This window comes from Leguminivora glycinivorella, chromosome Z (genome assembly GCF_023078275.1).
Source record: "Leguminivora glycinivorella isolate SPB_JAAS2020 chromosome Z, LegGlyc_1.1, whole genome shotgun sequence".
NCBI lineage: Eukaryota > Metazoa > Arthropoda > Insecta > Lepidoptera > Tortricidae > Leguminivora > Leguminivora glycinivorella.
The window spans coordinates 14,120,993-14,238,360 of record NC_062998.1 but is presented as its reverse complement, the minus strand read 5'-3'; the positions used below and the strand labels follow the sequence as shown (position 1 = coordinate 14,238,360).

Below are 117,368 nucleotides of genomic sequence, written 5' to 3'. Positions count from 1 at the left end.
CCTTGTTTATGACTGGGAGATACCTAATTAAAATTAATCGCGTTTCTGTTAAATTGTTGTATTGGATGTTTGCTATAAGTATATGAAATGTTTACTGTTTATAAAATTATTTGTGAATCAAATCATATTTCTTCTCTTGTGATTCCCTTTTACGTATAAATTTAATATTCGTATTTAAGGACTGTCCGTGTTGAGCTTTTCTTGTCACGTGGTATTCAAGGTATCTATAAGTATGCAGATTTAATACAACAAAAACAGTTGAAGACTAGGACTAGAATTATCTAGCCATACTTACCCTTAAGCTGCGTGTGCACTGAGCAAGCATTCGTTTTGTTCACACCAGCAGAAATAGGGAACAATATTCGATTCTTAAAGATTAGTTTTGAAGTCATGATTGTAATGATTGATGAATAATGATAAATTATTAAATAAAACTCTTGAATGACGTCAAATTTATGTCATCGGCATGAAAGTTACGGGCCCTGATTATATGGTGCTCTCGCATTGGCTGTTGCGTCAGGAACAGCATAATATATAGTATACGATCATAATTTTATAGCAATTTGGAGCTCATTTTATACTACGGACTTCAATAGCTTAATAGGTTAGTTATTAAAATGACAAATTCATATGACGCCTAAATACTCAGTTTTTTAGCGCCACCTATTTTTTTTTTCAAAATGTGTATTGACATGATATTAAAATAAAGAAATATGTCATTTGTTCTTATAAAAAATAAAAACATGCTACTGCGAAACAGCGCCATCTAGTTTTATCCCTAAAGGGCCTGCATTTCAGGGGTTCACTTTTTTAAATGGGCTTGACAGTCCCGATATTATATCGTCCTTGCCTTTAAACTATTAGTCCCTGGGTGTACTAATAGCATTTATTACCTTATCTTATCAATGTCCTACGATGTTATAAAGAAAGATAAATCAGTTAATGTGGGAGCACCTTTAGGTATATTCCCGCTTTAGATTTTGTATGAATATCGTCCTACATAATAATAACTTAATGTCTAGTCTATTTTAAAATGTTATTGCTTAAGCTTTCGGTCTTGACGTATGAGCGCAAAAGCAAAGTACTATTATAAACATAATTTTTATGTATATTTTTTTGTTATTGAGAATGTGTATTATACAATAATAAAAAAAGAAACAAAAATAATGACTTATTATTTTCCTCACATTTTTTTGGAACTGCATGCAATATTAAAAAAAACCCCTTTCCAGGTAATGTACACCTAGCGACCACAAACTAATAGAATTTCAAGCTTAAGAGTTTTCACTTGCGGAAAAAGTGCGGCGGGATTTAATTTACCTATAATTTCGCCCGCGCGTCGTTGGTCCACGACCTTAAAGCTCGGCCACATATGCGCGTTTTGAGAGCGCAGCATTAGCGGAGCGCAATGATGGCGGTGCGCCGGACGGAGCAGATTGCGGGCGTTTTCAAAGCGGATCGGCGGCGCACGCACCGCACTTGGAATAACACAAGTAGCTAAATGGTTAACATTTAATCCATATTCAGAAGAGTCCGTCCACAACGCGCGCTGTGTTATGTGTGACCGCGGATATCCGCTTTGAATACGCTCGCATTCCGCTCCGCTAACGCTACGCTATCAAAACGCCCTATGGTTGGCCGAGGCTTTAACCCCTTGGCCAATATTTTGACAGCTCTGCAAGGGCAAATAAACTTCATAATTTCACCGAAATTTGACGTTTAAAATAATGTTGGGCTGTTAAAATCGTTGCCAACTTATCTTGTACTGACTTCATCTACACAAACATGACTAGATTAAATTTAGATTATAAGAATATTACCGTGAAGTCTGACGTTCCATGACAAAAGGGCTCTTTATGGTGTAGTGAGGTCACGGCTACAGCTGATCAGCTGTGTGCCACCAAATAGACAATTAATTATTATATTTCTCTTTACGCCCTTTGTACCCCAACACAAAGGCATTTTCTCACCTGAGATAAACCAATTAACAAGAAATACTATTCTTATTATTACCAACATATGTTAACATAGAACAAAGGATGTAAATTAGTATATAATGCCTTACATTCTAGTAATAAAGGTTCATTGTTTAACCTACACTAGTGGTGTTATAATCTACCCCCTACGTCCCATATTTCAATGGTTCCGGGTTAATGCCGAAGTTATTTGAGCTCAGAAAACGTTGCCCGCCCCTCGTGATTGGTGTGATACCGCCGTACAACACTCCAAAACTAATTGGAAACATATCTATATTTCAATTTAACTCATCTGATCCTGTTTAAAGTAAACTAAATAATAATATTTAGACCCGAGTACCCGAGTGCTCCTGGGGAGTCCTGTTACCCGTAAGGCGGGTGGGTGGGACAGTACTCTCTACCTCTGGCTTGCCTTGGCTGGCCGTCCAGAGTGGAGTCGTTAGGGCTACATGCCCCAGGGGTGGAAGTGAAAATTTGCATAAGACGCGAGTTGGTGCAGTGGCTTCACAGCCACTGGGCAGAAAGCGGTGTACACCTCTCGACACCCTTGAGTTCTCACACCGGTGTTGCCCTTGAGCCATCCTGGATGTCGCTTTTTGTGGGGGCCCATCTTGTGGGGACGAGTCACCGTCTGCCGGAAATAAAATTGGATACCGTTTTATTAGGCAGGCGTCCGGTTGTTTATCCATAGCCCAGTATTTAGTCCATCACTTTCATCATAACACAGCTTTCAAATAAAAAAAACTAAATCGAAATCGGTTCATCCGTTCGGGAGCTACGATGCCACAGACAGACACACACACAGAGAGACAAACAGACAGACAGACAGACAGACAGACAGACGGACAGACAGACAGACAGACACGTCAAACTTATAACACCCCGTCGTTTTTGCGTCGGGGGTTAAAAATAGACCAGTTCATTTTAGATTCCATTAACTCTCAAATAGTCCTTACACCCTGGCGGGTGTTGCCTTTAAGAGGGGGTCGTACGAAATCCTCGAAAAGTGCATTCGGCGTTTAACAAATGCTGCTCACATTTCTAAATTAAATGAAATAAAATAAATGTAGTTATTATCTTAAAGAGTGTGTCTACAACTTTTGACTATTCACAATCTCCAATTATTAACGGTGTAATAACTAAACCCACACAAAGTTGACCTAAAATGAGAAAAACGTATGTCGCCGTTTAGTAAACTTTGTTAAAAAAATTCAATACTACTTTAGTTATAACATTAAGTGATTCTAAAAGCCAGATAAATGGACTACAGGTTTTGAGGTTTTTTATATTTTTCCTCTCAAAGGCAACAAAGAAATTTTACCTTAAATTTAAACTATCGTAAAATTTCCATACATTCGCCATTGCTGTCAGAATTCTCCTTTCGATTAGACGCCCTGAGCGGCTCATCGGAGGCAGACGTGTCGCCGGTCGCTCCGCGTTGACGTTTAAATTTGACAAATATTTTGACAGAAAATAGTGTACGTACACGAAAAACCATACCAGTGTAAAACTGTGCTCAAAATAAATAGGGTAAATCAATAATGTCAGGTGGAGATCCAATCTCATTTAAAGTTTAAAGGTGCATGGCTTGTGCATAAAAAATAAATAAAAATATATCACATTATTAAAGAAAATAACGAACACAACCGAATGAGTATAAATGATTTCATTCTAGTTCGGTTAAATTGAAAAAAGTTTCATGTTTTCTTTTACTCATCGGAATACATTTTCATTACGCTGGTATTAACAGTACGTCATTTTAAAAATATATATGACAGCACCTACGTCAAATTTTGTCAACCAAACTTCACAGGTTGTATGTAAACAATTACAATTTAATTTATTCATACATATATTCAGATACTTATTAATTGATTCTTACTTAGAATAGAAAAAAGGGGAATGCGAGCGGGTATAGGTTTAGTGCTTCTAGTTCAAATTTAATTGTATATATAAAAAAATGTCTCAATTTCATTAAAGATTTACTCTGTGCATACCACGAACACGTAACCGTAAGTTGAAAACAATAATAATTATAAAGTACCTAAATATATTGTTGTTTAGAAAGTTAACGCTCGTTTTGAATGGCACTTCTCCACTCAACTAGACTAGACCAAATATTCATGGAACAGTCACCAGCATATATGACTATGAACGGCCGTGCAAAAATATCTAATTTTCTATAGGGGACCATAAGTATATGACGACATATTCCCGGCAAAAATTTGTGATGCTCCGTGACCGGCAAAAACATCGTCTCTCTTTCTAGCGTCTCGCGAGCGTAGCGTCGGGCCAACTGTATGGAAAAAGACGCCGCGTCGGCGCGGCTTAGCCATACAGTTGGCCCGACGCTACGATTGCTAGACGGCAGATGTGGGGAGTGTCCTTATCCGCAGAAATATCTGATCGGGTAGCTTAAAAATATTTGATTCCTTATAAATAAAAATCTAAATTACACTCTCACTCGCATAAATATCTATCCATTGTTAAAGCAAATATATATCTTACGGGCTAGAAATCATTAATATGTAATTAAAGTGCAATAACAAACCCTACCTTAGTTGCCTTAGAGCGGTAAATTGTATGAGGTGATTTGACATCTCACGAAACACGTGAAGTATTGTCAGTGCATATGTCTGTCTCATCTGTTGTTAAACTATGACAAGTAAACTTATTACAAATCTGATATCAGAAGCCTTTTTACAAGCTTTTATTCAACTTGCCTTGTTAGTATATCTTAGTTTGGGCCAAAACGTAGAAGCTAAATTTGACCCGCTTTCCGATTTGCGATTGAGCTGAAATTTTGCACACTTATGTAAATCACGTGACAATGCAATATTCTGGTATCATGGAGGTGATCTGATGATGGAGCAGAAAGGTGGTCAGAGGAACTCTGTTATGAAACGTCGTATCCCCATTGAGTAAGGGGTATTTAGAAACATCTCGGAGAGCAATAGATGATTTTTGAAAGAAAGGTACAGTCGGCTAAGGTAAAGCCTGTGCCAAAAATGATTTTTTTGCAAAAAAACTTATTATAAATTGGGAGGTGAATTTTTATATTATCTCTACATATCATTAAGAAGAAAAACCGGCCAAGAGCGCATCGGACCACGGTCAGTGTAGGGTTCCGTTCCGTAGTTTCCGACATTTTACATATTGACAATTTAATAAATACCGTAATTTGGGGTGAATAGGGTTCCCGGGGTATATAATGCTATTATATTTAAATAATATATTTTATGATTTATGTAAATAATATATTTACAGACATGAAAATGTCTGTCAAAGTAGGCATTCAAATTTATTGGATTTTTTACTCATTTTAACTTCATTTTTGTGTGAAATTTTGCTAAGAATTTGTTCATTATCCTTTTGAATGTAGTGTATACCTACACTTCTAAAGTTTATGTTTAACAGAAAATCATAAGACATATTTTCATTTTTATAATGGTTTTCATGAAGAAAGCGATGCAACTGTGTTGGGGAACTTTTACGGGATGAACAAATATCCGCGGCCTGAGGGGTGAATAGGATCAATAATGGGGGAAACGGGTCGCAAAGGGGGTGAATAGGTTTACGAAGGGGGTGATTAGGGTCGGAAGAGGGGTGAATTGGGATGTGTAGTCAATGGTTGTCAAATTGTATAAAAGATATATAACTTACCTAAAGTGATGTTTTTATGAATGACCTCTCTGTATATGGACGCAATTTATACGTCAATGTATTGCTTCGTAGTTAGACTAGATACAATAAATTAACATTTAGAAATGTTAATCACACTTCTGTCAACCACAAGTCAACGTTTCTACTTAAGTCCACAAAAATCACCCATGGTTGCTATAATATAAACGGATTACTTTAAAATAAAAATCATAAGTATGAAACTATACATCTAGGGAAGAAATAAAATTATTTTATTGAATAATTTTTGATTTGTTATTTTCAAGTTTATATAAATAATAAATTCTCAATTCGCTCAAAGGTTGGAAGAGATCCCTTATAGGTATAAGTTCGCCTTTGTACACCATAACTATACTGTATTTTTATGTCCTAACTTGTCTTATGTACAATAAAGTGTTCACATACATACATACATAAATTGAAATAGATATCATACACGAAAGAAAAAACGACAAGGCCCACTGGTGGCCGAGCCGGGAATCGAACCCGGGTCTTCAGCTTACGCAGCTAACGTCATTACCACTAGGCCACCCGCCCGCCGTGGTACCCGACGAAATTTCTCTAGTGTATGTTATCTCTGATAGGCACATTTTGACCACCTCGTATATGAATCTTTAAGGCCCTTTTGCACCAACCACTTAACTCAGGGTTAGTGGGCTGTCAACTGTCAAATTCCATGTAAAATGGTGGGTTAACCCTCAGGTTAACCCTCCATATTCGTTGGTGCAAGTGGCACTTAGAGGATTAGGGTATAGCGAGAGAGATGGCGGGTTCGATTCCCGGCTCAGCCACCAGGAGGCCTTGTCGTTCTTACTTTCGTGCGTGATATCTATTTCAATGCATAAGTATGAAAACGGTTATGACTTTATTTTCAAGTAAGTAATTTTTGCTGATAAACTTTTTTTTCGGCATTCAATTTTGTAAGGTATGCTCCCAGCCGAAGATCAGCGCTGATGAAGAGGCACCAAAGAAAACACGTCCGTTCCATACAAGATTTATTAGCAGAGAGCGAAAATATAACCTACCCACAATCAGTCGGCGTAATTACTAAACTACCCACATTTGTCACAAATTTATTTCAAAAATACTTAAGTCATTATCAGTTTGCCGTTAATATTTGTGGGATATTAAATTGGACCAGGAGTGATATTTAAAAAAAACTATACATTTATAACCTTTTGAATTTTGGAATTCGGTTAAAAAATCCGGCCAAATGAGAATCTATTTTCGCACAATTGTAAAACTAAATTATCTTTACTAGTTACCTCCAAAATACTAAATGAAATGACATCTATTGCGACTTAAGTAGTTTGCATAAATTAGTAACCCAATTCACCTAGAGATGGCGCTGTACTTTGGGCTACTTAGTACATCGTTTTCTGAAGATTTTGGGTTCATGGGGTCGGAACGGGTATGAACTAACTTAATTTGTGGTGAATAGGGCCAAAACCGACTTTTGAACGTCGATAGCAGTTTTTTTATATGTGCCATGCTAATTTTTTACACAAAAAATCTTCCAGCGGTGTGAACTTCGGGTTGTCTTTGAAAATATGTCGTTTTATTTAGTAATTTTCGCTCACCCTAACGTTGGGGTGAATAGGGTCGGGAAGGGGGTGAATAGGGAAAAGTGCTAGGGTTGATTTTTTGGATTACGAACAAAACCTGACCTGTCACGAGCATATTATATTTATTTTATCAAAAAATAAGGAACTAATATGTTATGAGTAGTCGGTAATGTATTAATAAAATAAATTTATCGAAATCTAGACATATGATAACCCTAAACCAACCTTTATAGTTATATGGTGCTCTGACGCAGTGAACAAGTAAGTATGGTCGTGGGCAATGCGGATAACGTGTCAAAATATAAGCATAGTTTGTTGCTATTTTTCATGTTTAAATAACTTCTAAACTAACGTAGTGGGTATTAAAGTAAAAGGTTCACAGTGAATATTAGCTTGCCAGACATGTGTTTAGCTATACCATTGTATTGAGTGTTGTATCATAAAGTCAAACTAGGCATTTATTACTAATTATTTACTATGTGGGGTGTCTTTGATCACTTGCATGGGGTAACATTGACCATAATGACACATAGTTGATTATTGTCTGATTATGTCACGGTACTTGTTGAGACTGATAATTTGATCTCTTCTTGTGATAAATATTGAAACAATTGCAAATAAAGTTGGTTTTTCGAAGATGGTAATTTTTATTTTTAATCAAAGTAACCCCAAAATAGCGTTAAAGAGTTGTAATATTTGACTCTGCGAACCGTTTTTTATCTTTTCTTGAGATAAAATACTTTTGTAAGGGATTACATTCGATTACCATTAAAAAAATACATAGGGTATCAAAGTAACCCCAATGTCAGTTTAAGTTTGATAACATCGTTTTTTTTTGCGTACATTATTTTGTTACCTTTCTAGATTTTTAGCAGGAAAAGACTAAAAAAGTTGATGGTCCCATTTTTTCTTTCTTTGTTACGTTACATTGACCAATTATGGAATTTATACTTCTCTAACTTCTACATTTAATGGGTAAAAATACCCATTAAATGTAGAAGCTAGAGAAGTTTAAATTCCCAAATTGGTCAATGTAACCCCAGTTTACGGCAGACACCGTGAACCTTTTCTAATAATTCTCTTTTTATTTGAAAGAAAAATCGTTACGATACTAAAATATGCAATCTGAGATAAAAAAATGCTTTTCATATAGTTACAAACTTAGTTCAGAATTTTTTTCTGTAAAACTTTTATAAATTGTTCTACCTATCAAGTTCAAAATAATTTTCCTAGAAAGTCTTAATAAAGTTCTGCTTTTGAGATTTTTTCATATTTGAGAAAACAGCCCTTATTGCCTGAAATACGGCGACATTGATATTTGCTTTTTCGTATTTTGATGGTATTTTGACTGCACTGTTGTATTTTTTGCCATGCTAATTTGAACCTTATCTCTGAGCGATGTTTTTTAATTTTCAGTCACGTCACAGATGTTTATGACATAACATCTAGGTATTTAGCCATTTAAAAGAAACTACAAGTGGCTTTACAGACGTGGCGACTGCAACTGGTACAGGGCCTAAGCCATAATTTAAAATTATATTGTGATTTTTATATGTATTTGTGTTTTATTTAATGCTAAGTATGAGTTTCAACATTTTCAACTCAAGAAACTGAAATTAAGAGAAGAGACTAGGAAATTGGGTAAGATCAAGAGTCTGATGCAGATAGCGATGGCGGTATTGGATATGATAAGATATGCGTCGATATTCCCTGTCTTCCTTTGGGTCTCTGACTTGACTGCTGCTAGCTGTACTCTATTCATTAGGTTTTTATTTTATACACATGCTTTATTTTTGTATAAACTAAATGATAAAAAAACCTAACGACCAAAAAGAATAAAGAAAATATCTGATAGTCTTTAATACAACCCGCATATACGTAATGCACAGCTCAGGCCTCTGAAGACCTGCAGGGCAATCATGGTCGCGCGATAAATGATAAAACATCGGGCCGTCCCTATCGCACTTACAAATAAAGCGATAGGGCTGATGTTTTATCATTTAGCACGCGACCATAATTGTTTGCCTGGAGGTATCGGCCTTCACACACGTCTTTGAAAAATGTTTGCGGGGATAGGCAGGCTGACGATTTTTAATCTAAGTATAGAAAAGTAACGCAAAATGAAGTGCAAAGTAATTTGAAATACACCTAGGTAAACAATCAACTGAGTAAGGAACGTTATCTACATATTTAGGTAAATTAAAGTCACATGAGACATGGACAGAGAAGGAAAGCTAGATGACGCGTATTTTTTCTCTGTCTTCTTGTATGCTACCTTTTTTACAGTTTTAATTTCTCAAAGGAGGTCAGTAGTTGACTACAAACTCAAAATAACACTCTTGAAAAAAATTAAGGGTCACTGACCTTTCACAGTAAATTGAGGTAGTGTGAGTGAAGGGTGTTTGTGTGTGTAATGGGGTAATTTGACAGATTCTGAAAATTCTCCCTGCTCTACCCCCTCTTAATTACATGAGACTATGTTAGCCATTGAAGCATCATTCCTATTAATCATAACAAACGCATGAGATATACATACTGGTATTGTCTTTCAGCCATCGCCCGTCTGAATATATATGTGTGACTGAAAGAAAATACTAGTATGTCTATTTCATGCGTTCGTTGTGATTCATAGGATTAAGTAGCTTCAATGGCTAACTTAGTCTCATGTTATCAATCCTAGCCAAAATTTAAGGAAGTTTTTGGAAAAAACAAAGAAAATGTCAAATGTTATTCTGAATTATACCCACTTTGCCTACTTTAGTAGGCACACAGGAAAAAGCTTGGGTTAGATAAATACCTTCAGTTTGTAACTGAAAATGTTCCTCCGAGACAAGCAGCAATATCTAAAGCAGATGAAAGCCATACACACTAATACATTGCATTTCATTCGTGTATTTTTATTACTGTATGATCAAATTTGTCCAGAGCCAAAAGTACTAATATTTATATTTATACCCATGTAAAAAAATATTTGTACAATCATTGATATGTTATTGTCTGTATGTTGTACGCCATGAAATTAGCTAAAAGTTTTCCAACACAACTGTGATGTTAAGTTTAAGGGTAGAGAAATTATGATAGAAAGTTTATTTTATATGTCGGTGTATGAAGAATTTTGTCCAGCACTGTATGCATCATGCATTTTTGACTATTGACAAATCTTTATCGTCATGCATTTAAGGGTTAAATTCCTAAAGATACAGACTTATAGCACCAAAACAGGATCGTGCGGGATCTGGATATAACAAAATAGTAAAAGTGGGTAGGCACTGTACAGCTTGGCCATAAAAAGTAGAAATGAAAAAGTGGCAACATCGTAGTAGCGTGCCGTTTACTCGCACACAGTATAACGATATAAAAGGGACGACACTATGTTGCCACTTTTTAATTTCTCATTTTTGCCAGACTGTAAATGGATAAGGGGCAAGGATTTCAACAAAACAAGTTCAGTAAATAGAGTACATTCTATTTAAAATGTAAATGTACAACCACATCGATATTTTATTGGTTAGGTTATAAAAATTGGACCACCTGGGAAGAAGTCCACGCAGTAGTTTAACAATATTACAAACAAAAATCTCTACATAACAGAACTTACAAGTAAACAATATTAGTCAACTTTATACATAGGTACTGTCGTACCTACACGATTATTTAACATTAAAATTTACCTAATATTATAATTTATACATTCTATGTATAATAGGTAATATTCTTTATTTTGTAATAAGTTAATAAAACTATTTATTATAAAATATTTTTTCAGTTACTCATTAGGCATTTATAAGGCTAATGTGGGTAGTGGAAATAATATTTGGTGGTTGTCAGGATTTTAAATACAATGATACAATATGCGGAATTACATTACACACTAACAGTAGCGTAACTCCCACGCCTGAATACTAGTGGGCTCGGGCGCCTTACTTACAATGTACCATAATATAACTTATAAAAGCACTTTGTACTTGGCTTGCATCATTATTACATTGTAAAATTTTATGAATTGATCTTTCATTCGACGATAACAATACATTTAAATTATTTGCACATACAATATAAAATTATTATATTGCTCCGTGAATAAAAATAAATATAAAAATAGGTACAAAACGAAGTACGAAGATTCTGGCTAGCAGCGTGCATCCGTTTGTAAATGCAGCCTTTTATATTTTTGAACGGGGTACTCCGAAGCTTAATTTATACAATGAGAATTGATTATAAGTATATTGATAATAAAACTCCGCAAATTATTCACACATTGTTATCAACCTGACTTTTTGTAATGTTCTAATATTATGTCATTCATGTAAAAATAAATATTAAATATAAGCCAAGCATTGTAAAAGCTATTTTCACGCAAACAGCATAAAGAATATCCTTTTTTCGAGATACCGCAAAAAGAAACGTATGTATGAAAGAAATGACGTAGAAAAGCAAAATGCCCGCTTGCATTCACTACGCCAAGTTCCTAAATCTATGTAAGCTAAATTTACTAGGTCGTGTTAAGTTAATGAACGAGACCGCGGTACAAAAATACGTGGTTTCTTATTGCTACAACGTTAAGATTCACTAATTCACTGCTTTCCTACTATGATCCTATTTTTCAGTACAATAAACCACTTGGTAAAAAAACGTTACACTTTTATTTGACTCCTTTTTATGGTCATCGTTCGTAATTTAACGGACGTTTACTTAGGGTCGGTTGCATCGAATCATATCAAGCGTCGCAAATTATTTTGTATGGGATTATCCATAGGCTTCTGTTGCTTGACGTTAAGGGCCGGTTGCATAAAATCGTATGTCACCGTTAAAGCGTTCGTTAAATTTTATTGTATGGAAAATTCCATAGACGCGTGCTGCGTTACGATGATGTGTCTGTCAATTGTGGTTGATGCAACTGGCCCTAACTGTGGTTGATGCAACTGGCCCTTAGTAAAGCATAGCCAAGAAGCCCGTCAAAGAAACATTTCTCAAGATCAGACACAAAGGCGTTCTTATTGAGTAGGTACCAGTAGACAAAATAAGAACGACATCTACTAGGTACTAAATTGTCTTCTAACGATAACAAAAAATGTATCTACCTGGCTGCCTTTCATATAAAAAAATATTCATATTCGGTAAAAATCATCTCGTACTATTTAATACAACATTGATTCTTAAATGCTTCTATTCCGATAAAACCAATATAAATCGATTGATATTTTACATGTAAATTCAATTGATGACAAATAAAAATTACGAAAGTAATTTTAACAACAATAAAGTCTTATATTTTCATTAAATAATTGATTGTATGTGCATAAATGAGTAAAATGTAGGTATTAAAACCTTTCATAATTTTCATAATTTTTAAATTAATCACATAATTACAATTACGATTTTGATCTTAGCGTACATACAAAGCAGCGTAGCGTTGATTGTTCAGACAATGCCGTGGCAATACAATCAAAGCGCAGAAAATGGTTAATAATTATACTTATTTGTGCACTGGCGGAAAATATCTTCCTAAAATGTATAGTAAAAAGAAAATAATATTCAGCATCCTTTAACGGTAGAACGGTACTGCTAAATAGAATATAAGGCAACCTTTATTGTTCGGCATAAAATAAAATTCTACATGAATCTGTTACATTACGGGTGCAATGGCAGTACTTATAATTAATTACATCTATATACCTATTGTAACGCCAAGAAACGAAAGTTCTATACTTCTAGGTATATAGCGCTATCGCCGCGCGTATATAAGGCGTGGGCCAGACAAGTCTCGTTACGCAACGAATCGATGCTTGCCTAGCCATCTGATTGAACAAAGAGTTTTATTGCTTTAACATTTGTATGCCGACCTAAGGGCGAATGGCAGTTACTTTGTGAAAATTGCTTTGGCCTTTAGGACGAACCCTAGCGAATCTAATTAACAATGTTTACTGTATCATGTATTAACCTAACTTCCATGTGCGATCATTAAATATATACATAACAAATATAGCTGGCTTAGTTAATAAGTTACTCTTCTAATTAGGTACCCAGCCAATTGAGCGTAACGCAGATTCGATCATAGTAGGAATACAGATGTTTCATCACGCGAATAGCATAATGATCTGGTTAAGTCACGTCACAGATTTACGTACAATCTTTTAATCTGTAATATTTATTTCATCTACTTGTATGTTTGCACGAAGAAACGGTTCCTAAAACAAGTGATCGAATCATACGTTATTGCTATTTAGAAGAGTTTTTAGAACTCGATTGCAATGGCAAGCCTAAAACTATAGTTTAGCAAGTTTAAACCCCGCAAGAAATACAATTTATTATAAATTAAAATAAGTCAGAATTTAAATGTTATATATTCAAGGATTCAGTTCAAAGGCTGCTTTATTTGTTGTTAGGTATAAACTTTACATTATGTGAAGAGATCTCATAATATAAACCCCAGTACAAAATAGCTCAATCTCTGCAATGGGCTTGTGTGACGCTCAGCAAATTGTTACAATTTGTTGTATGAGAACAAATATAATGAAGTAGTGACAAAGTTTCCTGCGTTACACCTTAGGAGAGCGATGGCGTGTGTCAAGAAATCCTCTTTATCTTTACTGAGTATAGTAGATATAAACAAGCACATCATTTTCTACCTAATATGCTATTTAACGGTAGACTTATCTTTTCTCGCCGTTCCGCGCCTGAGTTTGAACCCTACTAAACTAAAAAAATATTTTGCTCCAGTTTGTCAACAAGACTAGTCAGTATATAGTACAACATTGGTAATAAAGCTTTATGGTGGTTAGGTAATAAATTGGCAAAGTGATCTATCATTCCAGTATCTGAAATATGAAAATACACCTATGTCTCCACATCAAGGCTAGCGAGGTGTGTTTGGTTAAACTCAGTACGAGTGCGGCGCGGCTACCATGTTACGTTTAGGTACCACTATTTGTAAGTGCGATAGGGACGGCCTGATGTTTTATCATTTATCGCGCTACTATACTTGCCTGCCAGTACTACATACTAATATCACGCGCCAAGCGCGGATCCAGCTTCGTGCCCAGGGGGGGGTCACGTGGTAAAGGCCCAGGCCCCAGAGCCCCTCTGTCACGTGGTCTGTCGTGTCTATTTGTATGGCCAACCTAGGCTCCAGGGAGGGGGGTCATGATCCCATGACCCCCCCCCCCCCCTGGATCCGCGCATATCACGCGCTTGTTGCGGCATCCCCGCAGTGCTGATGCGATAAGTCATAAAAATAAATAAATAAATAAAATAAATATTATAAGGACATTCCTACACAGATTGACTGTGTCCCACGGTAAGCTCAAGAAGGCTTGTGTTGTGGGTACTCAGACAACGATATATATAATATATAAATACTTATATACATAGAAAACATCCATGACTCAGGAACAAATATCTGTGCTCATCACACAAATAAATGCCCTTACCGGTCATATAGCCATATACGATTGTCAGTCGCCACAAGCCATCGCTTACCCGATCCCACTCTAACCTTATTTACTGTGGATATGTCCTAGCGTTTCTCTCATAAATCCGTGACAAACACCTTACGATAACTAATAGCTGCTCTACCGATTCCCGGCTCAATCTTAATTTATATTAATTTGAATGCTTACACTAACGCGTTGTAACAAATGAGATGACGAATCATATTATCAAGACATTTAAAAATTTATACTTTGTCAATTAGTTTTAATTAGAGCTCTTTGGACAAGAGTATATTAGTCAGCTTAAGAAAGTTTTATCGACGCAGAGTGACAATTTGACCTATTTTTTCTGACTATTCGGTATATCAAACAAAAAGTAGCAGTTATTTATTAGCATTAATAATGTGAGCTTTGTGATATTGTACTACTTCTTAGAAACAGAGTGATGTTATATCATACAAAATATGCTAATAAATAAGTATTTATAAAATAGAAAATATCTGATATGATGTCTTGAAGAAGTAACACAAACCAACTTAAACAATTATCTAAAGCATATAATAATACAAATATTTGTATACAGATAATATTTTGCAATGTGAAAACAACTGTTAAATATTTTTTATACAAAAGGAATGTTCATTGTTATTGCATGTTATCGAGTGTACACACTGTTACAGAAAACAATTCATATAAAATTGTAAGACCAAGTTGATGAATATAGGAAGCCTCAAGTGAGCTAATTAAGCAGCAGTCATTTATGCCGTTAAGATTTAAACATGTATACATAGAATCAGTCGAAGATAAGTTATATAATAAGAAACGATTTTGATAGCCTCGCCGGTGCAAATACTGCAAATGTTATTATAAAATTATCCATTCTCGATGAAATGATTGTGTTCACTTAACCCTCGCAGTCGCAGGGCTATCAAAATCAACTGCAATAGCAACTTATCTCGCCCTGACACTACGCATACGCGTCTGCGTAATTTTGACCGGTATGACTGGTCATGAATGTTATTGAATGAGTACCAACAATCATATAAAACCAAGAACATAGGAAAGAAACAAGATTATCCTATGATAAATGTATCTTTTCGACGCGAAATAAGCACTCAGACGCTGTAACATTAGAAGCGAAATGAGAGGCATGCTTCTGCATTACCTATGTACATTCAAGGCTTACTATCTCGACACACAGGCCTTCAGAGAGAATGGGTTGCCTGAACCATGCTTAACGAATGTGTTAAATTTTGACACAACTCTTAAAGATGTTTAGTTTTAGGTAACTCAGTTTTGATAGTATACGGTTAGCTATTAGCGCGCGTTACCTACATCACATAGTTCAGCACAGCCCTCTCTTGCAGCCAGTAGTATTATTAACGGATGATTCAAACTTCTGCTTCTAATAATCGTTTGTAAATTATACTCACTATCGAGATTCTGAGGCACTATTTCATAATCTACTGAGGTATATTTGTAAAACACGTGGCTCCTCGAATAACAAGGCCTTGACAATATATACGTCAATATAACATTTATGTATACATATATATATATATATATATAACTCCTGTACGATTTACTAACCGGTGTAACTAATCAAAGGCAAAATATCTGTACCTGCAGATTGTAAAAAACGTATCGCCTCTGCAAAAACATGATGTCGCGTCGGGAAAGCAGAATATCATCTTGGTCTCTTAAATGGTATGAAAACTGTTTGGTATCGTAAGAAAGAATCACTCTAAAATCTAGCTCAGTGTATAATCCAACTTCTAAGATGGATGAATTAACTATATAATATTCAGCTCTCGTCTTCCTATCATAGGCTGCAAAATAATTTTAATGCAAACCTACGTTTGTTAATGCTACATCTAAAAAAGATAATCTTATATACAATCTCTACAAGATAATTGTTCAAGGTGTATACATACGCAGAGAGCGCGGCGAGATGGTTGGCCGGGCGTCATTCGAGGCGCGAGCCCGAGAAGCCGTCGCCCAGGTAACTCTGCGGCAGGTGCGGCAGCGCGTGCGGCGCGCTCAGCGAGTCGAACGACACGTTCTGCTCCACGAACGTGTTGTGCACTTGGTGAGGGGGCTCCACACGGAACTGGCCTAATGTCCACGGGTCACTCATGTCGTTGTTGGGTCTCCGCGCACTGGACGTGAACGAGGGCAGACCGGGCCACGCCTGCGGGGGCGGCGTGTTCAGCATGGAGGGAATGTTGTCGAGGCGCGGCGCGGCCTGCGTCGACTCCGCGGAGTACGAGCCGCCGGCGCCCCACACCAGCGACTCCATGCTCGGGTTGCCCAGCTGGCTGAACCGGTCCAGGCCCCACGCGCCGGGCAGCTCAGCGCCTCCGCCGGCCATCATGTCGGGCAGCTTCGCCGCCGGTCGTCCGTACATGTCCTGCGTCCGCCCTATCGCCGGCCTCGAGCTCTGCCCGCCGTCCGGGCTCGGCAGGTGGCAGTCCGGCCGCATCATGGGGCTGTAGCCGCCGACGCTGGGGCTCTTTTTGTTGTTGTAAGCGACATTTTCTGAGCTGGGTCGCGGGGAGTACGGACTCTGGTGCAATCGATCTTGCCGCGACATAGGGCTGTATTGACCGGGAGTTTTATTGGGATTGCTTCTTATGGAGTCACTTTTAACACCTAAGCCTGGATCCGGGCTCGTGTGGGTAGACGGATGAGGCGAAAACATAGGCTTCGGCATAGGACTGTAATTGCCAGCGTTCCACGCTCCGGTTTTAGGGATGTCCGATTTCACCATTTGGCTGGTGTCAGGACTAGGCTGGGCGGAATAAGGACTAGGTTGGGAGGAGTATGGACTTTGTTGAGTAGAGTATGGACTAGGTTGAGCGGAGTACGGGCTGGGTTGCGCCGGACTCGGCTGCGCGGAGTAGGGGCTCTTCTGAGAGGGGAACTGACTATCTTGTCTGGTCATTGGACTATAATTACCATAATTCCAACTATTAGGATTCTTTATGTCTTGCTTGGCCCCCACGACCTCCGGACTAAGTTTATTTTCTAGTGAAGTCGTTGGACTACATTGTTCTATAACTTTACTAGCTTTCACCCTGCTGTCTAAGCGATTAAGAGGACTAGCTTCAGATCTGTGGGTAGGGGTCGTTTTGAATTGTCCCAGGTTCCAGGAGTTGCTTTTGAAGGATTCAGATAATACTTCGGGACTATTTTGCACTTGACTATCGGGTTTTGGCACGGGACTGAAGTGGGGGCTGCCGAGATCAGTTTTGGCTGAATCAGACCTCGGAGTGGAAGAGGAATCGGGTTTGGACTGTACGATGGGACTGAGAAGTTTCGGTGTCGGCTCTCTCGTAGAGTGCTTGCCCTCCGGAGTGTGGACGGGAGTGTCCGCGGCATCTTTGCTAGTGGAAGACTCCGCCTTAGAATCTGGGGAACATTTCATCGAAACATCGGAAAGTTTCTTATCAGGTATGACAGTGGTATCGGAGACGCTTTTAGGTTCTTGGAAAACGCTCGAGGAAGACTTGTCAGGTGACTTGGCTTCTATTTTGGCAGCGGGCTTGTCGTCGTCGCCGTGGGTGGGCGTCTTGAGGGGCTCCGATTTGGATTCGTCCTGACACTTTTTATCTTTTTTGGTCGGAGTGTCGTCGTCCTCTTTGTCGGAGTCTTGTTTGGCTTTGGCCTTGGCGGGGTCGAAGCTGTCCTTGAGATCCTGCAGCTCCTTGCCGGTGTAGAGGCGCTTCATGCCGCGCGGCAGGGCGCGGCACGCCGCTAGGTTCAGCGACTCTAGGTGCGGACACCGCATTAGAATCTTTTTCACAGGTTCCAACGATACAGATGATCCGCACAAGTTCAAAATTCTGTGGATAAAATACCATGGTCAGTTTTTCATGATACATTACACGATTTAACTGCGTAAGCGGAAGAAGAGTATTGCAGTGCCTAATGAGTAATACAACAATATCAGTTGCGTATAGATTAATATTGACGTATATTCATAAACGCTATCACTACAAGTATCAAATATCTATGTTTAATTGTTTTCATTGCCTTAATTATAAATTTTGATTTAGTATGTATTTGTAAGTATAGTGACAGTAACATAGGGCAGAGAGAAATGGATACTCGGACAGAACGGAAAATAAGTCTCTGAGTTAAATCGTGTTCGTAAATAGTTTTGAAGCTATCAGAGTTATTCCGATTGTAAGTAAATATTGTCCCAGAGCTGGAAGAACCTCTTTTTGACACATGACAGCGTCCACAAAACGTAAACTCGCGCAACCTAATGAAATTTTAAATAAAATCCTGTAATAATATTTAAAAACATCAAGTACTTAAAACAATATTTCGCTTACTTTAAACATAATCTATCACATGTTACATTTTTGCGGATCTTCGTTAGTGAGTATTTTACGATATTAATTTATCACGCAGGATTTACTTATTATGTCATTTATCATTCATTTTTATTTTTAAACTAGTGCTGTGGCAGAGTCTGTCATTTCGATTCAAATGACATTTCAGTAAGTTGATAGAAATCGTATATTTGTTTAAGCGCCTCCTTGTACATAGGGCCTAATCGATTCAACCAATTCGGAATTAATCATTAGATTTGGCAAACGATACGTCTCAGCCACATCGCAACATACTTCAAAACAAATGTGTCAAAAATGTGAAGTTCCAAATCCGGAACAATAACCCCCTTATTCATAAACGTTCACTAAAGTTATCAAGCCGATAAAGTTCGTTTGTCCCTTTCTATCACACCAATACGTCGAAAAGGGACAAACGAACTTTATCGGCTTGATAACGTACGTTTGTTTGAATTGTACGTTTATGAATAAGGGGGTAAGCACAGAGTAGTAATAGAACAGAGGGAGTCTCACTGAAGACCGGCTGTGACCCAACAATGGCGGACGTTTTTTTTTTAATGTTATTTTATGGCTTGGTGGCGACTTTTCAAGCCAGCAATGGCAGACGGTTTGCGATGTGCAAACACGATTTAAAATCAAAATAATTATAATTCAGGTCAAAAGAAAATCAATTCTTCACTTAATTTATCTAAATTTAATTATTTTAATGGAAACTTACAAATATCTTGTTTTTAACAAATAATAATGACTCAGTGCGCCGTGTGCAAACACTATTTAAAAAAAATACTGGTCACACTCTTGTTTTGCAGTTTGTTGGTTTACGATTATGAACATTAATTAATATTGTGATTATACGCATAATAACGCGATAAAGTATTAATTTATGCATGAAAAGTTGCTCCGTATTATTTTTTCTTTCGATTATTGTCATTTTTACACAATTTGACAACGCATGTAGGCATATTTTCTTATTTTTCTGGAGATGTTTTCGCCACGGGCGCCTCGATCCGACTAACGGGAGATTAGTGGATGAGGTCATAGACAAAGCTATCAATGTGGATGATGGAATCACAGGTTTTTCTTCGGAGTTATCCGTCCATAGAATTATAGGTTCATGGGGGTAAGTATTCTCCTACCTAAGCTTGCTGTGCGGCGCGTCGGCCAGCGCGCACACGGCCGTGTCCAGCACGCGCTCGGCGGATGCCCACGACAGGTCCAACTCGAGCAAGCTGTGCGACCACTTCTCGCAGATCAGCTCCAAGCATGAGTTGCTTTTGCGGGTCACGTTACAACCTGGAGGATATTTTTTTTAATTTACATTAATATCAAAAATGGCTGATGCTGTCGAAGACAGCGCTGTATTTTGCACACAAAGGGCCAACGGTAGTCGAATGGCCAGCTAATTATCACAAATTACTTCAGACAAAACGGATGAAATAAACATTTTTGTTTACGTTGATGTTAACGGAATGAAATAAACATTTTTGGGAATGTTTTTCACTTATTAGCATTTAAAGAGCTCAGGGAAGTTTCAAAGACTTCTGCTGGGTGATGTTATTGTGGTTTCTAACCTGTGTCTGAAACAACTAGCTCTTTGACCAGTGATTGTATCCGCCACCGGTCCTTCAAAAAAGTGTGTGATATGGCCAGCACTGTAGTAAAAATGCACTTTTTGGTGTAAATTTGGCTCGCTCTTAAAATTCCTTAATGTTTTCGTCTCCAATGAAAAAAGTTTACCCACCACTGCCTTAGGCTAGGTACGCACTACGCGGCTGGCCGTACAGCGGGTAGGAATGTATGAAACCGGAGCCGAAAACACTGTACGCACTATGCGGCCTGCCGCAACCGCACGCGCCTAGCCGCTTAGTGCGTACTAGCCCTTTAACTGTACTCACCGCCTAGGAACAGGTGCTGCAGGTTCCAGGCGGGCACGCGCACGAGCCCCGACGCACGGCTCTGACAGGTAGTCCAGGCCCCGCAGATCCACCACGTTGCGGCGCACACGAGCTTGTACTGTACTCACACTGGTACACAGTCTGTACTCACCGCCCAGGAACAGGTGCTGCAGGTCCCAGGCGGGCACGCGCACGAGCCCCGAGTCGGACAGGCGGTGCAGGCCGCGCAGGTCGAGCAGGCGCAGGCGCGTGGCGGCGCGCACGAGCCGCGCCAGCGCCTCGTCGCCGAGCCGGTACTCGCCCACGCCGACGCGCTCCGTCGCCGCCTCCGCCGCAATTGACAGCTCTTCTAGCAGCGTCCAGCCGACGCACTCCATCTTGGTAGCAAAACATACATTTATTAACAATTTGCGATGTGGAAAATGAAGGTAATAGTGGCACCGTACAGACATAATCTTATAATGTCGCACACTTATACTAGCACATATTTTATTTACTATAAGATCTAATTTAGGAAAGTCTACAAAGTAAGCCCAGTCATCGTTACGACTTGTAATCGAACATTTTTTCCGCTTACGACAGACCTGCATCGTGATCATCTTACATGGTGACGTGATTCATCCAACCAAGACATCAACCTCTATATAATACTGTACCCGGAATGCTCCAAAATCTCAAAACCTAATTGTTGTGACGTGAAAATTTAACTAAGTACAAGCTGCGAGCTATCAGCCCTGAACAACCTTAGCTTAGGACAGCCCTTCTGTAACTCTCAGACATTCCACCTGTGATACGTATCCAGTACCGATAATTCTGACTATTTACCTGTTGTGACGTGGTAGCGGAAGCCAGAACGAGCTGCGAGTTGGCAGCCCTGAACACCCTCAGCTTGGGGCAGCCTTTCTGCAGCGCCTCAAGGGGTACTGCCGCCGGGTGTGACGTCGCTCGAGCGCCCGAGATATCCAACACCTCTAGATTCGGACAGTGCGCCTGTTAACAAACACATGCATTATTCCACGGGGCACGTTACATGATAATATTGATAATGAGACATGTATACGAGCCCCAATGCAAATGATATCGTCTAGTCACATTTCAACGTGCGATATTTATTTCCGAAACTGGTATTTAAACCCAGATTGACTTTGATGATAAATGGAATACACGACACACTAAGCCATTAAAACTAGTTTAATCTTGCGCCGTACAAAATGCCCTAATGTTATATGTTTTAATATAATCATATCATAAAAATAACATATCTAAAGCAAAAAAATACGCCTAGTTCATATTTGAGGCATAATAGGTCGTCTATTTTAAATAAAAATAGTTTAGTAAGATTAATATTATACAATAATATTTTAAATTGAATTAATAATATTATAAGTCGTCTGATATGATATATGGCTACATAAAAAGGTAAATTCTGTAAAAAATATAATTATTCTACAACATTTTTATACCAAAATAGCAAGAGGTAAGTCGGTGCCTGAATCAGTGAGGAAAATTATAATTTCCAGTAACAATAGCGGCAAATCTACGTTCCAAAATATCCAAAGACCTTTTTTGCCAAGATCTACGGCGCATACAATCATCCAGCATCAACTAAAACACGGAACCGTCTCCTGTTTAAATAAATCTGGCCGTCGAAGAATAACTGCCAAAGAGAAAACAGGATTTTGAGGAGCATCATCAGGAAAAATCGTCATGCAAGAGCAGGAGAACTTATCTAACTATGGCATGACGCGATCAAAATAAACATTTCAGTCGATACCTGAAAGACAGTAATGAAAATAATGGGCTTCGGTTTTCACACCGCTAAACAGAAACCATTACTTACTCAAAAGCAGAAAACAGGTTGAAATTTGCACAAAAGTACAGAAACTGGACTGCCGATCAGTGGCGAAAAATAATATGGAGCGACAAATCCAAATTTGAGGTCATAGTTGGCGATGAACGAAGTAAAGTCATTCAAGATAAAGGAGATGCATTTCACAAAGACTGTCTTGAACGCAAGGTGTAGTTTCCAGCATCTTTAAATGATTTGGGGCTGTATGTCGGCACAGGGTGTGGGATGTCTGCAATTTATAGATGGAACCGTCAATGCAGAGAAATACAAAAGCATCTTGGAATAGAGTTCACTACCGTCTATAAGAAAGTTCAAGTATATAAATGGATTTACTTTTCAACGAGATGGTGCCTTATGTCATACTGGCAAGACAACGATGGAGTGGCTGAAACAAAAACAAATTCCTACCATATCATGGCCATCCAGCAGTCCAGACTTGTCTCCCATAAAAACTTTGTAGTGGTAAATGAAGAAAAAGTTGCGAAAAGATCCTTCTAAATCCAAAGCTGATTTTAAGGAGAAACTTGTGGGTGTCTGGAATGGAATAACCCCTGAGGAGTATAGACAGTTGGTAGATACAATGCCGCTCAGAATTAAGGCCGTTTTAGATGCAAAAGGTGACGCCACCAAGTGGTAGTTGTTCTTTTCTGCATCGGCTACGCTGAAGACGAACATTTTTGCGAGTGTTACATTTGGTGAAATTATGTTTTTTTGTTTACTAGTGAGGAAAATTGTTAATTTATGTTTTGAATAAATAAAATATGCATTATAAGCTCTCTTGTTTTTATGTTACATGTTCTACTAATCATCTAATTCATCCTGAATTTTGAGGTCGAAGTTAGGACATAATATTTTTTTCATACTAGACGATATCATTTGCATTGGGGCTCGTAAGACACGGGCAGTACTGTCAAAGCATTAAAATGGACATCAAAATTGTCATATAATCTGAGATATCTACAATCGAACAGGATTATGCATTGATGGTAATAAGTTTGCCATTGTATGAAATTTATTATAGCCCCTTTCAAAAATAAGAAAATGAGCGTAAAATGAATGAATGTTATGTGTACAAAGGACTGGAGTAAGTTAGCTGTATATCTCCATCACGAAAGCGTTTCCACTTTTGCTTTCCTGCCTCCGATCTAAAGTAGCGAGCGAAGCGGGAAATGAGATCGAAGTCAGTTCAACACGACGACGCCATGACACAACAGACCAATGTTTATTCTAGTTTCTTCGCTCCGTCCGTTACACTGAATCTCTCGCGATGGAAGTACTCGTATGAAAATCATCCGGTACAGACTCAGGTTCAGTCTACGAACATTTTCATGACTCTGAAGTGGCTTAACCCGTTCTTTTCATTCTTATAGATGTTCGCCATTGCGGTAGCACAGACTCTGCATGAAGCGCAGTCCACTAGTACGTAGAAGGCTTATATTCGGTTATTGAATACGTACCGCGATAGACGAGAGGATCTGGGGCAGCGCCGTGAACTTGTTGTTGGCCAGCGTGAGGTGTGTGAAGCGCTCGCCGAAGTTAGCGGCCAGCCGCGCCATCGACCCCGCAGAGAGACACGTGCTCGAGCCGCCAGTCTCCGACTACAAACAAACAAAAACATTTTATTTTATCCTTATAATTTATATGTAAAATGAATACTCTGCAAATTTCCAAATGTTCTTGGAAACTTTCGGCTACTTGTATAGCTGACAAATTGACATGACAGAGAAATACAGATGTAGTGCGAAAGGAATTCCTGTCGTATTTTTCCAGAAACGTTCGTATTTGTCATGCTATTAATAGTTCAAACAGTGTCAGTTCAGTGTCAGTTTTGTACTGAAACTGACTGGAATAGCATGACACGGTCGTACGTTTCCGTAAAAATATGAAGGAAATTCTTTCCGCTCTACATCTGTGTATTCTAAATAAATTGTAATATAAAAGTTGCCTTAATGTGATATAAACGAACTGCAGAAAAACAAAGTCCAATAAGTGGGCGGCAAATTATAATATTGACGCAAAAGTAGCGTTACAGAATCATGAGTCCAGATCAAAATTCATTGATTTGAATATGTGCGCAAGACCTTGTCCGGTACCAAAATAATTCACGAAGTAAGGCATTCTCTTTCCGTGCGGATTGTTTGATAACGAAAATACAAGCGGAATAATGTAAGTATACCCAATAAGGGCAATAAGCGTTGCATTATTAATGTACCCACTGCTCAGCTTTATCATCTCATGAACTACATTATGATATTTGAGGGATCGTTATCGTCCACATTACCCAAAATTTACGAAGTAGCCGTAAACAAAGCTAATTCAAAATAAAATATGAATACTGTACTTTCAAATCCTGAATACAGAGATATTAAATGGAGTTGAGTACTACTGTGCAAGCTTGCTTTAACAAGATTTCCATCTTGCAAAAATTACCATAAGATATGCAGCATTACTACCAGACTCGCTGGCACCCAGACCACGTCGTATGCAATCCTTGGCGCTGTAAGTTAGGTTACTTTGCGTGACTAAAAACTCAGCAGCAGTGGCAGTACTACAATAGCTAGCTGGCTAGCAAAGACATATGTAACTCCGTATAGACGGATAAGGTCTAAGAAAAAAAAGTACCTCAAAGCCATACAGAAAAAGGTACGGTGGCCAAGATGGCGTTACACTTTTGGGGAACGCTCGACTAGATGGCTCTAATATTAATATTTGACATTTTAATACATATCAAGCTAAGAATATGGGCCAAATTGTCAAAACTGAGGTTCAAAAGTTTTATGCTTGTGTCGAGAGATGGCAGTCTATGCACTGTGATTGTACATTTTACCAGCCCGTCGTCACTCCATAGTATGATAATATCATCAAGCGATGATTGCCAACATTACGACACAAAAAAAAATGCTATCAAATCAAAATGACATCTATTATTAATAGTACTAAAGTCCATTATATTTTGGTAGTACAAATACATAGATAATAGAGTTTCATATATCCTTAGTCTATGGCCTGACCTACGTGTTTTTTTTTTTCAAAACGTCAAGTCGTCAACGTCAAATCTGTCGTAACTCGTTTGAATTTTGTAAGTAAATAATAAAATAACTAAAATTATTATTGAAATTTCGGGCAAACCAATAAAAAAGTGTGAAATTTGTGGTGTTAGATATTTGAAAATATCAACTTGTGGCTTGTTTTTGCCTAGCTTTGCACTGGATATATGCAGGTCGGTAACTAGTAGGTGTTTTATTATATTTTCGTTTCGAGTTGCTAACAATTACTCATTTAATCAATTTAAAGTAGTACTAATCATGTAAAGTCTACGATTTAAGCGAAAACATTCTGTAAATAAGTTTTTTCGTAAACAAACAAATAACCTAAAATACCAATAGAGTGTGACCAACTTATCGATAATCTATGGGTAATTTTAACAGGTAACGAAGAATCTGCATATTTATCCATCTCCTGTATGAAGATAATGTTGGGCAAAGGTTTTCAAGGCTTTTTGCAGTAAAACTTTCCCTGGTAAACATGCAAGGAACACGAAGATTAAATGAAGCAACAAATACTGGCTTATAACAAAACTCTTAATTAGGAGGCAGTGCCAAATATGAACATCAGGCACAGTAAATCATAGGAATTTTCTGCAAACGCCTCAAAATTAGTTCAACTGAGAAGTGCTGTAAAGTAGTTGAAAAAATACTTCATGTAAAAGAAAAGTGATGTTATATTTTGCTTTTGTTTTATTCATTTTATACAGGGGCGTATTAAAGGCGGCAGGCTCTTTTTAGGGTAGCAAAGCAGCATTTTTTCTTAAATTTCATACTTTATCGTCACTTAACGGGGCGGTAATCCTGACTGGCTCAGGATGCCAACGCCAAATCCTTGAAATACGCCTCTGACAGCCATCCCAGACATTTTTTAAATATATGTATAAATTTACTGTTATGTCGCCATACTGCAAAATATCGCACATTTATCGATATCGATAAATATTAGGGACTGGGTTGGTCGAGCCCTAGCGATTTATTTGTGTTGGTAGCAGTGACATGACGTCACGACCCTCGAAAAAACGCTTGCTTAAATCGGTTCGAGGGTTGTTCGAGAGTGCAGACTCTTAAAACGTAGTGATTCAATGCTCTTTGCATTTTACTTTGACAGTAACTCTCTATAATACTCGATCCTCTTTGCTGGCTAGCAACAATGACAGGTTTCTAGAATCTTCCTACATACCGTGAGTGAGAGATCGAGCCCCTGCAGGCAGCTTAGGCAGCCCTTAAGCGAGGTCGTTCAGCTGCTTTGGCGTGAGGCGGCTCCAACCAGTTCCATCAGGTTCGTGTAACACTCCACCAGGGAGACCAGCACCTATGACACGTTTCTAGAACCTTCCTACATACCGTGAGTGAGAGATCCAGTCGCTGCAGCTTAGGCAGCCCTTGCGCGAGGTCGTAAAGCTGCTCGGGCGTGAGACGACTCCAGCCCGCCACGCTCAGTTCCACCAGATTCGGGCAGTACTCTACCAGGCACGCCAGTACCCATGACACGTTGCACACCTTCCATTGGGCTGCAAGTCACATTTATATGTCAGTGTCAGTTTATTTATAGATTTTTTATAAATGGAGAATACGACGACGTATCCGTTAAAATCTTGCAAAATTGGACTGAGATCACATCTGTTCGAATGCCCTACCTGTCTGAAAAATATTATAGTTATATAACTTCCCTTAAATCCTTCTTATAAGTAGCTTAAAAAGCTTCACATAACAATAAATCTCATAGTTGTCGTAAGTCTACGACACGAAAAATAGGACCTCTGCGAATCTTCGGTACAGTGTTATAAGGTATACATTGTTACAATGCTGAGAGAAATTTGTCCTTTAAAACGAACCGCTAATGTATAACTCGTTTAATATGAAGTGACCTGTGACTGCAAATACGTATATATCATAACAATCGAAACATACATATAAATCGCAAGATGTATTCAGATATCCACGGTCAAACTCATGCAAAACATATAAAATTGATTAAAACATGAGGAAAGTATTTCAATGATACGCCATTCAGAATACAGATGTAAAACTGTACTTGTGTCAATTTACATTTTAAATAAAGTGATTCAGGCTACCCCAGCCAAAATAAAGTATATTTACCGATATTGAGACTCTGGCAATGAGATAACCGATTTTCGAGGAGGGAGACCAGTCTGTAATCGGTTTTTTGTTTCTCGCTGGTGTACTGCGCCAGGTCCACCTGCTTCCACAGCTCCGGCCGGAGGCTGACGGCGTGCCACAGCTTGCACACTTTGCCCAGCCTGAAACCAAATGATACAAATCAAGGACGATGAAACTAGTAGCTTAAGGGCGTCTGCTAGCTAGCACAGATGTTACACGAATGAGAGTATTTCCCATATTGAAAGTTTCCATTAGTTGGTGTAATATTTTCCTAACTGCACTGACTGCGGCGACTGTGGGATATGGGTTAAATTGTGGCGTAGGCGAGAGGCTGGCAACCTGTCACTGCAATGTCACAGTTTCGTTGTCTTTCAACCCCTTAATATGCCAAGAGTGGCACTGAAACTTGAGTAGTTTCGTGTGCTCTGCCTACCCCTTCATGGGATACAGGCGTGATTGTATGTATGTATGTATGTATGTATATTTTCCTAAGAGGCGGAGAACATTACTACTTTTCTGGAAACTTTTACCACAATCAGATCTTTTAGCACGTTTTGTGCCGGGCTTCCGACTATGGGGTATTTTATGATTTCGCTCTCAGACTTGACGACTAGATATTCGGGATCGTAGTACCATAGCTATACATGACTAAAGCACAAGCCGGAACACCGATATTGGCATTTTGTATGTACTATCATGTATGTATCTACCAGACTCTCCAGATCGTGGCGTGTGCAATTATCTATCTGATATATTATTTGTCTTGGCGCGTATATCTTGTTTGGCTGGGTGGCAATAATGTGATAATCAAAAATACTACACTGTGGTGCCTGCTTACCACCAGGCGAGCCGTATGCTTATTTGTCATTGCCACCGCCAAACCGCACTAAAATAAAAAAAAATCATAAATGTGAAAACTTACTTGATAACGGCAGGCAAAGTCCCCTGTGAGGTCACTACGTATTCGAAAATCTTCACGAGAATTTCTTCCGGCATGGAGCTAGCCCACGCGCTCTGGGGACCGCTTTCTTTACTGCTCGAACCGCTAACCCTACTTTTGTCAGTCTTTTCGGTTTTACCTATAACATAAAAAGGGGTTAATAAACTACTAAATTAAAGCTTGACCAGAAATATATGATTATTGTCAGGAGGGCGCTGTTATTCTGATGTATGGGGTCACAGTTCAGTATAGTATGAAGAAAATAGTTCTAATGAAATTCCGTCACATGGCGCGTATAGTCATATATTTCTGGTCAAGCTTTAGGTAGTAACTCTGATAAAGGGCCTCACTTGATAAAAACCATAGTCAATTCACTGTGTCACAGAAAATATATCAAAGAAGAAACACAGTAACTCTGTAAATATCCTACATAGCACAGAACTTAATTTAGATAGAAGAAACAAATTCATATATTTGTATAGGGGCTGAGCGTGTCAAATTTTGTACTGAAGTTGATTCTTGCCTGCAATTTTAAATATGTCTCAGGCTCTTGATTGTTCATAATTTTGTTGTGTTGTTGCAATTGAATATCACGTAACGAGGCATTTTTTATGTTTTGGTTGACTTCAACTTACAAAAATTGACGCCCGAAAGCTGCAAGCTGCGAGTAAAGACGGACAACTCAGTGGATTTCACTGAGTTCATTTGACACGCTAAGTAGATACGTTTGCTTGATCTATGGTATCTATGACATCTGTGCTACATAGTTACTACAGTGGCTGCAAGAAGATGATAGGAGTTTTATTCAAAGTTGTGACGATATGTGTCATTCCATCGGATAATGGTCCTTTAGCTTCATAAAGAGTACTGTTAATAAGTTATTATATATTTCTCACACACGTAGTGCATAAACAGCCTTTCAGCTTGTGAACTTCAACTGGATTTTGAAGTTTTTATGCATGGGACTTTATTATGTAATTAGCTATTTACTATGCCACAGACAGAAATATACATAAATAACTACACATCCATGACAAGTCAGTAATAATGATAGTACTAGCTTATTTATAGTTATTTTGTATGTTTTTTGTGTTTCATATCTCCTTATTTATATGTAAATTGTGTAAAGGCAAATAGAGACTAAAATAATTTGGTAGGTATGTTCATACAAGAGTGCCCTGAAACCCTATCGGGGTGGTGTCGACACTAGATTCGTGGATACAAATAAGATGACAGTTTGTGAGCAGTTAGCCAATTTAGCAATCCTTTAAATTCGCACAGCATGAATGAAAACTATACAATTACATATTGACTGCTTTACATAAATATCGTATCATAAATTGTATTATTATATTTCGCATTTCACATTATATATTGTACGTTAGTACCATTTCCTTTTAAAAAATACGAAAACACTAACTTACAAATATTTTGTAAAGTAAGGAAAAACTTCCTTACTTTACAAAATATTTGTAAGTTTAAATCTCTCAAATATCTGTATGTTTAGTGCAGCTTACTAGAATTTTATAATTTAAAGATTTGGATTCGGAAGGGGGGAAATAAGCATTGCAGAAACTTGATAAAAAGATATGAAAATGTAAATATTAAATTCAATTCTTTCATCATAGTTAAGTTCAGTTATATAATTCCTTTGGATTGCTTCCTCAGATACACACAGAGCTACTTTCGCATTAGCAAGATTAGCAGGAATTACGTTCGCTCAGCATATAGCATAAAATATTTTTTATATTTAAATAAGACCGAAAAAAATCGCACGTGCACTAAAAATATACCTAAGATGCCAATGTTTTTAAGTTTATTGTATTCTATTATATTTTACTGTAAGGTGCATGGCATAAGACATTAGGTAATAGTGTAAAACATGGAAAATATGGTGATTATGAAATGGTGAAATGCCGCCCGCCTCTCCGTTCCCCCCAGTCGAAATTCCACCTTACTCTGGATACCATAAAACGGGCTAAAGAGATTTTTTTACCTATGAAATGTATGAAGAACCAGTTATACAATAATCAGTAATGTTGAACAGCCAAGTATCTTGAAGTGCCATAAAGCCCATAAAAATGAGTACCACAGTAGGAGAGTACACGTCATGCTTCAAGGGTTCAACTCTGAGATTCTATCAAAACATCTGATAGAAAAAAAAAACATTTAATAAAGCAACCCTAATATGAATACATCCAAGTGTGCTTTACCTTTAAATTACTTTTAAAATACCTACATGTTCGCCGTTTTCAGGAAATACAACTCAAGTTACATGTACGAGGTGCGTCCAAAAGTTTCCGGCCTAACAAAGAAAGGGCTTACATATCTTTACAATTTTATTTTTATTTTTTTATATAGTCTTCCTCTGTCACACGCACTTTTCAAATATCTTTATAAGCTTCTCCATCACCTCATAAAAATAATAAAGATTTTTGTCCTCAAAATCGCCCTTAACCGCACGGGTCACTTCGTCAAACGAAGATTTTTTTTTTTCTACTTCAGTCTACCTTAAGTTTTTAGAACAAATAATAATCACTTGGGGTCACGTCTCGAATATAAGGTAGGTGCCGAATATTTTTGAAGACACATTTCGTCATAGCAACCTTGTAAAATGAAGCAGCGTGAACGGGGAAATTGTCGCGGAGATGCCCTTGTGCCTCTGCTAAGTTTTTAAAGACTATTCTGCATAATCTGCTATTGTAATTGGACAAAAAATATTGCGTAGCATCTGCTATTTACCGTAGTCTACCCTTCTTTTATGTAAATCGTTAGAATTTCGTGACAACCCTAGAATACCGTAGCCTTTATCTTTTTTCGTGCATTTTGTGACAGAGGTTGTTCTAGGCGCCTTTTCACCATGACGTTGTCACTCCATTAATTTTCTTTTGTACAGAGTATCGTCTTACATAACCATGGTTCATCTACAGTAGCAATTGCATTCAAAAAACTCGCTACGCGGTGTGTATGCTGGTCTCAAGTTTCATGAACTCACGGTTTTTCACTCATCTCGCTGTAAGCACGATAAAAGTTTGGGCACTAACCTAGCACTAAACACCGTAAAAAAACGTACAGCCAACAGTCACCTAAAGAAACTATACACGAAAAAAGTGGAATAAATGACGAACACAATGATATCCATACTTTTTTTAAACTCTTCCGCCATATTTGTCGGGCCGGAGACATTTGGACCGCACCTCGTAGTTGATGTAGTTATGTAAGGTAACGCTTAATAGCAATAAATTCGCAGAGCATTATTAAAATGAAGATAAACAAGCTACACGAAATATTTGAAAACTAGATTAAAACAATAATAAATAGCCGTCAGCATTCATTGTATATCACATATGAGTAATCACTAATCAGTGCATATGCTAGTAATATAAGATTGTGACTTATAACATAAGCATGTAAAGTGAATTCATCTTTACTTGTCTTATCATGTAAACAACAGCTGAAAAATATGATCTCACTTCTATCTGGAATTACACATTAATAATCACTTAAAATCCATACTATTATAAATGGGAAAGTGTGTGTGTGTCTGTTTGTTTGTCTGTCTTTCACGGCAAAACGGAGAGACGAATTGACGTGATTGTTTAAGTGGAGATAGTTGAAGGGATGGAGAGTGACATACGCTACTTTTTGTCTCTTTCTAACGCTAGCGAAGCCGCGGGCAATAGCTAGTGTTATTATATGTGTGACGTAAAATTGAAAATCCTCTGATGACGTTAGCAGCGTTTATTTACAAATTATCGTTAATACATCATTTTATCGACATTTCCAATTACTAGCAATTGTCTTTGATCATACCTGACTTTCCGTTTGTTTACATGATAGGACAAGTAAAGATGAATTCACTGTAGGTCATTTTCAACTCTGTTGTTTAGAGGCTTTTATGAAGTGTTTGTTGTTGTTGTGTTTTGCAAGCCCAATATATTTTTGCCATGATTATTTAATGACAGTGCAATATTATGACCACTTAACTGATACTGGAGAAAGAGGATGGCCATGATGAGAAAACAGCGCAAATCAACTTTTTGGTTTCTTCCATACTAATATTATAAATGGGAAAGTGTATTTATCTGTTTGTTTGTCCGTCTTTCACGGCAAAACGGAGCAACGAATTGACGTGATTTTTTAAGTGAGATAGTTGAAGGGATGGAAAATGACATAGGCTACTTTTTGTTACTACAAAAGCTAGTTGATAATAGTAATTGTTGTCTGTTGCAAACAAAGTACAGTCAGAGATAAAAACTTGTACAAAAATACTTGTTTTGGCATAAACTTACATATGTTATTAATGAGTGTAAACTAGAGTCTCACCACACGAACTCTATAGGTACATGGCGTTTCTAATAACAATCCAAATCACTATTGAAATATTTATAAAAAAAAATTACGTTATATCATTGGTGTTGTATTCATAGGTTCAATATATATTTGAGCAATTGTATAATCTCTAAATTATTAAGGCTTGTCAAAAAGCATTATTATTAATTACACATACATAATATAAATTGATTTATTCTGTCTGTGGCATAATAACCCTATACGTCATTTTGCTGCACGATATTTCGTTGCTGATTCGATTCTGTGGATACATCTTACCTTAATTGTAAACGAATATACCAATGGTCCACATACAGTCAAGTGTAAAAATATGGGTGCGTACAACTTATCAAAAATATGTCCCATAGCACTTTATGTCGGCGGAATAAGGTCTCGGTACATATTTTTGAGCGGATAAAATCGATACGTATTTTTGCACTTGACTGTACAATAAAGTAATGCAGCAACAGGGTACGTAGCCAAAAGCACAAACGCTGACGATAATATCGTTATTGTAGCTATAGCTCTGCTGTAGTGGCGCCACAGAGCCAGACTGCCTTTTCATCGTCAACGATTATCATTCCGGCTAGGCCGGCTGAGCCTTTTAATAGCATAATGGTCTATGCTTCACGGATTTTGGTCACAGGACTAACTTAGGGAGGCCCTAGTGGAGTATACAATACAATACAAATACTCTTTATTGCACACCTCAATACACGAAACAACATAGCAAGTATAAACAACAACTTAAGAGGTAAAATAAGAGGCGGTCTTATCGCTAAAGAGCGATCTCTTCCAGACAACCTAGGTAGTGGAGAATAATAAATTTAACCTTGTAAGTAGGTGTACTAAATGTAGACTTAGAGGAAATCTAGCACAAGGAGTATGTATGTAATGTAACACTAACAAGAAATAAGTGACCAAAGACGTGACCAATGTTATGTTATGACATTGTGATACATTTACGTTGTGATAAAGTCTAGATTTAGCAATCTCTTATTTATGTAGGTACACAGGTAACACTTTCACTTATACTTATCATTATCAATTTATCACCTATAACCATGCAATAATCTTAGACTTGGCGTGACAGTGCTAGTGAAAGCACACATAAAGTAGTCAATATAAGACAAATATGTGCTTTAATTTGATAGCTAATATATGTAGATGGCGTAATTGGGTTTAATACAGAATGAAGTAACTCTCTGATTACTACAAGTTGACAATTAATTAGTTATTACAAAACATATGGTGCTGCATAACACCAATAGATTGGCTGTTAAATTCCACAATTTAAAAAGCATTGGGATGCTCTCAACATTAATATACGACTACTATGACATATGACTCACTAGATCTTTCACTTGAGTATTGAGTTTTGAATTATTTATTCTGTGGGTACTTAGTACAATGATGTAAAATACCCAAATACTACAAATATAATTCACTATTAGAGCCCATTTAGACGGTACGAGAACTCGCATACGAGTTTTATTACATATAATTCACTATTAGTTCACTAGACTTAAGCTTGACTAGAAATATATGACTATTGTCAAGAGGGTGATATTTTGATGTATGCGGTGACAGTTCAGTATAGTAGGGAAGAAAATAGTTGTAATGAAATCTTTTTTATTCTTCCTGGTCAGGCTTTATATTGGGAACTTGACTCTACTTAAAATAAAATATTTTATACCATGTACGAAATAAAGCATCAGATAATTATAAGAAAAACATGGACAAATGTTATTTTTAAATCCAATTTCTATTTAATACAACTGAATTAACCGTTACGTCACTCAACTTGATTTCCATATTAGCAAGTTGTTTAAAGTCGTTTTGAGAGTTCTTAAAAATAAGCTGATTTGACTAGGAGGCAAGTAGCCTATTGAAGAGGATATAGACATAGACAGTGATCCTTTTTGTCTGTATATTTAAGTCTATTTAGATGATAGCTAGGAATGCCCTAAGAAAATGTCAAAGAAAAAAAAAGAACTAAATACTTACTTTTCGAGTTAGATTTCCTCGTCTTGGTGGGCGGGTGCCGCGGCTTGGGCGCGGCGACGCTGATGGCGGCGGCCGTGTCCGGGCGCGCGGGGTCGTACTCCTCGCCGGAGCTCACGCTGCCCACCGGTGACGCCGCGCGTTTCTTCTTCGACTTTCTCTGACCTATGTCGGCTATCGACGTTGGCGTCGGCGGCACCTTTAATAGTACAAATGTAATGATTTTAATTTTATCTTTGATGATCATTTTCTGTTTCAATCATTTTATATAAAAGTAATTTAAAGAAGAAGTATTAGAAAAAGTTATTGTTGTTTGGTTGAGAATCACCATATCACTACCTACTGTGTATTGATAAGTAATGAATATTTTCATGAAACATTTTATTCTCTAAATTAATTCTTAGAAGAAAAACGGCCTATGGTTACAATCAGACTTATACATTTATTATTTTCAGGTGTTATGTGGAATTAGCACTGTGCTTGTCTAACTTATTCTTGAATTCGTTTACACTTTGGGCCGATATTACATCCTCCGGGAGCTGATTCCAAGCTTTTACCACTCTATTACTAAAGAAATGTCTATGAGGATTGTTGTATGACCTGCGAGAGACCAGTTTATACTGATGACCTCTCAGACGGGTGTTGTTATTACGTTCTAGCATTTTATGAAAATCTTTGAGGTCATAATGTTGGGTTAGTATTTTGTATGTCTCGATCAGGTCTCCACGCTCTCTACGCTCCTTCAGGCTTGTAAGCTTTAGAAACTCCAATTTATGTACACAATTTCAACTTAATTGTTTTAGTTTCAGAGAAAATAGTAGCTTCTCTAGGCGGAAACACCACCATTCCTCCATATGTGATAGACGATAAAAAACATGATTATGTTTAATTATTAATAATAAATTCCAAATTCAAAGCATCATGGGTGATGTATTTAAAATATTGATTTTATTGTTTGTATGATGTACTATTTTAGAAAAGTATATCAGATGAGTTATAGACATATAATAATTATACATATCAATTTCTAACTAAATTTATAATACCTCAAAAATTGTGGTGCTTTAAGAACACACTTTTATTGTATCAGTTGATTTTTAGGTTGAAGAAGGAAAGATGTAAATTCTAAATATTAACTTCATGTACATCTGTAAATATCTTTTAAATGACCTTATGGAATGCAATCATGATATAATATCAATAATAAATCATAGAATGCCTGTAGTAAACTTCAAATACATAGCATAGAGGACCTAGAGTACTGAAAACAATAAAAATAGTACTAAGTTACAAATAATTTCAAGGAGCTGATAAAAGAAAAAAGAGGAACTTCATAATAGACTTATTATTATTACCGGAGCGAAGAGTAGTGCTGTCAAAAAGATCAAGTGGCTGTCCCTAACCAGCGGGTAGCTACCAATGTAGGTGCAAAACTTGTATTTTATGGGTTTCATAGGCTAGTCAAAGATAACAAATACTTATAAGAGATCATACTAATGGTTATGAAGCAGGGATAAACCCAATTTCCCTGGGTAATCTATCACATGGCAGTAGCAGTACTGGTACAGTAAGTACAGTTGCATTCAGTAAGTGTTTTGTTCTGTGTGTTGATGTAACACCCTTACAAGAACAAAAATATTGGAATACATTTTTATGCTCATTACATTAGACACATTTATTGTTTACATGTTTATGGCTATAATTCTAGATATACTACTAAATATGTAAGTCAAATTGCATGATTAATTTTGCAGAGTAATGAAAATCATAAAATATACTCATGTCAAGTGTTCTATTGATATGTTTATGTTTACTTTAATACAACTGTTTAGAGCTGAACCAAGGGTAACAGGCAATAAGCTAGTCATTACAAAAAAAACTAGGATGAGCACAATAATTACATTTTTTTACATTTTTTATCAGTTTATAGACATCAAATATGTTTAGGTACAAATTCAGTGTCATATTATTTCTTTTTTGTTTTTGCCAGATGGAAGTGTTGTTTTGTTTTAATTATTCCGTAATGAAATATTGGAGTTCAAGTCAATGTAGTAATTTCTTCCTTTTCTTGCAATTCATAACTATGTCAATCAATATCATTCACATCTAACTGTGCATGAATGAAGAGAATTTACTAAAAGATGATAATACTATAAAAGAAACTTACCGTTTCATGAACACTTGTTCTTCTAATTTTAATCTTAATAGTATTTGTGTCCATAATCTGACTGTGATATGTGGGGCCACTATCAGATTTCTTAGATTTCTTCTTGCTTTTGGAACTACAAATATCTAACATAGATCTGGGCTTTCCACTACACGGTGTCACAGCATGAGTCCTCCTTTCCTTTACAGGGTCCTTGGATTTGCTCTTTTTTGTTGATAATTGACTAAGTTCGTGACTGTATGGCTTGCCACTCTGCCGCACTACATTAATTAAAGGTAACTTCACACTAAACTTGAGCACTTCATCCTCCGAACTGTCCTCCTCGGCTTCCTGCTCCACCTGACACTCACTACTACTCACTAAGTTCAAGTTCTTTCCACCTTTCACATGTAATGTCACCGCATTAGGTGGTGAGTGGTTGTGGCGAGACTTCTTTTTTTCTTCTTCTGTGGGAGGCAGCCATTAGGAGGTGACTGCTCTCCTCGGGAGTGGGAGTTGTGCCGTGAGTGCTGCTTGTGTTTGCGGTGGCGCGGGCGCGGGTGCCGGCGCTCCGGAGGTGACAGGACACCATTGCCCTGCAGCTTCTGATTGGCGATGTCATCGATGCTTTTCTCGAAGTCCGTCTCGAGGTTGACGCACGAAATGCTCTCCTCTAGCAGGTCCTGCTGCGAGTCGTCCGCGTCAGCGTCCACGTCGGCGGCGACGTCGCCCGGCTTGGGCAGGCGCACTTCCGGGAACAGGTCCTTGCGTACGCGGAGCGCGGGCTCCGCCGCCTCGAACCCGCCGTTAGCGGGGCTCTCCCGACCCGCCATGCCCTCGCACCTGGCCCCTGGCCGCGGCAGCCTCGCCGCCCTGCGTGCCACTACTACAAACCGCTCACGCTCACCTGTGCGCCGCGACGTAAACAATCAGTTTGACACATCACATTTTCACTTTTGTACATCGAAAATTCAACGATCGTTATGCGAAGATATGTTTTCGATTGATGATAGTCGATACAAAGGACATTATAATTGCCGTTGATAACGTTACTTGTGACAGTCCAAAGCATCTCTTCTTCTTCACGTATTCGCATTTTAGGTCATCCATGTTCATGTAACGATGTGATTGCGAAAAACAAAGTACAGATCATTTTCGCGGACACTCGCGCATGTATCTTAGATAATGACGGACATAAAGCACTTTCTTTAAAAATAAAGGCATAATATACACTGATTCTTAATTATTTTCGTTGTAGAGTTGATGAAAACTGTTGACCTTGTTTAGATAGAAGCATATAATAATGTTTCAAATTTTAATCAACAGAGGGGGGCATTCCTGCTACCCAAACGACGGTACCATTGCGCACGTAGTCCGACACTGTCAAATGTCAAAAACGTTCTTGCCACTTCCGTCCTTATCTGAATAACAGAAAAACTATTTTCGCATGAATATAAATAGCTGTATTCAAACTCTATAGCAGCACAAACGCGTTGTTGAGAGAGTGAAACCTGTGTCACAAAAAAAGTTATTCATGAGTTAACTGCAACATTGTATGAACGTCTCATGATTCGTAAAATTCTAATTGTCTTAATGCAATGTAATGCAATATCAAATATAATATGCAGATAAAAAATTACAAAAAGTGCTTGCATTCCATTTATAAATAATATTTGTAGGGTGTACAATATTCTAAAATTATTAAATATGCAAATATACTCCATCACAAAGTCACTACAGCTTTACGTCAAACAATATGATCTCGCTTACTGGCTGGCGTAGTATTGTCGATCAAATCTCAAAGAGGGAGCCACTAGTCCGAAATTCAATATCTTTCTGTTTTGTTTCATTCTGTAATAAGAAATCTCGACCGTAATGTCAGTGAAAATTTGTAGAAATCTCAAATTAACTGAGTATTTGAATAAAGATTGTAACTTAATGCAGTGTAAATAATAATACCATGGTTAGTTTTTGTAAAAATAGTAATACGCATGTGCCGTGTTCGTCGTATTATCACTATACTTGATACATAATGATGATAACCTACACGGTCTCTGTGTAGCCAAGTATATAAACGGGTGAGTCACATTTATATTTATTACATTTTGCTGTATCGATGATCTCATGAAATTGTAGGTATGTCAGCGTTGTAAGCATTCACTGCATTGGTAGGTATGCTACGATTGGTCGAGTGTGTCTATGTTAAATAGTTTTGTTTGTTCGTAATTACACTACGATTACAAACTGTAGCTATACCATTCTTCATAAATCATTACAACATGCATTAATCGGTTTAAAAAAATATATAGTTCACCCATTATATATACCATATAGTTACCATTAAATTATACAATTGTATAATTACATTTTATTATTGTAGGTAAAATACTATGGTGACATTAAGTTCTTTCCTATTTATGTGAACTTTGAATTGTTTTGATACCTTTAACTATTTTTTTGAAATTTTATGTGTATTAATTATTTTTGTATACTTTTTTAAATTGCATGCCAGTTATAATACTAGACTTATAATTATTGTGTGTGATTTATTAACGTATGTATAATTACAATTTTCTGAGATATTCATCTCATTTAAATTAAATAAATTAAATGAAAATTTGTTTATTTCACATGGATACATTTATACTGAGCTCCACACTGCTACTGCTAGCTATAGCTAGCAGGATTTGCCTAGTGTGGAGCTCAGTGGCTAATCAATATACCAACTTTTTCTGTGATTTCGACAGATCAAAAGGTCTACTAGGCCTGTTCTGTGGAGGAAGGACATTAACTACCTTTGTTTTTAGTTTACAATAAGTATGTTGTTCATTTTACAATGCACATGAAATTACACCTGATTAATTTTATTCCTTTCTTTCTGTTACATAGATATAGATATTAAAGTTTAATAAAGTAGCTAAGCGAATACATAGTTTGTTTTAACTTTATTTCAAAAGTAAAACTATGAATTTGTGCATTTAAAACACTTTTAGCAAGAATTGAATGATGTTTTTATAAAACTGTTTCAATTTCTCTTAGCGGCTAATACAACAGTCAAAGAAAAACATTTTAAATTAATTTGCTGAGCAATGGGATAAACAATGTCTATCTAATAATTGGCACCAAAAAAATTAGAATACCAGAGTGTACTTATAGATTATTTTTGGTTTCTGCATATCGCCTTTCATATTCAGGTGTAATGTACATAGTAGGAGAATGAGACTTTGATTTTACTTCAATTGATCCTAGCTACTCGGATAATAATAACAATAGTTCAAAAGCTCAAAATATTTCCTTGAATACTTTATAAACTGTCAATATTATAATTACCACCATTTAAACCTGAAAAAATATATTCTTACCTGTTCTGTTCTTTACATTTGATAATTTATCAGATACATTCTTCCATAAATATGTCAGCATAGTGCAGTGTGGAGTGATGATATTTGTCACAAAGGCTATAAGTATTCTACAGAACTCAAAATCTCTCCATAATATATCTTAATTCATTCACTTTATTTAAAGTTTAAGAGCCTAAAAATGTGCAGTCAGTATTGAATGTACTGTGACAGGCAAGGCGCTAAAATATACTGGAACATATCTAACAATGGTCTGTTACAATATATATGGTGCTTTAGCTATCTATATGTATAATTTCATAATGTTTGGTGTTATTTGTACAGTCAAGTTATTAAATATTGTTGCACATAAATTGCTAACAAGATCACTACCACAAAATTAAAATTTTGAAAAAAAAAACCTGACATAGTGGACCATTTTTCATGAAACATGACTAAGAACACTCCCAACTAACACAGCTTTCAAACAAAAAAAACTAAATCTAAATCTAAATTAGTTCAACCATCCGGGCGCTACGATGCCACAGACATACACACAGACAGACAGACAGACATACACGTCATACTTATAACACCCCTCGTTTTTGCGTTGGGGGTTAAAAATATGTACATACAACATTAATTTGTACAAATAATTAGGGTAATAAGAATTTGATCATATATTTACTTACACATAATCTCACGCCTGTATTCCCAAACAGGGCTGGTAGAGTACATGAAACTGCTTTCAGTGCTACTCTTGGCAATTACAAGGTTGAAAGAAAACGAAATTATGGTTGTAAAATTGCATTCATATTTTTAGCACTTTATTTGTCTTGATTTATGGCCCACGCTTGTGGCCTATTTTCCATGTCCATAAATACGAAGAAGACAGTAGTTCTAGCGCAGGGTTACACTTTCCAGCCGTCCATCTCGCTGGAAGGCGTACCCTTAGATGTAGTCGATAAGTTCTGCTACGCATCGGCAAGGCGGCCACGATGTTCGGTAGGCTACGTGCAAGAGTATGGAATAACAAACACCTTACGACAAAGACAGCCTTTTAAGAGGCCGTGAAAACCATGATAGGTCCTGGTTTCAAAACTTAGCCCGAAAACGGGCTATTAGGCACAATGAGAGTCGCTTTTGTGCGGACTCTCATCTAAGTTTTAATTGTGACAGATGTGGTAGATTATGCCGATCGCGAATTGGATTACATAGCCACAAGCGGAGCTGTCGCTCGATTAGAGATGCTGCTTAAATCATCTGTAAAGATGGATAAGGCCTAATGATGATGATGATGATTTGTCTTGATTTATAATACTTGACTATACAGACAGACAATATTGCCTTGTCATTATCAATGTAGATTTGTTTGAAAATCAGTCAATCCCACACATTTTAATATTATAATAACAAACCCTTCTGTGACGGAAAATCACAAGTCTAATATCTCCCATTATTCTCTGAACACTAAATAAGTGCATGTAGTAAATGTTAGTTAGTAAGTAATCATACCTAAATTATATTTAGCTTCGGTTTCGGTGTATCTAAATAGAAGATTAACTTTTTTTTAGCACTATCGTTTTCGAATGTACGTGCTAGACAGGTGCTTAGAAAATGGTTTATCTGTAGTAAAGACCTAATCTGTAATGCTTTTCCAGTAGAGATTATCTAATTACTAATAGTAAATATACGATGATTAACTCCTTAATTCATAATCTCGCGGAAATCAGGTAGAATTCACTCATGGAATCTGCTGGAAAAGCATCCCACCAACCCATAACTTCTACCTACTGGCGTCATGAAACAGTATACTATGGCGTACACAGAACTAACATGGTGGTAGTAGATAATAAAACACTGTTTCAATTGTTTCAGACACTAACATCGCATAATAAATATGAAATCAATGATTGCAACAAGAAACCGGAATCAGTAACTAGATATGTCGGTGTCGCATGGCGTGTGATCAGGTGTCGGAGGGTTGTGTGTGTGTGATGTTGTAGTGGGCGTGGGGGGGGTGCAAGTGATGACAGTCGCGGTGATGCGGAGGAATGGTGGACGTGGCTGCGGAGCGCCGGGCCACCGCCGCCCGCTACGACGCTGCCCACAGTCTCACCAAGTAAGTACCTCTTACTTCAAATCACTATTATTTAATTTGTCATCCACTATTTCTTTCCTAGCAGGATTTGTAGGCACACCAGTCACCACATAATAAGTCCCGTAAAAAAGAAAATAACGTCACGGCAAAATGCGGGAGTTAGCAACAGTCTTAATCGTAATAAGTACCTATAAAATTTGTTGAGTTTTTGAACACAAAAAAAATGGTTGGCATTCAAATTCACGATAAGCGGCACCGTTACTAGGTCCATAGGGACAATTAAGAAAATCAAAGCCAAATATTTCGGAAAAAAAAAGTATCTACACCCTGTTTTTGAATTCCGTTAACTTTAAGGGAAGATTCTTTAGTTTAAATACAATCAATTTCACTAAGCAACTAGCCTCGTAACTCGGTTATCGAATTATTACAAAAAAAATTAATTACTGACCACGTGTGTATGCCCCCTTACCACTTCCTAATGTTATTTGTTTTGACATGTGCCGTCAAACACTTGACAATGATTTTAATGTTATGATTAAGGTCCTTTCACACTAATTAATCCATTTATTATGTATGGAAACATAAAAAAAATGTTTTTTCGAATTTAACAAAAAGCGATATACAGGGTGGTTCCTGATGATGAACCTAACTGCGTGTCGAATTTAACGGAAAACAAAAAAAAACACGGTGTATAGAACTTTGGTAATCTAGTAATCTGTAGAATTATATCTATTATATATCCTATACTTACACTAGTGTAGGTACTACGCATAATGTCTGTGTTATAAAATACTGTCATCATTAAAAAAAACCTTCATTATACCTACTCGTATCACTTACGGAGCATCGGTGTGACCTCAACTAGTTCATCATTTACGTCTAACTCTTGGCACTGAAGAGTAAGAGACACTATCGCTTAGTTAAACTATGACTTCATTTATTACGATACCTATACATACATAATTATCATTTCCCGTGTCACATAACGTATGTACATATACATAACGTAATTTTCAGTATATTGCAATACCGATGAAGAGATTTGTATAAGTCAATTTGGTCATAGGTAGTCTTTTTATAGGGCAACTTACGGAACACTTGAAAGTTGTATTTTCAGTTGTTTGTCTACTCGGTTTCGTTTCGTGGAACAATAACTGCTGGTTTATTCACGACGGCCCAGGGTCATACGGAACGGCAAATAAATCCTTATAAAACCACCTAATGTGGTCGTCTCCGCCGGCAGTTCAAATGATTTATTTATCGTATGGCGTATATCGTTTCTCTACTTATATATTTAAAATGTAGGACTTCAGAAGTTCAGATACTTCCCACCAAATTTGGTGAGGGGGACACTCAGACGACACGAGTGTGTGTGTTAGTTTTACTAATATTTTTGAAATAGAGATCCTTTAAAGAGTGATCTTATCTAGATAGTCAGAACGTATATAATTTTATACTTAAATGACTAACTGTGCACTTTATTCTCTTTATACTTAGTTTAATACTCTCTGTCATGATCACTTGATCAGTCAGTGTCAGTAGGACCTATTCGGAGCAACCAATAAACAGTCAATAATTTGTATTCATTGGTATAGTTCACATGTCAAGTCTCCGCTATTGACCGTTGACATTTTGCCGTTAACCCCTAATATGATCAGCGATCATTCTATTGAGTCTCATTGGCAGGAAGCAGCCATCCGCGCTCGCCGCGTAATCAACCACAAATCATCGGCTAAACAGATGACTATTACCTACTCAGTACAGTCGAGTTCAGTTACATCTATACACTTACTTATTTATTAAAACATTTTATATATTTTTGTTCAAGGTTCCATCACAAGCCTTATTGAACTTTTCCGTGGGACTAATCACTAGTAGATCTGTATAAGAATGTCTTTTGGTATTTATTTTATTCAATATGTCTATTTAACTAAGTATTATTAGCCATTCCACTCGCGGACATCGCTTAAAAAACCTCGCGACGTAAAGTAACAATATAACCATAGTTCTTAGGCTTTACTTGTAGCGCGGCGATAGGATCGCGGAGTGAGAATTAGAAATTTGGTAAACAAAGAAGCAGTCGTCGTCAACCTATCTTCTTAGGACAAATATTAGATGTTAAGAATTTTAACCAGAACGAGAATAGAACAGGTCATAGATAGGTCGTAAATAGGTACCATTGACAACATTGACAGCTCACAAAATGAACCAACAGTTTCAAATGTCTGCTTCTTTAGGATTTTTATTATGCAAACTTTCCAGAACTAAATTAGGAAATTTTAAATAATACAGATTAAAACAAATCCTTTCAAATGTATAATGGTTTTTATTATTTATAAATAAATATCAAATACACTTTTATAATTTTAGTGTTAGAAAACAATAGAGTATTTTATTTAAATGTTTGTTTATCATACTGCTATCGTAAAATTTTCTCATATAAAAGACCTCGTGCTTCGTGCTTTGACGTTCTCTCTAATGCTAAAAAAAATGAGGTATACACGTAACTGTGTTTTTTATGTTTAATTTTCTTATATACCTAGACCCCTTCTGGGTAAAAGGCTAAAAGCCTCATCCAGCTGCTTCCATCTGCTGTGTCTCTTCTATGCTTCGCCATGACTCTTTGTACGATTTAAACAAAGGTTAATATGCTGCCAAAACATGTTCTTTATGAGTCCTCTTCATGGTTATTCAATTGGGCACAATTACAGAATAAATGCGGTGAATGTATATAATTAAAAAAAAACGCATTTTTAACCCCCGACGCAAAAACGACGGGGTGTTATAAGTTTGACGTGTCTGTCTGTCTGTCCGTCTGTCTGTCTGTCTGTCTGTCTGTCTATCTGTCTGTCTGTCTGTCTGTCTGTCTATTTGTCTGTTTGTCTGTCTGTGTGTGTGTCTGCCTGTGGCATCGTAGCTCCCGAACGGATGAACCGATTTGAGCATTTCTTTTTTTGTCAACAATTTTTTTAACTACTAGGATTGAATAAGCTAGTAATTCTGAGTAGAAATAGCATTTTTTTTTCAAAAATATCAAACTTCATAAAATGGCAAAAAAAAAAAGAAATGCTCATTTAGATTTAGTTTTTTTTATCTGGAAGCTGAGTTAGTCGGGAGTGTTCTTTTCTTAGCTATGTTTCATGAAAATCGGTCTACTATGTCGCAGTCTCGCAGTCGGGGGTTTTTTCAAAATTTTAATTTTGTGGTTAGGTTATTGAGCATCGTTTCGGATAGAACAGATAGAAGGAACAGATAAATAAAATTGGCCATAGTCCCTAAACCATTTCGATATAAACACTGTATGATAGTTAAATTCGACATCAAAGTCGTAGTTAGCGTAAGCGCCATGCCAGGTTCTCTAAATGGCCGCGACAGATCCTAAACATTATTTTTTACAAATAACAGAGGCTAGACTATGTCCAGATATTCTGCTTTGTGGATCATGTGTAGTTGAAGTTCGCACCGTACAATTTTTGTTCCGTCAACTGGCGTTGCGCCTAGCGGACGCCAGCGGGAACTAACGAGCGCGGATTGCGAGCGGAATGCGCGCGGATTGCGAGCGGAACGCCAGCGTTCGTCCGGCGCACCGCTATCTTTGCGCTCAGCTAACGCTGCTCTATCAAAACGCTTTATGTGTGGCGGAGGCTTTAACGATACAGTCTTTATATACACTGAACCAATAGGGTATATTTAATAGTGCACTGAACACTATCCACTTACACAAATATATGCAAGGTGCTCGCGAGGAACCCATATAACTTTAACGGCATATTCTTGGTCACATTTTAAGACTAAAATGTCATATAAACTTTTCTAGATTTCGTCTAGTTTCAGAGTTATTGCCAATTAAAAAAAAAAAACATTTCCGTATAGTTACTCAGAAAAGGTCTTCTTAACGGCGCTGATGCGCAGTTGTGGAGCATAGTCTCACAGTAGTCATTGATAGATGTCAAAATGTGACAAGAAAAACTTCCAAAAAATTTGGTTTTTAGAAAAATAAATTAAGGAACTCATTTTAATTGCCAACTTCATGGATAAAAATTACTTTATATGTGAAAATACGTCCAAAAAAGTAAAAAAAAAAATAAAAAAAAAAAATTTAAAATTCATATAACATTTTTTCTTTCTTTTGGCCTCAGAAACGCGTGGTTCAAGTTATGCGGGTTCCTCGCGAGCACCTTGTATATCTGACTCTGATCACTCAAATACCTGAACTCTAGAGTTATAAACGCGTGCTCAGATATATTTTTTGGAGTCAATTTTTTTATGTAAGACGTAAGTGTCCGCAACTACAATACTACATACATGTCATATGTAGAATAGTTACAATTTTCTACACGTTTAACCATAACCATAAACGAAGCTTTTTTATCATGACATGACGATACTTACAGGGTTGTTCCTTACATATTTTGGAGCGAACGTGGCAACGTGTATCGTGTACCAGCACGACGCAGTTGCCGTGCAGTTCCCCCATACAACTTGCACTTGGGTTGCAGGTTGCAGTCCGTCTGTATCGTCCCATGACTAAAATTTTGGTAACGTTTATTCAATAGTGCATCATATCGTTGTTCTAATATACTGTAGTACCTCTTATAGTAGCGGGGCAGTGAGTTAAGTTGTTGACTCTGTTGACGTATCGTAAGTCTTGCAACAATTGTTTGATTAGGTGTAAGGCGAGCTGGGCACGCAATTTGCCTCGCGTAATGAGAGCACCGATGATCGTCACGGCCTTGTCACAGTATAATAATTTTATTCAACACAGTGACAAACCGTAATTGCTCTCACACCTTTTTCCCGCCCTTTCACGACATTTTAATAAACGTAGCATGTATGTAGTTGTGCTCAATGTAAGTACCTAAATGTTATTTCAACATTGAAGCGGTTGGTGCGTGTGTTCGTTTCAGTCGCTTGTAGGTGTGAAGCCAAGGTGCTGATAACAGTAATTGTGCTGTGGCCTGTTATCGGCGCGAAGATGTGTGAGGCAGTATCACACACACTACACGTTACGCTTGTGGGCGCGTATAGTAGCGCTTCCAGGAAACGCGAGTAAGTTTCTCGGAACCGATCCACGGTCGCAGCGCATTTTCTTTCACAAATTATGAGATATCAGATACAGAGGCTTACGATTACGACATGAGATACACGGGGTTGGATCAATCGTTTTATCATATGCATTGAATATATTATGTTATGAATATTATGATACGAACTCAAACAGCACAGCCCACTGTTCTATTATCAAAGTGTCATTCCAAAATAGTCCACGCAGGCATGCTTACTTGCCAGCGTCAACAGTACTTATAAATTACATGCCTAGCAGTAGAGTAAGAAATGTACATATCAGACAAACGTGTGATATGACTGAGTTGTACTCGTGTATACAATTTTTCTGAGCCGTAACGTACGTACGCTGTCGAGTAACATATTCTAAAACACCTAAGACTCATGGTAGAGGCCTTTGTTCATTAGAGCCGGAAATTGGTACCGTTTTGCATAGCGTGCCGTAAATAAGACTCATTAATTTTCTTCTCTATCGTAACCCTGAAACATAAACACCTACATACCTATATGCAACAGGGGCGGCCTTAATAGGATCTGCTACTGTTAATGTTTAAAACCATACATTTATATGATTCATCATCCTCCTTGCGTTATCCCGGCATTTGCCATGGCTCATGGGAGCCTGAGCTCCGCTTTGACAACGAATCCCAAGATTTAGCGTAGACACTAGTTTTACGAAAGCGACTGCCATCTGACCTTCCAACCCGAAGGGTAACTAGGCCGTATTGGAATAAGTCCGGTTTCCACCGAAAAGCGACTGGCAAATATCAAATGACATTTCGCACATAAGTTCCGAAAACTCATTGGTACGTGCCGGGGTTCGAACCCGCGACCTCTCATACATTTATATGATTATAACACATATTTTGAAATGGTCATTTCATTATATTTGATTTGATACTCTATATTATAGTGTTAAGAAACTATCTTTCTTCTACCCGTGGTTTGGGCTGTAGGGTGTGCCAAAGAAATTGATCAACATAATTACGTTAAATTAAGTTAAACTCTCCTTCTGACGCTACTGCGAAAATGCACGTGGCTTACTCGTACATAATAGGTATCAAATCTATGTACTTCTAAGGCATAAAATACCTGTGATGTAGTGGATAGGCTGAAAATTGCTTATTGTCGTCAAACTTATTTCTAAAGAAGTAAACAGTATATCTATTACAAGATCTATCTTATTGGAAAACTCTAAAAATCTGACCAACAATCTTCGGCTTCGCTTCAAAATTGACCTCTCTAAGGGCCGGTTGCATCAATCCGTCTGTCACCGTTAAAGCGTTCGTTATATTTCTATGGGAAGTTCCATAGACGTCTGCTGCGTGAGTTGCGTGACGATGATGTATCTGTCAAATGTGGTTGATGCAACTGGCCCTAAAACTACGGTTGCATAAAATACTATTAACCAATAAGAATTATTTTAAGCATACTTAGTCAACTTGCATAAATAAAAAGTGTACTCTCTCACTAAAAGAAAAAAAAACCTAACTATACCTCGTTTTTTTTAGAATTAGAAATTTGGTAAACAAAGAAGTAATCGTCAACCTATCTTCTTAGTCCGTTTTGACATTATCCGATCCGATATCGGATGTCGGAAGGATTTCAATGGAAGAATTCCAAGATGGCTCCTGTAATGTATGGGATATCGGTCCGACATCCGATTTTGGATCGGATAATGTGAAAACGCACTTATACACAAATATGACAAATATTACATGTTAAGAATTTGAAACCAGAACGAGAACATAACAGGTCAATATTAGTTATTTTGTTTTACGTTATGGTGAAAACAGTTCTTATTTATCGATAAAATGGAAACGGAACTGTTTCAGAACACTACCGTGATACCAACTCTTTTGCTAGAGATTACCAAGAAGGCAGCACAAGGAATTTTTTTTATTGCACCCATAGGTATATTAGCCGCATCATTTGCTAAGCAAAATTGGAGTGATTATTTATTTATTTATTTTTCGAGAAACCAACATTAAGAGGACTACGTGACGGCGTTTTTGCAAACCACTTGGGCCTGCCTCTGGCTGATCCATTGCAATAATCACAGTCGAATGCCACTAAAACACACAGCACAAAATAGAATACATATTAATAATAAAGTAATAAAATAAGTGCTCGTATCATGACGTTAATATATGTATAAATGAATAAATACCATTGACAACATTGACAGCTCATAAAATGAACCGATAGTTCCAGATGTCTGCTTCTTTAGGTTTTTTAATATGCAACCTTTCCAGAACTAAATACCTAAGGAAATTTTAAATAATACAGATTAAAAAAAATACTTTTAAATTAAATGAATAATTGTAAGTATTATTTATATAAATAACAAACACACTTTTATAATTTTAGTGTAGAAAACAATAGAGTATTTTATTAAAATGTCTGTTTATGTTATGATACTGACAGTTGATGGATGACAGTTGTGGCAAAAATGTCTTATATAAAAGATCTCGTGCTCGTGCTTTTACATTCTCTCTAATGCTAAAAAAAAACGGAATATAAAAACAACACGGGGTATGTACTTACAGTCAACCAATTGGAACAACAACAACAAGCAGTAAGAGATTTTTTACAATCTGATTTACAACGTCACTGTGACATAGTTCTACAGTGACCCTAGTAGGGTTCCAATTGGTTGACATAATTTCAAATAAAAAATATTCTAAGATAGTAATCGTAAAATATGAATTTCTTCAATTGTCAAATAAAGCAGGGATATTCTGCACCACAACCACAATGAAGTAAGTTTTTTTCTTTTAACTTAGTGCTTTCAATTTTACCGATTTTAAAATTTAAGTAATGTCACGACGCTTAAGTATTTATTTACAGGCAATCGTACAGTCCAAGGTCAAATAAGGACGGGACGCCGCTATTAGCAAGAGCGAGCGTCCTTATTTGACCTTGGTACGGTCATCTCAGGTGTGTGTGTGTGTGTGTGTGTGTGTGTGTGTGTGTGTGTGTGTGTGTGTGTGTGTGTGTGTGTGTGTGTGTGTGTGTGTGTGTGTGTGTGTGTGTGTGTGTGTGTGTGTGTGTGTGTGTGTGTGTGCGTGTGTGTGTGTGTGTGTGTGTGTGTGTGTGTGTGTGTGTGTGTGTGTGTGTGTGTGTGTGTGTGTGTGTGTGTGTGTGTGTGTGTGTGTGTGTGTGTGTGTGTGTGTGTGTGTGTGTGTGTGTGTGTGTGTGTGTGTGTGTGTGTGTGTGTGTGTGTGTGTGTGTGTGTGTGTGTGTGTGTGTGTGTGTGTGTGTGTGTGTGTGTGTGTGTGTGTGTCTGTGTGTGTGTGTGTGTGTGTGTGTGTGTGTGTGTGTGTGCGTGCGCGTGCGCGTGCGCGTGCGCGTGCGCGTGCGCGTGTGCGTGTGCGTGTGCGTGTGCGTGTGCGTGTGTACAATATACACTACTTTCCCATTAATTGTGTCGTTGGTACTGTAGATAGTCAATTACCATAGAAATTACATCAGCTACTATCAACAATGGACCTTTAGGGTCAGTTGCACCAAACCGTCTGTCACCGTTAAAGCATTCGTTAAATTTTATTGTATGGACAGTTCCATAGGCGTCTGCTGCGTGACGATGATGTGTGTGTCAAATGTGGTTGATGCAACGGGCCCTTAGTCTAAAAACGTCACAATGAAAGATGTGAAATGTGCAATTAGTCACAAAAATAAATTGTTTTTAGTATTCAACACTCCCGTGTCCCAGAACTCGAAGAATCCCAATTCATCCAATGTTCTTATACTGCTGCGAGTGAAAGGGGCACTAATGATGATATTTATGACTTGATCGATGCACAGAATGAGCCACTGAGTAAGTACTTACCTATAGTAAACCTTCATAAACCTAAATACTGAAACTCTGCCCGGTGGTTCGGTGTTAGGGCTTGCAATTATCCGTCCAATTCGAAATCCGGATGATTCGACTCGATATTTGAAAATCCGGATATTCGGATAAAATGGATATTTCGAATATTTTTTATTTTATTTAATAAATCTCATAATTAGTAACATAATCTCATAATTAGTAACATGATACGAAAAACACGTCGTAGGAAATTGTTATTTTATAATCAGGCTTGAGCTGTTGTTCGTAACCTTAATGTTAGGTTAGGTTACTTAGTTATTTCATTCTTGCCTTTTTTAGGGTTCCGTAGTCAACTAGGAACCCTTATAGCTTCGCCATGTCTGTTTGTCCGTCCGTCCGTCCGTCCGTCCGTCCGTCCGTCCGTCCGTCCGTCCGTCCGCGGATAATCTCAGTAACCGTAAGCACTAGAAAGCTGAAATTTGGTAGCAATATGTATATCAATCTCGCCAACAAAGTGCAAAAATAAAAAATGGAAAAAAATGTTTTATTAGGGTACCACCCCTACATGTAAAGTGGGGGCAGATTTTTTTTTTCATTCCAACCCCAACGTGTGATACATCGTTGGATAGGTATTTAAAAATGAATAAGGGTTTACTTAGATCGTTTTTTGATAATATTAATATTTTCGGAAATAATCGCTCTTAAAGGAAAAAAAAGTGCGTCCCCCCCCCTCTAACTTTTGAACCATATATTTAAAAAATATGAAAAAAATCACAAAAGTAGAACTTTATAAAGACTTTCTAGGAAAATTGTTTTGAACTTGATAGGTTCAGTAGTTTTTGAGAAAAATACGGAAAACTACGGAACCCTACACTGAGCGTGGCCCGACACGCTCTTGGCCGGTTTTTATGAAATGACTTCAGTTGCCCATAAGATATATGATTTTATTTTTATGTAATTTTGACTAATATTTGATATTAATGAATTTTAATGCTAGAGACATAATCTGATTGCCATATGAGGCAAAACGTCATGTTGTGATCGTTTAGATCGAATATTACCTAAAAAAGGTATTACCTACCTACTCCTTGTTTAAATATCAGATTGCATTTACGAGGTTTTCATTGCCGATTTATTCAAATGCAAAAAGAACTATGACATATTACAAACACCATTTAGCTTTGTTAAATAACAAGGCTGAATGATCTTTCTCTCTAATAATTTTCACCTCTTATCTTTGATGACTTCGTGACTCCATTCCAGTTACACTTGGGACTCTCGGGTAGACGTTCTTAGCCAGAGGGCCTTACGTTACGTATACAGCGAAAAAGTTTTGGTGTTGCAACACTTGCAACCTATTTTGAAAGGATAAAATGTAAAAGCGTATCTGCTTAACTACTTCATCTTGTTCTGCAGTTCAATACTAAACAGGTCTTCCGCCGCGGGATACATAGAAGACTTCTTTTTGTCAGAAAATTTGAACAGTTTTAGTTCTGTTTGCAATTTATTTATTTATTTATAATGTATTCGGATGCTAACAATAATGAAAGTGCAGCGTTTGATACGGTACTCAGTGTCACTTGATTGATTGAGTTAAATTGATATACATTTACATGAGATTATCCACAAATATTCATGAAAAAAACCCTGCCTGCTAAGCCGCGGTCCCGGCGGATTCGAATCCCGGTAAGGGCATTTATTTGTGTGATGAGCATAGATATTTGTTCCTGAGTCTTGGATGTTTTCTGTGTATATAAGTATGTATTTATCTATATAAGTATGTATTCGTATCGTCGCCTAGCACCCATAGTACAAGCTTTGCTTAGTTTGGGGCTAGGTTGATCTATGTAAGATGTCCCCCAATATTTTTGTTTATTATTTATTTACTTATAGTCATACTTGTTATGGAGAATTTTTGGCCAAAAGCTGCACTTTTGGATGGAAGCAAGCCGCTTTGCATGGTGATAGTAGACTTTATAGTAAACGATTTTTTCCGAGGATATCGAAATTTCATCTCTTAGGAAGCCGAGCGTAGCGAGGTGTTTTATGAAAATGAAAAAAATTCTATCTTTTTATTGTATCGTCCGATTTTGACAAAACGTATCTCAAATGAAAGGTATTAATTTGTGTAATTAAAAAAAAATACAAAGAAAAAAAATTTAAAATAAAAGTAAGAAAAAAATAAAAAAAGTAAATTTCCGTCTCGCACTGAATAACTTCAAAGAATGACAGACAAAATGTACAATGTCGATATACAAGTTTTTTTTAATCGAAGACAGATAAATTTTTAGTTGAAAACTGAAGACCGCATCGAAATCAGATCAGCATTTTTTAAGATACAAGTTGCCAAAGTTGGGAAAGATCGCTTTATATGGCCACTTTGAAATTCCTTTGCCAGAAAGTCAGAAATAACATGTTTTTCTGACACAGAAAAATACATAGTAACAGTACACATCAAACTAAAATTAAAAATTCCGAGGATATTATAATTTCATCCCTTAGAACGACGAGCGTAGCGAGGTCGGTTACGAAAACCGAAAAAAAATCTCATTTTTTTGTACGTCGTCCGATTTTGACAAAACATGTTTCATTTGAAAGGTATTACTTTATGTAACTTAAAAAAAATATTGAAAAAAATTGGAAAAAAATGTAAGATTTAAAAAAAAAAACCTTAATTTTCGTATCACACTGAATAACCGCAAAAAACGGTAGACACGGTGTATGATTTCGATATATGATTTTTTTAAATTAAAGAAAAATAAATGCATGATTATAAACTAAAAACCGAATCGAAATCGAATCAGTAGTTTTTAAGATGCAAGTTGTCAAAGTTGGCTTAGTTTGTTTATATGGTCGCTTATAATAGTTATAATATAAATTCCTTAGCCAGAAAGTCAGAAACATTATATTTTTCTTACAGTTAAAAGTATGCATAGGTAATAGACATCATTATAAACATTTTTTTACAAGGATATAAAAATTTCATTCCTTAGAAACCCTTACAAAGACGATCCAATAAAAAAAACTGCCTTTTTTTTGTTTTTCGTAACAGACATCGCTACGCTCGGCTTTCCAAGGGATGAATTTTTTATATCCTCATAAAAAATTGTTTATTATGATGTCTATTACCTATGCATACTTTTAACTGTGAGAAAAATATAATGTTTCTGACTTTCTGGCTAAGGAATTTATAAGCGACCATATAAACAAACTAAGCCAACTTTGACAAATTGCATCTTAAAAACTACTGATTCGATTTCGATTCGGTTTTTAGTTTATAATCATACATTTATTTGTCTTTAATTTAAAAAAATCATATATCGAAATTATAAACCGTGTCTACCGTTTTTTGCGGTTATTCAGTGTGATACGAAAATTAAGGTTTTTTTTTTTTAAATCTTACATTTTTTTTCCAATTTTTTTCAATATTTTTTTTAAGTTACATAAAGTAATACCTTTCAAATGAAACATGTTTTGTCAAAATCGGACGACGTACAAAAAAATGAGATTTTTTTTTCGGTTTTCGTAACCGACCGCGCTACGCTCGTCGTTCTAAGGGATGAAATTATAATATCCTCGGAATTTTTAATTTTATTTTGATGTGTACTGTTACTATGTATTTTTCTGTGTCCGAAAAACATATTATTTCTGACTTTCTGGCAAAGGAATTTCAAAGTGGCCATATAAAGCGATCTTTCCCAACTTTGGCAACTTGTATCTTAAAAAATGCTGATCTGATTTCGATGCGGTCTTCAGTTTTCAACTAAAAATTTATCTGTCTTCGATTAAAAAAAAAACTTGTATATCGACATTGTACATTTTGTCTGTCATTCTTTGAAGTTATTCCGTGCGAGACGGAAATTTACTTTTTTTTATTTTTTTCTTACTTTTATTTTAAATTTTTTTTCTTTGTATTTTTTTTTAGTTACACAAATTAATACCTTTCATTTGAGATACGTTTTGTCAAAATCGGACGATACAATAAAAAGATAGAATTTTTTTCATTTTCATAAAACACCTCGCTACGCTCGGCTTCTTAAGGGATGAAATTTCGATATCCTCGGAAAAAATCGTTTACTATGATGTCTACTATCACCATGCAAAGCGACTTGCTTCCATCCAAAGGTGCAGCTTTCTTTTCATAACTAGTATGACTATTATTAAATAAGGTAGTAGTGCCACTCAAGGAGTAATTTTTGATATAAATCGCTTTAATATCGTAAATGTGTTAATTTTACTTTAAAATTTGTTTTCCAAATGAGCTTCTTAAAAATTGCAATGGTATTTCTGTCATTCACAATATTCGAATTATTCGTTTTATCCGGATTTTAACGTGCAAATAAATACAAAATATATATATATAAAGACCTCGGATATACAAACGGCACAAATAATATGTCCTTACTGCACATGCTATACATTATTTTTTGTGTTATTAAATAGAGTGTCCACTAGTCATAATAATATATGGCACGCGTTTTAGTGGATACATATGGAGCTCAAGTTAATAGTGTAAAACATGGAAAAAATTTGATCAGTTCAAAATTGCTCTCCAGTCATAATTGCCCCGCTGTATCTTAAACATATGGTGGTGTTTCATGCCTAAAGGGGTCTTCTTCTTAATTTGGTACAAGGATTTAATTTTATCGGAATTTCAGAAGAAAGCAATCTTATTGTATGTATTTGAAGTATGTTCTAGGTATTTTCTGAAGCGCTGGTGGCCTAGCGGTAAGAGCGTGCGACTTACGATCCGGAGGTCACGGGTTCGAACCCCGGCTCGTACCAATGAGTTTTTCGAAACTTGTGTGCGAAATGTCATAATATTTGCCAGTCGTTTTTCGGTGAAGGAAAACATCGTGAGGAAACCGGACTAATTCCAATAAGGCCTAGTTACCCGTCGGGTTGGAAGGTCAGATGGCAGTCGCTTTCGTAAAAACTAGTGCCTACGCCAAATCTTGGGATTAGTTGTCAAAGCGGACCCCAGGCTCCCATGAGCCGTGGCAAATGCCGGGATAACGCAAGGAGGATGATGATGATCCGGATTTTAACGTGCAAATTATCCGAATTTCAAAATCAGCGGATATATCCGGATTACAATACAAGCCCTATTCGGTGTCACTCCTAAAGTAGGTACTTACAGGCGACCGTACCGACATATGTCAATTAGGGACGCAGTTATTTGTAAAAAAATGAGAAAGCCTTATACGGTCAAATACGGTGGCTTTAAAACGCAGGGGTGACTTTGAAAATTTAGTTTTAAAGTCATACTGTAAGTAAATTCGCGATTTTCTATGGTAGATTTACAAGAATATTTATTGATCTATTATCTATCTACTAATTACATGAACAGTTTCAGTAAATAATGAATGATGTTAATTTTAAAGCCGTTCAAATACCATCAAAGTAACCCCAAATTTTCCTAAAGCCACCCCGGTTGACGTAGCTCTCCCGCTCTTACAATCCCGTACTTGTTGGACCTTGGTCGGTTTGGTCGTCTGTAGACAGTGTAGACACTAATACACTCGCCAACTACAGTTGTGTATTCCATGTAGATACACCAAGGGCCCAATTCTCAAAAGCTTGTAACTTATTGTAATAATTTTCTAGAAATGTAAGTACATTATGCAAAATAAATAAGATATTTTTATTGCAGATAAAAGCTTTGACATAGATGATGAAGATCTAGCCTTCAAAAAAAAATATATAGAGAAAAAACTACCCCATATCCAAGCGATTCTGATGACCTTGAGTTGGATGTAAGTGGTTATAGTGTGAGAAAGCTGTATAAAATATAATCTGCACTAATTTGTATAAATATGTGTGTTACTTAATCTGTGTGAATTTGTAATAGTGATATGTTTTTAAATGTTTTTAAGGACCAAGATGCAGTCCTTGAGAGAGCACAACCCATGCAATCCATTTATAGTGAACCGGAACCGGACGCGATGTGCCCTTGTTCATGCAAGTGTAATATAGTTGCAGTCGTTATAAGAAAAAAGTTAGAACAAGTTCCCGAAGAGAATTTACGGGCTTATTTGAAGATCTCGAAAATAAAATAGAAAAATATTATTAAATGTGTATCAAGATTATGTGTACTCTATCATAATTATAGCTTCAGTGTAAAAGTCAATCATATTTTGGTACATTCGTTAGTGAAATATCGTTATAAAATAAGGGTTATTCCACTAGTCAGAGTTACCACTAAGTTGTTACCAGTGGTAACTACAATGTTATTTTCCCATAGGCAATTACTGGAAAGATTATATCATAAGATTCATAAGTTTTGTTTTATTTTATACACATGTAAAGCATGACCAGAAATATATGACTACGCGCCATGTAGCGGAATTTCATTAAAACTATTTTCTTCATAGTCATCATACTATACTGAACTGTCACTCCATACATCAGAATAACAGCGCACTCCTGCCTGACAATAGTTATTTATATTTCTGGTCAGGCTTTAGTTTCTTAACCATACTTACCATATCCAACGCGATCAATGTTATTTTCACCAAATCTAATGGCAACAGCTGAGACTGTTTCCTCACCTTTAATTGATTGGCCTCAATGGCCACTGCGTAAGAGTCGTTAGAGGTGCACATTGACTTGCCTAATATCAAGGACGATAGATACCGGGACTGACAAAGCCCATACAAAAGTTTACCTCTGAAATGTCCCATACATTTCCGAGCGATTATTTCCGAAAAAATTAACAATATCAAAAAATGTTAGTAGTAAACCCCTATTCATTTTTTAATACCTATCCAACAATAGGTATATCACACGTCAGGGTTGAAATGAAAAAAAAATCTCTCCCCACTTTACGTGTAGGGGGCGGGCACCCTAATAATGTTCTCATGCAATGATTAGTTGGTTTCGATTTAGCTTAATATATTTTTTGTTCTTATTTATGGTGTCTGTATTTAGCTCTGCCGTGAAAAATATTTAAAGAAATAAGGAGGCCGTTTCATCATCGCCACCAGTACAAAACAAGGTCCCACGTAAGAAGAAAATAAACATCGACGACTTCGATACAGGCACAAGCTTCATGAATTTTAGGCTGTGTGGAAGTAGCAAGTCTTCAAACCTAGCTTATTAAATTGTCATTCTCTAAAACCATGCTTTAATTTTCTACAAATATTAACGCGAAACGAAACCCAGTACTCGCTGTCCCGATTATACATGACGTCGGCACATTTGTAGCGACACTCTTCCAGGGTCAAATAAAAACTTGTCAGGCTTTAGTTACTAAAAAAAATCCGGATTTAATCCGGAGTTCGGATTTTGCCCTAAAAATAATCCGAAAATCCGGATTTTATATTATTGCAATCCCTAGGTATAACCCAATCCTTTCAGAAAATATTTACTTTATCACAAAATTATTTTAAACTTTCTTTTTGACATCGAAAAGGCTTTAGTTTTTTACATACCGAATAACTTTATTTCGGTATCATGATTCCTTTTAAGATAATTACATTATGTATAAGGTAAGGAATAATATTTAGAATACCTAAAATATGACAAATTTGCATTCTATTCAAATCAGTACGAGTATACTTCACGGAGTCCAAAACTATACGCAAATCAGAAGTCCAAAACTAGAAAAATATAGATAGAGACTATAGAGAGCGATTGCGGGCGCCGGTCGGCTCGAGCGCGAGTACTTGCGCCGCCAGCGTACGCGTCTGTGTGCGTGCGCCACGCGCACACACAACTTTACTATACAGGGCCTCTCTGTGGGTTCCGCCCCCGTCAACGCGACGGCGATAAAGACCTAAAAATCTGAATTCGTGCTTGCCTCCTGTATCGTCTTAATCCTTTAATGATTCCGTTAACGTGAAACTTTAAGTAGACAGGTTTTATGAAGACAATTGGCCGGTGAGCCCTACAATTTTAAAATTTGCCGCCCTTTATACATGGTGTATATTCTATGCTGTTTCTTCCTATCCTAATAGTTTCAATATCAAGCATACACTATCACTGCACGTTCGCTGTTTATACGCCGAAAGTTGCAACTCAAGTAAATGAAGTAAACAAAACAAACAACCTACCTTCACCTTCATTGCCGGCCGCGGCCGGCCGGCTAACCGAAACAGAAATATACATGAACTTCGTGTGAAAAAGAGACAGCGAAAGGCGGCTCGTGCGTCGGCGAAAACGTTCGGCTCTGGCGCTCGCTACAGTCGCTATACCTACTCCCGCGCGGCTCGGAACGAAATAATATTGGTTTTAGGAACGCTAAAATTCTGTTCGTTCATTTAAACGTTACTGTAAGGAACTGTTCTTTGAGGGAACGAAATAAGAACCGAAACCGAAATTATTTTGTTCCCACTGAACAAAATTTATAATGAACCGTTCGTTTAGGGAACGATATAAGAACCGTAACCGAAATTATTTTGTTCCCATTGAACAAAATTTATAGGTAACGGTTTAAGAACGATATCAAATGGTATTTGGGAACGGGTTCCGATCCCTGAAATAAAGTCTGTATCATGGTAGGGCATGGGTCATATTTTCCCGCCCTGCCCTATCGAAGGATAAAGAAGAAGTGATCTTGAGAGCGTAGGCACGGGCACTGACCAGTGCAGGGGCACAGTTCATCTGGCTGCTGGCGCGGCGTTCTGCTCAACGCCGGCTGCACGGGCAGTGTTCGCAGTTCGCCTCGGCCCTCTAAATCCGGCGGTGACGGTGCGAGGGGCCGGCGGCGAGGCGGGCGGGGGACTATTTTCGTCTGGCGGCCACGTTTGGAAAAAGGCCCGGTGACGTCACGGTCCTCCGCGGCGATGATGCCATCGAGCGCTCGCGACACGCATCAGTTGCCGCTTTTGCCAAAATATCACTGCAGGCTACTTGCCATCAACTTTATTTTGGTAATTGTTAAATGACACACTTGAGATCGCCATGGCTATTTTAATTTTTCAGAATGTATCGCAGTTTCATTGACCTACACTCCTTCAGCTATAATTAAATTATTTTAAAACGCCTTTGACTGTCTGAAGATTGACAGGCTTTCAGTTTTTAACCCCCGACGCAAAAACGACGGGGTGTTATAAATTTGACGTGTCTGTCTGTATGTCTGTCTGTTTGTCTGTGTTTGTGTGTGTGTCTGTCTGTGGCATCGTAGCTCCCGAACGAATGAACCGATTTAGATTTAGTTTTTTTTTTGTCTGAAAGCTGAGTTAGTCGGGAGTGTTATGTTTCATGAAAATCGGTCTACTATGTCGCGGTCGGTGGTTTTTTTTTTAAATTTTAATTTTGTGGTTAGGTTATATATTCAGTACCGTTGCTATGACCATCATTCGCCTGCCCTTATTCCAGTCTTTTGGGGTCAGCGCAGCATGTCTTTCTCTTCCATACATCTCTATCACCCGTCATCTCATCATTCACCTTTGCTATGACCGAAAGGACAAATATGATTTTCGTATTACAGCGTAGGTATCTGATCTGCCCTGTGTATGTATGCATGTGTTCTATCACTATCAGGCTTCTCCTTGATGGATTATTGCTAATGGAGAAGGAGAAACGTTTTTTTATTCATCGGACAAAAATCCTTACCGCAATGCCAGGAAATCGTCCACACCACAATTGAACCCATCAACCCACCCACCACCCGCTTCTAAGACACCAACGGGATAAAAGGGATGAAAGTTTAAAGAGCCAAATATGTAGGCACTATAAAACGTAGTAAAATATACGCGCGAAGAGGTAATTCTCAATCACTTTGGTGGTAATTAATTTAAATACGGTTGTACTCAAAACTAAACTCCGCAAATTTAGCCGTCAGCCGTCGCGTGAACTCCTATATGCCTGAAGAGGGGCCTCCGAATTGGCCCGAAACATGTCGCAGCAATAGCGATATAATAACGTGAGTACAACCGTATTTAAATTAATTATTTGAATATGTCTCACGAAAGTTTAACGTGTCACTTTGGTGGTATTTTATTTATGGCCTTGGTTTTAATTTCCTCGTTTTTTCTACTACTCTATTTTAATATCGGAAATAATACCTACTAAAACAAATAAATCGTGAACTGTAGTATTTCAATTGTTTTTTGTAAATCAACATGTTTGTGTAAAATCCACGTTTGAAAAAAGGGTATTTACACAAGGCCACGTGTATCGCGTTGGTGGGGCATCGACACATGAGAATTATTAGACCCGTGTCAATTCGAGCTATACAAGTTGTTAAGGAATTCGATTATGTCAGCTTTTACGTATGGGCTAGCTTTTATTAGTCACAGTAACTTACTAGTATGTACATATATTTTCGATCAATTTGTTTGTTAAGTGCAAATATTGGTGTATCTATAGGTACTCAATGTGCGGATGAAGTTGTATAGGTATACTAGCTGTGCCCTATACCACAAAACTTACAATTACAATTTGACAAGTGTCAAGTTACAAATTTGTCATAATACAAGCGTGTGTACCACAAAATTTACAAGTTACATATTTGTACTGGAAAAGCCCTACAAATATGTAAATTGTAGCAATAATCTACAATTTATTGTACCACAAAACTTTACATACGTTACATATGTTTTCCGGAAAATGTACAAATTTGTAGCTGACAATTGTTCTGTGCTACATTAAATTGTAGTAACAATTATACATATATGTAGAATTGTAACTACAAATTAACAATTCTCTCAATGCTTGTCACACCCTCTCACAATTTTATATTATACGAGTCATTATCATTAATTGCAATATAATTAAAGTATAATAATTTATAAATTATTTAGCGACCTACTCTGTGTGCTAAGAAATGTTTAGTTCAAGTAGCAGTGATACTGAAGAAGAAATAAATGTGAGACGTCCTCGAATATATCGAGAACGTATAAATTTAACTACGACCATAACGGATTTTACATTTAATGAGCGATTCAGAGTGAGTAAATCTACTGTCGAATATCTCCTACAGACTATTGGTGGAAATCTTAGACATCCCACGCGAAGAAGTCACGCTCTTGATCCAAAACAACAGTTATTGACTGTTTTAAGATGGTTAGGCTCAGGTTCCCAATATCACGTCACTAGCAATGCTCATGGTGTTTCAAAAATGACAATGTCTCGTTCTATTCACGCCGTATGTACACAAATAGTGGACAAATTACTAGGAAGCGAAGTAAGATGGCCAGCAAATGGAAACTCACTTTCTGAAGATTTTATTGCAGCATCACATGTGAATTTTCCCAGGGTCGCAGGGATTATAGATGGATCATTAATACCGATTGATGCCCCACGTCAAAATGAAGCTGGTTTTGTTGATCGTCACGGAGATCATTCTATAAATGTAATGGTTGTCTGTGGACCGAATTTAGAATTTTTTTACGTGAATGCACGATGGCCTGGCTCCGTTCATGATTCGCGGGTTTTAAGGTGCTCATCGTTATGTCAGCAATGGGAAGATGGATGGAGACCTTTCCCCAATGCTGTAATATTGGGAGACAGTGGATATAGTTTGAAAAACTGGTTAATAACCCCAAATATTCCAACCCGCGTACCAAGGAACGCTGCATTAGAACGATTTTTAAGAGCTTTTAATATTATTAGTGCTATTATTTACTGTTTCTGAAAACTCATTGACCAAATTAATTTGAATGATGGTGTCATCTTGCATATATAAAGGTAATGTGAATTTGGAGCGTTTCGTAATGTTTAATTCTTTTTCAAGTTTTAATAATTCTAAATCCAATTTGTAATTTTCTCGTTCCAACTTTTCAATCTCCAATTCAACTTTTTGTTTCTTCAACTGTAAAATTGTATTCGACAATTGATCATCTCCCGATGATTTTAAATTTTTTAACCTTTTTTCATAGGTGTTGCTAAGATCTTTGGGCTTTCAGCACTATCTTGTGGCACAATACTCGCAGGAGTGTCAACACTAACTACCTTCAAACTCAGCGAAATAAGTTATGACATAATTGTAGTTGTAACATTAAAATTTTTCACCTGTATATTATAAGTTAACAATCCTACAAATATGTAGGTGTCGTGACAATTTTTCACCTGTATATTTACAAGTTCACAATCCTACAAATATGTAGCTGTCGTGAATACCTTTATTCTTTGTGGTAGCTTTAAAAAAAGTGACAATTTGTTTACCGAAATTGTCGTATCAGAGCATTTTTTTGTATACAATTTAACAATTTTGTAGTTGACTGGTAGAGGGCGCGTCGAGTAACAATGCTCTATTGGCGACGGAGGCGCTGTACCGTTAGCGAGGGAGAGGTGTCGTGGTAGGAGGCGGCGGGTCGGGCGCTCGCTATCGTTCGCCGGTCACCAGTGCTGCTCGAACGGTTCCGCGGCTTGGTATAGCGCGGTTCTATTATATATCGACAACTTTCAGTCGCGCTAATTCAACGATCTCGCGTTTGTTTACAGTGACGTGTGTGTAACTAATTTCTAAACGTACCTACTCGTATAGGTAGGCGGGGCATATTGATCGACATAGTACAACCTAGTTGTACAAATTCAGTCAATTTTATAGCGGGAAATTCGGTATCGTGACTATAGACGAAACGAAACTTATACTAATAGCAAACTCCTAAATTGTGTTCAGTTATGTATGCTTTAACCGTAAGGTATGGGTATGTTACCTCTTTATTAACGTTCTGACCTAAGATATATTTTGTTTGTTTGTTCGGCCATGTTATATGGTAATATGTAAAAACATATGAGTAGATTGTATGCCTTATATTGATGGTATAAGGTGTAAAGCTGTATAAAACTAAGGTGTCTGACGTTGACTGTATATAAATGTCTAATGACCCTTCAAGTATAACAATTAGAGCTTATAAATCATGCTGCGATTAATTGATCATGTTGTAAATAAATAACTTAGCGATTACGTAATCCGAATAGTAATTACCTATGTAAATAGCTAGATTAGCAATAAACCTTTTAACCGCTCGCTACCGTTAGCATTTACATGCTTGCTCATATAATTCAGTGTTTTTTAATCTGTACGGATTTCCATGTGTGGTTAAGAATTCGCGTTCATCATTGCATGCCATGCTTTGAATCTATTATGCTGTATTGCGCAGGTGGATTAGAAATAATAATCATGCTTAACCTATTTGGCTCAATACATAAATATGCCAAATTTAAACATGACGTGATTGTGGCAATTTACTAATTTCACGGTGTACATTACGGCGGTAATAGAGCGCGAAGTCGGCATTTAATTTGGTCTGTAATCGCATTGGCGATACCTCTGAAGAACATAATAAATTAACATTCATCGTTCTGTAACTGAAAACCTCAGGCGGCTTGATACTAAGTAAAAGACAATACACAGACCTACGAGTATATAAGCCTCTACGTAGTTGTACCTGTAGTCTAGTTTGCCTTTGTTTCTATGTAAGTAGATCAAACTTATTTTTGGGACAAAACAGCCTAACTCAAAATTTATGCAAAAGTAACGTATCCTTATACAAAATCGTCAACTGACAGTGACATCCGGTCCATATCATATCTGCCTATGCATTTTCAATATTTCCAAATGTAGATATTACATATGGGCAACATAACTATAGTAATAGTGTATACATTATGTAATGTTTAATTTAAGACGATTATAAAAATACATAAATCTAAGCCTTCAACCAGTAGACTTTTCACCTACAGAGGGAAAACTATAAAATTCAAAATTTCAAGTCTGTAGGTCATTTAGTTCCGAAGTTAAGCGAAAGCAAAGTTTCGCATATATGACACTCACTCACTCATGATCATCAGGATAGAACTAATACTTCCCATGAACTCAGAGAGCTGAAATTTGATACAGAGTTAGGGTTTAATGGCCACATAAAGTGGAAACTATAAAAACTAGGATAATCGAAGATCTGGAAGTACCTGGTGACCCTGATTAGAAAACACAAGAGCCCAAACTATTAGAGATCGACATACCGCATTTACAAAAAATATTCAACTTGGTGGGCCGCTTCATTTGATGGCCACGTTTCTACGAAAAGAAGTGAAATCCTACCAAAAACATTCTGTAAAAAACTAGCCAAGTCTCGATGGAGCTGCTTGTTTATCTCTAAAAAGTAATGAAATCTAGACAAAGTCGTGCCAACTTGCCAAGTCTAAGGTTCCTTACTGCGATTTCTTTATTATTACAGTTAATGTTGTGTGACTTGCCCGTTGAAGGGTACACAAGGGTACAAAACCAGGACGTGCTCCATGACACTATTGTACCAATCTGTCGCCAGAACCGCTACCCTTCAATTTAACTGTAATAATAAAGAAATCGCAGTAAGGAACCTTAGACTTGGCACGAAATTTGTCAAGATTTCATTACTTTTTAGAGATAAACAAGCAGCTCCATCGAGACTTGGCTAGTTTTTTACAGAATGTTTTTGGTGGGATAGTATATACAGTATATATGAAGTACTAATATACCTAGAACACCATTTGTTATTCCAAGATTTTTTACATAGACACTAGCTAGTGCAAAACAATAACTGACCAATTATACGCCCAAGTATATCTAATCCAATCCATTATGATGTCATTCCATATAGTGATAAGATATTCGACGTATAAATGTATGCAAATTTTTACACAGAATTACATAGTTATATTCGTAAATTAAGCCGGCTAAATGATATGCATTTTAAATCCAATCTGAGTGCAAGTTACTAACCTTAGACTTCGGGGCTTTTGTATAGTGGAAAATGTATAATTCATAAAGACCAAAAAGGCTTTTAGCCGTTTGGCACCGTCCATGAGTTCTCAATGTTCTCATTGGCACGATAGCCTTTGAGTGCAAGTGATGTACCTTACTTACTGCTACGGCTATTGGATTAAAAAATATATGATTTTTAGGGTTCCGTGGTCAACTAGGACCCCTTATAGTTTCGCCATGTCTGTCTGTCCGTCCGTCCGTCCGCGGATAATCTCAGTGACCGCTAGCACTAGAAACCTAAAATTTGGCGCCAATATGTATATCAATTACGCCGACAAAGTGCAAAAATTAAAAGTGGATTTTTTTTTATTAGGGTACCACCACTACACGTAAAGTGGGTAGTGATTTTCTATTTGAAACCTAACGTGTGATATATTGTTGGATAGGTATTGGAAAATAATTAGGGGTTTACCTAATTCATTTTTTGATATCCATACTAATATTATAAATGGGAAAGTGTGTGTGTCTGTTTGTTTGTCCGTCTTTCACGGCAAAACGGAGCGACGAATTGACGTGATTTTTTAACAACTAGGGAACAAATCAAATTATTTTATTGAATATTAGCTTTTTCCCGCGGCATCGCTCGAGTTAGAAAGAGATAAAAAGTAGCCTATGTCACTCTCCATCCCTTCAACTATCTCCACCTAAAAAATCACGTCGATTCGTCGCTCCGTTTTGCCGTGAAAGACGGACAAACAAACAGACACACAAACTTTCCCATTTATAATATTGGTAAGGATTTTTTAATTTCTGATTTTTTAAGTCGAGATAGTTGAAGGGATGGAGAGTGACATAGGCTACTTTTTGTCTCTTTCTAACGCGAGCGAAGCCGCAGGAAAAAGCTAGTTGTTATTATTTTCGGAAATAATTGCTCCAAAAGTTTAAAAAAATGTGCCCCCCTCCTCTAACTTTTGAACCACAAGTTTAAAAAATATGAAAAAATTACAAAAGTAGAACTTTATAAAGACTTTCTAGGACAATTATTTTGAACTTGATAGGTGAAGTTTTTGAAAAAAATACGAAAAACTACGGAACGGAACCCAACACTGAGCGTGGCCCGACACGCACTTGGCCGGTTTTAAATCAATATTTATAATGATTGGTTCTTGTGGTATTTGCTAATCAATGGAATGTCATTTGCACACTGCTTGCTGCTCTCCCAATTTTTGGTCGAACTATTTTAATTTAACATTGCAACTTCAAGTCTGTACTAACTCCTTATCTTAGTACCTACCTAGCACTAGCAGTAGCGGGATAATTCATAGTAAAGTTAGTCCAATCTGTTCAGTCAAGCTTGCAACTGGGGAAATATAATATATCCTAAATGTGTCGCTTAACTTCAAACTTGGATAAATACATTCTGCTATAAGGTTGATTATCTTCCAGATCATATTACATTTTTTGATATATTCAACTTTAAAGCAGAATGGATTTACCCAAGATGAAGTTAAGCGACACAAATGCCCTTCCCCTTCGTTTTTTTTTATCTGTACGCGACGGCGGTCACGTATGTTGCTATTGTCTCCTAAAGGGAACCCACTCAGGTCGATGATCAGCATGACCAATACCTACTGTCTGAACTCCGCTACCGTGCCTGAGCATTTTCCTACGATGACGGTATCAAACTGAAGATTAGAAAGAAATGACCGAATGATCCCGGATTTTACGGCAATATACAAATAAACATTTGTAAAGATTGTATTGCCATACCAGTTTAAATATATTTTTTAAATAAATGTCTGATTAATTAAATTAGCCTTATTAGCCTAAACAGACAAGAAGAATATTATCGGTTCCGATTTGACTTTTTCTATAGGTAATATTATCTCATAATTCATTAGGTTACAACTCTAATGCAGATTAACAATCGCAACATTCGCGACAACACAACGGTACACAGTACACACGGACATCGATAGCGACAATATAAAATACAGTTACCATTGAAACTTGTTACTACTGTTATCAGGCTTACTGTGAACCCTTACCACGAGTTTGCGCAATCGCTAACACCTACCATCACGGTATCGTTGATAAATACGAGTAGAATACGGGTCACGCGACTAAGACTAACGTAGTGGTCTGGAGAGTAAAGTGATTCCGGAGGCCTAATAAAACTGTCAATGTAGTGAACTTTAAGACGCTATTCAAATATCACAATTAAATTTGATTTAAATTTATGAGTTGACATTGTCAGATGGAGGTGTATAGCTGTCGGATAGCTTTATTGCCAGGATGTCTTGAACCCGTTTTGTACAGCACAATAGCTCGCTATATGCCACAAAGCGTGACCTCGTCCATTGTGAACGGTGTATGCGTATATGACTTCTATTACATTGGCCAACTTAAGAGGTATCTTCTTCTTCAATCAGTGAACACTTCCGGGTCTTTGACTTGTTAATTCATCCGCTTTATTATGATTTGATCTTATTCGTATACGTACGAGTATACTATTGTAAATCCTTATTTCCAAACCATATTGCTAAAAATAAACAGCAACTTCTCTTATACTGGAAAAGCAACCCTAGAAGTTTTCTTTTGTTCTCTTGTAAAGTTAGAACCAGTGTTGGTTGAAGCTTGTGTATTATTTTGGAAGATGAGTAATTATTAGGAGTCACTTCCTTTTTCGCAAATGCCGATCGAGTAACTCAACCGAACTTAGTCAACTTCCTTCGAATTTCAATGATCAATGTACAACGGCCGGCGGTGCCATTAAAATACATCGATACCATTTCTAGAATCTACAAATAGTTTTCACATATGTAGATTATTTAAAAAAAAGGAAGGTCTTTGTCAGTCAGCTATTTTATATTATCATTTAAGCTGGTGCTTTAATGATATTTCTCATTTTATCTCACCTTTGTGTGCTTCATTTCTATTAAAATAATATTAATTTTAGAAAATAATTATTTACATATTTTTAAATTAAAGGAAAAATGGAAAAATTCACACCTCCGGCAAGACTCGAACCTGCGACATCTGGCCTCGAGGTGTGAATTTTTCCATTTTTCCTTTAATTTAAAAATATGTAATATCGCTCGCAGACGTTTCTGCATGATACAAAAAAAAAATAAGAATTACCTATTTAGTTTTGGATTTGGATCTAGCTTTACGAGTATTTCGTAAAATAAAAGAATTCACTATACTAGAATATTCGTAACTAGTGGTATGAAAAATTAGACAATTGTTTTTTTTTTATTTATTTTATTGATTAGGGAAACAAACAGCATACATAATTTCTTATAGTTTACAACGATATGTTAACACATTAGCCAAAACAGTTTCCACTGAAAGTTAGTACATACAATTTTGCTCTGAGAGACAAACATGCGATTAGGTATCTTTAAGTTTACATTACATAAATGTAACATAAGGATGTAAAAAAAAAAGTAGAAAAGAAATAGTACTAAACAATGAAATTAAACAATGAATTACAAACCAGTATAAGTAGTTTGTGCGCCATTACTGCTAATTCTAGAATAACTTACACTAGTTTGACATTAACGTTGACGTTTGCAACTCTAAGTTATATGATGTTGAAAGTAAAACTCGCTTTCTAACCAACTAGATGTACTTACTCGATGTGATGATATATGAAGCACTACACAAGGTACATTTCTCGCGTGGCACTAGGAACAGTAGGGACGTGGAGGATTACAGTGAATTGTTCTGCACATCCCGCCGCTCGATTAGACGCAGAAGTGAATGGTCCGCCCACAACGCAAGCTGCGGCTCGGCATCCGTGTCGCCGTGATTGATAAACCAATTGACATCATTGCCGTGGGAATTTTTGCAAAGAATTAGTTTTTGATATACATATATTACTTGTTTACCTAATGAAGGTAGGGGAGGTTTTGGACATGGAGGCATTAGAGGCGCGCGAAGTCTCAATCACCATCTTAGGTATATCACCATCTTGATTAGATTTATTCTTTACCTTATCCTGCTTACACTGCATTTAAGAGGGTAATTTATTTCGCATTCAACGCAACGATACATGCGATAGTAGGACGCTCATTTGGTTTTTGAAAAGTTGGGTTTTCTAACTGATTTGACCCATACCATGACATATTCCTTAAATCTGTTACGGGATTTCTTTCGTCTTCTTATTAATGATCGTTAAAACCAAGTGTTCATATCAGTCAACCCCTTCGTGGACAACAGCGATATTATGCATTTGCAATGTACTTCGTTCGTGGAATGCATGAAAATATTGTTTATCCATTTTTTAATCTTAAGCCACTGTAGAGTCAAAAAACTTTAAAGTAACAAGCAAAAAGTGAAGGATATTTTAAATATCATTTTCCCCTCACTAGCTCGGAAACACGTGTTTTGTCCTTTAATAATAGCGGGTAAAAAAGCATTTTATCCACTAGTGGGTAAAGTAATTTGACCTTGAATAAAGTCAAATTAACTGCTTTAAAATTGATAAAAGTAGGTGAATCTAGTAATAAAGATGATTTACCACCTGTGGAACTACTGGAAGCAGTGATACACGCATTTTTTGCGTTGTAGTTTCCTCGCTATAGTGAGGGGAAAAGTTTTGTGTTACACTCGGGTGCAAATGTATTTTACTTCTCGTGTGTTAAAAAAACTCACAAGTTCATGATTCTATTTTCAAACCACTCGCTTCGCTCGTGGTTCAACTATAGAATCCTTTCACTTGCTCGTTTTTCAATTCCACACTCGGCGTTAAAATACAACTTTGCCCCCTTGTATAACAAATAACTAATTCTATGCACGTACTGTACGTTTTAATTAAAAGTTAGTTACAAAGAGCAGTTTTTTTGCATGGGTATAGGTAATAGGTACAAATTGTCGATCGGTGTGCCGATAATCGGTCGATGTGGAGTGGCAGCGGCGCGCGGCCGGTGGGAGACCGCGGGTGATGTAAGATCGGCTCCGGCGGTGATGTCAGCTCGCCCACGCCTCGCCCCCGCGCCCCTGCCACTGACCCCGCGGTCCGCGAAGCCTTCCGCAAGCCTATTCGAAACACATTCACGCTAACTAAACTACCATTTCATATCAACTTCAACCGCGCGTGTTGTATAGCTATTTGATATAAACATAATACGGTGGTTGGGCAATCGATAAATTGATGAAATACAGATAGAGCTGTACAAGTAGTGAGATAAAAACGTACAAATTTCCAAATAATAAAAACATCTACAGAATTCTAGCTTTGTTCCGTTAATTGATTGAATTGCTGCCGTTAAGTGTATTGTTTTATTTATTTTTTATTGATTACACCTACGTGACTTAATATGCCCTTTCGGTAAATCTAAAAGCCGTCAAATCTTACATCTTTACTTGTATTGTAATTTGCCTAAACTGCGTTTTTTCCTGTAATCTAGATTAAATTTTAAACCATCCGTATTTCGAGTGGTCCGCATTTCATGACAGTCAGTCAATTAACATTGATGTGATTATTTGCCGACTATAGCAAACAAATTTGTTAACAATACTCCAGCTCGACCCAAGGTTAGTGTAAAAAGTATTAAATACAAGTGGCGCCGCGTGGTGTGTTTAAGTATCGCATTAGCGTCAGTCAACGAGCGTATAGCGGCTTGGTGCAGCATTGCAGACATTGCAGTCGAACAGTTGCTTGCCAATGCCAACCCCAACAGAACCACGGACTATATCAAGAACAACGTGAGAAAGTATTAAACTTACGATACTTAACTTGCGGTACTAAATATAAAAATATAACTGAACACAATTTAAATATTATTTTGCTTTATACGGTTACCGATAAAAGTGATGTATTTACACACAGTTAATTATATGTATATTTGAGTAGGTAGTACTATTCTTACGATACATACCGTTCAGTACAAGACGTGTATAATATTACATTTTTGAAGACAGCCTTGCGTATAAAATAAAAGGATTTCACCAAAGTAATTGTTTTGTGCCAGTAGAACATTTGTAGGTTCATTAAGACTATAATTAAACTACGAGTATACATAATTAGGTTACTAACATTTTCCACATTGCGATAGCGAACTTATACATTTATATAACATCTATCCTTATGCATGTTAATATATACATTAACATGGGTTCATAGAGGACAGTGGTTTTATTTGTTTTATCTACTAATACATAAACTTGCCCGCCAAGCGAATGTTTCATTACTTTCATTAGGCAAAGGTCGGACGATCAATACCTGATAATAGTAAATTGTATGATGTAGTTAGTGAGGCGTATCGTAACTGTAATAACATGAAACTCATTCTCAAAAGTAATTTTTCTGGCTCCATGATTTTCTACGCCTCTGATAGTTTACTTATGTACACTAACATAGATTGATGGGTAGACGGCCTCTCCGATCCTGATAAAAAGTGTCCTAAAATAAATGCTGAAATATCGTGATTGTCTGACCTTTGTCTCAATATTTATCGAGCCAGTACGTAACGCATGACACAATAAAATAATATAATAAAGTAGGTAAGATTTTTTAATGATATAAGATATAATTTCATGTATGAATTATTGTACGTTATGCGTTGTTTTATACTGCTGCGATGAACGGTTGATTATGTCTCCTGTCACTAGTCAGTTTTTATAATATGTCTATACTAATAGGATATTATTTCTAAGACCCTTCTTAGTTAGTAAACGTACGCAACTTGATAACTACTTAACATTTTTGGGTGTTCTGTGTAATAAAAGTAAAAGTTTTACAAAGGATTCTATTTAGTAATAGAGTACCAACTTAACCGGACGTTACGCGTCATCGAGATTAGCATGCAAGGGTGACTATCACAAACGTAGTTTATGATATAGGGCTCTGTCGCGTTCATTTGAATAGGTATTAAATGTATACCTTTACTTTGATCTTCTCGTATCGTCTTTATTTAAAACGCATTCCCAACCACATATTTTGTCCGTAAGGCTGTATTTATAAATTGTATCAATTACCAGTGACCGTCCCGTCGCGAATGGATGAAACACGGTGTCAAACATTAAACTATCAAGTGCTGTGTAACACAATAAATATGGATTCAAACATACACTAAGTGCAGTTAAACTGTGTCCGAAGATGGATGGTGGTATTCTGAGCACCCCCCGAAACAGATTCCAAACTCAACTGAAGAATGCAGCGAGTGCTTTGTGCTCAAGGAAGCACAGGAGAAGCGAAGACATGTCGGCCGCGGTGTTCAGCTCCGCTCGCCCTCACACTTATCCTCGGGCGACATCGACCAAACGGTCCGCCCTGTCGTGCGGAATAGAGCCCCTTGTGTGCGAACAGCAGACCATCGCCTTAGAGAACAGTGAACCGTTCATGGCTGACGTCATTCATGTCTATGCTACGAAATCTAATGGAGTCTTTAAAGGAACTCTGGCAAGGTAAGCTGTAGTTTTTTTTAATTTAACTTACATGAGTCGGTAGTGTTACTGACGCCGAAACTAACTGAACTGAACCCATTTCCAACCATTGATCAGTCCAATAAGGTGTTCCGCAAGCTCTTGCAATCCCTACTGCTTTTAGTGTAGGTACCTGTCTGTTCTGTTATAACATTTGGAAATAAGGGCTAATTATACTCCCATGCTCCAAGTTGTACCCTGATCTGCTAGCTATACAGGTATGCAGAAATAGCGCTCCCATTGGATCGTCGGAACCAACTTCTTTGATGATTACCAAACTAGGGTAATATTTCAGCTCGATGTAATATAAGAGATGACTATGCCACTAGACATCGCCCTAGACAAAATTGTAGACGTGAATTTACTCCATTATTAGTTGCCCTAAACATTACTGCAATGAATTTTCCTAAAAACATATTATAAAGAACATGATTTAAGCTTGGATGTGTCATTAGTGTCATTACTTTACGAGAACAACGTCGAAAGAACTAAAAGGCATGCCCCTGCGCCTCGGTCAACAGCACAGCACACATGACATCACACTCGCGTCGATTTGTTTACCGCCCGGGCTAGAGGTGATCGAGTAATTAATTACGCCGCTATGCCAATTGTTGATTCAATTTTGCTATTTGCATGTCATTGTCGGTTTCACACAACCACCTACTCTAATAAACTACCTATCTAACACTCATTGAGTCATGGTAACAATGGTAACATACAAAACAAAAACAATTTTCAATACTTACCTATACCTAACTCACCTGGAAATTGTGAATGACTAGATGGGTCAATATTTTTACAAGATAAGATTTGCTATCTACTAAATACTAATGTAAAGACAACGCAGTATTCTTAATTATCCAGCTAAGGCAAATAGATACAAACGTGGGCCGCATTTACCTCGTTTTGAAATACAGAAAACTAGTAATCGCAATAGCATGACTAGACTTCATCCAGTTTTTACAGTTGACCTATATCGTCTTCATATTGGGGTAAAAATCTGAAACCGGGGAATAAATTTACTCTTTAATATTATTTAGGAGTTCGTAGCTTTTGGGCCATTTTTTTTTCAAAGTTGTCCACCCCACTTTTTTTGTAACATGGGTATTTTTTGACGCGATTAATACTCAGAATCGCGAGCTCTTTCGATCCTGATAGGAGAAAAAAAGATGTCACAAAATTTCCCATACATTTTTCGAACCTTCCATTCCGTTACCGCCATACAAAATGTATGAAAAAATGGTAACGGAATGGGAAAATACCTTGGGACATTTTTTTCTCCTATTAGAATTGAAAGAGCTCGCGATTCTGAGTGGAAACCACATAACAATTTCCAAATCCAAAAAAAAAACTGTAATATTATCCAGATTTTGAGTATCGCAATACATGTATTCATTATTATGTCCATGTTCAGTTACCTGCAATCATTGATATTAGTCTTCGAATCGAAGGCCACAAATAACTAACTAATATGGCTCTGCGATCCAAAGAGAATCCTGGCCTCCAAAACGAGAGCACGCCACTTATCTCGAATACTACCTAAATATGTAGGTACCTACATATACCACGCTCTCACGATAAATATCTTGTCGATATTTTTGCGGCGTCCATTATACGTAATAAATAAATTTTAACATACTTTAGTGAAAATTCTTAACTTTGAAACGCTAAGCAGCTCGTATAATAAGAAAATAATTATTAAGTTCATACGAGGAGATATTCTTTTTGTAAGAGGTTGTGGTAAAATATTGGAGCAGAATCGTGACGCAAGGTGCACGGGCCAGGTATAAGGACCGGGTCAATAACATGAAATGACGTCAGAGTCAAAAGCTTACATATCGTCACGCACTGATGACTCGCCCGAACGTTCAACATTGTGCAGCAGAAAGTACCTACACATTAAAATGGAAAACAGAATTTCCAAATTAAAATTTACGAAAAAAAAAACACGTATTCGTTGCCGTTTCTATTTATACTCCTCTAAACTCGTTCCAAGATAAAGGTTGAACACGCCAAAACTGAGGCATATAAATTCATTTGCTGCTTCGTTATAATTAAAGGTATAGAATTTTTTTTGATGCCAAATAAATCGTAAAAAAGTATAGTTTTTAAATATATCAGTTACTTTTGTGAAAGATTTATATATGTAGCGATATCTAATAAGCAACTGAAACAACGTGAACTTATTTTGCACGAAAACACAAAAAATCCAAAACTCAGCTACAGGGATGTGGGTAAAAGATTAAAATTTCCACAATCCACTGTTTGTTGCGTATTGAAAAGGTTTCGGGAACGCCTAACTTTAAAATGAAAGCCAGGAATTAGTAGGTTGCAGTGTATAAATTATAAAAAAAAGAAGGAACGCATCTTAAGGATATTTGCTTCAAATTGTATGATGTTACCTCGTGACGTGGCTAAAAAGTAAAGATGTCCCAATTGTATGTTCAAAAGGTGAAACGTAGAGCAGGGCTAAGAAGTTTTAAAACACAAAACGGCACCAGATCGGAATATAAGACAGAAATCAGCAGCAGAAACTCGATAGAGAAACTATACGAAAATTTATTAACAAAATTTGACTGCATTCTGATGGATGGTGAAACTTACATAAAATCCGATTTCTAAGAAATCCCTGGCCAAGAGTTTTATACTAGCAAAAGTAGCACAGAGTCTCCCAAAGACTGTCAAATAAATAAAAAAAGATCTAAGTTTCCAAAAAAAATACCTACTTTGGCAGGCAATTAGCAGTTGCGGGAAAAGAAGCAGCTCTTTTGTCACTACCGGAAAAATAAAGGGCAGCATCTATCAAAAAGAGTGCTTACAAAAGCGATTACTTCCGTTTATTAAGAAACACCACTCCTGGCCTTTATTTTGGCCAGACCTTGCCAGGTGTTACTATGCGAAACCTGTCATGGAGTGGTACAAAGCAAATGGTGTAGCCGTGGTACCGAAATATAGCTATCCACTAAATTGCCTAGAACTCCGGCCTATCGAGGAATATTGGAGTATAATGAAAGGGTTTCTTAAAAAGAGAGGCGGGGAGGTTAATTCCGCGGAGGAGCGACGAAAACTGTGGACCTGGCGACAAAGAGGTATCCTGACGTGATGGTGCAAACTCTTATGAGTCGTGTTCGAAGAAAAGTACGATCGAGGGCTTATTCGTCGAGAAACTTTGACTAATTATGGTTTGCATTTAAAATACATTAAATTTGCTCATATTTAAATCAAACATCTTTTATTTATTTATTATATTTTTTTTACAATAAAAATTTAAGTGTGCCCCATTTTTGGCGTGTTCAACCTTTATGTATAATGACGATAAATTGTAATTTTGTCTCTGCGAAGCATTTTCGCTATACTTATCAGAAAACCCATGTTATCAGTAGTTATCAAATAATGCTTACGGAGTGCGGAGCTAAGCGGTGTTAAAACAAAACTGGAGCGAAATGATGGAAGGGAAAGGAGTCCCCTTCCAATTTGAGAATTTTAGGTGCCGCTTTCGACGGTTTCCTCCTTCAAAACTTCAACCAGAACCAATCAGGACGAAACTTGTGAATCTGAGTACCAATGAAATCTGTGTCCGACTGTTTAGATAACTATTTTGGTTAACACTTTAACATTTTTAATATCGTTATCATTCTCTCTCTCTTCTCGTCATTAGACCTTTATTGGAATATTTGGAATTTATTGATCTAGCACATATAAAAATATAAATATCAAAAAAGCTCAACAGTCTCCAACACAGATAAAAACACAAAAAGACAAAATTGTATTTTTATTTAAAAATATAGTTATTGCTAAAACCAGGCAGGCAATAGTTGAGAGCTTTTGTATGGATACACCTCCTGTTGCGTATGGATGAGCAAGAAAGACTCATGCATGATAGAACGCCAGAACGGCACAGATAAAATTATTAATATGTACAGGAACTTTCTTGCGCTGCCTTCTGAGCTGTACAGGGTGGGCCACCAGCAGCAAAGTCCCAAAACGAAGGGACCTTTGAACTTCGAATGTCGAGAGTCGACTGTATTTTAATAGTACATCACGATACAAGTGCGTAAAAAAGGAAGTTCGAAATCGACACGAGTTACGAATTTCCTTTTCGCACGTGTATCGTGCGACGTTTTTCAGTACAGTTTCGACCTGACATATAATGAACCACTTCTCGCACTAGTGCGTAAAAAAAACACCATTTGTACTGAAAAATATCATAAAGCCTTCTTCAAGCAATATTTAAGGTACTAAAACTTCATGTCTCATTGTCTTGGGACGGCCTGTACACCCTTCGAATGAACCCTGTATTTAATATTCGATTTTAATGATTTTGTTTGCTATACTGATACTTGTAATGTTTGTAATAAAGGTTAAAGTAATAATGTAATTTAAATAACTTACAATACAGATGAAAAATAAAATCGTACCTGTTCATAACAACTGGTGTTTCGTGATGTTAGCGGGGCATAGCAAGGTAAACAATCACGACTTGACGTTTTACATAATTACTGTTGCTACACACATGTATTTCTGCTAACTGACTCACTAAATGTGAAATAAGAAAATAAGTAATAGACATATACACGAAAATTAGACATTATTGATTCATGTAGACTGTCTACAACTCTACATGAACATGCTTCTTGTGGTGACGGGCTAAGCTAAGAATTTTACCACATTCTTTCTTCCCCGGGGTGTCATAGAAATATATCCCACACGATACCAGTTAAATTGTTCTGTGGGCGATGAGCTAGCTTCATGCCACTGAAGTATCAAAATTGGGGGTCAATTCTCCATACAAACGCTCTCGACTGTTTCGTCCCTGGTTTTTGAAGATAGAGCAATGATTTTTTCAACACAGATTGCTATTATTTTTATCTGTGTCGGACCGTTTTGATTTTATTGATATTCTGCTTTTTAAAGACTCTAGAGCCAATCAAAAATTTCCAAATACGGCCTTTTTCATTGTTGCGCAAAAAAGGTGTGATACTCAAGATTGGTAACAATTAACCAAAAAAGCTAAACGGTCCGACATAGATTATTTCATTGTTATTCAGATTCTCAAATTTCGTTCCGATTGATTAAGTTTTGAAGGAGGAAAGAGTCGAGAGCGGAACCTCGATTTTAAAGATTTTTTTGAAATATCTTTTGACTGAGTTGTTCTTAATGGACAATTTTTTTTCGATAAATCTAGCTTGTATACACACTAACACTTGTATATTTAACTAAAATTCCCAAGTTGAAAGGGGGGCTCCTTTCCATTTTAGCATTTTCGCTACCGTATTCTCTTAATTCCTAAGAGTGACACTGAAGCACTGAACCTTGAGCAGTTTCATGTGGTCTGCCTACCTCTTGCGAGCACAAACGTAAGTTTATGTATGAACATTCTTTGTTTTGATATTGATATATTTATAGCCAGTCGGGTATTAAATCAAATTATATACTTAGGTATCTAATTGATTGATTTGAAACGTTTTCATCATGTTTTCATATTATCTCTTACCTAATTAATATCTAACTCTACCTAATATTATTCTTTTATGTGCAAAAATAATAGAAAGTATGTTTTTTTTGCAGCAGATACGTTTTCTCAGATTAAGTTTATTTGAGAATATCTATGTGTGTTAATAATGCATTGCATAAATTTGCTTTATCTCTTTTTTTACATCTGGGTCTCGTACATTACTATCATGAATATCTGTAATTATATATAAAATAAAGGTCCTTGCTACCTGAAAGTTCAACAGATATTTTGAAAAAATGGTCCTCATTTCATATAGAGCAACATATAGAGCTATATCATATAGAGCTCATTTTTTCTGACAGAAAGCCGAAAATAATAAAGTATGACGACATAAGTACTTCGAAACTTCAGCGTATTACCAATTCATAATTAGTTAATGACACGAAAATGGTACGTATTTTATCAACCGCACACGTCCGCTCGGACGCGCGTACAATAGTATAACACGAATCGAATACATGCCATCGTGTATTTATAATAAACACAAGACAGAAACAACTGACTGCCCCTCTCGCTCGCACACCATGATGTCATGGTGTATTTTTATAAACGCTCGCCTGGGTTGCACGTTTTGAGTCCTACTATCGGTATCAGCTTTACAGTTAATGCTGTTTTTGTTTTTCAATTCCTCGCGTAGGTATAATTAAGGTCAACGATTCCCATTTTAATGCTCCCTGGGTGCGTAGCCGAATGGCACAAAAGCTCACGAAACGAAACGCTAGTAGATATCTATCTCTATCGCGCTTGCGTAATGGCGCGACAGAGCCAGACTATCTTTCGCGGCGTTTCGTTTTCGTTTCGCGTCGGAGAAATGCCATTCGGCTACGGGGCCTGAAAATAAAATGGCGTCTCACTTTGCTTGGCGTTAATAATACTCGTATGTACTCGTAGAATGAAAAGATGAAGTAAATATGCATAAAGTTGAGTAAGGTTGAGTATCATCATTGTCAATTATATACTAATATTAATGTCATGAAAATTCATAAATCATTTTATTAATATTATATATTTTAAAATAGTTACATTTTAGAATAAGCTAGATTCGCATATTTCAGATACCTGATATTCAGGGTAAACTTATACCGCATATTAATGAATTTATGAAGTCCGGTCGATTAACCCTTCTAGATAAAATACCAAAACTCAACGATACTGAGGTATTGTTTACTTATTGCATTGAGCATTCGAAACTTTTGGAATTATGGTTTTATTTAAAGGCCTATTATTGAGTAATAATATGGTATTCAACATATTCTGCAAGTTATTCAATGTCTTATATGCCGAATTATGCGATTAATGTGTTAATATATGGCTTTTTTTTTTACTCTGGCTTTTTTACGGCTTTTCTTGTGCTCTGGCACTGTAAAATGTAGGATCCCCACTATCCCCAGTACATTTCAAATACTCTCTTTTCATGGTAACATTTTCGTTCAATAACATAAGTAGATTGTTAGATTTTTTCGCAAGTCCTTTCACTTTGGACCAGTTTATTTCTAGTTTCAGTTTATTTTTTACTTTCATAGGAATTAAATAATCTTTGAGTGGTGAGTGAACAAATCGACAAGCGCACACCATTTCTTGCGTTATCGAAGTCTCCCACGTTGCGCGTGCCATGGGATTGTTAGAAAGCTTTTAGTATATTCTGGCAAAGTGACTTGCTAGGAAAAAACTGACCAAATGCGTTTCGAACCACGTAGAATGGAAGGTTCTGTTCCAGATCTTCATTGTCGTACAATAAAAAGAACTAGAAGAAAGAACTAGTTTATATCATTATATCAATTACGTTCAAATTAATTTTGTAGAAATTATTAATCTTTACTACCTAGGTATCAAGAATTTTCCCAATATTTTTATTATTTACCAAATTACCATATTCAAAGTATGGGATTTTCTTTATTGCCATTTTGGTACGAAACACTAAAAAGGCTGCATATTTATTTATAAGTGGACGAGTTTGGGTATAATTAGGAAATGTGAAGTAAGATTATAGAACAAATTCTCATGGAAAACTACTACTTTTACTGTGTCTGCGTCTGTGGTTGCGGTTCAAAATATGTACAGGCTTAATAAAAATGAACTCGTAGACAACATTTCTAACTTATTTTATAATTACACTAGGTACACACTATAATATGTATACAAAACTTTTACAACACGTGTAACAATATCACATATTACCCAAAAAATCCCATTTATCAACATTAATTTCGGACAGTTGATTAATGTTCAGTTAATCGGAATGATCTCCTAGGTCAGAGATTGCGTCTCTGGACGTATGACATGCTAACCCTAATTAACCATCTTTGTTCGATTTGAATTACTGCCAGGCCGTGATCTCATCTGTCGGTCAACGTCGTTTGAACTTGCTTTGTACAAGTCATCCTCCACTAAATCATCTTCTCGGAATGCCCTTAGGCTCGAACGAATGTGTATTTACTAACATCCTTCCCCGCTTGTCTGATCGGAAACGAAAACGAATACTCTCTGATGATGACATCCCAATATAAATCTTATTTCACTTCATTCTTAGTTCAACGGTTTTTCGCCACTAACTAAGCGGGTCGACGTAGCGTAATGTCAAAGGTCTATAGCAAAAAATTGCAGGTCGTCTATCAAGAGTTGTTTTCTGTTCTATAATACCAACCAGTATCCGAAGTACATGGGGATATAAAAAAACCGGCCAAGAGCGTGTCGGGCCACGCTCAGTGTAGGGTTCCGTAGTTTTCCGTATTTTTCTCAAAAACTACTGAACCTATCAAGTTCAAAACAATTTTCCTAGAAAGTCTTTATAAAGTTCTACTTTTGTGATTTTTTTCATATTTTTTTAACATATGGTTCAAAAGTTAGAGGGGGGGGGACGCACTTTTTTTTCCTTTAGGAGCGATTATTTCCGAAAATATTAATATTATCAAAAAACGATCTTTGTAAACCCTTATTATTTTTTAAATACCTATCCAACAATATATCACACGTTGGGGTTAGAATGAAAAAAATTATCAACCCCCACTTTACATGTAGGGGAGGTACCCTAATAAAACATTTTTTTCCATTTTTTATTTTTGCACTTTGTTGGCGTGATTAAGATACATATTGGTACCAAATTTCAGCTTTCTAGTGCTTATGGTTACCGAGATTATCCGCGGACGGACGGACGGACGGACGGACGGACGGACAGACAGACATGGCGAAACTATAAGGGTTCCTAGTTGATTACGGAACCCTAAAAAGAGCAAATCATACCGACGACAGCACGACTACGGCAATTGGGTAATACTACCTAAAGATTTCCAATCCGCGGTGTAGATATAACCTTTTATAAACCACCATTAATATTCAGATATATTCCGCCATTTGCTACTTAGGGTCAGACAATAGGTTTGTTTGTCCGTTGCCGTTCATACGCTGGACAGTAATTGCTTTGTAGTATCCCCGCCCTCAGAAGGCCACATCGTCATCACAACGAGCGTACAACGTAGTACGAGTATTTTGAGTGATGACTCATTATTTTTATACACTAATCATAGTAATGATTCAAAGGGAAGCGACAAGGGCCGACTTAACGTACATATATGTATATATATCATAGTCAGGTAATACGACATCATCGATCTATTTATCTCATCCTCAACAGAACTAAAAGAAAAATATCGCTAGTGCTAAAGGGCATTCGCAGGGACGTATTGATTCGTGTATTTTAGTTATTTATTGATATGTGGATGTATAGTGTAGGTTTGTACATGCTTTGTTTGTTATAGGTAGAAAATTTACGAAAAACAGTTAAGTAATAAATAAATAGGTACAATAAATATCCCTGTATGAACTGTCTTCCAGTTAATACAATGGTACAAGTATAGGGACATAATTAAAATAAATCAAGCCATGTCCAAAAAAGAGAACTGAAGCCCTCTACTTTGAGTTCTAGAGAAAGTAAAAATCACATACATTTTCCGCTTGAAGCTACTTGTGCAAAGTCGCGAATATTGTAAACGGAAGGAAATAAGCCAAATAACAATATAGAACACGAGCACGTTACTTTTCCAGCAGGAAAACATATAGGCCGGCACAAATTGCCTAAAGTACAATAAGTAAATTTCTTATTGTAGGCTGACTAACTCAAATTTGTGGTAGGTGGTAGAAGACAGTTTCTCTGATTCAACGACGACGCCATTTTCCTTTTAATGTCGGCGCCGAGTTATCAATTATCATTATCGTCAGGGTCAAGAGGAAGAGCAGATTTGACGATGATAACATTATCGTATTTTCTTATAGTTATTTCTCATTACAGATAGTAAAATGTCGTGATATGTAGTTGTCAATCACTCAAGACGTCCGGTATAGGCTCAACCTTGTTAGGAGTCTGATGGAATATCTTTGAACAGCTTGAACATGTAAAATAACAGTTAATAGCAATTGCGAAATGCGAACAATGTTAACAAACCATTCTGTGAAATATACATACCTATTCCATACTATTTTTTGTTTTAATGGTTAATTATCAAGTTGAGCTAAGAATAGATTTAAAAATACATGGATATAGCTAGGCAGTATTTGATGAGCTGCAATGGAAATTAAATTCATTTCAAAATCTTGTTAAGTGCCCTTTTTCGAGCTCTGTCCCTCCCGCCACTTTACTTAATATCAGGACATTTTCAGAGATTACCAAAAGCAAATGCCAATTCTCCGGTACTTACTTATTTTCCCCATATCACCATGTAGAGTCATTTCTTACTTACTTCAACTACTTAGACAAGTTTTAATTCAACTTTTCGAATTCCTTATTTTGTTAGAGGTTGATGAAATTAAATAAATGTTTATTCAGAAATGAACCTCAGACAAAAATCACGAGTTCTGCCAAACCAGAGTTAGCTTATTGGCAGACATTTTTAACTTTGTGTTATTTTTCGATTTAAGGGTGAAATGAATATATAGTATAATATTACATTTGTTTTTGCATGTTTGCACATAACGGACATTTGCGTAGTCATGTCGGAAATATCCACAACTGATAACAAGTTCAGTAAGTCGAGAGCAGTTTACCGCAGCTCATGACTTCACTCCAAGTTTTATGCTAAAGACGACATCTCATTATAAATGTTAATTATAAATAATGATGTTTAATAAAACTATAACTTTATTGTGCAGTTGTATCCTGGTGTCGTGTGTTTCGTCATATAATTGTGATTGTAATTCAACTTGTGACCAGTATTTACATCAGTAAGTGTTTTTATTCGGGTGAATTGGTTTACCTTGATATATGTCATTAACACAAAATAAATTCGTAAACAAACTTTCGAAAATACGACTAGTGCCCACTTGCCACTGTTGTCTTTAATTTAAATTCTTCCCATGGAAACGTCGTTCATTGTGTTCATCATAATTAGGTATAAGATCATTTTTAAGTTAACTAGAAATAAAAATGTATGAGCAGGGCCTATTATTATTAGAATAACATGAAAGTACCTAGTGATAGTTATCAAGGTTTTCAAATATCAATATCAATCGCTCATTAATTCAATCACCATTTTACACGTCATAATAATTACAATTAATAGGATTAAAAAATGAACAACTAACAATACAATAATGATCGACCTTTCGTTTTAAGGTAGCAGTACCACAGTAGAGAATGTTTTCTTAAGTACATACATGCTTTCTTCATTTAGGGAAGTTACGAATTAGATTTTGTTTAATAATAAAAAGATATGATTGTTTTTAAAAAACTTGCTAACTGAAAAATCAAATAGTAACTTATTGCAGATTAATTTTTAAAAAGCAGGAATATTCTTCTCGTCGAAGGGGATCGGACAAGTCATGCGGAACTTCGAAATTGTGACCACATGACTTTAAATTTCTTGTTGATTGTAGTCACCCTTCGAGAAGTGTAATCTACAGAAATCTAGTTTTACTTGTAAACACTGATAAATATAAATACAAGGTCGTTAAAAAACGTACGCGCAGTTCATTATTTTTCATTCTTACAGTATCTACGACAGACGTCTTATCTTATACTAGTATTGACTTTGGAGCTCTCTCGTTTTATATAAAACTTGAATTTAGCTAATTCTATTTTATGAGTGTCTATAAAAGTCTGTGTAGAATTCGACATGCGGATGCATTAAAAATGTATGTACCTATCTGAAGACCCATTGTGATACTTTTTCATATTAATTTATTCTGTGAATATACATAATAATAAATGTTAAATTGCTTTGTTTCAGAGAGGTAGCGAATGCTTGGGAGAGGAAGGTGGGCAAGCCAGACCAGCCGGCGCCCGCCAACCGTGTCAAAAGCCTTTTCTACGACATCCAACTTTACCCGACCGACCCCCAAGGTTAGTATGATATGATCTTACGCTGTCATTACATGTCTTTACTTACATTGTGGGTAACTATTGACACTATATTGTACTTTGTGATGTTGTATTATATTGTATGTGTATACTATACTAATTGGGAACTAAACCATGAATACTAACATTACTAATCAGTAGCTTGGCGACCGAGCTTCGCTCGCAGTTCGAAAACTCGAAAATTCGCGTTTTTTGGGACCTAAGACTAAGGTAGATCCATTCTTCACCCCCGAAAACCCTCACATAACAAATTACAGCGAAATCGTTAGAGTGGTTTCCTAGATCGCCGGTATATACAGCGTGTGGATTCCATACGGGAAAATAATGTATCCAGTTAAAAAGGTTTATTATAAGAGTAATTACCTACTTATTTTTTAATCTGACCAAGCAGCAATGTATACCGTCTAACTGCATTTTACATGACATAAACGTCATGTCGTAATGACGTTTAGGTAGGTACGCTTATAGGCTACTAGACTCATATCGAATTTGGGACAATAAATGATTGTCTTTTGTAGTATTTGACATAAAAGAAAAACAATATTTATAGAGTTTGGGCATTAAAAGTATATGATGACTACGTATTTTCGATTAAAAATGTGTGTTATTTTTTATTAATTTGGCCACCGAAAACGCTGTCAGCGATGTAGTGACGTCATCGAATTCAAGCCTTACTACATGTCTAAACAATCACTGACATATTGAACTTTATGCCTTCATACTTAAAAAGTCAGAAAATGTTGTTTTCGCCTGATTACGTAAAAGTATATTTAACAATTTTTTTTTGCTGTTTTTAAGTCGTAATAAAATATGGTAATATTTTATTTCGGTTAATTGGACAGTATCAATCAATCAATCAATCAATTGTTTATTCGTGATATCTACAAAATACACAAGTAAGAAAACATAAAACAGTACTTAATCATATATTCATTAAAAAAGGGTCAAGTAGCCTATTGATGTGGACATAATAAATTGCGTGCTGAATTATTATGCATGAAAAAAAATGTCATCTATTTAAAAAACATATAGTTCTCCTTAGGGCTCCAGGCTCCTTAGGTCCGATACTAATCGTTATTAAGATATTCGCCTGCATGGAATACACACGCTGTATAAATAAATAAATATACAAGATTTTCTCGTTTAAAGGTATAAGATAATGGGAGACGCTACTTTGTAGCTGATATTGATTCTACTTTATGCGTACATTGCGTATATTCCCTTCCCTGCTTTGCTTTTCAAAGCCTAGAGGTAGAGAGATCGATTAAATTGTGACCTACTTACACTTTCATATTCCAAACAAACAATTAATCTTCGCTTCTATTGTTGCTATTGTTACGGTGTATTAGTATTTCATTTTATACATGCGCTACGCACGGGGATTAATTTATAAAATTGGTGATAATAAGTTATCCGTAAAAGATATAAATATGTCATCCAGGACCTCTATAAAAGGTACAATTCCACCATTGTTTTGTTATGTCTCAAATGTCTCAATCAGCATGGGCACGGGTAGCGTATTCGATTAAAACTCTCCGCTGCAGTATTTGCGTGGGCTGCAGTGTTTCCATGAACTATTTTATTATGGCCACGTCTCTGTGTCTGGTAAATATTTATATCAATTAAGCAGTTTTTTTAATTTATAATGTAATCTGTAAATTTTATTGCAATTTATAGTAAAATCCTTCTGTGAGTTTTTGCCCAATCTTTTATGAGTATCGTCGATCGCTTTAATATCTGCAGGTTTATTTATAATTTCATAGGCTGATTTATTCTCACTATAATGTCACCTTACCAAAAACAATTCGTCTTGAAATTCTTTTCTATTTAAAGTAGTCAGAAAACTTCCTGGTCCTACTTTAATATAATCACATTATCATCATCATCTCCTCCTAGACGTTTTCGGCTACGGCGACTGCGTTTTACGGTTGAGAGCGTCGCTTGTGTGCTCTCAGGTGACTGACGTAGCCAATTTTTGCTACAAATTGAAATATGCGGCCACACTCGCGGCAGGTCAGCACCCCTCCGACATAATTGTAAGTAGTAGCATAAATTAAATATAACAAGATCATACCATCCCATACATTAAAATGCGACCGCCTAAGACCGCGCTTACACTCCAACCCACATAGATGGCACCACAAAAAAAATGTCTCGTAGCTTTCGATTATACTTGTAGATGGCGTTAAGTGTCACTTTTGATAGATTTACGGCTCGGAATTGACACTTAATGCCAATCTACAAATAATCGGTGGCAACAAGGCATTTTTTTGTGGCGCCATCTATGTGAGGTGGAGTGTAAGCGCGTTCGTAGGCGGTCGCATTTTAATGTATGGGATGGTATGATCTTGTTATATTTAATCTATGGTAGTAGCCACAGCCACAGGGTCTGGCTTTTAGCTCATCGCGCTTAGCGTCGAGTTCTGTGCGCCGTCTAGCTTCATACTGACGCACCTGTGTCTGCACGGTATGCCTAGTCACATTATAATAGGTGTTGTGAATAGAGAATGTAGGTATTATAATATAGTATATATGTTATTAACATTAAAAATAATAATAGTATTTTTTCTACTCGTCGACTTTAATCTGTCAATTAGGACTCCACAGACTAAACTATATGTGCCAACTTTTCAGTGTTACAGTGTCTTTGACACTTAGTCAACTATAATATTTCATTACACTTCACTTTAGTTAACTGAAAAAAAATCAAAAATAGAACCTCACACATGTTCTATACTAATCTCTGATTGGTCGATAACGTGATAAATTAAAAAAAAAATGTGTTTCAGATGCAGAAAAATTTGCCAATCGACCAATCAGAGACGGTTATTACAAACAAACAATTCGATGTTGATACAACGGTTAAAGGACGCTATTAACATTAATTTTAACTTGAATGATGATATTTTTCGTCTATTGATGATGAAAATGATGACTCATAGAAAAAGTATTGTATACAATAGTGATATAATTAAGCTTTTCACTCTCGTCCGTACTATTAGGCCACGAAGCTTGCTGACTCAGCAAGCTTCGTGGCCTAAACATGGTACCGACTGAAAAGCTTTGTATTATATCACGCTGTTTAAAATACTATTATGGGTGATTCTCGACTGAAAAGCTGATTTTTTGAAATATTTATTAATGAAATCGTTAGTATAATTTAATAAAACCCATTTGTTAATTAAATTATACTATTTCTGATTTTATAAATAAATATTTTAAAAAATCCCACCATCCTTACAGAGAATCACCCATATAGGAACCCACCATTTTATATGGATTTTGACAGCCCACTAACCCTGAGTTAAGTGGTTGGTGCAAGAGAGCCTTGGTTTATTAAAACTATGTAGAGACAATTCTATGCGATTATGACAACGGGTATTACTAATCCAATCCTAGTTATGCCGGTCGTAGATCGATGCAGCGATAATTTGACGTCATCTTCATGATATTGATACGGGTGAGCTGAATCAACACGACAGTTTATATGCCATTAAAAATTACGCATGCCCGTTCCGCATGCCGCATGTCGCCGTTCACGATTTGATGAATAGACACTGTTCCACTGCAACACGTTTCGAGCAAATGAAGCGGCATTCGAACATTTACCCTTTCCCGAAGTACAAGCCCAAATGAGTACGACCAGAGAGTTGTGAACTGGTGACTCGTCCGTACGCAAAAAGAGGAACGAGGTATGCAAGATTTGTCTATGACGTCTGTAATTTTCTACGTATGAATGCCGTCATCACATACTGGATTTTGTATGTAGTTAGTGCCCCCGCAAAAGTAGCAGAACGATCTGTACGGTAAGATTTGACCGACGTGTCGGAAACCGGTGTTTCTCAAAGATTGCAACAAAACATAATTTATTGAAAAGGTTGCCCAGCCCATATAAAACTTATTGCACATGTTACATGTGGGTGTGGCTCAGTAGATTTCATAGATTATGATATGATATTAGATTTAGGTATACTTATTAGGATATGTGAGTAATCAGGAGAATCCCTAAAACACAAATAGTTACGTTAATGAGTAATTTTTTTCTGCGTACAATTGACGTGATTTGAAGATAATTATTAATGAATCATACGTTGTATTTCCCGGTACTTATTGAAGGGATTGTCAAATGCCTAAGGCGCTCTTTACCTATTCTTAAGCTTCAGCATGTGTCGTGAACGAATGATCTTATCAGGTAATAGTAAATTATCACTGACGTAAAATAATTTATCTTCAGGCTCAGCTTCGACTTGATCTAGCTGACCTATTCGGTACTAAGATTTCGTTTAATTACTACAAAATCCAGTTTTAGTTTTAAGTAAACGTCCTGAGTTAGTTACCTACCGTAGTATAAAGATGAGTAGGTATATTTATATTTCATTTCCTTAACATTATAAACGGCACTGTTACACTGATAGTTTGGAGGGACATGCAATGCTGATATTTATGCCACATTATTAATTTAAATTCGCTATAACGTGGGCCTGGGCATAAAACTTACACTTGGCATTTTTCCAGCCATTAGTAAAATAAAATCATAGTGGGAGTGAAACACAGTTCACGTTGTTGATGTTTTAAGGAAGCTACTATTTAGTTCCATTCACTGCCATTCGCACGATCATACTTCAAGAGCACCGGCGGCGGTGATTCTATCTCAAAGTGCAAATTGTTGAACGCGGCTGTCATATAAAGCAATTTACGGTTCTCTGTAGTTATTAAGACACGCCCCTATTGTATATTTATTGCCTATGAATCTCACGAGCGAGCCATCAATTCACAGTCCACTGTTAATGTCTCTTGACAGACATCATCTCAGTTTATGTTATTTTACAAGTCGGATGAGTATCAAGACTATAAAGCACATCATGAATGACCTATGCTCTTTAGTTGCTTATTTTATGGTGCAACTAAAACGTCAATTCATATGAAGGCGCGTGTATTCGTGATTTATTACTTTGTTGAGTTTCTGTATTTTATTGAAGTTTGTAGAATTGATTTATAGGCACGTGACACATTTTATTAAAAAAAACACTAATTAAAACGTCAGTCACGACAGTAGTTATATCAAGTTAAGTATAAGAATTATCCATGATCAAGAATAATTAATGTAAGATAAGTACTTATTGACTTAAATGTAAATACTATGAGTGCGATAGTCATAATATAATATTGTTTTTTACATCGTGGGAGTTTACATAGAACTATACCTAAAATGTAGGCTTTTTGCTATACAGTACACCTCGACAATCCGGCAATCGGTGGTCCGCAACGTCCAGTAATCCGGCACTAAAATGATCAGTCGGACTTCACTTTAAAAGTGGCTAAACTTATTATTTTAGCAAAGGGGCATTTTCGCGAGAAGAATCACCAAAAAAAATATTTGTAAGGTAGGTAAATTTTATGTTTTTCCTACTCAGAATTACGAGCCCTCGATCTAGAATATAAAACTAGAGACAAAAAAAGAAGTCCCAAAAATGTCTATTATTATGCATACTTTCCACTTTGTAACCTAACCGCTGTACAAAGTGTTTGAAAAATAGTAACGAAGAGGAAAAATTAAATTTGGGACGCTTTTTTCCACCTAGTAGGATCGAAAGGGCTCGTGGTTCAGAGTAGGAAAAACATTAAATTGACCTATTTTAGAAAAGAGTTTTTAATCTTTTTTCGCGAAAATGCCCAGTCTTTTTATATAACATACATAAAAAAAACCGGCCAAGAGCGTGTCGGGCCACGCTCAGTGTAGGGTTCCGTAGTTTTCCGTATTTTTCTCAAAAACTACTGAACCTATCAAGTTCAAAACAATTTTCCTAGAAAGTCTTTATAAAGTTCTTCTTTTGTGATTTTTTTCATATTGTTTAAACATATGGTTCAAGAGGGGGGGACGCACTTTTTTTCCTTTAGGAGCGATTATTTCCGAAAATATAAATATTATCAAAAAACAATCTTAGCAAACCCTTATTCATTTTTAAATACCTATCCAACAATATATCACACGTTAGGGTTGGAATGAAAAAAAAAATTCAGCCCCCACTTTACATGTAGGGGGGGTACCCTAATAAAACATTTTTTTCCATTTTTTATTTTTGCACTTTGTCGGCGTGATTCATATACATACATATTGGTACCAAATTTCAGTGCTAACGGTTATACTGAGATTATCCGCGGACGGACGGACGGACGGACGGACAGACAGACATGGCGAAACTATAAGGGTTCCTAGTTGACTAGGGAACCCTAAAAATGTGAAAATATACGGAGAATGTCTCTAATTTCCAGTAATCCGAATTTTCTCCTCCGAATCTGGCACCTCCGTGTCAGAAATAGTGCCGGATTATCGAGATTGTACTGTATTACTCGTATATTACCTAACTCCGCTAAGCAAAATAATATTTATTAAATCCTGACCAGATATAGAAATATATGATTATTGTCAGGAGGGCGCTGTTATTCTGATGAATGGAGTGCCAGTTCAGTTTAGGATAAAGAAAATATGTAGTTCTAATAAAATTCCGCAACATGGCGCGTAGTCATATTATATATACCTAGATATTTTTCTGGCACGAACGTCAAGTTGTAAGTGCTTGACAAAATAAAAACATCGACAATGCTTTTATCGATAAATAGCCTTAGATAAGATTATTAATTACTGCTATTAATAACTAATCTCTAAAATCTGGAATAATCATGTAAGAAATTATGTAAACTATTAAAATATGGTTCGTTTTATTATCATTGTCCATTTATATTCGAACATCTGACATTTGTATAAAACATTAATGTTATACACATAAATTCAAGCCTATATTCCCTACACTGGGTAGACAGAAAACATGAAGCTACTCAAGACTCAGTGCTACGTCAATAATTAATGACATAATTTTACTAATTAATGACATAAATTATATAATATATCTAGGTATAGTCATATATTTCTGCTCAGGTTTTAACAAGTGACAAACTGTACTGTGTGTAGAGTCCGTTTAAATTATGTTTGCACTGATATTAATAAAACAAAGTGAGGATGTATGGTTATTAGAATAGAATAGAATATGGTTATTAACTTAATGCAACTCTTTGGCACTGCAAATGCTAAAGAGCAGCGTAGTTAGTTACTCGTATGTACCTCGGTCTGACTCTACGTTTTGCTTGATACGTTGGCATTGGTAGTCATAACATTAGATAATCAAACTTATCTACCATTCCTAATTGAAACATTAGTATAAACGCGACAGGTGTTATTAGAATGATCTCACCAATTGCTCACTGTAGTTGATGACCAATAACCGACTTAGGTCACGACCGCCGTGATCCGGCATTGTAACTTTACCGACGGACAAGACCGGAAGACCGCTTCGGAACATAAACTCGTTACATGTTATTACTGTGGTTCATGGGGTTTTGATGAACTTGATTGGCTTACTGCAGTACATTATACCCGAAAATATAGGTATTTCCTATGTTATTAGGGATTTCTAAGGAACGTTGGAATATTTTAATATCGGTCCTACTCAATATTTTATTATTCATCACAACCTTTTCTCTTAAATTGAGGTTGTTTAACATTGATGTGTGTAATTTTATTGTGATAAATGGGTTGACAGGTGTGAAAGTTTTCTTATAATGAGGTTTTAAGGCCATCGAATTAAAAGAAAATATTTACTGGATTCAGGAATTAGCAGGATAAACTATGATGTCGCTATCTAGAAAATATTTCAATGGGCCAACCTCATTTAACCTCTTAAGGCCCACCATAGTTAGTTTTCCCATTTTGAATTTGAACTGTTTGGTATGAATTTCGTAACAGGGAGCAAAATCTATAATTTACCAACTCTCCTTACAATACCAGCACTCTTTATTCCAAGCATAGTTCTAATGATTTAGGTATACCTGTCGTAAAGATGGAAGACAAACGATACATTAGGCACATTTTCTTAGTGCATATGCTCGCGCGGGTTTATATGAAAGGTCCATTCTAGTCTATTGAAACTCATAGTTGCATAGTTGACGATGGTCCATGTTCTAACAGCTCCGTATGTTTCAGTGTTCGAAATGCTGGTCTGCGCTAGACAGTGCGCGCGACGCAAGTCGCTCACACTCACGTTCGGCGAGTTCTGCGTGTTCGCGGCCGAGCTGCGAAGGCATTCGAGGCAGGTCAGACAGTGAGTAAAGATTTTTTTTTAAAAGTATATTTTGTCTGTCTTAACAATAAACAACAACAAACATAAATTTAAAGATAGGTTGACGGAAAAGACAGCATTCCTCATTTATAATTGTGATTTTCTAACAAGACAAATTACTTATTTCATATTATATGAAACGTTGAAACAACAATACCTTTGAGGAATTTACGACACAAAGTAGTCGGTCTGGCCCTGTTTTTATACCTGTGTGATAAAGGACAACACTACCTAAGGTACTGGCAGAATACCAGCGATGTGGCTTGCCACATCACAACGCTGAGCCAGCGCCTTTTGTACCAAGACACATGTTTCTTTATAATTTTGTTTCTTTTTTCTTTGGTTAGTTAAGTTAAGCGGTGTACTCACATTTCTTTTTTCCTGTTTATTGTAAGCCTTGATGTGTTGTGTTGTGGATACGAATAAAGTTATTTATCTATCTATCTACCTGATCCGCTGTTGTAAAATCAGTTTGCAAGTTCATTATACATTGCCAGCTCGATTTAGCGTTATTTATAACGTAACGTGGCATCGGGCGCACGTTAAATAAGGTTAAGACTGTATACAAATTGAATGCAATAAAGTCGTAAATGTTGCCCCATTTGTCCTCTGCGGGCATGAATCAGTATTATTTCGGCGATGACGTTAAAACCCGCCCGCTTGTCCGTTCTTGAACCACGGCTGACTTTGACTAGGGTTACCGACTCATTAATACTTTGCGGTTAACAAAAGTGTCGTTAGTCGTTTCGAATCAGTTGACCTACTGTAAATTTATTCTTGGCTAAACATTTACTTTCTGTAGGCCTAACGATGATGATTCATTTCCTACGTTTTGTATCAAATAAAGTTATTAGCTGTAAAAAAACTCATATTTTACAGAAACCTCTATAAGAAGGTAAAGTTTGAAGCGATTTTGAATTCAATAAATTATTTAATAATATTTGTGTGAGGTGTGAAGGAACCCATGGGGCGCCAGTCTGATTTCTACTTGACCGGTTATTTGTTTAAATATTCCATTTGCATTGCTAGATTTAGTCCAACGGTATTTCACCTTTCATGACCACTGAATACACAGTTACACACTGGCCCGGACCCCTGAAGGAACTAAGTTGGTGATCAATAATCTAGAACACGTAAAATTTGGTTCAAGTCTTCAACATTCCCATAATTGTGGGTAATGTAATGTTCCCATTTTGTTCAGTCAGCAGTTGAAAAAGTTAAAAGTATTCAAAAATATGTAGAGTCGCGCTTATACTTGTTATACTTAACCTGTATCCTGATTAGATTGTGTTAGTAGCATTATTATGCATACATGTCTTAAAAAATACTACGAGTTTTTATCCGAACTTCAACCAAAACAGATAGTGAGTAAACAACACACTCTTCAAACAACAAGTTGAGTGACTCAATCCATTCATCTCGCCCATGTGACGTCCGTTCAAAAGCTTACAGAATTTGATCTTTACAATCGGAGTAAATACAATATGCCATCATTACGCATTAACAATGCTCTGTTTTGTTTCTAATTTCAGTTTTCATTCGCAGGAGTCCAAACAAACCGGAGTCACCGCAGTGGAACGTAGAGAAGGAGTTTAGGGAGAGGGAGACGATATGCAAACCCAATATCGGTAAGCCATCTTCAACGAATCATTGTAATAAATTGATGAAGAATGTATTTTAGTAATTAGGTGTTATCTTGGTGCTTAGCAACGCATTGTGGCGAATGATACAGGAGATGTTTTTGTAATTTTAGTCTCGTATTAAATGGACGTTAAATAGCTATACAAACAGACTGTAAGCTTTTTGTGTTCCAGTGCATTTTGGTTGTCTCTTTGTTTTGTGTCGTACTTTAAAAGCGATTACGTTATTTCTTGTTGTGTATTTTACTTCCTTCGGTGGTTTTTAATTATTTTTAAATTTTCTCTCAAGAAGATTTTGACACAACAGTGGCATTGTATTTCAATCATTTTTGACGCGGCTGGACTTTATTGAACTTCCTTCCTTGCAAGTATTCACAAGTAGTTAATTCGAATCGCAAATTGGTCGTAAACGCTTTATCGAACGCGGAATGACATCATGCTCTGTCGTAAATACACTTCCTCAATAAATATTTGGATTTTCTTTGTCGCGCGGGTGCGTGAAGTAAAGTTTGCACACAATGTCTTCTGGAAGGTCGAAGGGAGACGGCGTCTCGCAATCGGACATGCAGTGAGTAAACTTTCCGCACGGTACCAATCCCGAAATACCCGGCAGTCCCAGCGCTGCGGCCTCGTCGTGAGCTCGGCGCAGCAGTGCGGCGTCGCCGGCGCCGGCCCACGCCTCGTCTGTCGTCCACGACCGACGGTTTCGCCGTAGTTCATAGTACGCATCCGACCCCCTCTCCTCATCCTGCTCTTGGCCGACTTCTGTACTATAAGGGTTATTCATTGGTAAAAACGTTCGGCACCATTCATTATAATGAGGGTGATTCAGCCACTTCGTCGTGACTTTCTTTACTCAAGAAAGTTTGTCAATGTGCGTCAACTAGTGTGAACCATAATTTGAGTTATTTACCTATTAGAAATGTCTGATAAATTGTCCTTCTTGTATTATCTTTTATATACATAAATTAAAAAAAATCATAAAATATTGCCAAAACAGACATACGAGAAAAAATGTCGCTCCGCTTAGTATTCATATCATTATTGGCATTTAATGTCTCGTGCGAGTCGTGCGTCGCCGACCTCACCGTGTCACGGGCATCGCGGCGACGGCGCTTCTGAGCCAGTGAGTACGAGTACTATCGATCGGGGATGTCGAAATACTCCGCAATAGCTCACGGCAATCATAACAACAATACATTCTAAGGGCATACGATCATCGCTAGTTACGTATCTGTTTTATTGTTTTTACTACCTACTTATGCAATCGCTACGCTATACCGTTTTGTTCGGATTTTGCACTCGCGACTATGATGATGCGTCCGATTTGCGTCAATCTCCCGTAGTATATGAGTAATAAGTTATTAATAATAAGGTCCAGGTGGACGTTATTGTATTCAGGATAAACAATTTGCACAATTGCCAAATTTTTGATTAATTACTTTTTTAACTAAAAATATTAAAAATGAGATTGTATCAATTGTATGTCTTTAAATTTGACATGGCGTTAATTTCTAACCTGAAGACATGGTATGACTACGCAGAGGAAGCCGCGAGTCGTAGCTGTCTCAGTGTAGTTTTGAGTACCAAACTGTACTTTATGTGACAATCGATTTTTTGTGAATTTCCAGAACACATCTATGTCTCTTCTTGTTCTCCATATCCCATATCTCACGGTTAGTGTTAATTGTTAGCAGAATACGTGAAACTATTAAAATTGATATATAAATAGACATACCTATGCAAAATTCTATAGGTACTAAACCATCGTAGGTATACTGACTGGTGACTGTGACGTGCACTGCTGCTGCAGGTGATCTGACACATAGTAAATATACCGCAAATGTATATGCATTAATGTGTCGCTAAAGGTTTGAGAACCGGCGTGGCCTCTAGGCTCTTCCGCACGGACTATAATCGGAGTACGGAAGTGTCGTGGCGATGCGCCGTAAAGCGCCCAGCGACGCGCGCCCACGGTTTTGGACGTCGGACGTCGCAAAACAGACTGCCGTTTACGCTACACATAGAAATATTGCGAAAACAACGCGCGCCGGCTTCCTTATCACCCGGAAAAACGTGACGTAAAACTGTGCTGTATATTGCCCTTATTTCAATTCTGTAGGATAGACTCTGCACTCTCACACTCACTATCAATATTTATGATTAATGCAGTGGGTCAGCATTATTATATATTGTATTATTTTTTGATATATGGAGGAGAGCTTTTCATTATTGTATGAACAATTTCTTTATAAACGATTTTCGTAACTTGAAATATTTATTTATACTTATTATAGTTTTTATGTTTGTATAAAAATCTAAATTTATATTTGTAAATTACAAGCAAATAAGTACTTTGCATGTACCTACAGTACCCCACAGTTGACCCTCGCTGCTACCACTAACCGCTCTGGGTGCGTAGCCGAATCGCACAAACGCTCACGAAACGAAACGCTAGTAGATATCTATATCTATCGCTCGTGCGTATTGGCGCGACAGAGCCAGACTAGCTTTCGCGGCGTTTCGTTTTCGTTTCGTTTTCGTTTCGCGTCGTAGAAATGCCATTCGGCTACGGGGCCTGGTTGGTCAGCAAAACGAACCATTACCTATTTAGCAACACTGCAAAATGCGTATGTAAGGTACAATCCAACCTTTTATCAGAGATGTTTATCTTACGACACTTACAAACCAATAAAATAAATATTGTAATAACGACCTATGTAATATATTTTAACTTTGGCACCAGTCCGAAACGAACAACAATAACGTCGTGAAATTTATTCAGGCATCATAAGTTTAGTCATCGCCTCGTATACTCGCATGTAACGCAAGTGTCGTTAAGACAAGGTAGACTACAACTGGTTTTGTAGATGAGCTTGTATTTAATCAATACAATGATTGTCTTTATGGAGCTTTAGATATAACGGAATATTTTAAAATGCGGAATTGGCTAGCAGTTGTGTAGAAACGGCGAGAAGTGGCGTTCAGTTGGCCGCCGACCGTCCGACGGTGGAGAGCGCGCACGGTGCGGATGCCGCTGCCCGACCACCTGCCGCAGCCATGCCGCCAACCACCATGATTGTGCCTTGTGCGTCAACCTTCCTATTTTTTACAAGTCTTCAATAAAAGTTATAGTGTACCACGGCAGAGGATATCTGTACCGCCGCTGCTGCGCGTAAATAACCGCTCTCTCGTTTCAGAAATAAACAAAACATAGTTTTCTACGCCTACGTATTTTTCTCCATCTCTTAATGCTGTGTTGCAAAGTGACGTATCTTGGCAAATATCTTGTATTAAATCGTGTTAATTCTTTGTCAGTTCATGGACATCTCGTTTGGATCAGCAAAAATGTTTAAGTATCAGTTCAGTCGCTTGTTTGTTTTTATTTTGAAAGTAGCGCCATTCGTGTTAATTTGACTTCCGGGTTAATGTTATATTCCTTAGTTGAGTTTTGACAATGGATATGAAAATTGTACAATTTACTATTATTAATATATTTAAAACGATATACATAGGTTGGTAGTATTATATATCTCATTCATATTCCTATCTTTGTTGTTGTTTATGTACGCTCACGTGCAAATGTGAATCTTGCGACAACAATACGATAGAACCTAGAGTCTCCATCAGCCAATAAATAACCCAACATCGTGTTGTCAATAAAGTATAATAACCAAAGCAAATTCTATCGACTGGTGCCAAATATTTGTCTAGTTAGATTGATTTGTATCTCTCAGTTGCTGACACATTTTGGTCTACAAGTTGGAGGAGGTGTGTTTCATTCAACACGTGGTGTGTGCCATAGGTGTCTATTTTAATCTCTTCAGATGTGCACTGGCAACAACACAATATCACCGTCATCATTATAATTTTAATTCTGTTCGTGACCTAATTTGGAATATAAGAAAGCTGGCTCATAGTTTGAGATAACTTTATACGTTGTTATCGAATCATCCATTCGAAAGTAGGCGCGCGTTCGTACGAACCGCCGACAAGTTGCATCCCACGCAGTCGATGCTCATCAATCATGAACGATGAGTGGGCAGGTTGAACGAACCGCGCACCGCTCACCTGACCTGGCCGCAATGCTTTAGAATCAAGGTGTACTGTCCTTCATTCTCTTCCTGCAGCTCCACAGTCCACACGAACTCGCCCCAGAATCTTGGCTCATTTATAATTCCCATTTTAAAAACCCCATTGGTCAATGATGGTGATTGGTTTCGTATTAAACGGTAATGGGGTCTCGTTTAAGGTTGTCGTGTCGTGGTAAGCGCTGATCATTGGTTGCTTCAAGCTGCTGCGGTTCAAGCTCACGCGCGATTGCGTGTTGGACCGCACTACAATTGTTAACAATTAACTGTATTTCTTTTGCGTGCCTCGTACCCATCTCTACAAATAGGGTCAACTCAGCTGTTCGTCTTATTCTTTGTACTCGTGTCATATTTATAATGAAGGCGCTAGAATAGGAATAGTCCTGTGTTTTCAAATCGAAGCAAATACTACTACTTTATATTTTCGAAGATTCCCAATGGCTACATACACCTCCTTAGGAATAGTTTTGGTATGAACTTGGAATAAAAAAAGACTAATATGGTGTGTTGCACAGGCAGCGAGGCGTCGTCGCTGGACTGCGAAGTGTTCCTCGGGGGGTCCTGCAACCCCACCACCTGGAGGAAAGAGATCGCTATACCTAAACTGAAAAAGATGGGCATCACGTACTTCAACCCAGTACTTATATCTTACAAAGTACACTGAGAGAAAATACAACCAGTTTTCATGTTCGTTCAACAAGTTTTTTGGTTAAAATAGCGCCTACCTTTTGGTTCATATTGTCTTTGAATCAATATATTTGAATCAACAAGTCGATTTTATAAAAACAACCTGAAACCTGACACATATTGTTTTAAACATACGTTTGGCTGATTCAAACGGATAAACCGCAACAAGTCGAACTTGTTAAATTCACAATGCAAATTTCTCTCAGTGTAGCATGCAATTTTCATTAATTCACTTAATAGAAAATATTTCCTATGACTTCATCCATTTATGTATTGGGGCAAACACTAAATTTGACCAAAAAGTCTAACGTGATCGCGTTTTACCACCTGAACCGCTAATTTCTAACAAGTATCTAAGCGCAAGAGAGTGACAGGAATGGTAGTATCAAACTTAGGAGTAAATGATGAGATTTCTATTCCAAGATTGAGATTCCCTTACAAGAATAGAATTATAGTAAACTATTGATGTACTGAAGTTTCTTTTATTGAAAATTTTGACTACAAATTGTACTAAATCGTCATAACATTCATTTGCGAAATATTGATTTAAAGCCTGACCAGAAATATATGACTACGCGCCATGTTGCGGAATTTCATTAATAGTTATTTGTTTTACAAGGGGGCAAAGTAGTTAAACAACCGCACGTGCGAATATTGATACCCGAGCAAGCGAAAGATTCCAGTATTGAACCGCGAGCGTAGCGAGTGGCTCAAAAAGTGGAATCTTGAGCGTTGCGAGGGCATCAAGGCACGAAGGTTAAACAAACTTTGCCACCGAGTGAAACACAACATTTTTCACCACACCAACACGAACTAAATACTGACTATAAAACATCAAAATAAATGAAATCCATCAATTTATTCAATATTTATGATTCAAAATCATCATTTATAGGTAAAATCTAGCAGCCAGATTAAGACATCGAGTTAAAATTCGTATGAAATTACTTTGCCCCCTTGTGGATAAAATAGAATTTTGCTATCTGTTTTCGAATAGCAAAGAAAGCCTTTACCAGTTGGTGTGGTGAAAAACTATTTTCTTTATACTAAACTGAACTGTGACTCCATACATCAGAATAACAGCGCCCTCCTGACAATAGTCATTTATTTATGGTCAGGCTTAAGTACAGTTTATAAAAAAATGTCTCTGAAAACCTATTTGCAACTATTTCAAAAGTATACCTTTACAGCGTAGTCTACTTTAAAAGGCGATACATCATAAACAAAGTTTTGCCTAGTAAAGTCCAAATTAGGCGCGGTTTATAATAAAACTCTCGTGATCGATTTCATTGACCTTTACGCCTATGGCTCTATGAGTTGTTTTTAACAAATACAGAACTGCGCATTACGACACGCGCCCAATTCAGTTGGACGCCCTATAAGGACAGGAACCGATACCATTTTACATAGCCGATCGCCTTGACGGCTTTTTCATCATCCACCTTGATATTGACAATATACGCACAATATCACTTATTTAACGCAGGAAATTTAACTATTTTTAAACTCGTCAATAGTGTATTTAACAAGTTATAGTAAAAATGTACAAAATAACCTGTCTCTATGTTATTAACTTAAGGTATCATTGATTCATATGTTCGGAGAAATAAAGGTAATTTTTGATTAAGTGAACTATAGTTTCAGTAAGATTATTAATAAAGCTTCAAAAACATGTGACAAGATCATGGGTAGTAAAACGTGGTAATAAGCATATAAGTCATAGAAATAATGTCCAATAATTGCTCGTTTTCAGTGAGTGCCCTGTACGCAACATTCGTTTGTTTTTTGTTTACCAGCAAGTGGAGAACTGGTCGACGGAGCTGATGGAGCGCGAGCACCGCGCCAAGTCGGACGCTCGCGCCCTGTTGTTCGTCCTGGACAGCGAGACGCGCGCCATCGCGGCCAGCGTGGAGGCCGCGCTCATCGCCGCCACGCCCAAGCTGCTGCTGCTCGTCATGCGCCCCTACTCGCGCCACCAGAAGATCGCGCAGGAGTCTATCACTGATGAGTCAGTTTACCATTCTTACCTGCACGATTCGACGCCAGTCTACTCTACACCGCGTAATGCTCTCAAATGTCATTTGACGGCTCCCCATGTAGAACATTGCTTGCATTGTGAACTTTTTAAGGGTGTACAGCGTAAGCATTGTACATACTATGTGGGAAGTCGCAATAGTAGTGCATTACGTAGGTATGTTTTTATGTTTCTAATAATGCTCAACGTACATATTATAGCAATCTAATCAAATTCTAACTAAAGAAAATAAGGTAGAATCTCTTTTGATTTGCTGGTTTATAAAACAAAACAGTTCATTTCAATTTAGGTACTTATAGAATAACGTTGAAATTAAAAATGGATAACTTTTGTATCTTGGGCTTTATGAGATTAAGTTATTAAGTACTTTTTTTATAATTTATGTACAATCAATCGTGGCACCATAATGTACCTTCTTGCAGCTGTTTTAGTAACTTTACTAGGCTACTCTTATAAGTGACTTGTGAAATGATAATTTTGGATAATTTTCAAAAGTTATGTTTCTTGTTTTAAAAGGAAGTGTTTCTCAGAATGTTGCCACGTTTGATGATTATATTTTTATTGGTATGATTTACAAAATAAGCGAGCGAGCGAGTGCTGTGCGATTTGACTTTTTTATCGGTGCATGTTTGTTTGCGATAGAGCGGAATGATAATGCGAATTTTGGACAATGATTATATTCATGTTTGTTTCTTTATATTATATGAAACATTCGCAGAGCGGAGAATTGAACCAGCGAACCCGGACGAGCTTAATTATTTACCATTATTTTCAGAGAGTACATTGAGCTATCGCGAGCGCGTGCAACTTTAAAAGAAGCGGTAGAGAGGAGAGGTTTGCCCACGTTCCATGACATTTCGTCGGCGCTCGACAGCGCCGGCGAGGTGCTCCGCGGGCGGAACCTGACGCACCCGCGGCACAACATCGGGAACTACATCCACCGCCTGCGGCGGCTGTACGACGCGGCGGGCGGGCGCAGCGCGCAGCTGCCGCGCGCGCGCGCCCTCGACGCGCTGCAGGAGGCCACGCGCGTGCCGCGGGACGTCGCCGAGCGGAGCCTGCCCGCCGCCCTAGACCCCGTTGACTTTGACTCCTTCTGCGCGGCCGTTGCCGAAATCGCAGCTGACTCAGGTTAGTGCTACGCTACTATCACCTGTTGTCGTGGAAAAATTTCATTGTGACTACCACGCTCTTATCTATGTAAATAATGTATTTAATCAGTTCGAGAAACAACTATTATACATATAATATATGTCCAGGTGAGAGTGATTTAGACTATAGGTACCTACAGTATACAAAACGACTGATTAACTTTCTCATATTAATAGTACGTGCTAATTTTCTTGATAATTCCAACCTATCAGAAATTCCTCGCAATCAACTCCAAGATAAGTTTGATTTGACTGCGCAATGTTAAAGATACTATTTTGTAATATTGTATCTCTGTGTGCATTTGGTAGCACTGTTTTATCTTAAATACGATAAGATTTGATAGTAATCGTAATACGCCGTAAATGGCGCTAGAGACGTGCCACAAGGTAACTCCACTCTCATGTGTGAAAATGGAATATTGCCGGAATAGATAAAATCTGACAAAGGCGTTAGGAAGAAAACTGATTTTACACCTAATCCTTTCTTTCTGAACATTAAAGTTACTTTACAACGACTTGATTTTATTGTGTTGATAAAAGGGTGCAAGCGCCTTGTTCCAGATCTGTCTGAAGCGATTTAAACTGTAGTTAACAGATTGAAAGTTATTAATTCAGTAGCAAATTTTTGACAACGGCGTTCCAGGGGTTAATCTACTTATATTTACTTGTGAAGCGGCGATTATTCGTTGACTGAGAACAATGATATTCATTTTATTGTATCAAGTATCAAAATTGAAACCAAAACAAATCAAAACACTGTCTACATCAGGCTGGGTCAATATAGGGTTCCGTAATTAAACCTCCGCCACGCACGACAGACAATCTTTTGAATTATAGAAACAATACCCAAAAGGGATTAAGTACGCAGCAGCAGTTTAATACTAAGAAAGGCTAACGACGTAACCGATAATTTCGCTATAATTTTCATTTAAAACAAGCACTTTTTCGTGATTTAATATGGTTTATCATGACCCCTATTTTGTTTGAAAGATCTAGCGAACGATATCCCTCACCTAGGATTTAAACGAATAAAAATATCCACACTTTACATACGGGTATAATGATATACCTACTCGTAATTGTGTCTAAATATGTACTACTGGCGGATAAGTGACGTCATGACGGCAAGTATTCATTGATCCCACGCAGTATAACTTGGTTGTAGTTAACTGTTCATGTATATATTATAGAGAGTAAGTAGACATTCCTATTGATTTTATTTCATTCTTGCCCATAAACAGGACTTGATGGACATAATTATAACCTGATTACCGTACCTATATAAACCTACGTCAATAAAACTTTAATTTTCAAGTTTGTCATAGACATGTGCCCAAATAAACTGTATTTGGAATACGCGTTCAGTGTTTTTAACACTTCCATTCGATTAAGTTTGATTAAAAAAAACATAAAATATTTATTAATATTATAATATAATTAAAATTATTATCCTCAAATATTTATCGTGACATAATCCCGTACAAAATTAACTCTCGTTGGGACATCGATTCGTCACGATAGGTATACTCGTCAGTGTCTTAAGTTGAAACCTTTGATAAATTCCTCTCTCCCAATACTATTTAACCGTACCTACCACGTTGTCCAGGTTATCCTGCGGATCAATGTCACTTTCCATACGCGTAAGCTGTTTAAAAGGGACTTATATAAACCACACCTATCGTTCTAACATTTAGCTGAGCTATCGTTTGAAGGAATTAAGTAGATGTAGCCAGCTGACAATCGCGTTTCGTCTCGCGACCTGGGTGGTCTATCACTGTGAAACGGCAGGGCTCCCACCGGCTTCATGTGACACTTCTTGTTATAATCGCCCTCCTGATAGCCAACGTGATGTCATTCATCTTCACACGTAAAATACAATTCAGCGTCTGTATATCCAGGCATTTACGGTCTTAGGGAGAAGATTGGATTATAATTAGGACTTTTTCGTATTAGAATGAGATGCTAGACTTTATTATACGGTTAGGTTATATTTGCGAAACAGTTTATCTTTATTCTTTATCCATAGAGACAACGTAAATAAACAAGTGATACGAGTAGATGATGCAGTAAGTGATACCTAGAAGTTGAGAAAAACAAACAAAATGCAAATAAACAACTGTGTTTATAACGTACTGTCAAGTTCTGTGTATTACCTACATCAATATTTTGTGTAAGTATCATTTCATCCCGGTTACGGACATGTATAAATCACAGTCATGCGACCAATTGCAATAAAGAAATTCATGACAGAGTACCTAAATATTGTTATTTCCTTTGCGTTAAGTAAATACAAAAAGTAGAAGTTAACAAGGCGGAGTAAAACTTTATTATAACATAACACAAGAGTATGAGACATAATAATAATAAAACATGCTCAAACACCATGGATACCTAATAAATGTAATAATGAACGTCTCAATGGTACCTATATAAATATTACGAAATACCATCATATTGTGACTACTGCCGCGACGTTCCGAGAACTCAGTCGTGATGCATGGCTTAGCTCATTCCCAAGCGGTATTCTCACGGGTGCTACGTCACCAACGCACCGGTGAGCAAATATCATGTTAGATCATTACTGCTGACCTATCTTTATTGTCTCATTAGTCTATAATAGCTACCTATTTCTCATGATCTCTGATAGTTCAATATAAAAACAATATATGTGTCGTATATGATATGATTAGGACGACGTTATGATGTAATGGGCCGTTTAAAATGATGAATATGAGACACGTAATTGTGTTTGTAGGCATGTCTATTTCGCATTAATTATTGGGAAAATCCCGCATAACCCGCTAAAAACCAGTCGGACGCTGTCCTGATAAGGCGGATCCACCTCCGTTCTACTCGTTATGCTACCTAGCAATATAAGGATTGATACAACTTAACGTCCCTTAGCGTCTAAAGGGATATTGCCATGCATTAGAAATTGACACCTTTCGTCCCAGCTGTCTAACTTCGGTTTTGTGGGAAGTATCCTTTCTGTACGGTACTATCATTTATCCTTTGCTGAAACATTGGAACCCTTTAGGGAGATTGGCAGTGACTAGCATTGTTTGTTTAAAGGGCCCAGGCAGTCGCCGCGGGCGGAGGGGGTGGCCGCTCGCCTGCGGCGCGCCTTCCGTTCCTTCTGCGACAGGTTCTCACCGCTAGCCGGTGCGTGTACGCTGTACACCACGCTTTTGCTTCTTCACTCAGACATTTAATTACATTATCTAACATTAGCATCATATATCTCATTCAGAGACACCTGATGTTTTGCAAATTAGTTGGATTTCATTTAATTTGCTCCGCATATTACCTACACGCTTTGACGATTTAAACTCATCGTGCTTTGATCGGAATTTCGTATTTGAACACACCAACTTATTTTTAAGCCAGGAGACACTAAATCCAACGTTAATTTTATTGTTTTGGCAAGCAGAGTTATATGACCGTATCGCAAAGCTTTATGTTTTATTTAATTTGCTAATTTCCTTATGGGAAACAGTCAAATAGATAGGTAATTCCATTGCTGTTATGTGCAGGTTTTGAAACGCCGAGAGACAGTCTCATAAGAGTGTGTTCTCATACTCTTTATTGCTTGTCACATTGTATCTTAACCTATTACATAGTTTCCAACGTGACACCCTTTACCCTTTTATGTTACGTTTGGTTCATCAAACTTACTTTATAAAACGATTGAGTTAAAGTTTCCACGTGTATGTACAGATGTAGTGCGAAAAGATTTTCCTTCGTATTGTTACGGAAACCTACGAACGTGTCATGCTATTTCAGTCAGTCTCAGTACAAGATGTACTGACATTGACTGAACTAGCATGACAAATACGAACGTTTCTGGAAAAATACGAAGGGAACCCTTTTCGCACTATATCTGTACTTTCAAATGATATTAATATCGACATGAAGTGTCGAAAAACGTAATATGATTTTATATTCATTTTGTTCATGTTATTGGCGACATGGATATTTTTTGTAAGTTATCAACTAAATTGTATCAGGATGTTGTATTATCATAAGTGTGTACTTCTATATCTTTTGTGTTCTTAAAACTGACATATCGTATTTAAAAAAAACATGTTTTAAACATTACATACCCCATGTTTGACAGATATTTAATCTAACACGTACTTGTAACTCCTAGACTCGCGTAGTGATTCAATTTCAATATTAATAGTTAGGTACACCAGCTTATCTTATCGTTCAGTCCACACGTTTCATTGAAAAGTACACGCAGAGTTCTCTGTAACTTACGATTACGACATAGAGCTTGTAATGTAACGTTATTTAATACTCATGCCTTCATAAATCACGTTTATGGACAGCTTCTTTATCGTTCATCATCTAGAGGTAATATTCTACTTAAAAATAACATAATCCGCCATTTGTACTTTTTTTTCCAATTGTGCAATAAAGTTTAAATAAATAAATAGATAAAAAATAAGCCAATCTATAATTATGTAGCATCTTTCTCATTTTTATGTATATTATTTGTTTGTTGTCTTTATTATTGATATTAGGAATAGAAGGGACTGTCAGTCAAATCGGCTAGAATACATACTAAGAGACTACTTGTCACAGCAGTATTTTGGAAGTTCAGGATGTTGAAATCCGTTTACTTCTGATAAAAGGGAAATGTTCACTTCAACATGTTTAATTGTTAGTTTATTTTAGGTTAGGCTTCATACATGTGAAACATGTTTAATTAACGTATGCGGAATGAAATCTGGACAAAATTCAATGTCTTATAAAATTAATATAACATAGTTTATTTTTGATATCTTTCGTGATTTTAATTATGTATTGAATATCGATAAATAAAAGAGTTAGTTTTCGCCAATGTGAAGCTTCTAACAGAACTTGTGATACTTTATGTCCATCGGTGTCGACAAAACCAATGTTAGCATTTTTTAAGGTCCAAATTTATCTTCCATGTGATAACTTTTTAAAGAAGCTTCGTATGCTCGACATTTTTCACATTCTTGTCCGTAGGATCATTAGTGTTCTCAAAATAATAGTTTTCTAGTCATGAAATTCCATTTATTCGACATATTATTAGTCATTCATAAACCCAGAAATGCAAAAACAGCTGTTTTTTTCATTTTTTGACTTAACGGCGTAGCAGCATTTTCAAAGTTTTTTATTTTATTTTTGAAGACTATAGGTCTAACTTTTTTTGAATGTGTATCGATACTCATGTCTTCAAGATAATTTTATCACTTTCGCTGCCCCATTCGAATGCTGTCTCGAGCTCTCTGTAAGATTTTGTGCCTTAGGGGGCCGACATTTCTTTTAATCAAATCTCTCCCAGAAAACTTGCCAATGCTGTAATGTTTTCTTGAACCACGCTTTGTTGCGGTAGTTTTTGTAAAGAAAAAGGACGCAAAAATATTATAAATTGACTGTTAGCTTCTAACCCTTCCTACAAAACTTTCCTCGGGCTTTTGCATTCGGTCACAGAAAATTGGTATGTAGAAATTATAATACAAACAGTTTCGCTAGGTCGTCCTTCTCGATTGACCATCATTTCGAGAAAAGGAATCCAATACTCATGAAACTTACCAGTTTAAATGACAGATATGTAAACTTTAATCTGGCATTTATACATTATTTTAGTTTATTTATTTACTCTGTACGATATCAAAACTTTGTCTAGATTTCATTCCGCATACGTTATTTGCGCTTCTGCCACTATTACGCTGTCTACGATTCTAAGGGCCGGTTGCATCAAACCGTCTGTCACCGTTAAAGCGTTCGTTAAATTTTATTGTATGGGAAGTTCCATATACGTCTGCTGCGTGACGATGATGTGTCTGTCAAATGTGATTGATGCAACTGGCCCTAAGTGTGTTTTTATTATATTTCTATTATACTTCAATAATTCCTTTTTAATATCACTTAAAATGTGCATGCGGATCAGCCTTGAACGAAAGGAAACATTTGATGTTAGTCACTACTTCACTGTGTGATGCTGATGTGCTTTTATCACACCGAGTTTATAACTTAGCAAGAAACCTATACATATTTAACAACGATTTTTACATTAATTAATCCAGAAGCTAAAAGTAACACTACAGGACTACAAGTGTCGATTCTTTATTAGTTTGCACGAGATTTTTATTCAAAGATGCTATCTATGGTTTTCACGCCCTAGGCAAAAAATCATTGGTCGGTTGCACCCAGCTTCCTGTCACCGTTATAGCGTTCGTTATATTGTATATTGGAAGTTCCATAGACCTCTGCTGCGTGACGTTGATGTTTCTGTTAATAGTGGTTTTTGGCCCTAGTTTTTAAAAACTATTATACGAGGTCTATAAGTAAGATGTTGTTCACAGAGAGTCGGAATGGCCGAGAGGAGGCGGGAGCGACGGCGGGCGCGGAGGCGGAGCGCGGCGCGGAGAGCACGCCGCCCGCCGGCCTGCGCGTGCACAACGCGAGACTACGCTCCTGCGGCCGGAAACTACCTCTCCTCATACCCAAGGTATGACATTTGGAACTTTCACCATTGAGAACACAATGCTTACACAATCAGTGCCGAGGCAGGGGTCAAGCCCCGGCCAGTTAGGAGCACCGACAAGTAAATAGACATAAGCGTGCCAGCAATTGTGCATCACAATAAAATTGAACCCTATAAATTTTATGACAATGCAATGGAGCTGGATGGTGGCCATAGGCACTTTGTAATCAACCAAGTTTCTACATGTTTTGACGAGTACTTTGGTTCTCAATTGTAGCCGATTAGAAAGTTGACCAGTTAAAAAAATAATAAAAAAGTCCGATTCCTGCACGGACTGCAGAAGATGCGGGTTCAAGTCCCGCCGGAAGCGTAATTTTTTAATTTTTCTCCTTTAATATAAAAATGTTTAGAATCGTTAGCAGACGTTCCTGCTTGTTAAAAATTAAGTCCTATATCGTTTTTTGACAGAACGGCGGGAACAGAAGTGAACCCGAGAGCGCTGGGGACTCTGTGCTGACGCCCGGTACGGAGCGGCGGTTGGAGGGGCTGCCGGCCATGCTGGGCGCGCCCGCCTACGACGTGTACCTCGGCGGGACCTTCCCGGTATGTGTGCCAGTATACATGAGATAAAAGTGAACCCAAGTGAACTGGGGACTCGGTAATGAACCTGGGTGCGTTGGGGACTCGTTTATACGTAGATGTAGATGTTTAGTTAATACTGCTGCTTCGTGTAATAGGTATAACAGGACACTTTATCGGGTAATGAGAGATAACGTGTCAAAAAATGTATAAGACATATGGGAAAATATCTTTTTTTTATAAAGTACTTGCGTGCTTTTTCATAAAATTAGTTATAATTTTATTAACATCAGAAGACCAAAACCCGTTGTATTTAGTACTCTTTTAAATAAGTAAACAATAGGAATCGGTAGCCCTGTAATGCTTATAAATAGAAAAATTGTTTCTGGCAACGTCATATGTACAGTCGTTTACTATTACACTACTCATATTTTATTTTAGACCATTGAAGATTGTAGGTGTGATACAACTTCCGTTCGTTCACGTTTACAATTCTCCGCCGGAGGCAATGTTTTCATGTGACTCACAATCCATAATGTAACACATTCAACTTTAAGTTTTATAATGCAATGTTTTGGACAGAAAAGTAGTAATATTTATCTTAATTTTAAAGTGAAAGTCCTCCTTGCTCTTAGGACATTTAGGTCTGGTTGAGTTTAGTTTCATATACCTCTGCTGCATGATGTTTCTGCAGTTTATGTGTCTGTTGACTGTAGTCGACGCATATAGCCCTTAATTGTGGAGGATCGTTTAACTAAGTATTATTATGTATGACAGTCCGGCACCCGGCCCGACGAGACGCTTCGCCGCGAGGGCTACACGTACATAATGCCGCGGCCGAACGACTACGCGCGCATGTACTCTGCGCCGGCGCGCCGCTCGGCGCCCGCGCACCCAGAGTCGCCCCGGCGCGACAAGAAGCCGCGGCCCATGACGCCCGAGCCCGAGGAGGTGACGCTGCGCGCGCGCGACGCGGACGCTGCCTCCGCACCCGCCCAGGACCGCCTCAGCGCCAGCGACTTTTACAACGTCACCGATGACGTCACGCCGCAACCCTTCAAAGGTAAGCCTCAACAATGTTGTGAAACTTGTGAACCAAGTACGATATATGCCCGCACTGACAACCTCATACAAAAAAGTGTACCCCTGAAATGTATGGGCCATTTATGGATAAAACTAGATGACTCTGTTTCGCAGCCTGGAAGTGGCAAAAATTAGGTATATTTTCAACAAAAAATTTTGCGTGTTTTTAATTTATTATAAAAACAAGTATTTATTTATTTTAATATCATGATATCTCGTCAATTCACATTTTGCAAAAAAGAAATTTGTAGGCCTCATCAGTGTAGTATCAGGAAGTCAAAAGGAAGGCAGAAGACCGGCACGCGTGGAAGTTGCTCCACCGACAAGAGTCCAACTCTTAAATGATTGATGATGACATCAGTGTAGTTATGATAGTATTTAATAGATGCGCTAACAAATGGAGGTACTATGCTTAGTATGCACATTGTCAATCCTCTATAAATCATCCTTGTTGTGAACGAATGAAAAATATTACTATTTCGTTAACAGTAAACCTATGACGCACGAGTATAAGTATATACCTGTATTCGTGTGATGACAAACAATTCACTAGTAGGTATATAATTTGCCTAAGGCCAGGAACAAAGATTTTAGTAGGTAGGTATTAATACTAGTTAATATTTCGTAATATTTTTAAGAAAATCGACCATGTACTCACTTCATTATCCTCATGTTATTTGTTACAACTTTTAGTAATATATAAATATAATTAACCATTAACACATTTTTAGAGTTATTTTTATTCATAATAAATATAGAGCGTATTATGTTTGTATTTGTTTTTCTGCCAACCACAAATTCAACGTTAATACCGTAACTGTAACCTATTTTAAAGTTGAATTTACTTTTCACTCGTACTTTATATGTATAGTTTCATAACAATATAAAAACATAATTATAATTTCCACTGCTTCGCAAAATCGATTTAAATCGAATAAGGAAATCGCAGCATACATGACGATATAGTTCCGTGGTGCACCACTATTCTTAAGTTCGACGTGAGTTCGACGTTGCGCGGCGAACAATGTTGCTCGCTATTTAACTTTTCCGCACGCGAAGTAGATACACTTTTTCCTTCTATCTTGATTTAGTTCTGTGAAACATAGCTACAAATGTTTTCAGTAGAACTTACAAAGTAAATAATTATCATATACAGAAAAATCTTACATTTAAAACAACACAACACTAATTGGAATAGCAGTGAGAGAGGTAAGGGCAGTCAACACTGTCCGCTACGTCTACTTATGTTCAGTTATATGAAAATTGTTAATTTTTGTTACAATTTATTTAGGTATTGTTATATTAATCCGATCATAAATAATTACTTATATTTTAATGAACGTCAATTAGTTCAAATTTAAATGTTTAATGATCATAATTTGTAGGTTCTAGTCCTTGAGTCACGTAAAAGGTTGGTATCATCGGCCAATTTGCTCATAAAGTGGGAAAAAATAATGGAAAATGATGGTGTCATCATCACTGCTTACTAATGAGGAAAATGGACGGAAAACATGAACTGTAATGAATGCCATGGTGTGTGACTCATAGTCCTATCCCATAGTTCATGATTTCCAACTAGTTATCTCTCTATTGCGACTTATCAAAATAGATATACAACGGAAGGTGTCTTTAAAATTATCCCTTTTTTTATAATTGTATGTTTTTCTTACTCTGAAGGGCCTGACCCAATGCGTACAACAAAAGTACAAACTGTAACTGGCCTCAGTACGGGCACCCAGTGTAATCACCTATATCTATAAAACAAAATTGCTGTCACAAACAACAGTTGTTGTTGACATATATTGATAGCTGCTTGTGGGTTGAAATGGTTGTGCGTAATTACGGTCTATTCAAATCTAAATTTAGAAATGATCATTGATTGTTGAATTGACCTGGCAGGTTGTGTTATTTTGCTACGACTACAGTAGTCCTGCGCACAAAGTATAAATGTGATACTAATAAGCAATTAAGATTTAAAACGTAAAATTATACCCCGCTCGACGCTGTGCAGATGTAGTGCAAAAAGGGTTTCCTTCGTATTTTTCCGGAAACGTTCATATTTGCAAAGAGGATTGAGTATTATAGAGAGTTACTGTCAAAGTAAAATGTGTAACAGTGCATAGACAGCCATCTCTCGGCACCCATGCATATATATGCACAGATTTAGTGCAAATCTTTTTGCACTACATCTGTGCGTTTATATGTGATTGCCTCATACTGGCTGATCCGTTTGCGGTCGAATTGGAATGCTTGTCGCTTGACTCGGACGTCTCGGACATAGTGATGTGTTGATGAGAATGTTCTCGTTTTTGAGAATTCCTTACCTAAGAATTTTCCAGAAAATGTCAACTTTCTCGCGAACGTTCTCTCTGGCTAGTAACACAATATTTAATTTTGTTTAATTTACATCCTTTGCTTCAAATAACGTGTTTGAGGTTTTTAATCAATGATTATTTGAATTATATCTCTTTAATATTTTCAGGAAAATTACAAAGTATTTGCCTTCTAGTTCCTATGGTGTTTGTCTGAATTTTCTTACTAACGATTAACATAAGAATTCGTCTAGTTTACGACAGAAAGTTTCAGCTCAGAGAACGTTTCCGGAAATTTCCGATAGATTTCTCTGTTCTCAGGAAAAATTTGGGAACGGCACAACGCTATTTGGTCAGCGCTGAATTAGAACTTAGTTTCAATGTCATCGATAACCTTATTGATGGATTGTTTTGGTGCAGGAACGTTCGACGAGGACCAGTTGCTGGGGTCGCGCGTGCTCGTGTTCTCGATCAGCGCGGAGGCGCCGTGCTTCGCGACCATGGTGCTGGCGGCGCACTACATGGGCCTGCAGACCTCCAAGACCGTGCTCATCGTGCAGCCCATGGACCCGGCCGCCACGCATCCGGTAAACACTTGTATATTGGTCCGGTATACGTACTATCATATTACTACTACATATATATTGAGAGCTTTGGCTGTTACAATATATTCGATACTAACTTGCTCTCGTCACCTTGGCGTGTGTGTCATGTATATAAGTTAATTATTTGTAAATGTGCGTAAAGTGAGTAATATTGTTGACATTTTCCATTACAGTACAGCAAAGTAGCCGTGCAGGACTACAACCGAGGGCGGACGTACCTGTCGGACCTGGCGAAGCGCGAGGGCATCCCCGTGTTCGACAACGTGGACGCGGCCATGGAGTGCGTGCTCGCGCGCCTGCAGCCCGCCGCGTAGCCATGGCGACGAGGCTCCCCTCTCCAGGCGGACCTGCACACATGTCTGACAAGCGTGGACTCGGTATGCGTGCAAATTATACGGGTGAATCGTTAAGCGTCGATACTTACTTCAGCAGGAGATTGTATACGTGAACAAGTGAATAGACCGTGCTGTCTATACGATATGCAGAGACTTCAGTATACATCACATTTTAGTTTTAATTATAACCACGTAGGTTAATCTTAGGGAAAAATAGGCTGACTAAAAAGATTTTACGTGATTACAATCGCCTATTGCAAAATGATACTGTATTTGGACTCGTAAACGACTTTTTTGATGAAGTTGGGACCCAGTTAAACATAGCTGCGTAAATAACTCAGACACATCTATTTATAGAAGCACAAAGGGCGTAGCCGAGCTTAGAATTGTTAATCTTCAACACCAATCGAAAAGTAGATAATGTTTTAAATGATCCTTTTCGGGGACAGTCGTTGAGTCATTCATATCGACGAATTACGTTTACACATGGGTTGCGCCTAAATAAAGGGCTAACATTCATCCACCACCCTCACAACCTTTAGGCCAATATAAAACTGTGTCTCGAGAATGCCACTTCACAATGCCATTAATCAAAAATACAGTAATCCGGCCGCTTCATGTCTGCCTACTCTTAATAAGTAAATGTTACAGGTAATCTAATCTAATGAATATCTATTCTACTATATAACAATTTTACAATTTCAAACAATTGGAATCTCATGTATTGTGTCGTCCTTATTTATGTCAAATGTCCATATGTGTTATTCGTTATATACCTAAGTACGATTCTCATGCTACATGAAGCAGCTCGTATCACAAATAATGTAATCCGACACATCACAAATAGTATCCATCACGGAACAATGTTGGCGACCAAGTCTCACACTGCGTGTACTTATTAATTACAAGTTTAGTTTAGTACAAAGATTGTCTCTCTTTAATTTAGGCACTCTCTATTGTATTATACCTATTACATTATTTTGTAATGCATAGAAATAGGCACTAAATTTTTAATGCAATTGTACTAAGTAAAGAACATGTGAGCGAGTATGAAAGGCGACGGTTTTAAAAGGTAGTGAGGATACAAGGATACAACAAATCTCTGTGATTAATTTGTTTAGAAAAATATAATATTATTTTGAATTTTCAATGCATAAGCTTAGTTTAGTAGTTATGTAAGATTGCTCGTCGGGAAAAGGTCCGACAACGCATTAAACTAATATGTGCGATATGTCCACCGACTCGGTGCATGCCCATGCCGCTGCCCCGTCAACGCCGAACGTGGTGTGAGGTTGTGTGTATACGTCCATTGGTTTCACCGGACATCCAGTTTTGTGTGAGTCTACACCCAAGAAAACAAGACAATTTGGCCGAAAACAGACAGTCCGGTGAAAAATCGGACCTAAGGGTAATGACGCCTCGACAACATAAGGCCTACCAAGGATACCGAAGTTCCCATAATTCCTAGCATGTTAGTGTAAGGCTTGAGTGTGCCCAGCCTGAGGCCCGAGTGGGCGTGCAGCGACGGGGCGAGAGCCACTATGTTAAACAAATGCTAACGTGCATCGGCCTTAGTGTATGCTGCACAAATCATTGTCGATCCAACGCCACGTTGCATGCACGACGTTTACTTGTTTATTTCAATAAAGGCGTAATTAAAGAGACAGAAAAAGATGTCTAATGAATTTGCGAACTTCTGTGTTCGCGGTACACTTAAGTCGATGTCGCTCGTCGTTCTATTTAATGATGGCGACTGCACGGGCGGGCCGTGGTGGCGCACTCGACGTCGTTTATGGGTATTCATGTCGGCGGCTGATAGTACTTTTAGGCAGGTCTTTCAAACGTTCCCAGAGTCGACGGATCTCCGCTACGCGGGGCTCACATATTTCTGAGCACTGCCCTTCGTGCATCTGAAGCCACTTAACGTACTCATCCTGCCTAGGAAAAATGGAAAAATTTACGCTTCCGGCGGGACTTGAACCCGCATCATTTTTGCAATCCTGCAATGCTCTTACATATTTCTTTCCATGCCTTTCCTTTTGAGCACTGCCTTCGTGCATCTACCGACAGACACTTAACGTACTCATCCTGCCTATTTACTGGCTACTATAAAACACTACACAGGAACTTTACGATCTGCGTCAACGTTCGATCGGCCGCCGACATATGTACTAGTTTGTGGTGTTCACTGACGGCGTACGTATGGCATATGGTGTCGTCGCATAAAGGGAATCTATTTGGAAAAGCGGTAATAAAAGTACAAATCATCTTGCTCATGTAGCAAAGTAAATGTTGTAAATTTTCAAGTGGGAAATTAAGAAATACCGATTTACTACAGTCGGTATTATTCACCTTATACTCATTTTTATTACACCTTAGATTATTGTAATTTAGAATTCAATATGAATAATATTTAATACAAATTCGTTAAATTAATGCTTATAATTTGATTATCACAACATTGGGCTTTTAAAGCCTCGTTTCCAAGCCTAATTTAGTAACTAGTATGTATAATTGTTAAGAAATTAAGTTTTAAAAATTTGACCTACTGTCACTAAAACTATTACAATTTGATATAACTCAGCAAAAAATATTTTGCTAGTCACACCCATAACATGTATC

The 117,368-nt window shown here is 37.1% G+C and overlaps 2 protein-coding genes across 14 annotated transcripts; one reads left to right on the top strand and one right to left on the bottom strand.

The window, feature by feature from the left end:
* Positions 1 to 14,658: 14,658 nt before the first annotated feature.
* Positions 14,659 to 37,740, bottom strand: LOC125240918. Its single transcript, XM_048149103.1, has 10 exons — positions 37,366 to 37,740; positions 35,202 to 35,397; positions 28,845 to 29,001; positions 27,902 to 28,062; positions 27,146 to 27,312; positions 24,212 to 24,352; positions 21,731 to 21,895; positions 21,057 to 21,282; positions 20,147 to 20,303; positions 14,659 to 18,497 (listed from the first exon to the last, which is right to left on the bottom strand). The coding sequence occupies exons 1-10, from the start codon at positions 37,495 to 37,497 to the stop codon at positions 16,619 to 16,621; spliced, it is 3,381 nt and encodes a 1,126-aa protein (XP_048005060.1). The 5' UTR covers positions 37,498 to 37,740; the 3' UTR covers positions 14,659 to 16,618.
* A 1,448-nt stretch (positions 37,741 to 39,188) lies between these two features.
* LOC125240919 lies at positions 39,189 to 115,402 on the top strand. 13 transcript variants are annotated; one of them, XM_048149113.1, is made up of 14 exons: positions 39,189 to 39,422; positions 42,561 to 42,804; positions 85,461 to 85,573; positions 93,630 to 93,747; positions 95,298 to 95,393; positions 100,012 to 100,133; positions 101,980 to 102,191; positions 102,994 to 103,349; positions 106,442 to 106,531; positions 109,711 to 109,856; positions 110,301 to 110,435; positions 111,189 to 111,474; positions 114,227 to 114,393; positions 114,585 to 115,402. In XM_048149113.1, exons 3-14 carry the CDS (start codon positions 85,472 to 85,474, stop codon positions 114,723 to 114,725), a joined length of 1,971 nt encoding a protein of 656 aa, XP_048005070.1. In that variant the 5' UTR covers positions 39,189 to 39,422; positions 42,561 to 42,804; positions 85,461 to 85,471; the 3' UTR covers positions 114,726 to 115,402. The 13 variants fall into 13 exon arrangements, with proteins under 13 accessions (XP_048005070.1, XP_048005068.1, XP_048005063.1 ...); XM_048149111.1 differs by having other exon boundaries at positions 39,190 to 39,422; positions 95,311 to 95,393; XM_048149106.1 differs by lacking the exon at positions 39,189 to 39,422 and adding an exon at positions 73,284 to 73,709 and having other exon boundaries at positions 42,788 to 42,804; positions 95,311 to 95,393.
* Positions 115,403 to 117,368: the final 1,966 nt, after the last annotated feature.

What these genes read in the sequence shown, in the direction of transcription:
- LOC125240918 (XM_048149103.1), bottom strand. Translation starts at nt 37,497, where the DNA reads ATGTTAGATATTTGTAGTTCCAAAAGCAAGAAGAAATCTAAGAAATCT. An exon ending in GAACAAGTGTTCATGAAACG is followed by an intron (nt 35,398 to 37,365) that starts GTAAGTTTCTTT and finishes GTACTATTAAAG; the next exon opens with GTGCCGCCGACGCCAACGTC. An exon ending in AGATCCTCTCGTCTATCGCG is followed by an intron (nt 21,896 to 24,211) that starts GTACGTATTCAA and finishes GTTTGTTAACAG; the next exon opens with GCGCACTGTCCGAATCTAGA.
- LOC125240919 (XM_048149106.1), top strand. Translation starts at nt 73,402, where the DNA reads ATGGATGGTGGTATTCTGAGCACCCCCCGAAACAGATTCCAAACTCAA. An exon ending in CGAAATCGCAGCTGACTCAG is followed by an intron (nt 103,350 to 106,441) that starts GTTAGTGCTACG and finishes GTTTGTTTAAAG; the next exon opens with GGCCCAGGCAGTCGCCGCGG. An exon ending in CAGGTTCTCACCGCTAGCCG is followed by an intron (nt 106,532 to 109,710) that starts GTGCGTGTACGC and finishes TGTTGTTCACAG; the next exon opens with AGAGTCGGAATGGCCGAGAG.